Source organism: Anopheles gambiae, chromosome 2, assembly GCF_943734735.2.
Source record: "Anopheles gambiae chromosome 2, idAnoGambNW_F1_1, whole genome shotgun sequence".
Taxonomy (NCBI): Eukaryota; Metazoa; Arthropoda; class Insecta; order Diptera; family Culicidae; genus Anopheles; species Anopheles gambiae.
In genome coordinates this window covers 43,901,748-44,016,428 of record NC_064601.1, presented here as the reverse complement: position 1 = coordinate 44,016,428, position 114,681 = coordinate 43,901,748, and the positions used below count along the sequence as shown (strand labels likewise).

Genomic DNA, 114,681 nt, shown 5'->3' with positions numbered 1-114,681 from the left:
CTCCACTCTCGAGGTTTCCCGTGCAGAATTATGATCCGTTTAACGGGGAAATTTATGTTGCGTGAAACTAAGGCAGCTCAACAATCGTACAAAATCGTTCCTCCAACTCACAACAGTTCTCCCAACTATCTCAAGCAGTTCAAATGGTTGCTAGTTTCTTGTGATAATCTTACAAAGAATTTCTCACCTCACCAGAGTGCGACAGAAAGCAATGAGATAAAAAGCAACACTACAGCTATACCGAACGATTCATCTGGCAAGCGTTAACACGTGTTATCGGCAACAGTTCTCCAGTTTAACGGAGGGAAAAACGTTCACTTTCACGATAGCTCTGCGGTCGGTGTTATGGCATCGGCATTAATTCGGGCTAACTGACATTTTTCCTCTCCACCAGGATACGGTCCGTCTCACCGCAGTTCACTCTCCCTCTCAAACCGCAGTTAAAATGCCACAAAATGCGTCTGGATCCATTAGGCCGCGTATACACTAATCATACATTTTATTGGTGCAATCTGACACTCGGCTGGCAAGTGAGCTGCTTCTGAATGTGCCCGGGTGGTACAGTCAATCTGTTGGCCAGTATTACGGATAAGCGGTCGGTTCGGCTTCCTCTGGCGAAGGATAAAAGCTTCACCCATTACCCAACCCCACGGCCCAATCCCCACGGCTTAGGTGAAGTAGAATGTTTTAATTATTCACAACATACAATTCCACCAGCTGTAAAAGTCTTACTGCACTCTTTCGACTCGACAGAATCTTCCCCGAACCGGTACGGAGCTGTGCTGTGCCACAAGTGACTGGCTGCGAGCGCTAAATCCTTTTAGAGCGTGAATGCAAATCGTAGACCGTGCTAATCGAGACGCCAATGCAATTTGTACCGAGACCCATATGGAAAGCCATTTCTATTTGTATGTGATTATATTGCTCGTTGCATTAGAGAGCCAGCTCTGAACGACCGGAGCTATAACTCAATTACAATTGTGAAACCATTTTTATTGCTTTATTTTTTTCGCTAATTGGTTGTTACAGAAATAAGTCAATTGGTTATAATTTGCATGGTGATTGGTGTGAATAACAAATTGAGGAAAACTAGACCAGGTTCATAAGTGCAAAGTAAATAATTATAATTCATCACAGACACGATATACACAACATTTTGTTAAAATTTTAACATCAAATCAGGATGTGCAAAGCTACTTCAAATGAAGACAATTTTACAAAAATTAATTAATAATTTAAAAAAAACATTTTTTTTGACGAATTGAAAGAAACTCTCAATCGCACATATGTTCACTTTATCCATTCGCTTGCAGCCTGTTGCATGAGCTGCTTACAAATAATGGAAATGAGACCGATAAATAAGGCTAATGAGAGTCGCACAAACCACGCGGCTAGTTATTATGCCATAACTTCGCGATCACACCCAAAGTGCACTCAGAAGCATTAATCGTGCTCTCGGTACGAGCGCCAATCCAATCGACCGGCCAACCGGTGCGATCTTTGACTTCTACCTGAACCCGTATTGCGAAAGAGCTGGCGAGCTGGCGAGCATGATTATCGACAAATTAACTCCTAAATACGTACCCAAATAAGGCGTCGGCCTCAACCAAATCAGTTCAACCGGGGCTGCCCGGAAAGGATAAAGAGTGCGTTTCCCCGTTCCCGTCCCATCGCGCGATCTCTTCCGGGGGTTAAAGCCTCTCAGAGAAGATTGGAACTCCCCGTTTTGCACAAAACTGCACCCCTAACCACCAACGTCCTATGATAAATAATTTATATATTCAACAAGTTTTTCCCATTTGAATGAAGCAATAAAAAGTCAATTTCCATAATTTCATGTTGCGCACTGGTGCCATTTGCCGTGTCAGTCCGAGCGCGCCCTCCTCCGGCCCATACCACACAGCTTTTGTTTTCTGATGCGGTTGTGCTGGTCTTGGCGATTTGAACGCCACGCGTACGCGTACTCTCATATACGTGGGCTACTAATCCAAAACAGTGTTCAGCCCAACGGAGGCGCCAATTTACGGAGTGAGGAAAACTTTTATTATAATTTATTGACCAACCGTTACTGCACTTAAACGGTCAGGCGGTCGAGTACTTACATCTTCCAGTTTCTGTTTCCCTCATTTGCTTCAAACATCCCCTTCCTTCATCGTTAGCACAAAACCACGGCAACGGACCCGCCAAAAACCTGCTCTCGAAACGGTAATGAATATTCACCCACCAGCAGTCAGGCATGGCGCGTTCTGGTGGCCACGCGCACACTCGCCCCCAATTGACCATAAAAGTCCTTCGCGAAGCCGCCCAAAACTGGTGCCGTACCGTTCCGCAGAAAAGTTCCCAGCCGTAAAATACGTCCATCCTAAAGAGGAGCTGTTATACGACATACCGGTTGAGATTTAAACGGGCGCCAAAACGACGACCCCCGCGCTGTTCGCCGCTCCAAGCAGACCGTCAATTCCGTCGATGCAGCTTGGTAGGTGCATTATGGGCATATTACAACAACGTAGAGCAGCATCCTGAAGAAAGAGGCCGTTACCGTTCATCCACCAGCAGGCGAATTGTTCCCCCGTCGAGCCATACCACGACCATTGGGGCCAACCGATCCGTCCCCGCGTACTGGTTCCATTGCCCGCTGGCAAACGTTCGCTAAATCACCTTTTATGGGATGATTTTCCGCTGACTGTGGCTGCGCGGTTCGGCAAAGCTTGGCACAGTTTGGCCCATAAATCCCGCCGCCATGTGTCCGTCAATTTGAATAACGACACATACACATCGGGTGCCCTGCCTCGATGCTCCGATGCTGTCTAATCGGTGACGTGATGGCGGTGTGCCGGACCTTGCACACTGTGTAACCGTGTGGCCGCCTGTGGACGATGATTCATGCACGTAGGTAAGGTTATGATTTAATTCAACCCGTCCCAGGTACAGCACCACCGTATCCTTAACTCCCGCACAAACCGCTATGAATGGGTCGACTAATGGATATTGCTTGTTTTATTACAACAATTAGACCATATGGCTTGCTCCGCTGGGTGATGGAATTAGTAATAAACAACACTATGCAGATCAGCACTAAGTGCATAATGATTAAACATGCATAAAATGAATAAAATGTTTTAGATTTACGAAAAATTCCTTCTATTCTCACTTCTATTTTTCTACAATAATCCGTAATTTCCCAACTTTAAGGCTCTGTGCAAAACTGAACATGCTGAAACTGCTTATTGATTTAGCTAGTTGATCGCCCTGATCGCGCAGATGTCATCAATCACACCAGCAGGCATCGACTTTTACACCCCGGGAGATATCGTCCTATCGATACTCCATCACTCTGCTGCCATCCACAGACAACGATCCATTAACCCTGCGGGCAGTTCAACCTTTCTGCGTCAACGGCAGTACGCATGGCGTTACATTTTTCTCACAATTCCAGTGAAAAACGGATCTATCTACGAAACTTATCAGCCAATATTACGCTTCAGGAAGAGGAACAGCGTAGTTTACCTTTGGACCTTTACAAAGCCCAACCATTCGATGAGCATCAAGAGGTTGTGCCGCGAGCGTTTATCTACCTTATCTTGGTGGCTTTTTTCTCTCCGCAAACCAAACGATCTATCCTGCGACGATGATCCATCAGCTCACCTACCGGCAATAGATAGAGAGAATCAGCTGAATTACAAGAGGGAAAAAAAACATCCCCCGACAGCGCACAGTGAAATGTCGATCAAACTCGCCCGGGTAGGGATCGTATCGATCGTTTCGCGCGGCAGAAGCTGACGAGGGTTCGATGGATCGATCGATCGTTATCACCAATTAGTAGCACACTAGCACAAATGATTCATGTGACTCGAACCGTACGGTTTATACGCGCGATGATCGCCGGGAGCCCGTTCCCATCCCATCAAGAGCTACCGTCGATGCTACCGGACGTTTCGGACCAGAGTCCTACCGAATACGCACTCTGCCGCGGCTGCGCACTCTCGTACGAAACTTTCTGTTCAGGCGGCATCTGAACGTAGGCGGACCGTAATTGGACCAAAACTGAGGAACCCAGTCACCAGAAGCGGCAATCGTCCGATCGGCATCGGCATCCTTCTGGTTCGGTACCCCCGCGCGATAGAGAAGATACCGAACTGTACCGAAAATTTACATACTCGTTGGCGTGTGCTGGCCTCAGGGCGTGGGCACATTGGCAAGAAAGTGGCTTTATAGCGGCATCTTGCCGCCTTCCCAAATTGATTGAGCCAATTAGTGTGTTGAAAAACGAGTTCCGATCGCGGAGTTAGCAACGATGACCTCCCTACCAACTTCGCCGGAGATGCTGCGACGTTCGTTCCCTCTATCGGTGACCTCTGGAAGCGATATCGCCGTGTGTACATTTCGTCTCGTGCACTGCTACATTGGCTGCTGCGCTTAGCGGGGTGCGTAAATGCGGCAGGTCCTTCGCGATGCAATCACACAGTGCCCTTCGCACCACGGTGCTCTACATCTGCAGCCGTGATAGCGGTATCCGTGCGATGGTGTTCGTTTTTTTTACTGATCGAGTGCAGTTTGCCAAAGCAATTAAATGCTTGTAACTGGATCCATTAGCTCGGAAATAAATTTAAAGCACGGCATGCAGTCCCGTTGCATGTTGGTTTGGCGAACACGGGACACAGCATAGGTCTCAACACCACCCTCGATCGATATTGTTTATTTATGTTTTGTTCGTTGCTCCACGAGCACTGTCCTTCTCGTCCGGCGAATTTGACTTTTGTTGTGTTGGTTGAAGCGATACCAAACCCATGGGGTCGAGGGTTGTTTCTTCATCCAGTTAGTCTTTATACAATTGCATCCACCAGTAATGTGGCGCCTGCACTGTGACGCGATGCAATAAAATACACACAGCAAAAGCTCTTGGAGCATTGGAGGCTGTATGGCGAGACGGTAAAAAGATGCACAAACACACGCGCGCGCGCGCCCGCTAAGATAGCCCTCTGTCTGCGGGGCACACTAAAGTTTGTTTGTTTGCTTTTGGCACTGAAGGTGCAATCGATGGCGCCACCTTGCTGCACTGTGTTGGGTTGAAAATGATAAAAATTATCACCTTCTTGCTGTTCGGCTGTTGTAGCCCGGCAGTACGTGACCGATTATCATACCGGTATCGTACCGGAGACTGGGCGCGTCGAGGCCATCCTTCGAAGGACATGAGCCCGAATCGAAACAGGTACGGGACCAATAAAATGCCAATAATTTGTAGTCTCGAGCCATTCCTTTGCGGAGCGGAATTCCAGAGCATCGGTGTTCACTTTCTCTCAGCGGGCGGTTCCCTTCATACTGCTGGCGTCCACCATCACCCGATCACCTGGCAAGGACGTCGATTGTGGTCACATAATCCTTGGTGGCAGAGCTATCGACCGATTCTGCTGAGTGCGCATTCGTGTAAATAAAAGACACAAAAACTATCGATCGATCGAACGATTTGGTTTTGTTTTTAAGACATGCTTTTGATGTTGATAAAAACGGGTGGTGGTGTTGATAAAAACCGAATCCGGTGCATGATTTCACAAGCTGACCAATATTGTAGTTGATATAATGTTCGGGAAATAAAAGAATTTCATTTTGTTATGCGTTTATCTTTTTTTTAACTGAGTACCACCCGATCGTATTACTGCTTTGATTGTTTATAATAGCTACCAGAGAACGTTTATTCTAAATGAAGAAAGGTTAAATTAACGTCTATTTTGTCAAACTATCTAGATGCTTCTTGATACACTTTTCCTACTTCCTTTTTACTCTTCCAATTTGACTCCAGCCACAACAATGAAAGCCGCACAATCGGCACAATATTTACTATACGGTGAAGCCATAAAAATACCACAAATTAAAATAAAGCGCCGGCTCAATCGGCCAGCTAGAATTAAAATAAAATCGAAATAAAAAGTAAACACAAATCAAAGAGCCGATTTGCCGCCGGCCAACGTTCCACTTTCAGCGACGATAAAACGATCGAAATCGATCGCAACACGATCCATATCGTTTCACCGCGACCGCAGACCGAACCGACACCGACGCTAAATTTCACAACAAAAAACTCGAAACACGCATCGTCAGCTGAATGGCATGGACTATGTGGCACGAGCCATTTTTGATTGAGCGAAGAAAGGAACAAAGCGAAGGGTGATTATGGCATAATTTATGTTTTGCTGATTAAAATTAAAAAAGCATATTCACGTCATACATCTTACGTTCAGCAACATTTGAAACAATTTATCACTAAGAAAGAATTAGCCAAACAACCTAACACACATTCATTTTATGAGTGCTTTATAAAACTACATAAAAACCGGTTTCATGTACCCAGACTTATTTTCTACACAAGTCTTAAACAATCCCTAAAACGTATATGCTAAAAATGGGTGAAATTTAATTTGTCAGCAAACAAGACCTGTTATCGGCATTTTTGGACTCCCTCCAATCTGCAGTGTACCGACACACTTCACAATCAAAGCTTTTTGATTTTTTTCCTAGTTTCACCGACTCTGGCCCGAGCACAGTGCTAATTAATTAAAAGCAATTTGAAGATTAAGGCACTCCCAACTGCACGGAGAAGAATGGGTTGATTCGCTTGTGGGGATCAATTAAATGGCGAGCTTCACTGTCCTTCGCCGTTTACCTTCGCCTTCAAACCGGGTACGCAAATTGGGCAAACACATTCGGCCGCACCGTGCTACCATGCGTACGGCAGTTGAAAAACTCTGGTTCAGAAAAGAAGCTAACGTATTGTAGGAGCGTGTCTCGCTTTTTCTTTATGTAAAAGCTTTTTGGTAGAAACAGGTCTGGACACAACCACAATAAACGAACAAATTTCACATCGTCAGTCAACGCACAGAAGAGTCTTTCGCATCATTTTGCTTCGAGGAATATTTATTTTTAAATTAGTTATAACATTGAACACAGATTGCGATTTTGTGTTTTCTGGATGTGCAGACTCTCTTTAGCAAATAGGCAACAAAAAATCTGCCGCACGCTACAATCCTATTCTACTACGGTGAATACTCTCCTTTTCGTTGCCACGTGCTGTTCAGTCTCGGTATGCCTGCAATGTATGTGTGTGTGTCTACATCTTATAGTACATATCTTAATTGATTCCAACCTCTCGCTTTCCTGCCCAGCTGTCTCGTTTCGATACGGATCATAAATTACCCTCCCCGGCTGTCAAAACATTTAAACTCTCAATACACATTCCTTCAGAATCTCTCGTCCGATTGCACGGAAGGGGTCTGCATGAAACGATTAGATTTGCCGGCACGCGCGCTCTGTTCCGATGCGGCGTGAACATGTTCGACTGCTTCACCGTCCTCCCCATTCTCCTTTCCTCCTGAAATGAATCCTGTTAGAAACAACCGACTTATGATCACATGATGCTGTCAAAACGTTGAGCCACACGTCGAACTTGCGATGTAGAGATGGAACGCATTGACAATTTATCGATTTTTTACCCGCACAAGCGTCTTGCACAGCCAAATAGCATTTCCAACGCAAGCGTGCTGAATTGGTTGTAGAAGAGAATTTAGCACATTTGACATTTAATTAATAGTAGCGGGGGAAAGTGGCAAAAAAGAACGTCCAATATCTACCCTACGCTACGGTTACCCGTTGATCATCTCAAAGGTCAAAACGCAAACTTACCACTTCGAAACAGTATCATCGGTTGAAGATTTGCAAGATAACCGCCACTACCACCCATTCTACGAAACTATCAAAATGAACCCCCAACTGTTTTGCTTAACAACCTAATTATTAATGCATTTCAGCGAGTTGACCAGCGGAAAACCGTCAAGATCATGGAGGAACGCTTTTTAATGCTTCAACAAATTCCGATCAGTAGAGAGTAAGCTAGTTTGCATGAAGGTGGCCTGTTGAACGGAAAACAACAGCCCGCTTCGCCAGGGGGTGGTTCTGGGACTGATGCGACCCTGGGCGCCCGATGAAAGGCCCCGTGAGTGGTTGTGACGATCGATCACCACAGGAGGGAGTCTGCTCGAGGATGAATTCATTTGTCGTGATCCTTTTAAATCCCTCTCGCTTTCTGTTTGCCAGTTAAGTAATATCATATTGAAATGAAATGATTTTTTGCATTCGGTTTGGACAATATTATAATTTATTTTTCATTTCTCCATGGCAATTATCCTACATTTCAAAACAAATTTATTATTGTATCGTTTTGAATATGTACTTAAATCCTCTACATAAATAAATAAATAAATAAACTTAAATTATTGTTTTATAAGAATTCAGCAAAACATGCTTGTAATACTTGTCGAACTATCTTCATGAGAAAAAAATATGTTCAAACAAATCCAACACATAAAAGTAGCGATCAATTATACTGAATGTAATGCATCGACACAATAATTACACGTACAGACTTTTCAGACATCAACCATTGATACAAGCTCCAGTACATCTAGCCAGATTTCGTAAATAATCCGTATACTTCTTCCAGGGTAAGTGTTGCTTCGAGAACGAAGGTTTTTATAAAACAAGATTCAGATAGCATCGATTGTAATATATAAAGATCATATTTTATCCACAGCATACCCGATGAAAGCTAACATTAACTCTTCAAAGAAATGTGATCGGATAGTTTTGTCCTCACTGCAGGGACATTCATTAACTACTATCGTTCAGCGTGGGGATCATAACGATCGTACCGACGGTAACTCCGCAACACGGCCATCCCAGCAATCACATGGACACTTCGCACGCGTCGCGTTTGCTCGGTCACTGCTAGCTCTAGCTTAAGGATAAATGAAAAATTATGAGCGCAGCATAATCGTCCAGCTAATCGTTCATCCGAGCTTCTCTAGACACTTGGACATCGTTGGCGGCAATGCAAACGCTAGCAAGAGTAGCTCCGAAGATGCATTTCCTTTCGCTTACCTGACACGTGGTCGCACCGTCTAGAGCTGTATTATGTTAATCGTTCGTGCTGGCCTACCCTTTCGCTCGGTGTGATCGGGATTGCGAGCAGAGTTGAACGATTTAATAAATTTATGCATTGACACTTGAAAGAGGCATAAATTAAACGAACATAAATTTGTCACAACGAGACGCAAATTGACCGGCGGGCACTAGCGGATTGGTTCCGTAGTTAGCTTGTAATGCGCATGCCCAGCGGCAATCAGGATTCGATCGAAAAACGAAGCATACTCGGGTCTTCCGGTGCTATTCGGTCGATTCAGTAATTCGTTGATCGCACATCATCGATGAACCTCCAGTACTTCGAATGCAAGATTGTGATTACGGCAAACAGGCGGCTTATAACGCATTTCCTGTGGCACGGCTACAAAAGCGTGTTTGCTTGGTTTTCAAATGAATCTTGTTATAAAGCCACGTCACCATAAATTATTGTTCAACGACGTATCGGCTGTAAACTATTCATGACTTATTGTTGAGTGAAAGAATATGTTGTTAAGCAAACGAAATATTAATCAAGGGTGTAAAAATAATCTGTTTAACGATGAAACGAGTTATTTTTAAATGAAAAAAGACCCCGGAATACATAACGGCGGAAAACAATAAGTGAGACTCCGGAAGAATAGCAAATAAGATTTTCTTTCCATCTTCATCATTAAATTCATTTCTCCTTTTGTGCCTCCACCGATCAACATATAAACTACAGTACCAACTAAAACAAGGTACCGCGCACGATTGACAAGGTCAGTGGGTATGATTTATCACTCTGTTTAGCAAATACTGGTAAGCCAACCAACTTACTGGATTCGTCACACAGACATGAGGTACCTCCTGTTTTCACACTGCAACATAACCAATCCAGCACTGTCCCTATTTCTTTTCCACCGCAAACCAATGAGCTAGCAAGCACGATCAGCATTTTTCTTATACAAAGCATTTTTTTCTTGTCTGCTTAAATTTTAATGCATTAACCATGCTGCCGTGACCACCTAGAGAAGATGGAACGAAAAAAAGAAAACAAGCATCAAGGGAAATGGCGCTTGAACTTCAACTCATCCGACAAATGCAAACGGATCGTTTAATCGTTAGTGCGGCCTATGTCACTGTCCCATTCGAACCTCGTCCATGACGGAGTGTCGTGGGTTCTTCAATTGAAAAATGAGGAAATCTGCCATCGAAATAGGAATGTTATTTTCCGTCTTAGCTTGAGGGAGCCATTCCGTTCCATACAACTACATGCGTACCTCGTTTACATTTTGCGCAGAAGAGACCGATTAAGCGATTCATTTCCATTTCTATCCACCGAGGGCTTGCAAGTGGTTTATGAGAGTGAAATGGAAAATATGTTTCAATTAATTTATTTAAATTTCATTTTTCCTACTAAAGTTAATCAACTGCAGCAGACGCTCAAAAACATTGAAAAAAAAACATATCACGAACACAGTACTTTTCTTACTATTATCTTTCTCTTGCTTATGCAATCAATTCTGTTACTGTCCAGCGCTAGGGATGTCACCATTGTTCATTCAACGTTTATTGAAGCAAATAAATATTTATGACAATATTTGCCAGCCTGTTCACTGCTAGACTCATTCAATGTGCTGGCGCCTTTTTGTGGCAGTTTATTGACAAAACCTTCCAGGGATCGTAGTCACTCCAAGACAAAAACCAAGGAGCTAGTGGCATTTTTTATGACGGATAGTTAAAACCAATATTCTTAGACAGTTTTGTTTGTTTCGTCTTAACTATCAATGTTTTCATGATTTTTTTTTTCTTAAAAGAAGAATTAAAAAACATAGTAGTAATTTTCCGGCACACGAATACCATCAACATCTTCTGTGCACAACATGTATTATACGAATGCACAAATCACATTTACACACTCCATTCTCCTACTTCCACTCCTTTTGCACGCTGCTACTAAATGTGCGCGTTGAAGAGAAGTAGCCACATGGTAGTGGTAATGTTTTAAATTAATTAAATGAACTAATATCTCCTACCCCAACTGACCCTTCCATGTATCCATTACCGCAACTACAGAGTGTGTGAGCTACAAAGAGCAGAATGTATGTTCTTTCACTATCTATCTCAACCGAGATTCAGTTTCTTTGATTCTGCGCCACTACATTCCACTCCGAAAACGAGTCGATAATTGTTTTCTGATGTTCGGGTAACCTTCCTGCTTCTGCGACTACCACTGCGAAACCTCACACTTTGCATGAACGGTTCAAACGATCTACAAGTGGCCGGTCTCCGGGGTGTGCGAAATTTGAACAGTGGCAGAACGAATGCCATATTTCATGTTTGCAATTTCCAGTAACACGTGTAGCAATTCGCTACCGAGCGCTACCAAAAGGGAGGTCAAAAGATTGCTGCTCGCACTCGTACTGTTTGATGTACGTTCCGGCCTATTTGGTTACGTCGGTGAAACCAGTAGCTACGGGCGCAGGAAAGCGTTAAGTTGCGTTCGCTACCGGCCAGCCTGCCAGCCAGCCATTTTTGTGTTGACGTATTTGAGTTTTAATTTTATTTATTGCATTTCGACCTATTGCAATGTGCACAGAGAATGCCGAATCGGACAATGCTGCCGTACAGTAATCATAATAATTTTATGCAATATCCGTACGATCGTTACAGATCGAAGGACGAATTTTATGGGTGATCCCTCCGCCCAACGGCAGACATGTGAATCGCATTTTTCCTCCTTTAACCGCTGCACAGCCACTAAATCGGCCCCGCTGCACAAAGCAGCATTAACATTGCACTCAATTTGTACTTCGCAGAAGTTACGTGCTCTTCATAACAAGGTTTCACGCGAAAAGCGTAAATCGGTCAACGATATATGATTTCAGCTGCATCGTTAAGACGAAGGAATGGTCGTAAAACGAAACGAAACGAAGCAAGTGCACAAAGACTCCCAACTCAACTCTTCTCATTTCGCCAAATAACCAAAACCACAAATTGCTCATTAACGTGGTGGAGAAAAGTATTTCGCGGGAATCGTTGCACGGTAACAAAAAGTTTGCATTGTTTCCGCGCCATTTGCCACTGCAGCTCGACCGGCGAACGATGATGGATCGTTATTTTCAAAATATTAAAATTAAACAAGTAGAAACCCTCAGGGCTGACTTCACACCTTGGTACACGGATTTGATTACCTATCGGGTTTACGAGTCGGTTAAATCGTGAGTTTCTTAATGATGGCAAGTGGCCAAATAAATTTACCAAAAGCTTGCAGAGGGAATTAATGATGCCGTTGAGCTGTCGAGAGATAAAGATATGAAACTAGTTTTGTTCAAATTTTATTTATTCATTTTTCACGAGTGCTCATTGTTACCGCCCTTATGCCCCAACCATTCATTGCACTATCAAATTATTGTAAATAATAAAATCACACATACTGACATTTTTGTTCAAACATTTTGTTTGAAAGCAAACCCTTCCCCGAATCACACATCATAAACTATTGTTCCACAGGAAAAGTTTCCAGTTTACCAGCAGGCGTAAGGATGATGTGTTTATGCATTACAATAGTTTATGAGTTGTGGATGCGATGGCTAGAGGGCGCGACAAACCGCGCATTAAAGCAAAGTAGTCAACACCCCAGGACCCATCAATATACAGCTCGATCGCATCTGCAAGCTGACGAGTGAAATGTACTCGTTGCGTCAAACGAAACACAAGCTGCACGTCTTTCATCCATGATGCACGCATCCGTCTTCCCTCAACGAATCTGGCAGTAGCGGTACGCCAGTAGGAGATGAAGATCGCAAACGATCGTGCAGAGCGTGAGTGGGATAATGTTTCACTCAATCGCACCGTGATCGTGGTCAACACATATGGAGATTCAATTAGGCAGCATGTTTGGCTGAGCAATGCTAATGTTTAAGGAGTTCATGTCGACGTTACAAAAAACGAAAGCTTAAAGAAGCAAAATAGATGAACAACCAACATATCATAATCAATTAATCCACTTTCATTGAACATAAAAACAGAGGAAATGTTATACTTCAGGTACATAAATGATGAAACATAAAATTTAATGTTATTACGATAAGACCTTCAGCTGTCAAAACACCATTATGTTACTTTCTTTTTTCTTTTATGCATAAAGAATGTGTTTTGAGATTTATCGATCAAAACATTATTTTACTTATTTTTTATGTATTCTTCATTCAATGCAAAGTCACCGAACGTAACATTTATTGAATGAGATACTTAGAAATAACTTATTTATGGTAAATAATGTTTTGCCTTTTTATCTCTCATCCTTTACATATGTCCGAAACCTAAAAGGAAAAAAAAGTTCTCGCCCTGAAATATTTCAAAAAGACCCTCAAGGGTGATACTAATTTACGTATCGATCGATATGTTAACTTTACGCTTATGGTGTCGCCTGCTAGTCGACCGAAATCTTGCGCCTCATTAGTATCTGACTTTCTCCATCTACCTTCCACATTTGGCCCTTTAACCTTTAAAAAAAATGAAGGCTCATCAGTCTTTCCTCTTGGTCGTCGCTCACCAAATAACCACACCGTTTCCGTTGTTCCGGAGCACTCCGTAGCGTGATTGCCGCCTATATTCACTGAGCGATACGCAGCGAATCTCCGAATATCGCACGCATCGTGACCTTACCGTTACTTAGCCAACCCGGGCTCAACCGGGCGCCCCAGAGGAAATGGCTGCAATTTAAAATTAATATCTTCCATCACTTCGTCCGGAGCTGTTCGTAAAATCTCCGTGCGAGGGTGCACGAACTCTCGCGCCCTAAACTTCGCGATAAAAAACGGGCCGAGCAAAACCATCGCGGGATGCAACGGGAAGCACACACACTGGCCGATGTGCATGTCCAGAAGCGTAACGAACCGCGGGCATCCAAAACTGTTCGAAAATCCTTCAAAATCGAGTGCAATCGGTGCGCATTGCGTCCTCTCGTCTTGGTTCGAGCAAATGGTTTGCTCAGCATTGGCGTCACCCGATCGTGGTCGCCGTGGCGCAAGATAAACATTGTGTTTCGCGAACGCACACAGACAATCCGTGCCACGGTGAACGGAAAAGATAAAACAAAATGGTAATAATAAGAAGAAAATTGAATTATCATGTATTGATAATTGAAATTTATTGTTCCAGGGGCCGTTTAAAATGTTCCACTCGATTAAGGCGAACAGCGTCGCTCTCGGGAGCATCTGGTTTTGACATTTTGACTGTGGCACAAGGGTATGGCGTGGCACACTGGAAGAATGCGGGAGGATGGACGAAGGGAAGATAGGAGCGCCATCAATGGCGAGATGCATAAGGGGCTGCAATAGGCCACCACCTCGAGCGAACGCCGAGGACAGTGGGGCACGAAAAATTAAAGCTTAACCGGTAGCGTAAACAACATTTAAAGTACTAGGTAATTTTGGACTATTTATTTAAAGCACTCTTATATCTTTTCCGTTGCTTTGTATGCTACGGCTTTGGTGGCCCATCACGCTGCCGAGGGTAGTCCTTTTGCGTTAGCCAATTTAAAATCGATAATGAATTGTTTCTCACAATTATAGGCACCATGCAATATGCCTGCCCATTTCTTCCCGAAACGATTACGCAAACTGGCTGGACGTATCACAATTCAAATATTTTTGCGAAATTGAGAGATAATATAAAAATTGATTGAAATTTTATGATTAACATGATTGATATTCAAAGCTTTTTTACTGTGTTTATAACTCTCAACTTTGCACTGCTGGATTAATAAGTACGATAATATACTAGTTAGTATTGTTTCTAAACAAACATTTAATTTATGTGAACAAATAGTATATACAAATCATTTAATTTAACCAAGAAAAGCTTGGAACAATGGCCTATTGTAATTAACCGACCATTATATTACTCAGCAACTTGATTCATGTTTCCCCATTGCACAAATGCTCGAAGCAGCTCTCATTTTGTCCGCCCTTTATGTATTGTCTTCAACACATCCACATACCGATGATCTTGGGCAGCAATACGAGCCATCGGATTGCAAATCGAGACGAAGATATTACAATGCAAATAACACCACAATTATACTGTGAAATACGAGAACACTTACGCAGAGCACTGGGAGACCGCAGCCGACCAACTACCCGACTACCTCCTACAACCCCTTAGCCGGAGATCGGGCAAAAACTACCGCGACACCGTGTCCCATTCCCAAAGCTGCCCTCTGGCCGGTAATGTAGGGAAAAATTCCAACGTACTAAATAAATTGCTCCGATTTAAAAAATAAACTCGCTCACAGATACTGTCAAAAAATATGGCTCCCGGCGGTAGCCGGCACTATCTTGCCACAGACAGGAACACACAGTCGCATCGGCCGTAGCAGAGGAGCAGAAAGCGAAGCGCCCTAAATTGGTGAAGTGTAATTCCTTTTAATCGGTTGTTGGATTAACGATTTTTAATGCGCTTGCAGTGAGGTTTGTTTTTTTCGCGTCTTTGAATACTTCCCTCGAACCACCCATTGAAACTACGATATCGGGCTTGTTTTCCGATGTGTTCACAAATTTTGTGTTAAATTTCGTCACCGGAGGCCATTCCAGCTCGGTCGGGAGCACATAACCATTCATTACCGTTTTTTCTCCCCCTGGTCGCTCGAACGATCGTCACACCCGTCTGGCTACACGTGACCAATGGCCATCGAGCTATATTAACTTACCCACGTTGAGCTGAGTTTATGGTAACCCCACAAACAATTATTTTGGTGGATTTAAACGGGTGGAACAGTTTGCGGAATGCTTTGCACGAGAATTTATGAGTAATCCAGTCAATTAATTTTACAATACACCTAAGCCTGTGTAACAAATCAATAGTTGAAGGATAAACGGCAAGTCGATAGATGCTTTTTTCTTTAAAATGCGAGAAATATTTCAACACCATTCCATTGTATTATGTGTAGTTAAGTTCTTAAGGAATCATGAGTAATTTGGAACCAAATCATAATCCTTTGTACCTGCCTAAATTCCAATGAAGAAGAAGATATAAATTTAATTCAAGAACAAAATCACTCGAATAAACTCATTAAATTAACGCTGACCGGTTACATCACTCCTGCCACTTACTCCGTGTGGCGTTGATTAACCTATTGACATTGCATGGCACAGCAATTTTTGGGGCATAGCACGCAGCTTACATGCGCCGATGTTCCTACCGCCACGATCACGAACGACCTCATCGTCCACGCAGTGAATACACACACGCACCCGCTTATGCTCTAGCAATTTTGGAAGATCCCAACCTGGGACCAACTGTTGCCTTAAAGCAGCACTTACTTTTTGCACTCTTTTGCTTGCTCGCTGGCACGTCCTCCCGATCGGAAAACAATGGGGACCGCTTTTGCCGCGGCGAAGCGTCCCTGACAGTCTCATGAAAATGGGTATTATCTTAATTTCGTTTATTTGTTTACCGATACTTTACCGACCGCTTCGATCCTTATCGGTGCTGTGGTCCGCACCACCATGTGCGCATAAATTGGTTAACTGAAGGTGATTTTTTGTTGCCTAACTGGCGTTGTGCTAAACAAGCAAAAATAAACCGTACTCTCCTGATCTCAGCCAGCAAGATTACAGGAGCTGGGAAACAAAACCGAAAGTTTTGCACAAACCCGATTCCAGGTTGAAGAAGAAAAAAAGGTCGTACTGCGTAAGGTTTTACGTGTCACTTAATTTGAGGTTACCTACAGCACACTGGCAGGACCTTCTGTTTTGCATTTCATTTTGTTCCTGGGATTATCCATATATTGATGCCTGTTTTCGATGGCTAACTGGTTAAGTTTGTCGAAACAGTAGTTTGGATGCTTTACGTGACATTCACGAAATTGGAAGGTGATACAAAATTATTAACGTTTTACAGAAATCGGTAAACAGTACAATCAGATTCAGAACATTTGTATGCACAAGTTGCATTCCTATTAAAAAACAGTGAGCCTAAATGTTACCCATGGATGGTCATTGCATTCTAAAGTCATTGTTTGCTATCCATGCTTGTTTAACCAGTTTTAATGGTACATTGTAATGATTTATGGCATATTATCACGACATATTTTAAAAGTCGGTTTTATAGCATCGTTGCCTGCAATGATTATACATCCATTCCTCACCAAATCTCCCGCTAAAGATATTCCTCTTCCAAAAAAATCCACATGAATACTAATTTACAAGATTGATAAAATTTATAAGTTAATAAACAACAGGGACTCAACCAGCTTGTGCGGACTCGTCCGACCAAACATTCCAACGCATCTTTTCCCTTGTCAGTCGCTTAATCATGTACACTAGGTAATAAGCTTACTTTAATTGCGCCTCGGCTCCAAAAAGAAAACTTCGCTTCGCAAACAAACCGCCGCTTATCGTATTTATCTTTTTTTTTTTGCACAGTTTTTCGATAACAAAATTTAAGACATTTACATTCGCTCATAAAACAGTAGGTGTTCGGCAGATGAGATCGACCGATGCGTCCAGCATGCTTTGGCTGCACATTCCATCGGTCGGAGAGGAAGCGACGACGGCCCGCTAGCACACAGTAACTTCCAAAGGGAGTCCACCCGGCTCTCTGCTCTGCTTGTACCACGCGCCCTGGTGAATGCATGCAACCGAGCGGGCATGCATGATTCACGACACCATCGATTTTAATCAATTTGAAATGCATTACCATAAACACATCCCATGGGACAAGCATTAAAAATCAATCGCTAAAACATTGTCGCCATCTCCTTTGGCATGCGCGAACCACAAAAAGCTGCACACACATGCTATGGGTTTGTTGCACTGCTATGGGTTTGTAGCAGTTTTGTTTGTCGGGCGAAGGAAAAAAGAAACAAAAAAATTGTTCAACAGATTTTATGACACAGAAGGTGCTAGCAATATGGTTGACGTATATTTGCATCATTATTAGGCGGAGTTAAGAAAAATACGTAATAATGATAATGAACATCATTTAATGCATGTTTCCAATATTTTAAATTGTTTTCTATATAATCACACCACCCTTCTTTATTGTGTTACATGTTACAACGTTTTTAGTATATGTTAACGACAACATTGGTTCTTTGTTTAAGATATTACTCATTTCATAAGTAAACCCTATTTTATCATGTGACAGGATAGTTTGAACTCTCAGTAGATTTTTCTTCCAAATCTATGCTCTATTGAATCGCTCTTCGTTAGAAATTTATGCAGATTTTCGTTTCAATGATTTATGGTTATTTTTTGTTTTCTTGGCAGATTAAGTATAATTATTATTTAATCATTGTAGGTTCCTCCTTCACAAGCTTATTCAAAACGTATAAAAATCGCAGGACAACCATCAAAATAATGCATAATTTCTCATAATTTATATTTTTTCATAATCGATCAGAAATCGTACATACTCGTACTATCTTCATTACCTTTCCATCATGCCGAGCCCTCCACATGATGCTGGAGACAGCATGAACACCACCTTGAAAGTCACTTCAAGCGTTAAACAACGTCCTTCATTGCCATCGGGGCCCGTCCATCGTAATGACAAAATTTCCGTAATTAAATTTAAGTAAATGTGGGCTGGGTTTTCATTTCATTCCTTTTTTGCACCCGTCGCCCCTAAACCGAAGTTTGCAGCTTCCCCGAAAACACACAGAGAGAAACAATTTGCGTGTCTTGATCAATCAACGGCACGCACACTCTTTTTGCGCATCACAAGAGTAGACCTCCCAAAACTCGCTTGCCAAAGGTGAACAAATCAACCGATATTGAGGGCAAAGGGTGACGCAAAGCAAATCACTTCCTGACACGCCCTTTCAGTGTCATCATTCAGCTGACAATTGCTCACTCAAGCGCATCTGTGCACGGTAATTTGTTTTGTGCGGTGTCAAATTGCTTTAGCAATATAACTTTTTTTCTATTGATTGTACAGATCAAGCAAGTTTGCCAATAAATGCAATTATAATATTCAATTAACCAAATTTATTCTTCCTGCACAGGTTTATGACTGTAGTTTTACTTAATTCCTAATCATCTATACAAGTGTATGAAATAATATGCTGAGACCGTTGAATCCGTTGATCCACATCCTTTACACTTTACGCAAACAACCATAATCCTGTGCTTAGCAGTGAAACCCTATCAACGAACCCTTTTCTTCGCAACAGCCACCGATGGTATCGCCTATTTATCAGCGCTTACCAAAATTAATCAACCTTTGTGATCTCAATAAAGATACGACGACCCCGGGAAGCAACATTCTGGCCTTTTATTTATCTTATCGCAACCGATCGACCGGACCGTGATCAACGATCGGCGCCTTTGACGATCGGCGTCTGTTACGCGAACGCCGAAACTGAACGACCCCGAACCGCCAACCAGCCATTCGACAGCGCGAAAAGCTCTACGCGAGTTCAAAGCAGCGTGCCGGGTGGCAACCCCGGTATGTGCCCGGTTCGATAGCAGAGTGTACCTTCGGTTGAGATTAATAAAAATTAACAACAAACAAACATTTTAACAAGTCGTTTTTTTCTTCTCTTCTTCGCTCTTCTTAGTTGTTTGTTCCACTCTTCCTCGCTCTGGATCCCTGTACGGTATCACTGCTCGCTTTTTTTCTTAAATCGATTATGAAATTTTCTCGAAACGTTTTTATTTACTTTTTATACGCGATCTCCGATTTCGTTACAGACGCTTTGGACGGTTCTCGATGTCACGGTGGCCAAATGATTGGTCACTTGAATAGTGCAAGAAAAAAAGTGAAACAGATCGACAGCTTTGCTCCCGCGTCAGCTCACTGTCTACGAACGGGCAGCGTCACGAATTTGTCCGTGACAAAACTGTGTGACTAGGTGACTTTTTATCGATTGGCCACCATTCTTTCTGCCACCCAGATTCTACTACACAGTACCCAGTTTATAGGCTGATGGACAGGCCGCTTTTTTTCTACATCCCTTATCGCCTTACCGTGTGTACCTTGAAACGGATCAGATTTATCTCACTCTGTATCAACTGTATGGATCAGTTTTTTTTTATTTGGTGCCCCAATTGCCGTTCCAACTGGCGGGCCGTTTATTGTCCTTCCTCGGGGAGTTCTTCCCCATCTTTCGACGCGTGTCAGAGGAAATCCAAAAGCTGTGTTCATTGTTAGGCTACACCGTTGTCAACATTGGATCAGCAGACTGTTACGGCTACTTAACGAACAATTAAGCTCATTGATCAAGCAAAAAAGCATGCAATTGATCTAAAAAAGCATTCAAAAGCTTTCGGTTAACACTAGACAATAAATCGATCGAACGCGAAACCAGTGCAGGGAAAACGTGTGTGGTAGATTTGGGTGGGTTTATACTTTCAGTACACCATGTAAACTGATTGATTGATATCGGATCTGTAGACGTCTTGCAATGTGGATCAGAAAAAGTTGTTGCGAGAGATATGGATCTACTGGTCTGAAATCTCCCTTGCCAAGGTTGTCCAAACCCGAAAAAGAACAGGTTTTTGTTTTAGCTTTATGCCTTTTGTCGATATTGTTACGGCTGCAGAAAGTATTTGTGACAGCTTAAAAGTAATCACAATCACAAAAAACAAAAAAAAACAAAAAAAACACAGTGCGTCATGGCACATTCGATTTCCAGGGAGCCTCTCATTTTTTAAAAGAAATTTTTGATATTTATGGACATCTCAGATATACGAATAAATACAAAGTTTCTTCTAATACCTCCATTACTTCTACTATAAAGAATTGAAACATAAGTATGCCCTCGCTAACTGATATCGGAAAAATGTAGTGAATCTAAGGCTACGTACAAGTTTACCAATCTTTAGGCAATAAAATAGAACCAAACACAACACTGACTTCCCTGACAAAACACATCGGCTGCTACAGAGCCTTACCGTACTTCTGGAATCTGCATTCGACCGCAGAGCCAAAGACAGTTGACATGCAAACACGCCGTGCGCCTTGTTTTCTGCAAAAACTTGCCACATTTTGCGCTACCCGTTCGGCGGCTCGAACGACACCGAGCATTGCAGCGCGGTTCGTTGCATTCCACCACTGTCGATCCTGTCAGCGCGTACAAGCAAAGCTTCGGGCAACGCAATAAATCCTTTCGTTACCGGTGCCGGCTCGCATGTTTCCCCGAGCGTTGTTTGATTTATTCCAAGCTTCTTAGTCTTCCGGCCCGAAACGCCGAAAGCATGGGGGTGGTAAAAATACATACCTGAGGGGGAGAGGAGGGGTGGATAGTAAGGTTAGGAAACGAGAAATGGCAACGCCACCGGGCAGGTTAAGACTATTAATGTGTAACGCATAGCATTCCTACAGACATCAGGTGAGATGAAATAGAACGATGTTGCAAACTGAAACATTGACCTGTCACACAGTCGTACGATTCGGTTGAACAGCGAAGAGCAGCAAATGATCAGTCTATGAAAAACGTTTACAAAACTGTATTAGAAAAGATTTAATATGTACGAATTTTTGTGACTCAAAAATAAAATTGTTGCTATTGGTTAGCAAAAAAAAAAACAGCGACACTTCACCTTAAAAATTTCATGTACAACATCTCTCATATTAAATAAATCGTCTTTTAGGTTAATATGACCGCATATTTTAGGCAGATATTAAGCTAAATATACAAAATATATTTTTTCAAATCGAATTGGCTACTAATTTTGTCCAGCTTCACTTAACCTTCCCACATTTCTCTTTCACGCTCTTGGAAACATCTGAAAGTGCTCCCTGTTTTCAGCAAACAGGACTGCAGACAACGGATATTGCTGCGAACGGGGTGGCACTCGCCACATAACCTGCCAACAAGGTCGGCAACGGGCTGCCTATCCAGAACCGGATCAAACGATATCTTGTGCCAGTTCCACGCATATCAGCATACCGGAGCTACCACCAGAATCGAACATCGGAGGCATACATCTTTCGTCGATCGCAGGTGGCTTCAGCGGTAGCACCCGTGCACTATTTCATCTAGTCGCACGGGTAGAACTCACTACCGCTGTTTACGATCGCCGACCGATGGACCTCACGCCAAATATTCAGACCTCCTGCGCTTCAGTGACCGCCAAACAGGCAGACGTGTAGCGTGCGAACAAGCACTTCTGTTTCGTTAACGTAACCACAACGTACACACGGACACATGGACACATGGTTGCACCGTGTCTGCCTTACGTGACGTTGGATACGACGGGCGACGACCCAGCACTCAAGTGAACCTTCGGGAGCATGTTTTATGTTATGTTAATTCTGTTTGATAGTTCTTTGATTATGTCGATCCAGTCGCCGACCGATGTAACCATTCAACGGCCGATAGCGACCGACCCCAAAGCGAACATCTCGATCTCGAAGCAATAGCACAAGCGGTTTAGCATTTATAAGTGCATCTTACCTTTATTAATTGCAAAGTCTTGCCGCCCGTTTATTTTCACAGACTTGGATAAAGTGCTTTATGCCGATACTCAAGATCAAGGATACAGTACTTGAACGGTCCCGCCACATGAATCTTCATTTGGGGGTGCCTTTATGCACCAACGCCGGCCGGCTATTTGTAATCAATATTTGGACAACTATTTCGAATTAAGCATGGGTAATAAATTAGCAATGATTAAACCTGCCTTCTCTCTCGCTCTCTCGCTCTCTCTCTCTCTCTCTTTTCTCTCTTTTTTCTCTCCGCATGCCCTAGCACTGCTGATAACACCCCGAAACACCTTGGACACCTTGGTAACCCTGCTGGTATGCCGCGTGAAATGCGATACATACCGGGCCGGTTTTCTTGCACTGCACTGCCAAACCTTTACGTGGATGGCAACTCTTTTTGAAGTTCATTAAAAATAATTGAAATTCGAAAGATTAATCGATTTGATTGCGCTCGGGACGCGCATTCCACGTGCGACGTTCCGGCTGTGTATGCGTGTGTGAGTGTGTGGCTTGTGTGTACCAAAGGCGCGTTCCTTTCGTGTCGTTACGTCTTAATTTTCGTGTCGGCGTTCATTAGCGAAAGCCGGTCAACTCTCTTCACGGTGGATTATGGCATTCGTCGATTAATCTTTAAAGCCTACCAACGCGGCCTTTCTACCCCTCTCCACCCCGGTGAGTGACCTTCCGGCAGCGCGGGCGGACATTGCCGTACCAAGGGCGTGAACGTAGTGTTTGTGGATTTGTGTAGGTGCACACGATGACGGACCCGATGCAAAGTGTGCAGTTGCCAAGCTCAGCTATTCGAGGACATTTTTAGCAAATAACGATCATGGATCTTTTTCGCCATCATCGGCGCTCTATGAAGTCGAGCCGAGAATGTCGGCCTTATTTGATCGGGGAAGCCCTGTACTTGCTGGAATCTCGGAAATGAATATGGCAATAAGATAAAAGAATGCATTAACTACAAGCAGTAATTGTTGGTGAGACGCTACAGGATTCGTGCGACACACATTGATCTCTATATGTTCACTGTGTTCACTATCTGCTGTTGGCTGTAATTAACTGCAACAATTAAACGTTTCTTGTTCATTAGCATTCTACAATTATTATTCCAATGCGTATTAAGATGTTTTTTACGTTACCCATGTCGTATACCAAAGCGTCTTTGTCGATCGTAAAGAATGCCACACAACCTACGACCAGTCTAGACAAAAGCAACCAATCAAATAATTATGCGAACACATTTCCCTGTCTAATTAAGGTATCTGATTAACCACTTTAAGTACAATTTTAATACAAATGGTGCACGTATATCATCCAGCCTTCCTCACCGTACCTTCGTTTCAATATCCAATTTTAAATGCTACTTTTGAAATCGTTGTCCGATGCATATGAATATGATTGACACAAATTAAGCATCATCACGAATCAAAATGCTTGTATTACAACTCATCAAGCAAATTTCCACAACTCAACACGTTTCAACAGTGTACGACCCAAAATTATCTCAAGCATCCTCATCAACGACCGACGGTTTATGTTTTGCTATGTTTGTAAAACTAATGATCGTTCGAATAGCGTCTACCAAGGCAGATGGGATCCTCAAGCGCACAAAGCGACAACTTTGTAACGGATGCACCTAATGAACCCGGACACCTTTAATAAAACACACAGATCCCAGCGACGGCGATTCGATAACAAATTATTGTCTTTAATTTTTTTTTACACATTCGCTCCCGGGACTGGGTAAACTGACTGGGAGACTGACGATTTTCGGTTTGTGCGTTTGCGCGTTAGCCGCATAATTAATGATCGACCCGTCCTCTTTCCTGGGCAAACCCGATAACCCTCCAATCAGGGGCAGCTTTTCCTGCGTTTTCCTTTGTTTTGAACCCGCCGTTGCACGCTGCCTATACCGTACATATTCATATATCACAAGCCAATTTCGATAACAACCTCCACCCGAGAGAAAGAGGCCTGCGCAAAGATAACTCGATATCGATAAAAACTGTTTCAGCCACATATTTGCATTAGGTAATTTAAAGGGTAAAGAAGTGGGAGAAATAATTCAGGCTGAGGCATTATTGGTTAAGAACGTCGTAGAAGGAATGGGATGATTTTTTCCTCCATCTTTAGTATTGCGTTTCGTGAGAAAGTTCATACCGGTCGGGGAAAGAACAACGAACCCTCACCAGATTCCGTTTTCTATTTGACGGACTACATGTATGCTGACTGCTCTATTCATTGCGGCCAATTTGATGTCCCTGGTGACCTCATAATAGGCCGCCGCTTATGGCTTAACGATTATCCCCCTGGAGAGCTTCTTCCGCGTGAACGAACCGTGCGAACTTGGCAGTGCGTGGCGATCGCCGTATGGATAACACATTTTAGGGGGACATTTGTCATCGTTTTTCTCACCTTTGGCGATGCGCTAAACCACCTGAATTATGGTGGGACCTGCAAACCGGCGCAGATGTGCGAAGATTATCCGCTCGGGACACAGCAATAAATAGCGAAAGCGAAACCACAAACTATAATTATCGGAACGGTTTTGTGGAAGAGGGCAGGACCTGAGCTGACTGCTTCGAGTCGGGGCTAAAAAACGCCACGCCACGCATCGCATGAGAACCACTCGCCACATCGTTTCGAGACGAATGGTGAGGTTGATCCCTTTCGGCAACGATTGTGATCTACGGTCGGGAAAGGTCCACGCAGGCGAACAGCTGAGTTGGCCCAGGACGGACAAGTCTTGCGTGGACCTTGTTGCGTGTCGTGCAACTCTACAAATCCAATACAAACGACCCTAAGTACGCTCTATTATGAATGCTTGGAGAAAAGAAACGCCGAACATCGTCCAGCTTTTTAGATAGCATTGTGGAAAACAAACAATCATCTACCATTATCGGAGCTGGCGATCCTAGCGCTTCACACTTTTGCACTCGCCACGAAGTCGGAGTTGAAGTTGGACAGCCTTCGTTTTGCGACCAGCTCGAATCGACTCCACACTTTGTACAACCTGTTAAGAAGCTGAAAAGAAAGGTGTCTACGGCAACGAAATAGTCGCTCGAGCGAAACGGACCTGGCTTCTTCGCTGATCGCCAATGTGATTTTTCCTGTATTGCTTTGTGGAAAATATCCACCATTGCAGCGTTTCGTACACGCTTCGGGAGGATAATAAATATTAATAACCTCCGCCCGCAGACCGGGAGTATGCAGATGTGATTGAGCACAGTTCGGTTCCACAATCCTGTTAAGACCGGAGGCACCAGACATGACCATAATGCTTACCGGGATTACGCTCCAGTCTAACGGTGCGCATGGTGGTCAGCTAGCCCTCAAGTGGTCGCATTTCCAAGATGCAATCTTCTGGTAGCAAGGGTAGCTAGAAGGGACCACATTGCCAAACGTACAGCCACTTGTCATGCCATGTATCGAGCGGGCTGTACCGATAGAAACACCACTTGGAGCTTCGCACAGACACTTGCAGCAAGATCCCCGAAGCTCCGGCACACTGCCAAGCGTAGATTTACTTTTACTGATCGATCGATACTGATTTGATTTCAATTGCTTCGAACGCGAATCAATGATGGTGAAGCGCTATGGTGCCATGGTTTGCAGCTAACCTAACGTGTTCGGAAAGTGCTTAATCCATATCAGATGGCAGCGAGCGAAAGAGAGTATTTGGCCGTTGCGCGAGGTTGTTGTAGTGCTAGACTTGAGAGGGATATAACATGTTTGAGCTGTTCCTAATGTAGATTGTGGAGGTATTTGCTTACAATGCCTAAAATTGACGAAAATAAATTATTAAAAACTAAAACAAAATATCATAAAAAGTGGTTTATCATAAATGGAATTAATCAAGCACGTCCGATAAAATCACATTCGATGGAGCACAGATACCACCCGTAGTATTTAGTATTTGTAATTACACTACACCTAAACGGAACATAATGTTTATCAAAATATACAATATTTTCAAATTTTCATTAGACTTGATGTTGTAATATCACATATCTTACACTCCTTATACTTTTGACTATTGAGTTGTTTTTTAAATATTTTAACACTCCTTCGTTAATCGACTGTGTTGATCAATATGTAGCCCGTTTTTTGCATTACCTTAGTTCTACGAGTTGTATCAGCCATAGTTTTGCACCAAGCATCATATGCTAACAATTAGTGACATCAACTACCCTAATGCAAGTGAACGATCAATCCTTATTCGTACCATTATTAGCATGAAAGATTGTTGCAACACAGCACCGTCTCCACCAAGACCATTTGTTACCACTCGTCCTGATTCGATTAATCATGGTCTCATCGATCGCAGCTAAATAGCCAAAGCCGACCATCCAAAGACGACTAAATTCCATAACAGCATCCAACGTACCAATCCGTTTGCCTCCCTTTTGAACGTACAAGACAGTTTTCCTGTAAGCAAAAAATGGGTGGCAAAAAATGGACCAACCTAAGTACAGCACCTTATACACATGTTTCGCACCAACGCTGCAACGAAAATCGCATGAGAGCTCTGATTTATGGGCTCTCGTGCGCACCTCCGCACAAGCTTTCATGGATTTGCCGCGGCATCGAAGCGATCGAAGCAAACATTTAAATTCCAACCTAAGGTGCGGGAAGAAAGAATGGCAATCCACTTCCCATCGCGATTGCAGTCGCGATCGCAATCCGGCCAACATCGAAGCCTAAACGCAATGCCGTATTTATGGCGACGCCTTTGCCAACCCATTGGACCATAAGCCACCATAAAGGACTTAGATCGAATGGTAAACCATCGATCAACTGCTTGTACATTCGGTCGGACACGTCGGCAATGTTGCAGCGCAAGAGGCAAAACGCCTATCGTCGCTACCCTTAACGTTTCAACTACACTAAACACCAAAGCGCGCACTAAAACTCACACTCGATAAAAAGGTTATTTATTTTCCAATAAGTGTGATTTGGATTGCATTTATTTATAAATCATTATATCTTTACTTCGTTGTTGGGCACGTGCTCCATCGGGTGAGGCAAACGAAATGAAGTAAGAAAAGGAACCAAAAGCAATGTTAAAGTGAAAGGAAAAATTTAAAATATGTTATTTGTTGAAATGAACAAACACCTACAGTTAAATTTCAAAGTATTTTCCAAGTAAAAATAATCCTAACTATTCAAATTTGAATACAGCCACACAAAATGCACCCAATATAAAGCGTCACTAGGCACAACATCACATCTCGGACTCTTACACTGCTCCAAATGACCTATTACTAGGATAGAAGTGAGGAATAAAATTGCCAAAGAAATATATTTACATATTTAAGACAATAATAATGGCCATTTATTTTGATACCAATCTCCATCAATAAATTGTGTTTCGCTTCCATACCGTAACGGCCAATCGGTTTCATACGGCGTGTGGTGAAGCGTGTTGCAATTCACCACGAATGACATAGAGCACATAGTTCGTTGCAGCTGTATAGCTCTGCCCCGATCAGGCTGCCGTAGGTAAGCCCAAACGACCATTACTGCAATGCACGTGCAACAGCGAATGAATCCAGCCCTCCTTCCTGTTCTACAACACTACGCATTAGACAACGCGTGCAATGGCATTGTTAGACACATGAAATGATGCCATGATTTAGCCGTGCCATGCATATGAGTGCATGGTTCACACAAAACACCTGCAGAGCAAAAACAAACCCTCACTCTCCTCTCTTGGTCGGTGCGCTGCATTGATCAAGTGTCAAAATGCAACAATCCGCATCATCCAGTGTGAGCGAGCCCTCCATGCGTGTCGCCTCCACCATTTGACGGACATTGGCATGGAATGCACGACCGATCCAAATAGATTGGCGTGTTCGAGCGTGTAAAATGTGCGCCGCTGCTGCCACTTGGCCTGCCCATTGGAACCGGTGCGCTTTTTACACCGGTGGCAGTGATATATGGAAGCGCATTACGCGACGCAGGTATGCGCAAATTGAAATTACCAATTAAGACAAGATATGCAATGCGAGCGCGCTGACCGGGCATCGGTTGAAAGTGAAGACAAGCGCGCGTAAGGGATATAGGCAATGGCGTATCATCACTCTTCCCGTGGATACTGTCTTTCGTCTGCCTTTCGGTGCGATCGCAATCGCAATGCCCCAAAAAGGGATTCGGATGGTGGGCTTAAGGAAATATTGCTTGCATGCGAGTACGAATGCGTTTGCACATGGTTGGTTTTGCTTTTTGCGATCACTATCAATCGAACCCTCAAGCCCTTTTAGGAAGATGAAGATTGATGGTTCCAAGGCGCATTGCTTAAAGCAAAGTCTTTTTTAACAAATAGTTGATATTTTACGATAAAACAATCCCTTACTCAAAACATCATTTCAGTTCAGAATTCAATATTCTGCAATTTAATTATATTCATTGCACTGTGAATATTCTGATAAATAGTATTGATTCAATAAAGCCTGAATCGATCGATAAATCTACTATTACAACCCTCTCCACCGATTGATAAATAAATCAATATTTAGTGCATGCTCAGCCAGATCTGGCTCTTCGCTCCAGTGCTCGTTTACAAGCCGATACCGGCCCATACGGACCGTAGCAAATGAAAACAGCCCGCCACCGCGTAATAGCCGATTTTTATCACCTTCAAACGGTAATTCTGGTATTTTGCTACCATGAACCGATACGATCCAATATATTAACTCAGCCAGCCGCTGGTATGAGCGCAGCGTGACGTCCGTGTACCGGTCATCTTCCCGCCCGGTTCGATCTAATGTGACCTGCGAGTCTATAAAAGCCTCATAAAAATGCGATTTCGTACCGTGGTGCTTAAAACAAATCAACCCAATGCGGCCCAACGGTGTACGCTTGGGGTGCTGGCAGACCGCCAGAAGGCCAGGATAGAGTTTCTGGCCCGCCGAAGCCCCCGTCCTGAAGCTCGACGACAACCCGGGCGACACTAGGACGTCCCACCGTGCTCCTTCTAATCAGTGTTCCTCCTCATCCCATGTTCGAATCGCCACGGCGGCACACGACCGCGACTTTGCGAGACTCCCTCGCGGGGTTTTGATTTAGCTGTTTTACGAGCCAAATATTTTACGACAAATAGTCCACCCGATCGGTGCTCGACAGGTGGCGAACAGGCGACCCGAGCGATCCTGCAACAACCGAACCGTGATGGAATGAGTGTGTGGAAGGGGAGCAATGGGAGCGGTCACGCTGTTAAATTAATTTATATGTTATGGAACAATATTCGCCCATCATTGTCTTGGCTGAGCCGGGTACAATGAGCCCGGGGCACGGGGATTTTATTCGCAGCCGAGTGGCAGCAGCTAATACCAGTCAAAGGCCCCATTTTTCTCCATCTAGCGATCGATCTCGTCGATCGACATTTGGAAAAAAAGAGCCGAAACCCCAGTAGCCCCGCTGAGATCGGATTCGTCCCGGTCGGTACGACGGGCAGTTTCCTTCCACCCCCCGTTCTCAACCGGAATCCGACGCTACCACTTCGAAACGCCAAGGCGTCGAGGCGATGATGGACCCCGGGGGAGGCATTGAAATATATGAAAACGAGTTTCAAGCGCTCCAGCCAGCACAGTCCGGTCAGCAAAAGGTACCCGGGGGGTGGAAAGGTGTTGGTAGAATTATTAAATTTTGATTTGTCGATTCGGATGGCCCGTCGACTTTTTACGATCGACGCCCGGACCCGGTTGTCGTAAATGAGTCGGATGCTGGATGCGGTCGAGGAAATTTACATTCCTCCTCCTGGCCCGGTTCGCCCATTGGAAATTATTTTGACTGCTGCACAATGGGCGAAAGCAAACAGAGATTAAAAATTATTGGATTACCTTCGTGCCCCGCCAGCCGGGCGCTAGCTTTTGGGGGCAGCATTGTTCGGCACACGCATGTATGGGACACGCAAGCGAGCCGACATTAGTGGTGGATGTCTTCTGCGCAGCCTCATTGTGTTCCTGTTTGTTTTTCTAGCGCTTTTATATTTGCAGCTGTAAATCTTGACACTCCTACGCGGCCGGGGAGGGAGCAATAATTTATTTTTATTTCATTTTGGAATGCAAATTGTGCAGTAGGTGCCGGATAAACCCATAACATATGTTAAAGCTAAACGCTAGATTTGTGTGCAAAATTATGCCTTTTTTCATGTTATTAAAATTACTCAATTTTAACGCCTCTCAGTTTTTAAATCCAGCATTTACGTTTTTCAAATTCTTCTAACAGGAAGAGCATTTGAACTTTCATCAATGGGAATTGGAGCGAAATTTAAGTGTTGATTTGCAATATTGTATAACTTTACTGAGTAATTCATTATTTTTGTTTTTTACTTATATGTTTCTCACTCAATGCATAAGAAATAACCATGCTACCAAGCAAAATTATCATGTGCTTCCAAACTATGCATTGATTTATGCAAGACTTTATTGCACTACGGAGCATATTACTTGAGAAAATCATAAACACAAAATTAGGTACCAGATGAGCGCTGTGCCATAACAGCGACTATAAAATAACAATAAAATAACCGAAGTAAAGCTCAAGCCATGCTGAACGTCGTAAACTCTACACGCCGAACGATTAATACCATATGCCACTGAACAGAGCTACGTGATGTATTCCTGACAATGAAATCAATTTGCAACATTAGCAACAAGGTCGAAGGTGTGATTGCATGACACATTCGCATTATATGACAACTTCCCTTTTTTCTGTAGCCCGCCAAACCTGCCATCTCGCCAGCGCATCATCAATTAACACCAATGCTTCACACCAAATGCAGGCGTTATTTATTGCCAAACACTGCGCCTGCCGGGTGGAGAGAAGCGGTCGATTATCGCCCAAACGGCAGCCACCGATCACTGCGGTGCAAGTGCAGCAGTCGCGCGTCATGCCGGATCAGACCCGGGCAGGAACCCATAAACTGCCGTAATAACTTAATAAAGCCATCAAATCGATTGCAATTATCGGCTGACAGTTTCTCATCAAACTTTTACAGCTCGCACCCCTTTCAAAACGATCCTCTAACGCACGCATTCAATCGACGACCCCATCGCACCACGTGGGGTTGCCGTGTCGGGAAGCGGTTGTGTTGAATGAAAACTGCTCACAAAGCTAACCATTCCCGCGATGACAGTGGCTGCGATGCTGGTCCGACGAATCGGTGGAGGAAGGGGGGAGAGGGGGAGAAAAGTGCCCAAGAACCCACCGAAGGGAGTTTGGAAAATTAATAGCTCCATCATAAATAACTCAATAGGCAGCAACGCACCAACAGACGAGACGAGATCGACAGCTGGCGGTAACGTCGACCTGCACCCGAGATGCATCTTGTTGGGAACGGGAAAAGAATCGTACCACCGCACGATCATGATCGGTAATGCAATGCAATGTGGGAAAATGCAATTAGTTTTATATTTGCTGCGGGGACTGTGCTCTGTGCGACCGTCACTTACGGCGCTGCCGCATTCGATCTCCAGCGCTGGACGCATTGCACATTGGAAACCGTCGGTGGTCGATGCAACCAGTTTGCTACTTCATTCATAAATAATTGAAAAGCAACACGGACAGTGTTGTCGCGCACTGCAGCAAAAAAGCACTTACCTTATGATGGTGATGGGAAAAGCTTTAGGTTGCCGGTGTGTAAGTGTAGCTGCAATGCTAAAGAATACACAATGTTTGAGTTTTAATTAATTTTCCATTTTTGCCCCGCAGTAGCTGTGGACACCGTTGCGTACGACATGATTTTATAGTTCCAATCAGTATACATTTTGCATGTTTATGTACCAAAATTAAAACACAACACGTTCAAAGTTGAATATACAAATTGAAGCCTAATAAAAAAAAACCACACCGTCTTGGTGAAATATTTGCATGCATATTGAAAGTGTATCTGCTTGACAGTTGTACAGGAATTGAATTTCTTAATCAAATATCCATAAGAGCTCGCCAGACCGGGTGACTCAATACGATCAGCAACCTGTCAAAGGTAACTGGCGCAAATGAAACATGCGTAAGCATGCGGCGGCGCGTTGAAGGCACCCCAATCCGAATATGGTCAACTTGCTAGAGGATTCCACTTCCACGAGAACCCATCACCATCTTCACCAGTTGCTTTTCCCTCGACTAAAAAACAACTCCATTCCTATCCTCCGCCGTTGGACAAATGGACGAAACCGTGAGAAAGCATAAAATTGCGCCAAATAATGTTACAACCGGATCACCCGCTGGGCCGTCGCAATCGCCATAGCACTATGGTCCATTCCTTGCCAGCGGTCCGGTTCGGTACGGCTAAGCTAATGCACTAGCGCACAATTCCGGACCAGCAGCGCACTTCAGGTTGCAAGCCTGCGCCTCATTTGACCAAATTTGGCTCCAGCTACCTTTTTGCCACATCCATGAACCGCATAATCAAGTGATTTGACACGTTCGGCCACAAACGCGAACGGTAAGCGCTCATTACGCGCTGGCGCGGGTGTTGTAACGACCTTCAGGCAAAAGCATCTCAATGCTAGCGCGCAGTTTGAAGGCGCCCAATATTTCTCATTACACCATAAACAGAATATTTCGCTTTTTAAATATGCACTCTCTATGCTTTCCTCCCTTAACGTTTGTCATAATTAGCATGCACAAAAAAACATGTCATACCACATAAAGGCGACTAATTAGACACTCCTCCGGACAACGGTCGCTGAACTAATTATTTACCATCCGCGAGGGAATCGTAAATAAATCGCAACCAAATATTCAACCGCGTAGGCCGACAAATGACGCCCTCGTCAGCCAGCAAATACTATGGCAAGATTTGTGTAAGAAAAATCGAACCGAAAAACCGTCCTACCCATCCAATCAATTCTGAGCCACTTCCGAGACCAGGGTGTCTCCGCCAGGAATGACCATAATTAAGAAGTCGTTAAGCCATACTTTTTAATTCCTACCACATCCCACACCAGCTCGGGTGGGAATGCAATCGACCAAATTGAAAAGCAAACAAACAAAATGCAACGCTTCTCGTGTGATCTACCGGAAAGCGGCTGATCGTTTGGGGCAGCGAGCAGACCCCCACTCACACAGACACATAAAAAAGAATTAATTTGGAGCATTTTTGCGTTGCTGGTTGGCTCACCAAACCAACGACCCCATGAAATGCACCTAATTCCCCCCGAGGGTCAGGGCCAGAGCGTCTGGTTGCAAAAGCGTCTGGCGTGGTCGCGGTTTACTCGCGAGTGTTAATTGCTAACGCTTGCTTGTCCCGTGATCGAACGCGATCGGCGTTGCCCTCGGGGCACAAACGTTGCTACGAAGCGATATCACAGACCTTCGCAAGCACATAAATATTCGGTTGAAAATTTCACGCTTGTCCTCTGTCGGTGGGTGTGGAACCTACGTAAGATGCACATTAATTTGGGGCGTGCAGCTGAAAGGTGTCCTGATGACCACGAAATTCAACTGAGCCTGTCTACGCCCCAAACTCGCCTCGTTTGGGTCATTATTTTTTATGAGCTTCGTTTTTAGTTGCTTGTGTTAAATGGGTTAAATGATCGACAAAAGTGTCTTCATAGTACAGTTCATAACATTACAGTGATGCAATTATATGTACATAGTAAATACACAACATGCTTTCAATAACTTGCCTTTGTATTGGAGTTCGGAAAGACAACAAAAGGAGGTGAAAAAAGTTGAATCACAAAATTTAAATAAATTGTATCACACATGTAGATTGGTATCATTTATTTCTGTTTTCTCGATTTTCAAATCTCAATCTTTGGCACCTTGAGCACCAACCGCGAGCAAAATGCATAATACATCGATAGAGCGAATGTCGATATCTTCCAAGAAGTCTCACCCACCATCGAGAACCTTGATGTTCTTGTTTTTAAACCATCGAGCAACGTTTGTTTTCGTTTTCGTTTTTTATTTAACATATACACATTTTTCAATTTATCTTGTTCACTTTTCATTCGACTCGAACTGGATCTTCTTTTGCTCGATGGACTAGAAACGATCGAAAAGGAATCAGGAATGTATTACATGCTGTCGAATTGATGCAGCCTTTGTGTCAGAGCGCTACAACATGATCGTGGTAAAATTCAAAACTGCACTTGCATGTCGATCGTATGCGATGATTCTAACCTGCTGTGAGCAGTGGTGATCACTACACACAATTCGCGCCGAGTGCGTAAATCAACGATACTTGTCCAATCTTGATTCACAGAAATGGAATCTTTATACTGGTTACTAGTTTGTTTGTTTTGTTTACTTCAAAGGCATTCCATTCGTGACATGGTACGTCATGTTCTGCTGTCGAAACGAGACATGAAATATTAGTTTGTAGTCCAGCTATTGTACTCTAGTGTCAAAATTGCAAGAAATAAAACAAATTTCTAAAGAATTGTAGAATTATGCAAAAACATTAATTTTCGTGACATTTAAAGTTTTCTTGCTAGCTTCCTCATCGAAATGAAGCTCTCTATCGTCACACCTTCCCTGTCGGCTCGTTGTTGCGTGTTATTTATTTAATTTTACGAGCTCGTTAAGATTCCATTAGCACACCCAGAGGTTGGTACACATTTCTAATCAGACCTGACACTAATTTTGCTTATCGATATTCATCGATTAATTGCTCCTGCTCCATGAGACGCCGGACGTAACCTATCGCAACGTGCACCATTGCTTCGTTCAACCTGTTGCCGCAACTAATTTCCAACTACACACCAAGCCTAACTGCGACAACCTGCGCGGATAACCCTACGTGAACCTCCCCGAGGGAGCATCGGCAACGGGTACAAGACATCGTCATCACTCTAGCACCAGCATACGCGTATCCTCGCACGCCATTAAGCTCACGGGATCAATGATCGAAAGCTCTGCACTGCTCATGTCAAACGGTGTTATCGGGTGCAATCTCTCCACACCACACACCAGAGACACACGGTGTTCCAAACACTTTGTACGTCGAATGATGGTCTAAAGATGATTAGCTGGCCCCCTAGAGACGTACGATTGGTTCTACGCCAGAGACTACGCAGACTAGCAGCCCGAACAGGTTGCAAACTCATTCTGCAAGCGAAGCCCAACACTAGTGACTACTAACATCAGATCGCCCGATAAGATGCTGAACCGAGCCCGACGATACAAAGATCAATATTTATATGTTAATTAATGTTAGATAACCAGCAACATGGGGAGAAGCAGGTGTGTATGTGCGTGTGTGTGAGACGAGTTGAAGGGGACAAGGCTTCTGCAGTTCGACCCCGTAATGCCCCACAAACTAGTCTGGCTGAGTCTGAGCCTCTTCGCACCGCAGGATGCTGCTTCGTTCCAGACTGTATTAAAAATGATCAAAGCTGCCTCGCTGTTAAAAAACCGGACAAGGGGAAAAAAGCTACAGGACCATTGGACACCCTTAGTTGTTCGGTAAAGGTTTATCACCACCACCACCACCGGACAGTGATAATAATTTATTTCCAGTGAAAAACTGCTCCCGATTTTGCAACCCATCCCGGCCTCACGTGTTTATGGAACACGGCATACGGTATACTGTGTGGAACAAGTTCCACTTCCTCTACCAGTGGACCAGCTATAGCGCTCGAGTAAGTGCTCGAGACCCGGCGAATGAGTGCCAGTGTGCAATGGTACGCATATAATCTGCTTATCGATGTGCTTTAATCTCAGTCACCCGACACGTCTGGTGTTGGGCGGCAGTTTCGGACGGGGTATAGCAGAAATGCAAATGTGCAGGAAGTTTAAGTGCGGGCAATTCTCGCGCTGAGCTCACTGTACTGATGGATACTGGACCCGTAGCAGGACTTTCTTGTAAGGACGTATTCCAACTTCAAGCGCACCAGAGTTCTTTCAACCAATTCCATCTGGGGCTGCCGTCCGTTTCAACACTCCTTCTGGTCGGAGCAGAATCAATCCAGGACGTCTGGCCAACCCGATAACTTCCAATGGCACTAATAATAGGGCACTCATGCACAAGACCTAGCGCAAGACCTGCCGACCGGCAAGCGCTACCGTGAATAGCGAAAGCGGCTCGCGACATGCCGCTGTCAGGTTCGGATGAAAAGTGTAGCAAATTTTTCACCTTAATGGACGCTGTAATTAAATCATGCACTGGTGCCATCTTCAATTGCCCTGCGCTTGGATGCCACTGAGAGCTCGATCCCGTTCCACACTTCGATTTACGATCAACTGGAACAGCAAGAGTTTTAGTTTTTTTTTCACGTTGGTATCCCCAGGCTTTATGGTAAGGTGATAAAATATGCACCATTTAGCACGGTGTGTGTGTAAGTGTGTTCATGACACAAGACACCGCCGGCGAAGATGGAAAAAGCATTTAAGCAAAGAATTCTTCGACCGTAGCACGAAACGTATCGCAGTCAATCGGTGGCACTGTCATTAAAATAAATCAGTTGCAGAAATGATCTTTAAGGCCACGGTCACTACGATCTGTAAATCATCCGTCCTGCAGGGCAGTGCGAATGGTTTGTGCGCGTGGAATTTATGTAGCTCCCGGTTTGACCGAGTGTTCGTCTAATGAAGTACCTAATGGTAGATAAACAGGATGCTTTTAATTTATTGCACACCAGACCCTTCCCAACACGCTCCATTTAAATGATCTGTTTGGTAAATTACTAACCGGGATGGTAACAGGTGCCCGGGCTCGTTAATTTATGCACCAGAATTATAGAGCTTTTCGAACATGATCCATTTTCTTGCTTTAAAGGGTTGTAGTAACGATGCTATGCAAGTAAAATGTTGTTTTAAAGAAGTTGTGCAGGTTTTACTAATATTCACTCGTTTTCTGTTTCCAGCCAACAAACTGACATTTCAGCCTGTCAGTGGAACAATATACAACATCCGGGTTGTATACATTTGACAATTACGTTCTGCCAAATTGAATTTCACCATTGTTTATTTTTTGTTTTTTTATTTGAAATGAGTCATACTAATACTTTTAATAAATTTAATAATATCCATCCAAACAATTTTTAACCTTTCTTACTAACATAGCCATGCTTCTTAAAAAAATGTTATCCTTTAATTTATCAGGCTTAAATTCTATGGCTAGATTTGCTGTATTGTATGGATTGTTGATATGATTTCAGCCGCCAAGTAATAAACTACTTATAATAAAGCGGGCTAGCATCGTAAAACCATCCATTCATAGATTTTTTGACCTCAGCTTTAAGCACACTGTTAAAATTTTACTCACATATATAAAGTAAAACCTTTCCATTTTTAGCATGATATGTATGTCTCAATTTCAACGGTAACGGACTACCGCATACGAATTTTGTTTCAAAGCTCGTTTCCTATTTTTGCACGATCATCAATCTAATTGAATCGTAAATAAACAAGCACACATTTGATTCACAACAAAAACACGCTTTAGTCATGTGTGCCTACCGCTGAAACAACTCATTCCGTAGCGATTCTTCCAGTTGGTGTGAAGTAACTTCGCTAGCAAAGCATTACAGTTCTTACACGACTAGCAGCTGTAGATAGAGAAAGTCTTTGATTGATCAAAAGTTTTATCACATTGATAACCTCAACGTTTTGTCCATGACCTCAATTTACGACACATAGTGCTAAAGACATGTCCATCATGCTCGGTGAGACCAAATGAGAGTGCAAAGTGATTTCAATAGTGCGCGATTAATAGTAAACCATCTCCCGTTTCAGCCACCAGTTCAGAGGGCATGTCAAATCAATAACTTCGCCACCGGCAACGCCCAACACCGGAAAAGAAAAACATCTGCGACCGACTTCCATGTGGTTGCAAAAATGCAAACAATGCAATGTTTCAGTGCACCCCAGTTTGACCACCGAACGCCGATGGTCTGCAAAGGAAGTGTGCGTTTTCGTCAACCCTCGGGCCGGCTTGTTTGATCCGCCTCTATGTGCCAAGTGGCGGGATTTACAATAAAGCGGCGATGCATTCATTCCCGTGCAATCCTATCGTGTGATCTGCAGCGACCGATATTTCGAAAGGTGTTAAGCTGTGTAACGTATGCAACGTAATCGTTTGCAGACATGTACGTAAAAAAAGTACACCGCAGGATCTACCTTCCGATGACAGCCGGATAAAGTTACGGGCCAAGTTCCAATCAACGCAAGCTGATGGATGCCCAAATGGCAGTGATGGAGCAGACAGGAGATGCCGCTACACCTCCTCGGTGAAAGTTTGGTTATATAGTGAACTGTTATTGCAGGCAAAGATATGAGTAATGAAAAGACAAAATTGTGTTAAATCTATGAAAAAACCGACAATTTAATTGAAATTAATACTTTACTTCTAATTTCAGAGCTACTGCGTGTGAAGCATTTCATTTGTTTTATTTTTGATTATCATTTGCTTGTTTTCTGATTTTAAATTATGTCCCTTTTAATATTTCATAATGTATACCATCTTGAGTTTAATATCTATTTGTTTCCATTACCACAGCAAGGACAGTGTACCTTCAATAGAGACTATGCAATTGCCAACATTAGCGAGTGGTCCATTATGCCCAAAAACGAAGACGCACTTGCATTTGCCCTGTGGAAGGTCGGTCCCATTCCAGTCAGTATTAATGCGGCACCCAAATCATTCCAGTTGTATAGGTAAGCATTGAGTTGGTGTCTGATCCTGAGATCTTTGATTTATCTTCCTTTCCCCCATCCCTAAAACAGCAATGGTATTTACGACGATGAAGCTTCGTGTGATAACTCCAAAGTGAACCACGCGATGCTCCTGCTCGGATACACCAAAGACTACTGGATACTGAAAAACTGGTGGGGCAGCTGGGGAGAGGATGGCTATATGAGGCTGGCACGTGGCAAAAATCTATGTGGCATCAGCAACTACGCGGGCTACGTTACGGTTTAAGTGGTCGCTAGTGATGTTCTGTAACAACGAATAGCCAACAACGTTTTTTTGAAAATATATATAACCAAATTTTAATGTAATGTTCGTTATATTTTTGGGGGAACAAGTATTATAATACATCAATTAAAGTTTCAATCCGTGGTAACTCCATTAAAATCCATGGCTTTTGATCGGACAATGCGCTAAAGTAAAACCCAAACACGACGCTACAGAACATGTAACGCCCATCATCGTTGGTCTGGAATTGCATCTTGTCGACAGAACCCCGTCCTTCTCGCTTTCAATTCAAAGCAACACTTGTTTCGGCCGAATTGGTTCGTACCAGACACAAACAATCATGCATAAATTTTACTAATCTGATCTTTCCTTCAATAATGGTAAAAACACCATAGCCAAACCCCAAACTGGAGCTGCATCTTCCAAAAGCTGGCCTCAACTGCAATTGTATCAAGGCTTATAAACTTTGCGTACGACAACAACAAAAAACACACACCAAAATGCAAAACCATTCAGAATAAAGTGTGAAAATGTCCGTTTACGTGAGGCAAAGGATAAGAAAAAGCAAGAAATGATGATGACACCTCCCGAAAGCTTGTTTTCAACCAGCAAAAGTCACTAAGAATCGATTGTCGTTTGTCGAAAAAAAAAAAGATCCTACGCTCCAACGGTGAATCGATTCAGGCCGATTGCACGGTCCATCTCTCCATTCAATGGGCGAGCGTATGGAGGTAACCAATAGCCTGAAGCAGTTTGGTGGAAAGCATCATCACCGTCGCCGTTTGCCAAAATTGTATTCACCCGATGCCCAATACGGAGTCCGGCTAAAGCCGTGAATTATTGCAAATCAAAAAACATTTATTCCGGCCACACGAAAATACGATCCCGACCGCGTGGCTGTGATCATCCCCGGAACGGAAGCGGTTCAGAAGTGGTTCTGGCGGGAAATTGGCCAAAATGACGACAGTTTTCGATTCGGTACCGAATCGAATAAAATATAACCACCGCGTATGGATGCGGCAATTTTCTGTTGTTAAACCTTTTCGTCAATGCTTTATTGCACACCCGTAGCGAGGCATGGACGGGGCGACGGCTTCAACATGTCTCACTTGTCACTTGTCACTTGTCACTCATAGCGGCTGGTTGTGCTTTCTCACTCTGCTATTTCCAAGTTGATTTTTACCGCGATTTTCTTGGTGTTTAAGTGCTTGAACTGTTTTAGTTCGGTTAATTCGCACTCGCGCGTTCACGTATCACAAATTTGTGCGGCACCTGTGAATTTGTACGGTTCAACAAATAAACATTGCGATCCGCCTGCGGTTGTTGTGACCACTCACTGTGCTATTTTGCGATGGCGTCCGTGATCTGTAAGAAATGTGAAGGTGCTATTAGCAACGATCCAATTCCGTGCTTCGGTCTGTGTGAACACTATTACCACGATAAGTGCATTGGACTTTCAACCCCGCTCCTGCGTGATTTTAAGAAGTCACAAAATTTATTCTGGGCTTGCGCGGATTGTGCTCAGCGTTTGCGGGCCGTTGACACTTTACGCTTCTCGCACGGCCTTTCTCGTGATGCTGCCTACCTGTTGGAATCGTTGCAGTCCGATTTCCGCGATACCTCACGTTCTGTGCAGGCGACATCAGCTGGCTTGCGACTTGAACTTTCCTCTTCACTGGATTGTTTTAGAAACGAGATAGCTTTAATGAAACAGGAATCAGCATCGTCAATTCGTTCCGTGAAAGATTTCATCGACTCACTTACTGCTTCTCACTCAATGGAACGCAACTACTCACAGGCTCCACTACTCACAACGCTTGATGAAGTTAAGCATGGCATCAAGGGGCTTGATCTCATGCACCGTGAGTTTCTCACTTCCTTCAACTCACTAATGAATAAGCTCAACTCTCATCTTGCCACGCATACTACTACATCGAGTGCTCACCATTCCGCGATTCCTGCTACGCACTCAACGACCACGAATCCAGTTGCGGCCTCTAAGCTCACCCATCAAGCTGTTGGTGAGAATCCTTCCAAACGTCGATTGATGGATCGCTCTCCCGACTCGTCGCCTACCAATACCGTTACACGCGCTATGCTGTCATCGGGTACAGGGTTGTCCTACAACAATATTACGACCGTTCCTGAACGCCCACGCCGTACTTGGGTCTTTATCTCCCGTATTGCTCCTGATACTCCGATTGAAGCGATCCGTGAAATGGCCTGTTCCAACATAGGGACAGACGACATCTTGGTATACAGCCTTGTACGACGCGACCGGGATCTTTCTACGCTCTCCTACGTATCTTTTAAAATTGGTGTACCGGATTCGCACCGGGCTATTGCTTTGGCTGCTTCAACCTGGCCTCGCGGGATCTCTTTTAAGGAGTTCATCGACCTTAATCCCCGCTCCGTCAATGTTTGGCGACCCACTACTACAGCATCCCATGCACCTTCTGCGCCTGTTACCCGTGAATCGGATCATCATTCATCGCCACCTTCTATCAACCACACGACACAACTGCGAAACGCTGATTTCACTATTTCGCCCGATCATGGTCCTATGAGCTTGCCTTATACGCAGTACTTTCAGCAAGCGTAAACCGGCTGATCCGGCTGAAGATTTTCATGAACTACCGACTTTACCCGAATTGATGGAAGCTAACCCTGCATCTAATACACACAATCCGTCTGACTCTCTTCCGCCGTTAATAACTTGCAGCGAGAGCACTCACGGCGCATCTCGCTCTCTCATTCCTTCGATAGATCGACTAAACATCTACTATCAAAACGTAAGAGGATTGCGCACAAAACTAGACGAGTTACGCCTCTCTCTATCTGAGCTTGATATGGATGTGTTGGTGTTAACTGAAACATGGCTCGATGGCTCAATTCCGTCCTCTTTTATCTCGGAGGATGCGTATGTCATCTATCGCTGCGACCGAAATTCTCTCAACAGTAACCGTTGCCGTGGTGGTGGTGTACTCATTGCCTGCTCTTCCGTGCTGAACACGTCAACTTTATCACTGCCGTTCGACTCGCTGGAGTCTGTTTGGACAATTGTTAAGCTTCAAAACCTTGCAATCTATATCGGCGCCGTTTACATCCCACCCGATTTGCGTTCTTCCGAAGTAGTCCTTGACGTTTTACATGAGAGTGTTAGTTTCGTTGCTGGCAAACTTAAACCAAATGATCTTATGGTGTTACTTGGTGATTTTAATTCACCATCACTCTCCTGGCAACCGTCGGCATCGTGCGTTAATCAGTTCATTCCTACTGGTGTATCTCGTGAAAATGTTTCTCTGCTTGATGGAATGTCGGTAAACGGTTTGCTGCAATTATCCGGCATAAAAAATATAAGCGGAAGACAATTAGATCTTCTATTTGCCAATGCTGCCTTCTTGGAGTGCTGCTCCCCCGTCATAGCTTCACCTGTTCCACTCGTCGCGCTAGACAATCATCATCCTGCTCTTGAGACAAGCGTGCTCCTTACGCACTCTCGCCCTGCATCCTCCCAACGAATACCTACGGCTCGTATGTTCAATTTTAGGAAATTGGACTACCAAAAGCTTCATCGTATATTAGCCGATACCGATTGGTCCTTTATTGATGCTGACTGTGATATAAATCAAGCTGTAGCAGCGTTTACTAATGTAATCACTTCCGCCTTCCCTTCCTGCTGTCCTCTCCTTAAACCCGCTCCTAATCCTAAGTGGTCGAACAGAGCTTTACGTCTATTAAAATCGGACAAAAACCGCGCTCAACGCGCCTACCGTTTAAATAATACTTTACACAATCTTTGTGTATATAAATATGCGGCTAAGGCTTATCGTCTTCTTAATCGCCATCTGTATCGTCGCTACGTTAGGCGTCTTCAAATGCGCTTCACTATTGATCCTGGGTCATTCTTTCGTTTTGCGAACTCTCGGCGAGGCTCTGCTAGCCTTCCATCCACCCTGTTTCTTGATCTGTCCTCTGCTACGTCCAATCCTGATATATGTAACCTGTTTGCCAAACATTTCTCTAGTGTATTTGTCGATCCTAGTACTTTTAAGGTTCCTTTGGACGTAGGCTTGTCTTACACGCCCTCTGATGTGATATCATGTAATTCAGTCGTTGTAAGTGAAAGCCTAGTAAAATCCGCTTTATCCAAACTTAAAACTTCGTTTTCACCAGGCCCCGATGGCATCCCTGCCTGTGTTTTGAAAAAATGTGGCAATACCCTCACTCCTATTCTCACTCGTCTTTTTTCTCGCTCGCTTAGTGTAGGGATTTTTCCTAGTCAATGGAAACTAGCTTGGCTTGTTCCCATTTATAAGAAAGGTGACCGCACACTAGCATCAAACTACAGAGGCATTTCTATTATTTGTGCGTGTTCTAAAATCCTCGAGTCAATTGTCCATTTATCTGTAATGCCTTGTGTAAAAAATTATATTTCTGCGGAACAACACGGCTTTATGCCCAATCGCTCAGTGTCCACCAACCTAATGTGTTTTTTGTCTTCTCTATATCACTATCTGTCTAGTGGTAAGCAAGTAGACACTATCTATACCGATTTCAAAGCGGCATTTGACAGTATACCTCTATCATTACTTGTTGCTAAGCTTCGAAAACTAGGTTTCGGTGGCTCTATATTGCCGTGGTTCAACTCCTATCTTGAGAATCGTTCATATGCAGTTAAAATCTGTGGCTCTTTCTCTGAATGTTTTCTTAGTTCTTCGGGTGTCCCTCAAGGTAGTGTCCTTAGTCCCTTACTGTTCATTCTCTTCCTCAATGACTGTACTTCGATCCTTCCTCCTAACGGCTTCTTGCTATATGCGGATGACGTTAAAATTTTTCTTCCTGTATCTTCTACAGCTGATTGTCTAGTCCTTCAATCCTGGCTCTGTAAATTCTCTACATGGTGTGCTTCTAACGGTTTAGTCCTGTGTCCTGAAAAATGTTCTGTCTTGTCTTTCTTCCGATCTTCCACAAGTATAACTCATGCTTATAGTGTCTGTGATGCCCCTATTCCCCGTGCGTCCTTGTCTAAGGATCTTGGCGTCTTCTTTGACCCGAGTCTTTCTTTCAAGGAGCACACGGACTATGTCATCAACAAGGCCAACAAAAGTCTTGGTTATATTTGTCGCATGTCCACTGAAATTCGTGATCCTTTTTGTCTTAAGTCCCTTTATTGTTGTTGGGTCCGTTCCGTACTGGAATATGCCTGTGTCATCTGGTCTCCTGTTCAACTATCTCTGCTCCAAAGGATTGAGAGGATCCAGAGACGTTTTACAAGGATCGTATTTCGTAGGTCGCTGGGTCATCACTCTATTCCGCTTCCTTCGTATGACGATAGATGCAATCTATTAGGCCTTGCCAAGTTGGAGCACCGCCTCTCGGTCGCTCAGGCTTCTTTCGTCGCTGGCATATTGCTCAATACGATTGATACTCCTTCACTTCTGTCGCGCTTACATTTGTATGCACCTTGTCGCACCTTACGTTATCGTTTTCGTCTCCAGTTACCTATATGTCGTACACGTTTTGCTCGCAATGAGCCTTTTGTAAGAGCTATGTCGTCTTTTAATAGTACTTCTGATCTGTTCGATTTCAACATATCCTATCCTGTCTACCGATCCCGTCTTCGCTCCTTTTCCGTACCATAAACTCCTTCCAACTCCTTCGTGAATAATTGTATACTATAGTCAGTAAGCACTATTGCTGTAACCCAACGTGGCAGAGCAATTAATAAGATAAAAATAAATAAATAAATAAATAAATGTCAGTTTCAAAACTGCTCGAAGGCTCCAAACACTACAGAAAGCTGTATTTAACACTTTCCGAAGACATTTACTGCAAAGAAGACTTTTTTACATTTTTTCAATTTTTTCATGTGAAAAGTTTTAGTTCACCATACCATACCGAATTCCCATTGTTCAACCACAGTGGTGATGAACAATCGTGTTATCGTTAAAATTTACAACCGTCCGCAAATTGTACACCTACCGATTGGAGCCTATCGCCCTGATGCAAAAACTCATGAGGAATTCAGCTACCCAAATTCGATTATAACTTTACTTTTTTATATTTTACTTTATTTCTTTCCATTACCGCCACGTTCGCATTATCATTACTCAGCCTGGTATCTTTCGCGCGCGGCAAAGATACGCTAACGCCTTTGAATTGCCTGCTAATTGACGATGAAATGCATCCGATAAGAGAAACACAAACTCGAACTGGTGTGCGCTTTTGACACCACACAAAGCCCCAGCAAAAGTGCACCACTCCGCAACAAAACTGTCCGGCTGTGCGAAACGCACCGAAGCGCTGAAGCTCATCGTCACCTCGCCCAGTCGCAGATGAACCTGCTACAGGTTGGCTGGCATGCTTGCCAGCCCCCGGTCCCGGCATTGTATTCGCGGTCGAATGTTACGACGTCCGGAATCGGCAACGGAACAGCTTCAAAGCCATTGTTCGACATTTCTCTATCTTGTCGAAATGCATCAACAGGCAAAATAAATAAAGTGCATAAGGTGTCGGCATCGGCGGCAGCAGCAGCAAATCCTTCAGCTTGCTTCCATTTTGCCCACTGAAACGGATCTGGTGTCGGAAGATTGATAGGACCAAGCAGGGATTCGCGAGCAGTGGCTGGAAGCGGGATTTTTGGTTTACAAATGATCAACACTTGTAAGACGTCAGCATGGCAACGAACGTCTGCACCTGGACGGGATGCATCGATAAACGAGGTTTTCGGTTTAACGTTCTTAGGCAATGCCACGCTTATTCTACTGTGCAGAATAAAATGCAAGGATTTATTTATAATCCATGCATTTTTTATTTATTTATTTATTTTTTTTTTTTGGAAAAAGAAACATTGTTTGAAATTTGGTTATTTCTAAATGGGAAGATTAAAACTACGCTAGCAGTGAGCAGTCCATTACCGAAAAATGCTTTTAAATCACATCTCGTTAGTGGCTAGATGTAATAAATCAACCACCAGCAAGCCTAACCTCGATGGGTGGCCAGCTTGACATGAGTTAGAACCACGGTTCTAAGCTTTCAACACTCGTGTGTGAACTTCTCCGCCACGGGCAACAGCAAATACACGTAAACCTTCTACCGGCAAATATGATAAATCATTCTACCGGTGTAAGAATAAATCAAAGCTTATTAGCTACGAGCTACACTCAGCAACGGAAGCCTACCGATAAAGCGTTCAAAGACGCTATTAGCGAATGAGCAGGCCACGATAAGCGGATTCAACAGCATTTAGCTTAGACGAGTGGAGAAATATATTCTCATCAAAGTTGAAAGTGGTTTAGAATTGATCTCGATACACTTAATAGCTGCTTCAAATTTAACTCATTTTTTGTGACGAGCCAGCTACAGTTTGCTGCAAAAATTGTTCTGCTTTGTTCCTATTTTCCAACACAATCAATGCAAACGAAGCAAAACATGCCCACAAAATATCGTTGACGCTCTGATCGTATTAATCGTAAGCTTGCCAAACTTAGCTTATGACCTCAATATTTGCTCATCTTCAATTTCACGTCGTGCTTGTCGAAGGCTCGCTAGGCGTCGTCACGTTTGGGACATGGGAAAGTGAACAACATGATAGACACACAAACGGCTGATACGTCAGCTATCATCCTGATGAGAAACAAAGTCTGGCATGAGCTTATTATAGGATTGCGCAGAAAAATTAAATCATCACGGAACTGATGTCTTGACACAGGGGCTGTCTAGCCGCATATCCATCCGTTTAAACCTTTTCTAAAGCCTTTTATGTGTCCGGCTCGGTACACATCCAATCACAAGCACCTTCTACGTTGTGCAAGCTCTGTTTTAGGCACGAGCCTTAACCATTTGTTTTTGCACAAATATTTATCATCAGATAAATTGGCTTGTGTGCTTTTTTTTAACGACATTTATTTGAACATAATATGGTCGATCTCATCGCTCGAACTAAGACGTGTTTGTATAAGGGAGCCTACATTTACTCCGGTAGGTTTGATAGCGTTTGTCGATCAAATTTATTCACCAAACACTGAGTCAGCAATATGCTGGATGATCTTTAAACATTTACACCTCTTCCACATCCCAATCTATCGTCTACTGCATTGTCCTGCACCTCATAATCATCAGATTTCCCACTTATTTCTCTCTTTTCGGGTAGCTTGATTTATGGGACATGGTTTTAGCCACGACGAGCTCGACCATGACACGACTGCGCAAATATTTGGCGTCGTGCCAGTCTAGATCGCCTGTCATTGGCCACGATTTTGGCATTACGAAAAATTAGCCACACCAACCGGACGCACTCACCAGTATGGCCTCAGACTGGTCACGTGCTAACATTCCATTGTTTCAACCAGCACCAGAAGACCTAACAGTGGTCAGTGTGAAAGTGATCGCCCTGCCTGTAGAATTGGACTGTGTCGGTTTGACTGATCGGTTGGTTCATTAGGTCGGATTAGGTACGGGATTATCGGACGCTCTTCATACCGCAGATTGGGTTGAAGAATGAACCTCGAAGCAAGGATAAGATTTAAACATATTTCACCATATCGTATTGACAGTGCGTTAATCTCATTTCGAATGCTTCCCCTTCCTCTTCATATAGCTTGGAGCCGCTCATCTTACGCCTCCAAAAAACCGGAATATAAGCTCGCCCACAATTGTCTGCTGTTTTCAGAAGAATGCAACGATGCATACCACTTGCACGGATGTCGCTCAAGCTAGTCTGAAAGTCAAGGTATAAAAAGGCTTCTTAAAGTTGACAGTTTGTGCAGGGTAAATTTGACAGTTACGGCTTTAAAAAAAATGTTGTTATTTTTTAAATACTAACCTGTGACTTTAATGAACAATTTTGAACCGTCCCTTTTTGTGGAAACAGATCACGTGTATCGTGATGATCCCGGAAAGCAGAACCGGGGAAAATTGAAAACTACTCCGTGTCCCTAAAAACCATGAAAATGATTCGGAAAACTGCATCGGAGGTCTAATGGAAGTTGTACGAAGAATAACGCTCATCAGACAATAATAATGTATTCATACCGACACTTTCCTGGCCAATCTGCAGGAATAAGTCTGCGAAATGCATGCCGATAAGTGGGTTCCGGCCAAATAGGACAATTCATCGTATTTTTGACTATTTTATTTTTGACGAAGTTAAAAGAGGTATCAACAGATCGTTGAGCAAAAATTGTTTTATTTTTGCTCAACGATCTGTTGATACCTCTTTTAACGCAACAAATTGGTGCACTTAGGTTGGTTATAAAAATGTTAGAGAATACTTTATATTACTACTTTTAAAATATGTTGTTTACATTGTTGATTTTGCATAATTATAATACGTGGATCACGAAATGTCCAACTGCCTATTGTACTGCAATGCTCACCTTTCGACACAGTATTGCCTACATTTAGGCGTATTAATATTTTTTTATTATGCATGCTTCCTAGAAATGGTATACCGTAGTGATGTGCTCTTTGGAGCGCCACTACGACTCCAATCCGACTCCGGCTATTCTTAGTGCGATTCCGACGCCAGCAAATTAGGAACCACTAGTTCCGCGCGGAATCGGAGTCAACTAGAGTCATCCGGAGTCGTCCGGAATCTTCCTAAGTCGTTCGTAGTCGTCAGGAGTCGCCTGGAATTGTTGGGAGTCGAAGTCACTCGGAGTCGTCTAGAATCGATCGGAGTCAACCGATAACGGAGTTTTTCGGAGCCAACAGTAACCCTCCAGTGCAATGGTGCTTGTGATCAGGCATTTCATTTCGTTGTGTTTTTTTTCACTTTACGCGTGCACTCAGTGTTTGTGTCGAAGGCCTACTCCGGATTACTTCGACTCCATAAAAAACCCAGTCGACTTCGAACGACTCCGAACGACTCCGACAACTCCGACGATTCCGAACGACTCCGGATATTTAATATGATGTAGCATATCTGCTAAACAGAACTTATTATAAACCACACTATCAGCTATTGTAACACTTTTCGGAAAGCCAAATCACACTATTACTACACATTCATTATATTACATCAGCAAATCAATCCACACCATAGTAACATACCCAGACCATACCATCCATAGAAAAAATCATTGAGAGACCCCAAGTGCCACAAATCCACTAAACGACCACTAAACGGCTTCTAAACGACTCAAGCACTCTACCTAAACGGAATATAGAAAGACTTCGTTTAGCAGACGGCCAACGACTCATGCATTCTAAAAATAGCAAAAAAGCTGGTGGCGCATCTGTTGGTGGGATACCCCAACCAGCTGAGCTTCATCGCTTGGAGGAGAGCTTTCTCATTTCCTCTGTACTGTTGTATGGTTTTGCATTGAAGTTATGCATCGCTAGAACTAGAACGGCGATACGATTGTTTAAATACTAAACTCCAACCGAAACCACCAGCACTAAAGCAAGTGAGATTTGAGTAATGGTCGTTGGTGTTGATACCCACGTATCTGACCACACGACCAATCATATAGATTTTTGCTCAGAAAGTTAGAAGGCTATATAGGTCATGATAAGATGAAACATGTCGAAACACATTGCAAGAAAAGGATAGCAATAAAATTCTTGAGTTGTAATACGCCATCTATTGAGCAAACAAGTGAAGCGATGGAGTTTTAATTTTTTTTTTCTATGGATATTCAATTTTCCAGTCGTTTAAGCTTAATCTGTGGCGCTTAGGCGCTCAAAAGGAAATGTACATTTCAATCCTTCGTTGGCTTAGAATCCCTAGTACAGTTTTCAGATCGACACTTCAGAAAGGCCTCATTCGTATGACCGCTATGGACCAAGTCTGATGCATCTGCTTTAAATAAAAAAAGGATGTATTTTCTCGTGCAGATAAGAATCCCGCCCCCCCCCCCCCCTCCTCCGCTTAACACTTCAAAACATACCGAAAACTACCGATACAAATTGAAACTCCTACCAAATACAGTGGAGCGCCGTTTATCAGGGCTTCTCGGGACTTCACCTCGCCCGGATATGCGAATAACACGGATAATGAGTCAAATGATATATTTTATCACCGATTCCTGATTGAGTTTTGGAAAATTTTCTTATTTTATGATAAAAATAACCCAGTTTTTATGAATTTCATCTTTTTCCAATGAAAATATTCGAAATTTGCCATGATTTACAGTAGAACGTCGATTATCCGGGGACGGATTAACCGGCGGGCGGCTTAACCGTGCTCATAAATATGACAGCTGTTCATACGTACGGCGAAAGTTTGCAGCGATAGTCAATTGGATAACCAGTTTATTGTGCAGCTCTGTAGTGTCTAGAGGTATTTTCGAAATTCATTTTTGTTCATGAACAGTTGTTAAATCTACAGTTATTGATTTAAGTAATATACTAACGATTAATCGATTGATTCTAGGTGAATTAATAATAAAACTAGTGCATTTCATATGTTTTATTTGGACGTTTGATATTTCTTGGACCATTATCCGTGCAAATCGATTAACCGGAAACCGTCCGGTCCCGAGCTGCCCGGATAATCGACGCTCTACTGTATAGTGTTTTTTTGTTACGACAATGTGGTCTTATAACCACTTTTTCAATTTTTTTTCCTCATAACGCAATGTCAACTTTGTATTGAACTGTCATTTCTCTACAGCACGGATAAACGGAAAATCGGATAAAAGGTACCCGTAAAAACGGCACTCCACTGCAAGGATAATGTATTTAGAAGGTTGATTTTTACCGCTTTTGCTGGGCGACATTGTGGGGGACATCTGTCACTCTCCGCATACAAATTTCATTACCCCGCACCAGCCCTCCCCGATTTTTATACCGGAGCCCCCGGAAGAGATGTGTCAAGTCGAGAAATGTCATTTTGCTCTGAACAACTTCACCTTGTCATTTATAACACCTTGCTCCACTGTACTACCGATAAAATATTGCCGCTCCTACCAAAAATCGCCAACAAATCTGGCCACACTGGCTGTCAGCATCTATCAAAACATAAATAAACTGTCTGTCGTTCCCTCACACCCCATATGTCATTACAGTGAAAATAATTTCGTTTTGCGCACTGCCATCGTGCGGATTATTTTTCCCCGTTTCCCGTGGTGCAAAGTGAGGAAAACTTACCCCAGTCCTTAGCAATGGGTGACGGAGAGTGTTTAAATGGTGCACGATTGAATGGCGGTGCTGCGGATGGCGTGAAAACACCCTTTCTAATTGGCGTTGCTGGTGGAACGGCCAGCGGAAAGGTAGGTGTAACGTGTGAGCGTAGGGTATCGCCCGTGGGATTGCTGCGCAGTCTGCAGTGCGAATCAAAAGTATGGCCCCGGCCTTGAAAACGGTGCCAAATATAGCCGTTCGTCAGCTGCATGCACCATCAATTGATAAAACATACACTGACCGTCCAACACGCAATCTGCTCCGTTTTACCCTGTTCCCGCAGTCGACCGTATGCAAACGCATCATGGAACAACTAGGCCAAGCTGATATGGACCATACCCAGCGCCAAGTGAGCAAACAAAGCGTCCCACTCATTTACGTAATCAGTGATCACTTACACAGCACCCCAACATGCATTTGTTTTCATTCCAATCGGTGCACAGGTCGTCACTATCAGCCAGGATAGTTTCTATCGCGAGCTGTCGGATTCGGAAAAGGCGCGCGCCGAACGGGGTCTTTTTAACTTTGACCATCCGAGCGCGTTCAACGAGGATTTGATGTTGCAAACGCTGCAGGACATTCTGCACGGCAAAAAGGTGGAGATTAGCGAGTATGACTACCGCCGGAATGCCGTCTGTCCGGAAAAGAAAATCACCATCTACCCGGCTGACGTGGTACTGTTCGAGGGCATACTGGTGTTCTACTTTCCCGCCATTCGAGATCTCTTTCACATGAAGCTATTTGTCGATACCGATTCGGACACCCGGCTGGCCCGAAGAGGTAATGATGACCCGTACAGCCCCGTTTATTTGGTGTGCTGCGTCATGTGATATTGCTTCTAAACTATGTTTGTGTTCCAGTTCCACGTGACATTAACGAACGAGGACGAGACTTGGATCAGGTGCTGAATGCGTACATGAATTTCGTAAAGCCAGCATTCGAAGAGTTTTGCTCACCGGTATGATCATCAATTAACATTCATTGTTTTAAAACACTACATTACTGTTTAATACATCATTACTGATTCGTCCATTTCAGACTAAAAAGTTTGCTGACGTTGTCATACCACGAGGAGCTGACAATACAGGTAAATTGAATTTCAATCTATCCGGACCTATAACTAATTATTGTTTATCACTATGATCAAACTAGGTGCATTTTTATATATCATTCTATCACAATTTGAATGATTCATTTTTTAATACTAAATCAATCAACAAATTTATCTTTGTATTATTCAGGAATACATAATTCCATTGATTGCAAAACATCAGTAAAAGTATTCTTTGAAAATTATTATTGTTTTTATTACTTTTTTACTTAGTTGCTCTTTTTCCTGCGATAACTTCGCAATAAAGAATAAATTTTGCTTTCACTTTACTCGTATTATTCGCTATCTTAACACGTGAACTTTATGATATTGTTTAAATTTTCCATTCGACTATTAAATTTAAAACGCTTTTTGTCAAGCGATGTACCATATTGAGTTTTTGTGTTATTGTTATTCCTTAGGGCTCAGTTGAATAACTTGTATTGTGCAAAATAAATCATATATTCTTGACTTTTATTTCGAACCCTGAAGTTCATGCGCCGTGGCCGGTCTTTCATTCCGTGCGATCAATTAAATAGTTTGCGCCAAATAACACATCGGGGTAGCGAATGGTTTCTACTGGACGTTTCTCTTATTTTTCTTGCTCATCTTTTTCTAACATTTTACAGTTGCGATCGATCTGATAGTGCATCACATTAATGAGATCTTGCATCCGAGTGGCGGACTCAACCAGAACGGGCATTAAATCGCGTGGGGTCGTGTGTTGGTCATATTGGTCCTCTGCAATAGAAATAAGCTCTGCAGCGATCATCATACAACCACAGTAGGACTTATGTGTCATTGGTGTCACGTATAAAACGTTGTCAGAGGATAAGAGCAAATGATCATACAAACATGCACACAATTGAAAAACAAACAAACAAACAAACAAAACAGTGCGCCTCACCTCACGCATCCAATGTTATTTCTGCCGAAGTTGCACACTCGGTCCTACTTATTAGAGAAGATATATAGGCGTAACGGCAAAACACCTCAGCAAAAACGCATGCCAAATTTAATGTTCCAGGCTAACATACTGCATGACAGCTATTTTTATACCGTTTTTCACTGGGAATTTGATACCTTAACCATAATCATAGTAATAGACCATAACAATTACTTACTAAAGTACATCCCTAAAACTTTACGGTAAACCATTACATAGACTGATCAAAACAAATGAATAAGCTTCTGGTTTATTTATTTTTGCATTTTTTTCCTTTTGCTTACTTTGTTACAATATTAACGTTTTCGCAAGCCAACTGATTAACTAATTTAACAACCATAGTAACGAATCGTCATTCTTTAAAAGTAGTAGCAGTGTACACATTTTATCTTTAATTTGCAGCTGTGCAATCAATCATGTTGTATTGTTCTACCATACTGCACCTGTTAAAACATTGGCCTTTATAAGGCCATCCGCCCCGTGTGCCACAAATTCCTACGCTTGCATTTATGCATTTCAATATGTAGATCCTGTTGAATGCATTTGTATTAGCCATTCCTTCCGTTCTTAAATTCATTATTCTTTTGGATTTGGAAATATCCCCCGCCAAACACATTCCTTTTTTGCAGTTATCAGTTTGCGCCACTGCCGGTCTGTTAAAATCTATTCTTGAATATCGAGCTAAAACTTTATCTTATCCTACTAATCAGTGAGTTGTTGTCAAGTAGCATAATAAGTAACCAAGTTGGTAAAGGTAGCCTCAATTGAAGGTCTCACTAGACTGGACTATCGTTATGACAGCAAGACACTCCGGTTTATCTTCGGTCCCAAACGTCATCGTTGAACACGGAAAGTGTGTAAATGGCTAGCGTTTAAGAAAAACAAAACAGGAAAACGAACAAGTATAACAGATAATCGAAGCGAATGGTGATTATACAACCGTTAAGACCAATAACGAATAATCCGATAAGGCATGATTTGTGTATGGCACAATAAAGAGGACATTTTTCGAACACACATACATCGGTACGACTTATTTCATTTTGTTTTCGTGTTTATCATACTGTATATCATTTTGTTGGGTATACGCTCGGTTATGTGGTTCCACCCTACAAGCCCCATCGCTGGTTCGAATTACGTCCACTGTCCCGTACTCTTCAGTTTCCTTTTTTTTTCGACGGATGATGCACTATCAGTTCGGTGACTTGTATTGCCTTAAATTTTGTGTAATCTTTGCTTATAAAAGCCAATTCTTTCACATTCTGAAGCAAAAAACTCGATTCCATGTACAAATTGTATCCCAAACCAATACTTGTTCATTTAATTGCACTAACAAATTCTTCTAATTGTTCTCCTCATTCCAGTGGCAATTGATCTGATCGTGCAACACATTCGCGAGTTTCTGAACAATCGCACCCGCAGCGATCATAGCCCGCATCTGGCCACTTGCGGTACCAGTGCCCTGAATCTAGCTAATGGTAGAGGTAAGCCATCCTTTAACGATACCGATCCGCACTATCGGCCACACTGAGAAGTAACAGTGCCGGACTGCCGACCGTTGACCGTTCGGGAAACACTCTTCTTGCTAGCCCTTATCCCAAAATTTTAAACCAAATCAAACCATGAAAGCATACCTGCCTGTGACATCTATGTCCTTTCACCTATATGACATTCGTGTGTCGTAGTCCTATACCAAAAAAAATACATACACACACGAACACAAAAACAAAACAATTTATTTTTCACAAAAAAGTGTAGTAATAAGCATTGTAATAGCTGATCGTATTCTGACTACCAATAGTGTCTAACTCTAGTTCACACCTCGTTGCGTTACAAATGCATAAAGAGCACACAAATCGCTTCTGACGATCAGATTGCGTTAGAAGAAGAAACACCGATTGGCGTTACACCAAACTGACCATACACAAGCGTTATTTGTCAAAAGTAGTTTCTTCGTAACGTTTTTTCGCTAACCATTTTTTTTTTAAATTAAACCTATTGCATACAAGCAAACTAATGCATATCAATTATTTGAAAAAAAAACATAAATGCACCTCGAGAATTTTTTTGTTATTCAAACCCTTTACTTCTTACATACACACTAACCCAAACAATTATTCAATCTGCCATTAACCTTATCCTAAGTCGCTAAGGAATTTCTTCAATATGCAATGTTCAATATTGGTTGTTTGTATGCGCAATGCAAATCTTAAATCGTCTCGATAGCTAGTGTAGCAAGCTATTCCAAGCAATATGTAGTGCAGATCGTCATTTTATCTTCTAAAAGCTTGTTTCATCGCTTGCAGGTAGCAAGGTTGTGTTAACAGTGACCTACAAATAAAGCATACCATATAGCTTGTAGTCGATATATCTGAATTTATGAATAAGCCCGATAAACCACACTTCCTTGCAAACAAAATGAAGCATACTGTTACCATTCGGATAGTGCTTAAACATAAGCAATAATGCAGCGTACATCAGCAATGCATAACATAAACATGTAAGAATGGTTAGTCGTGTAGATTGGTACCTTTAATTCAGCAAATGAGCACGAAACAACCACTAATTTCACTGTACGCCAATGTGCATTTGCCATTCATAGGCTTTCTCCATGTTTGGTGTTTATTTTGTGTCTTTTTATCTTTAGTAGCCATTTTCTCCCACTAATATTAGGTTAAATGCTTGATTATTGTTGTTTGTTGTGTTTTTATACAATGTTGTAACATGATGTTATCTTTTGTTGTCTTTTATGGTCTAAATTGCATTTTCAATTATATTCTTTTGTATTTTGTACATTATTAACTCTGTTTCGTTTCCTCTCTTTATACCGTGTCTGATATTTCTAGTACGTTACTTCGTGTTCCACTAGAACCTATATACATAGTATAGATGAAAACTGAAGCTAACATCCAAATTTGCAATAAAAACCATTTCTACGAGTCACAGGACCTTAAACAGACGCTACAGATATAAGAAAAAACAAAACAGAGTAGACTTTTGAAGGCCCTCTATTTGAAATAATGTTGTGGACAAAACATGTTTGGGTTTTTTAATATGTAACCCTATACGATTTGGATACAGCAGCATGAACACCAAAAGCAATCCCAGTTCTATTACTCACATTATATGACTAATCGGTTGTAGCACACACAAATAGATCTTCTAGTGAACGTTCTTGACTGGACTTTATGTGTCGAACTATGAGTGAAATATAGGTATATATATATTTATGTTGACAATTGAAAGCTTCTTACTCAAACTCACTGTGTTGTTACCACCTGTGCAAGCACAAATCAATCTTCAATTCTATTTGGTTGTTTATATTGTTTTATTACTGTTAGTCAGCGTTAGTTAGCTCTTCAAAGTGCCATCGTTAATAGTTTTTAATTTCTTGTTATATGTACCACATCACTGTACTGTTTTACTAGTTACTAGCGTGGAAAAGGTACCTAATGACATGCTGACACCAAAATTGAAACAGATTCAAACATATTGAAATAATAAAAAAGTAATACAGCAACCCCAGTTGCCTGGCTGTGCGTGTCTTTGAATGTAATGAAAATACTTCAAATGTGTTGTCCCTGGTGGACCGTTTCAACTCCTTTATGTTTCACATCTAAAGCAGACCTGTTTCAAAATCGAAATTCAATTAAACACGCTCCTACCATGTTCATGTTCATCACTAAAGTCCTAGAAAATTGTACGTAAATTGTCAAACCTTTTAATTGTGGAACCGATCCTCGGATTATAATTATTTCAATTTTTTCCTTGTTTGTACTTGTTGCTTTGTATTATCCGCAGCTCAAGCTAGTACGCACTCCATATCTCCTTCCATGATCAGTAGCCAGCTCTACGCGGTGTTGTACGAGTACAGTTGAATCGTTCGTGAGCTAATACTTTGTGCAGAGCAAAGGGAAGATCATTAAACAGTTTATTCGTAGCTTGCGATCAAAAACCAGTTTGTGAGAACAGCGTGCTCAAAATTACCCATTCTTTTCAACATAATATGTAAAGCAAGGTCCCACAAACACTAACGTGGAAAGGAGCAACTGAAGCCACCGGTGTGTCGAAATTTAGCAAATAATAGTGGGTTCTAGTAGAGAGTCCCTTAAGGTCGAACAATAATCTTTGAAGAGCAATACATTATTTATCGTTAGGATAAAATGTACGTAAGGTAGGTCAATCTGTCGTCTTGTGACATGTGCTTCGAAACAGAGAATGTGTATGCTATTGGACATTGACACGTCCTCGAGCGACTTTAAGCTACCAGCTATATTGGGAAGGTAACCAACCATGCGAGAAAGTTAATATTATAGAGAAGAACCGAAAACAAAACAAAAACAACAATTTTATAATCCCTGTGTGATATCGTACAAACTTGGATAATGATATTGGTGGAAGGTAAAAAACAACAAACATATTTAATGTTTTATTTAATAAATGCTGCAACCTCAGGACGCAGATTGTTGGTCGGCGATCCACATTACAGCGCATTGACGCTACTAAAAACACGCATATGACATAAAAGATAAATGTACAACCGTCAACCTTTGCTGAAATCTTTGAACTTTATGTACAATAGGATAAAACACCACCAAATATTATGATTTATTTTATATCTACAATTTGAAAATAAAGCTGTTTAGACCAATGATAACATTTGACGTTTATAAATCTTTTGTAGTTTGTTGATGACAAATTTTGTTGCAGTTTTTTTTCAAGTCAACTTCAAAACATATGCTATTAACCGTTAGAGAGAAAAGGCGCTTAGAATGATCCCTTTTCCATAAACAATACTCGCTAGGTGAAATTTTCGTTTGATAGTTTTCATAGAAGGAGTTTTCTTTTGATATATCACCTGATCTTTATTACCTTTTTTTCGTGTTCACCTGAAGTCAAAAATAATAGATTATCTTTGAATTATGGGCTCATTACGATAAATCAGATTGTCTAACTATCGTCAGCATACATTTTGTTGTAAATTGACTTATTTATGTATAGATTTTTTTTCTCTATTTTATTTCTGTTTTGTTTTATTTAGTTAGAGTTAGAGTTAGTTAGGTATTTAGAGTTAGCTGTTTGTTTTTTAGTGAAATGAACAAATCCTAGTGAATTTACTTACAAGAACATTCATTAAAAACAAAAACAATTCGGAGAGAAAAACTAACTCTGACCTATTGTAAGTTAACCCTTATCCTTTACTATTTATCTTACTCATTTGTTACCATTTTGCTAAGTCAATACTAAACTGTAAGCAAAAGAAACATAAAAAACTTTAATTTTATGCCAGTGACTAATTACCCGGCGCCTTTAGTGTGTACCGCACTGTAAAAGCTTAGCTCAAAAATTTATCTTGATAAAATGGGACCCGATGTATCGTAATAGTCTACTTTATTTATTTTTTGTAAACAGCAAGTAATAAGTTTATCTTAGTTTAAAGTTACAGTATTATAAAATTTAAATATTTGCTCATAGTAAATTATTAACCGATTCCAAACGGCAGCCTCTACTGTTGATTTTCACCTGTCCACACCAACACTATCATGCTGCGCCTACACATACCTGCAGTTTCTAGCAGCACACGGTGGCTGCATTAGCAAGGGCTCATTTGTTTGGCCCCGTGTAGTCCCTTGCAGTGTGTTGCGCCGTTGACTGTGCGTGTAACGGAGCTGCCCGTCGTGTCATTGTGTGTTTCATTCTGAATCATTCGTTGTGCGTTGTGATTTGTGCTAAAACTTCCCATTCGTCAACCACCGATCCCCCAAAACGGGTAGAATTCAACCTGCGTGTGAGGTTTCGTAGCAGCGGCGCAAACAGCACAATCCCACAAGGGTGCGTGAGAGCCAACCAGCTAACACACCAACACACCGGCGGGATCCATTAGCCGTGTGCCGTCACGCCGTGCGTCGTTTCTCCCGTGTGTCTCGCCGTCCGGTTGTCATGGTGTTCAAACGCCAAAGCGTGTCTCGTGTCGTTGTGTAGGCATGGGCTTTCCGCAAACCGCGATGCGTACGCGAACGACGGCCGCCAGTTGAGTTCGAAGTTTGGTCGCGTACGGACGGGTCCCACACTGACGGCGGTCCGGACCAGTGGCCCTTTTTTTAAATCATAAAGCGACCGGTCTGCGTGGCTCGGGAAAATCGGTGGCAGCCCAACTCTCCCACACATTTGTTTTACCATCACAGCTGCACACAACGCGAACACGTGTGCAAAGTGGCCAGTTTGTGAAATGTGGCGCTTACCTCTAGAGGGACGTTTAATGTTTTGAAATCGAATCGTGCTGCGTTTAATGTGTAATTGTTGTGTCTGTCCCTGAGAGCATAAGAGCGTGCGGTAAAATGCGTGATCAGTGTTTACGCCCCCCATCTTTATGCGCGTTGAGATAAAACGAAAAAGCTAGCGCTATAGATCCGCACAGGGGGACTTGCTTGTCTCCCCAGTTCTTTGCGTTTGTGTGTTACGTACGTCTGTGGCTATGTGTGTGTAAGTGGATATGTATTTAGAAGGGCAGAAAAGTGTTCCACCAGAGAAGATGACAAATTTTGCATTTAAAAAAGAAAATCATTAATCGAAGCTGCTTACCCCATTTCCTTTCTGTTGGGCGGGTTTTTGGCGAGATTTAGCGAGAACACGGGTGAAATTTTACTTCCCCCGCTTCCCGCCCCTTTTCCCGGGATTGCGACGAGAGAGTAGAAAGGAAACATCGAGCATGCGATCGTGCTGTGGCGGGAAGAAAAGCGACAACGAGCAGCATCAACGGCGAGGGTAGCTCCAAACGCCCCAATCGCGTCATCAAACGGTAGTGAAACGGTGCTCTGTGCGTGTATGTGTGTTTGTGTGTGTGTGTGCGCAGTTTTTTTTTTATTGCGTTATCTCCTCCACCCTGCGTTGTTTTGCTTTGCACTTGTATTGTGCCGGCGGAAAATTGTGAATGTGAATGCGAAGAAGAGCTTGCAAGAGATAGTGATAGTGCGGTGCGGCGGATGTGAAGCAAAAAAATATATATATTGGGAGAAAATCTAACAGGCAGGTGTGTGTGTGTGTGTTCACGAGATAGTCGGCGCACGAGTCGAGAAAGTGCATTGGCGGTGCATACACCGTTCGAAAAGGGAAGGAAAGAAATCTAGACGCAAGCTACGAACCCCCCAGCGCAAGATGAGGATCCGCAGTTTGGTGCTGGCCCCGGTCACCACCCTTGGGGTGTTTGTTATTGGTAAGTGTTTGAGCTTTTCTGTTACTGGCTACAGCTTTTCTTACCCCTTTGGCAGCAGCTTCGTGTAAAGATAGTTTGTTGTTGGAAAGCTCCAACATGATAATAAATCACACCTCCATTCGAACACCAGGGTGCAAGGCCTATTTGCATTTCTCTTCAACCAGTTTCAGTTCTACTCTCAATTTAAAAAAAAACATCGTAGATGCGAGCACCACTTAGGGATAGCGCGGACAAAAACACAAACACCGCGCCACCTTCGAGCTGGTTTTGGGCGGGTGGGTAGTGGGAGCTGTGTGTTGCAATGTGAGCGTCATCGTTGTCTAGCCCGCGTGTGCTATAGGTACCGTGCCCTGTGCATGAGTCATGCGTTGGAATTTTAACACCGTCAGCGCCATTACTACCACAGCGACAGCCGCTGATGGGGTGGTTTTAATGCCATCGGTACCCACCGCCGCAGCGACAGTCACGACGCTCCACGTTCATCGTTACGATCTTTGCTATCTCTTCCACGGTGTCACGTATCGTTGAGTTTTGCATTTTTAAGTTTGATTTTATAATTAGGTATACGCTTCCATCTTTAATTGGAGCTGGTTAGAATGCGTTCCCGCCTGCGTACCTATGCACACCATGGAACGATTACATTTAAAGCCTTTTCTTGTACGTCAAACGGAGGAATATTTCATTTTACAAACATTTTATCTCCCACTAACGATCAGCGCCTTTCGGTTACAAATTCAAAGCACGAAAGACGCCCGGTTGATGGGACGAACAGCCAGGAGCCAGGTGCCTAAACCGCCGCCTAAACCTCTAACGCACACGCTCACACTACCTCTGTGTGCTACCTGTTCGCACACAACGCCAGACAAGCATAAAAGCATCGCTCCGTGCGGATGAGAAGATCGGTACAAACACATTCCAATTCCCAGCGATCGACCCCTTGGCAGCATGTAAGAACAGGGAGAAACGCTTCTTAAGAAAGTGCCAACCTGTATTTGTGTTTCCAAGTGTCTGGCTGTGTGTGTGTGTGTGCGTGGGACTTTGAACACACACACTGTTTGCAATGGGTATACCCATTTCCGTTCCCGCTCTCGCTCAAGTCACTGTATAGGGGTGGGTTTCGTGATGGTGATGATGACGGTTAAAGAACACAGCGGGAATCAGCAAAAACCAGAAATCATCATCAACCAGCGCCAGAACCACTCGGCGAAACACGGCGTACAAATGATCGCATCGTCTTCGACGTGAAGCGAAGAAGCGGCCCCAGACCACAATTGTAGCAAGCGTACTACACAAACGATAAGGGAAAGAACGAACCAAACAAAAGCGAGCAGAGAGAAAGATCGCCGTGAAAAGACACCACACGTACACACACACTTACACACAAACGTACATGCAGGGGTTCGTCTTTTTCGTACGGTTGAAGTCTTTCGTTTGGCGGCCCTACCTTTCACTGACCCTGCGGAGCAGCGTAAATTTTGGGTTTCTCGGATCGGTTCGGCGTGATCGTACCAATTTTAAGGGAAAACTCCGACTGTCCTTCCCTTTCGCCTCGTAGCTAATTGCACACGGTTTTATGGTGGATCGTAGTTTGGGAAGCGATGGTGTACACTTGGGCTAACAGCGCTCGGTTCCCTTCGAGTTTGGACGGGATGGATAGCAAATCCGGGAAACAATGAAGCTATTGCGAGCAGATCACAACCAGCATAGTGTCGTAAAATTCTAATTTCAAACAACAAGACATCCCGTGCTGTTGATGAGGCAGGTAACAAACAAATAGACATTCTGCTGACATTCAGAATCTTTGCCTCTTCCTGTTCGGTGCGTTTGCTGGGAAGGAAGGTTCTATGGGAACCTTTCTTTCGCCTCACTGTTAATGTGTTGATGGTTTGACTAGGAAATTACTGCTTGTTATCGGCCAGAAGGTAGTATTCCAGTGGGGGGAAAAATCATTTCCCCCACTGAAACGACATTTTAACGATCATCCGTTTCAAAAATGCTCTCAATTATTTCTGTAGATTAAGCTATTAAAATGTTATTAAGTGTGCATTTTCGCTTCATTCTATAGCTAGTGCTTATTTTTGCACAATTTACACCTCGTTCTTAATCCAATCGATTAGACATGGTGCATTAAAGCCTTTCTATTTTTACCCTTTTTGCGTGATACAATCGCGTCCTTGATAGTTGAAAGTACTGACCTTACGAGCAACGGGATTAGAGGCTAGTGAAGAAACAACTTCCCCGTGCACGTAAGAAAAACACGCGCGTACTTGAGCGATGAGACTCACGTTACACGGAGGCAGCATACGTCACTGAGGAGGTCACTTTGACAGATCGATAAATTACCGTCCCTTCCTCCGTGAGTGCCGCCCATTTGCGATCGATACACGTTCCGGCACGGCAGCGAATGCTGCACGGAAACCGATGCCATTTAGCGTAATGCAATTAGCACAATGCAAACGATTCGCTTTGTCTTGCCGTTTGCTTGATGCATAAATTCCCCGAAGGAATGTGCAACATTTCATGGGATTTGTTATTTATTCCCTCAACAAAACATGCCACCTTTGAATGCTCACTGCATGGCTTTTTGAGCGACAAAAATCTGACATAAAACGCCCAGCTTGCGCTGTTGCTATCCTGCCGCGTGAAATGTTTGGGCCTCACATTCTTTGGAGAGATTAATGTTCGAGAAGAGTAAAAATAAACCTCAACCCAGGTCCGTTCCAGCCTGCCACCATGGAAACCGTTTCTCTATTGAGCTTCTTTCAAAACTTCTTCAAAATGCTGCTTACGCTGCTTCCCTCCCCAACGAACCTGACAAACTTTCGCAACATGGCGTAATCTCTCGCGCATATATGCTTTCTTTCACACCTTAGCGTAACAGCACGCTCGATCGTTCGTTCGTTCGTTCGGTCGTCATTCGAATGCCTGCTCAGTGCGGTCCACCGAAAGACGCAGAAGAACTAAAAGCCATCGCAACCCGCTGGCCCCAAGGTTGAAAGCACTCAGCTTCGGTCACCCGTTGCCGGACGGCGCAGAGAAATGAGGCCACCGCCAAAAGACCACCACTTACAGCGGGCCCAACGGAAGAACTTACGGCCTGAAAGCGAAGCCTTCACAGCCGCTCCCTCGTAAACCGGATGGTTTGAAAGTGTACACAGCCAGCGTCGACTCCTTCCTTCCTTGTGGCGGCTGTGCCGGTGACCGCAATGACGCGACGTCAATTCCGTGGTTCCACTCGAAAAGGGGCATCGAACATCTTGATCTGGGGCAAGCTCACTTCGGCTGTGTGTAGAGCGTCCAGAACAGGCCGGTGGCGTCCCTTAAACCGATAGCACCAAGCAAACAACCAAACCTGTTTCTGGTGCTGGTTTTTTTGACGGGGCTATTTCGGGGTTTCACGTTTCATGGGTGTCCCGTGGAATAGGGCGCAAGGGACGGAATCGATGGTATATACAAGCGAGCAAGTGAAGGCACATTCTTGCGCACCGAAAATCGATCAGAGATCGTCTGGCAGGCGTGACCTTTTTTGCCCCCTTTTGCTCTGCTTTTCATTTAAGCTGAAGGCATTTAAGACGGGGTTGCACGGAGGATCATGTGTGTGGGAGATGTTTTACGTCATGAATAGCATCTAAGACATTGAAAAAGGGCCGGGTTCGATTAACGAAAGGATGTTGCGGTTTAATGGGTCTTGGTTTGGTCATTACTTGGAAATTTTGTTAATTGTTACAAGCAAACAGTTTTATTTTTTGATTGCTCCACTATACCTCTCCCTGTTGTGCAAAAAATGTCATTGAAATGAAAAAAAAAATCACTAAATCGTTTACAGTAAGCAGTGTTTATAAGCAACATAATTCGTTTAAAAACAAATATCTTCATGCATAAATTCGACTACAAGCTTCTTCCCCATGTAGCTAAACTCGCAACACCGTACACCGAATGGCCCAACCATTGTTTTACAATCTCCCACGCCCACACGCGATAAGTTCCATGCGGTGGAAGAAAAACAACACCAGCAAGCTACCGAAACCACCCACTAATTAAGCCATTTTTGTACACACGGTTTCAATTTTTCACACCTTCGCGCGAATCGCATGTACCGTTCATTTGCATGCCGAATCGGGTTAATCGACATGCCGACCTCGAACTCCTCATATGCGACTGTCGTTTTACAGAACTCTACGTTGGTGGAATAGCGCACTTTTTGGGAAACAAATATGGTAATGATTCATCTAGTTACTGTTGCGGGTGCAGCAACCGCAAGTTGTTGGTTGTGTTGACTGCCTGTTTGCGTTGCCATGGTAGCCGTCACTTTCATAGATTCGTGTGTTTGATGTCGCTCAAACCGATTCAAACCATTCCACCAACCGTACGCACTGCTCGCTGCACTGGCAACCAAATTCAAATAAACAGACTAATTGCACATACACCGATGAATGACTTTCGCCCTATGCGAGGTAACAGCAGTGAAACAAACTTGTAGCGTTGCCTGCAATTGTTTTTCTTCATATTGCTGGGCGGTAAGGTTTGCCGCCGGTCCCGTTGTTGGGGTTTACACAATTATTTGTTTATGTTTTACGACGAGTTGCAGTACTGTCGCTAAGGGAACGGAGCAGGGTAAGGTAATTGAAAGGGTGGTTTTATGCAAGGTTTTACTTGGTAGAAAACGAGGTAGCCAAAATAAGCAACGTGTTTAAATGAATGTTTTAAAATAAAAGTAAACAAACTGCTCAATGTGCTGAAAGCTTTATATAAGAGTTCACCTTGTAGCTGTTCTATGCTATTGTATGCTGAAATGAATTTAAAAAGTTATTTTTATACATTTCTTTGTACGGACGTGTTAATAACTTATTGAGTTTTTTACACGTAGTTTTTTATTCTAAGACCGCTTTTTTTTAAATATTGCTTAAATGAATTGTAATGGTTTCACAACTATCGTTTTTGTTCTCCAAAAATGTAGCATTTAAAACACCCTATCATAAAGTTGTCTATATGAATATGAGGCCGTCTTACCTACATGCTGTAAATCAGGTTGTAAATCAAACCTGTTCCAGCCCATGTGCCAACAATGCAACAATTATTGCATTATTCACTCGCTCACTCACCCAACCGTTTGTACTCGGCAAATGCACCTTTTTACCCTGCCAAACCCAGATTTTTTTTCCATACCGCTTCCATATACAACCTTTCTTTCGCCTATCTCATCAGGTGGTTCGCTTGAATTGAAAAAAGGGGGCCCTTTGAACATTTGAAAACGGTTGACGGGAAGTGGCACCAATTGCTACGCACCAGTGGCATCGAACCAAACCCAACATTGTCACCGATCGGGTGTCCTCACCTGAGCGTTGCATTTTTAACACCCACACACATCGGTTGGACACGGTGTGTGTGTGACAATGTGCATCGAGCTACTGCTACTACTTTAAGTGGATAATGTGGTACGGAACATCGTGTTTTACTCATATTTTTCCCAAGCGTACAGGCATGTAGGTTCCTTTTGCTGAAGAAACTGACCACTTAAAGCACTTAAAGTAGTATCGATTTTATCGCACTTCGACCCTGCCGAGTCGAATATCACCTTGGGTGGATGTGGTTGAAGTTCAAGCTGCAATCGGTTCGAGGTGGTGTGTATTGTGGAGTTGGACCGGGAAGTGAAAAAACGCCCTACCCACTACGTACTACCACAAAATGGATGAAATAAAGTACATCAAAAGCAGCTGTTGGTTGGGCACTACACATAATCTGCCCAGTGCTTCTTTTTGCCTTCAACCGACGCTGGTCGACTGAGTCACGTGACCACCTTTCGCCGTATGACCTCATATTTGTCCTCAATGTTTTCTACCTACATACTTTTATTCTGTTTTTAGCACCTTCTCCAAAGGCCGTGTGCTAATTACCGTCTTACGCTATTACCGGGGGATGGTTATGAAAGTGAAAGAAAAAAACTCATTTGCACCCAAAGCCCAAAAGGAGCTCCAAGTGTGCGCCCCAAGATTTGTCGCCAACCCTTATCTCTCACGCCCTATGCGACATGCAAGCGAAATAATAACATTACCAGAGCTACCAGAGTATTTAGATCGAATTTCGTTAACCACCGCACCAACCACACCGTATGCTAATGATGTTGCTGGATGGTGAGAATGGTGATTTGTTTGCTGCGTATGCTGCGGCTAGCAGGAGTTGCCTAATGTCGGCATTTTGCTTCTTATAAGCGGCACACTCCAAACACTCCGCGTCACAAGCCGCGATTTCTTCGATAAGACCAAATGACCCAAGCACACACAGAGTGGCGCAATGGACGGGGAATCGTAGCAAAACCACTTCGTTTAATACTTAATGATCTTGCAGGTGAGTGAGCTAAAGTGAGTTTTGATTGCGGCATGCACCGTGCGATGAATGGAACGATATGATTGATAATGTATCAGTTTTACTGAGCGATTTCTTTGAAATAATAATTATTTTCCCTATCAAGCGATGCTTGCATGTGCACGAAATTAAATTTTGAAGCGGTCTAAATATACAAAAAACCTCCTCAACACACCCACAAAACCCATTCGTAATCTGATCGACCGCCGTTCATCTGTTCCCCGCGTGCAGCTGAGTGACACACCGTGACAGCTTTACTAGAGCCACTGAAAAATTGGAGAGGGATGGTGAATTTTGGTGAAAAATGCCGCGGAAGCAATCCACCTAAAGCGTTCACGTTAAACTATGGCCGTTCAGTGCATGGTTCGGTTCTTTTTTTACTTCTTTTTTTTTCAATACTTACGTAACTATTACGACCGGCTGCTTTTTGTGTATGAATGATCTGTATGGTAGGTATTGCGTTCGGCCAGACGGCGTTTGGGGAGCCCTCAACCATAATAATACACGTGATTGATCTGTTAGCGGGGCTGTGGGGCTTGGGATCGCTTCGGATTTGTGATTTACCCGAGTCTCTATTTCGTTCAAGTTTCGGTCTCTTTTGCACCGTACGTTAGGTGCATGTGATCGAGGTTTTCCTTTTGCTACATCTGCAAAAAGGTTTTCCTAGTTTAGTTCCCAAAAATTGAGAGTTATTTATATTTTTGATTGCTTGTTGAATACTGCATGCAGTGTTAAGTAATATTCAATTGTGAACCATTGTAAAATAAATCTATCCAAAATCTTGTTGTAAAACTATATTTTACAGTTTTCCGAATTCATATTTTTCAATATATACAATATACAAGGCTTTCAAAACTTTTCAGCGGAAGATATACAAAGCAGCTTTGAGGAAGTTGTATTTGGTTTTGTCACTTATCTTTTGTATTTTAATCATCAATTTTCGAATAACCTCCATCCATAACAAATAATTCAATAAGCAAATTGTGAAGGCTTATAGAACAGATAACACCAGAACGCTTTCTGACGTAATTTTATATTCAACTTCCAAATTAAAATACTTTACACAATAATGATTCAATCTCGATCGAAACACTGTATAACTTCAAGCAACACCTTTCATGATTTCTCCTGCTTATTTATTTTTCATTCCTTCCAAAACATACATCCGACAATGCAAAACAACACTTCTCTCTAAGTGACTGTTTTAATGCCGCAGAAAAACAATACATAAAACACACCGCACGGCTCTGAAAAAGAAAGGAAACGATCATTTGTTTACCGAACTGCCCCAAACTGCTCACAGTTACTCCAAGATGCAACATACTTACCAGTACACGCCATTCCACATACATTCCAGCGTCTGTTTATGCTTCTTCCTGCATCATTACACTGCGGAGCCTTAACTGCGCCATCATTAGGAACAACCGACAAAGTGCAGCCACTCCATTAGCGTCTTTTAATGATACTTCCTCGACCAGCAGCACTACGACGACGACGACGACTACAGCGTCGACGATGGATATGCGAACAAAACGTGATCGATGGACGAGCGAAGCTGAGGAAACCAAATGCAACATTGTTGAATGCGCTTTAGCGCTCCGAAGAATGAAGCTTCTTCATCATTTGAATTCGTCGTTTCGAGTCTAGAATTCAATAGCCTACTCTACCGTGCGCGTTGAGTTTATTTTCTGCACGAATCGAAAGCTTTCAATAAGTTCATACAGGGTAAAAGGGTGGTAATTTATTTCCCCACCATCGACATTGCGTGCATGAATCGACCAACAAATCACGTCTGCCGTAAACCGATTGGTCGTGAGATTAGATTTGGTTTACAGTTTTGGTGCACGATCTTGCGCTTGCTCACGATCGAAACTACCGGAATTGGCTTCAAACGTACCTGGACAGTGCCATGGTTCTTTTTTTATGGGAACGGGTGTATGATCGAATGTGCATAAAGTGAATCGTAATTGTAATCATCATCATTAGCCTGTAGGAGAAATGGGTTGGAATTGAATTGTGCTGTTTGTCGGCATATGTTTCGTAATTAGACGTGGTCGTAATTAGAATCTTAGAACCACAAGCACCCACTGTAACGAACCTGCGATCATTGATCCTTGGTAGTCACAGGGAAAGCCCGCTCATCACCTTCGTACATTGGTGTTCACGCCACGGAGGAACCATTTGTCCACCGATTATTTACACCCCAAGCCACGCCGGCCCGCTGGGAAGCGGTGATGTAAAAGTTACGCATCGCGAGATTTTCTGTCAAGTGGTTTCAGTGGTTTACTTCAGTTCGGATTTCGTTTTATTTTCCTTTGCCTTCGCTTTCATACGCACCACTCCCGCATCACGCAATAGTGGCGGCAGCGCACACGAGAAGGCGAATTTTGCGCGACATTTGTTTTGGTTCACGGGGCACGTAATTATGCTGCAACGGGCCGCACTGCTCCAACCCATCCGGTTGTTGGGGTTGTGTTTTGCCCAAAAGGTTTAACGCTTTTTCTTTTTTTGGGAGTGGATTTGCAACGGCAACTAAGTCGTCGTACGCTTCATTGTGACTGTCAAGCGGAAATAAATTAGCAGTTTAAGTCGTGTTTTAGTTATTTCACCTTTCGTGGTTTGGAAAACAGCCGCGCCCTCGATAAAAAGGAAGGACATGGGAGAATGTTTTATTTTAAACCAAATGAATAATGATACTACAAAACAATTTTTTAATTAAAAAAACTCTAAAAACTATTCCAACCGAACGAACCAGATCTAATGTAACAAAATACTTAGACAAACAAATGGCAATAAAAATCAATTAAAGGACAAAATCAATCGCAACAAGCAATTACTGGCATCGATTATCTCCTGTCTGATAAGCGACCCAGAAACGGCACGTACCGCTCCAGGGTTGTTTTACAACCTCTCTCTTTTATTTGCTGTTCGTTTGTCGTTTGTTCCTCGATTGCAATAACCAAACACGCTCGCAAACACAGATTAGCAGCCGGTAGGTGTGGAATGACACAAAAAAATCATCAACCCGCTCTACATGAACGTTATCAGTGGCGTAGGTGGAAAAATATAAAGATACAAATCGATGTTCCTGTCAACTTCGTATTGTGACTATAAAAAAAAACCTGCCTTACACGCGGCAAAAAAGATAAGGTATCTTTTCGCTTCTTCTAAGTGCTAACCGCATAAAATAGACCATACTGGTTAAACTGACCTTGAGGGAAAAGTCCTTTTCATTTTAGAATCTATATCAACAAAACCCCTCTTAAGTGAAACCCTTTCAATATTTGCGCAGGAAATTGATTCGTTAAAATGTGGATCGTTTAATGCGTTTGGCGATCGGAAAGGAAAATCTGGTTTACACTCATTTTGCGCAAGGTCACACTGTGCTGCAACCTCGACCATGCAGCTTTTTACCCCACAGCATTTTCACCCACCATGGTTTCACTTTCGTTGTTGTCCAGCCGAACCACAAGCCTTCACGTAACCTCTTGCAATGTGATGTATCTCCATTTTGCTTTCCATTATCGCTCCGCCTCCACTTTCGGCGGCGGTGATAGAAAAACGGTCTCTTTTTTGTTTTGTTTTTTTTTTCTACTTGCAAAACACCTTGAAAGAAGTAGCTCCATTTTCCGACTTTATCTCAACAGGTAGCGCTGCAAACAGTGTGCGTAAAAGAGAAATAGAGAAATAGAGACACAGAGAGAGAGAGAGAGAGAGAGAGAGAGAGAGACGAATACAAATAAAACACGGTCATTAACCCACCGAACTCACGCGGCGTTGGGGCGCGCAAATTATCTTATTTTTACCGAACCGATTCGCCGATTTCCTCTTTCACCTTCGCGTTAAACCGTGTGGCGAAAATTAGCGAATGGAAAGAGTGGAGAGAAAACAACAACAATCGAGAACAATCATTGCAGAAGAGCTTTTTGGATTAATTCAGTTTGCTTTTTACACCTTTCACCCAATTAATTACATCCCTGGGCAGTGTTAACGTGCATATGCAAAGAGATGAACGATTGCACTGAGTTAATTGGAATGTAATAGTCGGCCGATTTGTTGCTGGCTTTGTGATTTGCATATCACTCGCAATTCATTGCGATACATTTGTTTTCCTTTATTATTTCAAACTACGAAAGATCAATTCCGTGACCTTCTACGAAATGAAGTCTCGTTTTACCCTCCTGACCGTGAAATTTAATCGTTCGCTTTCTGTTCCACCATGTTTTTGACTATTTAGTGTACTGCTGGAAAGTTTTACAGCCAAGGCTCGTGTAAACTAAACGGTGGAGGCGTTCAAGCATCCTTGGCTGCAGTATGCACGTGTTGCATCCGCCAGTATACGAACTTCGACACGGTCAATGTCGATCGATCGCGAACGATTGGCACGCACAAACGAGCTTAACCGAGGAGTGGAGCAGTTGGAAGCAGCACTGGTAGCCGAGATCAACAGCAGCAGCACTAAAACGATGCCATTCTGTTTTATGTGAGAGACTTGTGCAATGCTTAACAGGGCATAGCTAATGCGTCAACCTAGAATATGTGCACCATTTGCACAGTGTCACGTGTTGTAGCGTAAGCATAGCATATTGCACGAAATGCTTAAGTATGTGCTTAGAGATTATCTCTCTTTGCATGGTGCATGATCTAATTCATGTACCCATTAATCAACTACTATCTTTATCGGAGCATCTATAGTTTACCTACGACTAGTATAAAATCAAGTAAAATTCCCCAGAAACCAGGCCTGATACAAACCCTATAAATGTAAAGTTTCTTTTGATTATCTAATTGATTTCTTGAACATCTTCATATGACGCATTAAGCAAATAGGTTCAGCGTTCATTCTTCTAACCATGGCAAGATTAATGATCAGCCAGATGAATCACGGCTCTGTACACACTCTTTGAAAACAATGCGACTGCATAATTAATGTTCATTACCGGAAGCACTTTGTTTGTTTACCCTGCAGCAGGGCAATACCTTCTTGCTGTCTTTGCGGTCCGGTAAAAGATTTGCAATCCCTCCATATAGCCCACTCCAACCAAACTGCGCCGGCATATATTAAAACAAAACACAAAAGCCTTCACCTTACAGAGTGGTACGACTGGTTTGTTTGCCACTTTGCAAACACAAGACGCCTCCAAACAGAAGTCAAACAACGGAGGAACGGAAACGGTAGCGCAGGTATTGTTCTACCAATCGGAACCGATGATACAATTGCAAACAGTTTCATTAAACTATTAGTCACTTACGAATGCAAAACGCATCTTTTTTCCCATAAATACATTACAAACACACTTTTATCATTGCTTCGGAGGGTGATCCTTGATCCTTCTAAGAAGATTTTACCATCGTCTTTAAGATTTGCTGACCGGTTACGGTCTGCTGTTTCTGAGTTTGGCTTATACAATTCCGTTTGCAGCTCAAGATCTACGATCGTGTTGACCAATGCGTATCGCTGCCGAGACTGGCTGCCGCGAGCTTACAGAACCGTGACCACCGTGACGGCACTGACCCCAAAATGAACGGTTCTACTCACTTCAACACCATTGTAAAGTTCATTCCCTACCAGTGCCGGGCGACGGTTAATCTTAGACCACATAGCATAGATAAATGGTTTCGGCGTGATCGGCATCACATGTACCTACACCCACCCTCTCACTGTTCGGTCGGCACAGCTTTTGCTGCACAGTACCATCAACGAATGAATCAGCAATGAATCAGCGTAGAAACTGTGTAGATGGCATGTATTTGCAACCAGTTTGTGCGAGCGACTGACCAGGCGATGGTTCATTTCTACCCGATTCACAAACATTGACATTAAGTCGAAACATAGCAAATTGTCCAAAGGTTAGAAGTGTTTTTTTTATTTGATTAACAGTCACGTTTGGTATTTCTTAATCTGGGGCACACGTGCTCCGAAACTGTTTTGGAACGATCGGAAATGAGTAACGCATTTTCTAAATATCCTTAAGTATTTTTATTTTATAAATCATTATAAACATGATCTTGAATTGTTTAAAATACACGATCATTACGACAGTGAATATGAACTTTCTTAGTCTTTATGTATAGCTAACATTCATTTCTAAACCATTATTTATGAATTCAGCGAAAAAAAACTAGCTTTAATTTGAATATCACACCTTCTTACCGACAGCTCAGCTCATTACATTGATTCACTTAACGAACCAAAGGAAATCCCTCAAGTGATCGCTAATTAAGCATATGTTGTTGTTGTTGTTATTACGAGCCGGTCCCGTAGTACAGTCGTCAACTTGTACGACTTAACAACATGCCCGTCATGGGTTCAATCCCCAAATAGACCGCGCCGCCATACGTAGGATTGACTATCCTGCTATGGGGAGGAATCAATTAGTCACTGAAAGCCAAGCCCACAAGTGGGTACAGGCAGGCCTTGACCGACATCGGTTGTTGAGCCAAAGAAGAAGAAGAAGATCGCTAATTAAACTCAAATCCCACCCATCTCTCATTCTCCTGCCACCAAACCACTGGACCGCATATCTGGTCGCCTATTTTTCTCACGATCCCCTATCCGGGGCGTCATTTGTTTGCCCCTTATTATTTTTCGCCTCAGTTTCCGCCGCCTTACCGTGGCGGAAAATTCGCCGCATTATGACCGGTCGATATAACGCCTGTTTTCACTTTCACGTACATGACAACTTTCTTCGATCGCAATAGCAACCACCGGGCGGTGAAATTGTCTTTAATCCATGCACGCAGTAAATTTGTGATGAAAATTACATTCCGTATTACGGGACCCTGCACGCTGCCACCGTCAGCTGCCGAGCTGAGGTGCACCTACCCAAAACGCGCCTCTGCCGAGCTATTAACATTCATGGGCAGCATGTTAATGAAATTATCTTCACCTGCTTCAGTTTTGCTACGCAGCATCGCAGGTGGGAAACAACTTGAAACTGTTCCACGACCGGTGGTCTCGAACCGCATGGCGTGCGGTGCCTGGGAAAAGCGGGAACACCAGCACGGGTAGCACTCAGCATGGCTGAGAAAGTACGAAACAATGCGTTTGCATAAGACTCGGCGATGGCTGGGACGATAGATGTTGTGACAGAGTGGCGGTATGTGGTGACGGAGCGTCATGTCACCGTTATGATGGAGAAAGATCACGCGATCAGCATATGACGACAGGGTTGTGACAAAAAAAAGAACAATATCTTCCATCGCCCGCTAGTGCAGCTACTCTTGCTTGGCGTAAGGCGGGACAGATGGATAGAAAATTATGCGAATTTCTAGCGGGGCTTGATGAGATCCACTGAATGGATTAATCTATCGACGTGACGATTACATTGTGTGTGTGATTTTGTGGTGAGTGTGGTCTGGTAAAAGTGGGTGAAAAATAAATTGATGTGTCTAACAACCGAACGTGATTTGGAATGCGTTTTGCGTTTCCGTTCGTAGGTTGGTTCGGTTGTCAACCTCCCAGTGCTGAACGCTAAAAACGTCGCCATGACAAGGGATTTTAAATAAAAGATCGACACCTTTTTGTTACTCTCCGATTCCAAAGACCCAGAGATTCTTAAAGCAATCAACTGGTTCTGCAATGTCATGACTTCTATCTACATAACGGTATGTCTGGGTCTTCCAAATGACCAAACAGTTTGACTCATTGGTAGAAGCATGTTAAATTATAAATGCGATAAAGGTACAAACAGTGGCGGATTGACACGACCGGAGGCCCTCCGCGGTCACACGCCTTTCTGAAGTGTCGAGCGAGATATTGTATGAAGAATTCTAAACTAGAGAAGAATTCAGAATCAAATTTACTTGTGAGCGGGGGATGGGTTCCTTTTTTTTGGGACCCCACGCGGCCGCTTAGTTTACTCAGTACTTAATCCGCCCATGGATACAAGTGTATTTAAATTGCTGCCTATCCTCAACAATCATCGACTTGTTCATACAACCGAGTACGCGTAATTGTTGTGTTACATTAGAACTATTTACTTCTAATAAAAACTGTTCTACATTAAGACGATTATCTCAAAGCAATCAAATACCTTTAGCCTCGTCACCCGAAATAAATTGTTGTATGCAGTTTCACAAAACTTCTACTAGTCACATCTGGTAACCCAAGATCAAGATTATCAAGAACATTCCCCAGCAAATACAAATACTAAGCCCAAACCCTAAAAGTCAATTAAGAGTCGCTCTATATTCAAATTATTCTTTCAAACAACTCAAGTCATATAGACCAAGCAAAATGTCTAAAACTCGATGCCTTCGTCCTAGACATCTTGTGCTACTACTACAAAAATCGGCACATAAAAGCAACCAACTCCGAAATGTTTTGGCATTTGCTCAGCATTGGTATTCGCATTAGTAAGCTAACCATTAGACCATTTTCAATCCAAGACTCAGGCTCTAACAATAATACGCCCATAAAAACAACCCGGGGATGAAGAACACCGTTCCGTTAATTTATTGCTACTGAATTCGTAATAAATTGCATCGCCAAATAGATCGCTTTAATTTAATGTTTCATATTTTTTGTTCTGTTTGCTTCGCTCTCCTTTTGCAGTGATCCTTCAGTGCTCGGTACAGACCGTGACGGCGATACAGACGGAAAAGGAAGCCTACTTCAATGGATCTGCCTACCTGAGGTTAAAGACGCCAATGACCCTATGGAGCTATTCGGCGATTAGTTTCAAGTCGTGCCGAGGTAAGTCCGCGAGGCCAAGTTGAGGCTTTTTGCTATTCTTCTTCCACTTCCTGTTTCCACAAGAGAGATCTCCTTCTCACTGGCCTGCCACCCAGTGCGCCAATCACGGACGTGGTGGTTCTGTTTGTGCAACGGTAGCACGCCAACGGCTACTTTCAAGTTCATGGGAAAGGGTTTTTTGTTATACGCGCAGTTGGGTGGGCATGGGTGGAAAATTCTGCACTGCAATCTGGATGGGGGCGTCGTTGGGACCTCTCTCTCTCTCTCTCCCATTTATAGAGCGAAGGAATGTTTTTTCCGCAACGTCTAGAACAACGGCAGCTCCAAACAGTCCACGGTCAGTTGACGCTTTCGTTACGCTTCGCCTGCAGGCATCGACAAACCGTACCTCTAATAAACCGACCCCATCCCGTGCCTCCTTCCACCCAGCTGACCGCAAAATCGAATGGCTAAGTCCACGGTTCGGTGCAGCCCCTCCGGGGGGTTGCGGTGAGCGGTTGCCGTAATGAAAAACCATAATAAAATTGAACCAAAAAAGATGACCGGGGCTCGATCGTCGCTGCGGACAATCGCTAGTTGTGATGCGCCAATGCGCTCCCCCGTTCGTGCAGTGTTTGGAAGGGAGTAGTTCACCGAGTAAGACAACCCCCCGCCTGAACGTTCCACGGGCTAGAATGATGCAATTTCAATACCATGAGCACGTGGAGCGCGTTTCGTTTTGCTTGCTAGCCATGCGGTTTGGTAGAGTGTATGTAACGGTAGCGTAATCGAAGCACATAAACACAAAGCACGGTGCAAAGCGAAACCGAAAAAAGAAGCGGTTTAATTTTACGATAGGTTTGGTAAATAAACCCACTCTAGAGGGTGAAAAAAGGGGGGAAACAAATCACTGTGCTTGCGCAGAAGAGTGATCAACAGTCCGTTTTGCCAGAATGGAAAAGCGGAGAGTAGGAATAATAATGGGCTCATATTTGCTATTCAATGAGAATGAAGCGGTTGGCTTTTATTATGATAGCTTATTAAGTCGCTGTTTGCAAGAGGCAAAGCGAATTTAATCTCAGCTGCGCTCGAAGTCTAAAACAACACGTTAAAAATCATCTCCAAAAAAGGATGAAACCACTTTTCCGAGCCTTTTCTTGCTATCAACGTGCATTAATGAAAAGAGTGCGATATGAGCTATCTGTTATTTTAACATGTTTTCTCATAAGCAGTTCATCCTATCGAACCATAAATTCCACAACAATGGTAATGGTCTCAGGGAACATTTGAAGCTTTCGCTGCGATGAAAAACAGTGCCACCATTGTTCGTACGATCGTCACACCGCGCTCAGGGTTCAGCCGACATGTTTGTACCTTTCGATGAAAACAGGTATGTGTATGCTTGTGATATTTGAATACCGCCCTTCAAAAACAATCCGACAGAAAATCCCACCCATGAGAAACAACCGAAAATGAACAATGACGCGAAACACATTCCGATCCAAATAATTGGAACATTCTCTTCTAACGGACACTTTCACTGTCCCCTGCGTACTCTCACCGCGTGAAATCGAACACAGTCATCCGCACGAAAGGGAACGGATCTGTTTTTTGGGATGCAAAATGCTTCAATAACAAACAAAAAACAATCACACCATCTCTCACACACTTTTCCGATGTACAATGTAATGATTGCATTGGCAGGGAGCTGTGCAAAGATTTAATAGACCGGAAAAAAGGCGTCGTTTCGTATCGACTTCAATGTTCGTGCGTTTGTAGCGCAAGGTGTTTTGAGCGGTCTAACGCTTCCCAAAAAAAAGTACAACGAGAAAGGATAAGGGTGTGGTTGCGTTTTGTACGTGAATCGGAAAGCAACAGTTCCGTTTTTGATGGTAAGACTGGTATGTGCAAGCGATGAATTTGAGATCAAAAATTTCTCTTTCATCGTCGATCTGTGAAGCCATTAATCATATACTTGCTGCACCTTGTGTAAAGTCACACCCTGCAACCATGCAAGAAAGTAACAGGCTAACATGGAAACGATAAGGCTAATTCAAATTTACCCTAGTGTGACGGGAGAGATGCTGTGTATTGAACGGTGTGTTCTCTTGCATTTGGATACTTTTGCTTACAAGTGCATGTTTATGGATATTAATTAGTTGCAATCTGTGTACCTGAAGATGCGGTTGTAATTAATACTGTTGTATTGATGGCACCGTCCACTACATACACTAGCGGTTGCATCAAATAGAACATGAGATTACTAAAAAAATCTATTTAAAAGCAGGATCGCCGCAAACATAGTTTACATTAGGTACTAATACACAGTACCTGGCAGACGAAGTGAATTAATTAAAAAAGCCAATCAAATGATGATGATGAAAAGGATCTTTTTTTGGTGCATAAGCAATAAAAAAACTGAAGTAAACCATCTAAGTGATTTGATATAATAGTATTACCTCATCAATAAACAGAGTGGCATAAAATAAGTCGCTACTGCTGTTCGTTAAAATCTTCATGATTTTGAGGTAGGCAAACCATCATTTCCTCATTATGCACTATATTTATACGTTATTATAATGCATTGAGATAATCAAACGAAAACAAATCTAAACCCACCGTGCAGGATTTACCTTTTTATGACTTCTGGAAATTTGATAAATTGATCTTTGAACAACATTTGGAGTGATCATGAATATGGATCGAGAGAAAATCTAGGTAAAAACCATTAAACAAAGGTATCTAAAGCTATTCCACAAACGACCGACATATTCAACACACACTATTAAAGCAGTATTAATTCCCATTCCCGCTCGTACTAATCATACCTCCCAAAACTTCATTTTCCCATACTGAAAACGATTCACAGCACATCCCTAACAAAATTACACACCAAGTTGGGTCATGCATCGTCATCGTCGTTTATGGCACACGGCCACACTAACGGTTCGTCGGGTCTGCATGCAACCACCAAAGCTGCACCAACTGCATCCAAACGGTGGTGGTTTACGTTGCGCCATACTCGCATACATGAATGTTCTGTTGTGCCAATGTTGCAAATGTACGAAATTAGTACCACCTTCAATAGCGCATGTGCCAAGTATGCACATACAAAGCAAACCAACTGCATTGTGCCCATTTTTTTGGGCTTGTATTTAATTCTTGCAAGCTCAAACAACCCATGCAGGAGTTAGCTCGCATGCTAGCCCAGACATGCGCAGCTGCGTTGCTCGACTCATTTGTTGACTCACTATCGGCATGCCGCAAACCTACACGATCGGCCACGGTATTTCGAACGCCTATTTCGGCTGCATTTGCTTGCGGAACGAAAACCGGATTTTTGGTCTCCGGCGTTTTTTTTTTTTTGCGTCAGCACCTTTCCGCTGTAGTTGGCCAACCCTTCTTGCCGGTTAGGCCCCAAAATAGGCCACACGGAAAGGCAAAATAGGAAGTAGGCGCTTGTCGAGTGTCACGCGCAAAGCAAATTTCGAAACATTCCCTTTCGGGCTGCGATGGTGTGAACTGGAGCTGCTTGAAGCTGATCTCGTCCCTTCTCGCAAGCGCACACACTGCTGACAGAGTTTCCCGTTCCGGTCACATCGCCCATTAACCCTGTTCCCGTGTTTGCAATCCCGACGTGTGTGTGGATATTCTTTATAGCTCCGCCAGCAGTTCCAGTTCCAGATTTTGCCCTCCTAACCTGGCGTCAGGGAGAAATGTGTGACCACTTCAACACACACCGGGCACTTGTTTTGTTTTTTCGAAGCTCCGTTAGTGGAAAGGAAACAACTCCTTCCTGTGTTGCGTGCTGTAAACACCGACCCCCTGGTGCAATTCTGAACGATGTGACAGTTTAGAGAGCGAGCGCTAAGAAAGCCGTGACGTAGCGCATTTCGGTGCGTTTTGCGGCTTCCCTTCCGTTAGACGGGGGGGGGGGGGCTGCTCTAGTCGTTTGTTTTTTTTTTCAATCCTCTCCTTCTCTCCCGCTAACCATCGTTCCCGTTCACCGTGTATGTGACCGAGTGGTGCTTAAAACGGTTCATTAAAGCCACGGACAAACAACGCGCGAGTGACAACGGCCGGAAACCGACAAACGCTGACCATGCGCAGCCGCTCGCACATGTTTTGCTGTACTTGGGGAAAATGAGTTTTGGTTTTGTTGGGGTTTTTTTTCATGTTCATGCTTCGTGTTGGGTGCATTTTTCGTTCAGCTTCATTCAATGTACACACATGCTCTGCCCCCAGTGTGGCGTAGTTCCTTTTTCCGGACGGCAGCCATTCATCGTGGGTGACAAATTAGGTGTGTCGCGCCAAACTGGGTCACAAACCACACGGGATGAACTAATTGCTTCCTGGTCAAATCATTCACAAAGCTTAAGACTCACGTAATTCGATGCGAGTGGACCAGAATTGGGACTGAAATGATCATTTGTGTAATAACACCACAAGTACAGTCGTTCAGCTAATGAGTAGAGCATAAGCAACCTCAAAGATCCGCAATCCGCAAAGACCATTGGTTCAAAACGGATCAGCACTTAACTCTCCAGTTTATGATGCAAACAAAATGGGGCCATTGTCTTGTATCTAGCCACATACCTGACGTTTTTGGTCCGATAGAGACCCAAATAACAACTAAAAACGCAAATAACGTTCTTGAACGTTCCATCAAACAACACATTGCTGAACTCGTGTTTGTTGTCTTACTTAAATTGCCATTTAGGTAAGGATCTTGAGCTGTAAGCCATAAGCCATAAAAATGTATACCATGTTTTACTGCTTTCCTATGCAAATCGCATCACCCGCGTCAGATGTTTATCACAACGTGCTATAAATGACGCTGCCTCCGAGGTTAACTACATTTCTGATCAATCAGGGGTTCCGAGTGCGTTACTTTCACGATCTCCGCTGCTGAGATCCGGAGCTCGTAGCAACCTTTGCCGTTCGCGCAAATGCAACGAGGACAACGTTCACTGGAGCAGCACACAACCGGCAACGATTCTCATCGCGTGATCCAGTTTCATGCGGATGGCGCTCTAGCCCGTAGCCTACTATTCAAACACGGTGTGTCTATGACTATTTCATCTGCCAAAACAATGTGCTCTATGGCGAAAGCTACCGTGCCGTAACGATCGAAGTTTTGGGATTGTTTGCCAAAGGGTCTAATCTATTCTTCCTTCAAAGCTATAACCGTTCCTTACTGGGTCAACCCAGGCATTGAAGAGCGTTTTCTTTTTCTCTCTACCCAATTTCCATACAATGCCATCGCCCACGCCATACCCCAGCTCGTACCATGCTTCCTCCTCCACGATGTGCATCTCCTTTTTCTAACCTATCACAGACCTCCTAGACACTCGTACCACAATCACCCACCTCCAATAAACTCTCCGCTTCTGTTCGTTTCCTTCCTGCAGGTGGAGAAATTCTCTCCCAGCGCTATTCAGGTCACGCCCTACTGGTGTCCGTCCTGCCCGACTGGGTATCGATCGTGCTGTCGACGCCGGCCCAGCAACCGATCGAGGCCCGCGTGACCGGCCGCCTGCTGGACAACCGGTGGCACACGCTCGAGCTCATCTACCAGGCCGGCACGCTGTACTGCGTGATCGACAAGCAGTCGACCCCGATCGCGAACCAGAGCTACAACGCGCAGCTAATACACGACCAGGAGATCAAGAACGAGGCGGCCGTCCTGATCCTCGGCAAGCAGTACTCGGGCTGCCTGCTGCACGGCCCGGGCCTGGTGTTCAACTCGAGCGCGATGAACGCGGAAGCGGTCGTGTTTGGACCGTGTCCGCTCGCGGCCGGACCCTGCTCGGACCACGACGTGCTGGAGGGCGTCCCGGTCGACTACTGTTCGCACGATCCGTGCATGCAGCATGGGACGTGCATCTCGCGATCGGACTCGTACGAGTGTCACTGCACTGCGCGGTTTAAGGGCAAAAACTGTGAGATCGACATGGGACCGCCCTGCTTGTCGTACCCGTGCCAGCACGGAGGGACCTGCCTGGAGGACAGCAAGGGCGAATATCGTTGCACGTGTGCGCCGGGCTACACGGGTGCGGTGTGCGACACGGAGCTGAGCGTACATCCGCTGTGCGAGAAGAACCCGTGCGCCAACAATGGGACGTGTCGGGTCGCGCCCGGTACGAACACTGTCGAGTGTGAGTGTCTGAAGGGATTCATTGGGATGAGGTGCGAGATCAACTGGGACGACTGCAAGCCAAACGTGTGCCTTAACGGGGGCCGCTGCATCGACGGCGTGGATGCGTTCACCTGTGACTGCAAGGGGACGGGCTATGGTGGCACCCTGTGCCAGAACAACATCGACGAGTGTCTAGCAAACCCGTGCCAGAACGGTGGCACCTGCTTCGACACGTACGGGTCGTTCCTGTGCGACTGTCCGTCCGGCTTTACCGGGCCCAAGTGTCAGATGAGCGTGAACGAGTGCAAATCGCAACCGTGTCAGAATGGAGGCACCTGCATCGATACGCGGGAAGGATTCGAGTGTCGCTGCATCCCTGGCTACAATGGAGCGCTCTGCGAGCTGGAACCAGGCTGTGGCCAGTGTCCACCGGACTCGGAGTGTATCGCGGGACGGTGCGTCTGCAAACCGGGAACTACAGGTAGGGCAAATCGATCTCATTCGGACAATCATTGATCACCGAACACCGGGCAGTAGCCTCAACTAGTACATCAACCGTAGAGTAGCTTGATAAGCACTTCAAAATTCAAAATTTATCTACAAAACACACCCTTTCTCTCTCTCTTTCTCCCTCTCTCTCTCTCTCTCTCTGTATTCCACCCATATTGGCTACTCCGTTTTACTTTCCCCTTTTTCGACCATTCGGCTCCACTTCGCTGTAGGCATGGTAGGGCTTTGCGTAGAGCAGGTCACTGCCGCCGCCACCGCCACGATCGCGACCAACGTCAATGCCGCCGGCACAAGTGCACAGAAATCTCAGGCCCTCACTAATGCATGCGCTAGCTATTGCTACAACGGTGCCAGCTGCGTCCCGGCCCCGGGACCCGCCGGCTTCGCTCAAAATTTTACCTGTCTTTGTGCTAGCGGATACACAGGTTGGCTTATGTTACGCAAATTACCACAAAAATTTTAGTAGCTTAGTGTCTAGTGCACACCGGCACGCACTGTTTGCACCTCTTAGATAGTAACTGTGGAAGCAATCGACAATTTTGCTACCAGAGGATACTTGGTAGCAATATTGAAGAATTACTTTCACCTACAGCAACCCCGCATGCTAATACACACTCTTCCTTCAACGCCAGGAACGCGCTGCGAATCTCCGATCGCACTCCCGTACTCCGACGAATGCAACTGTCTGAACGGGGGCAGCTGCACACCGAACGGTTCGGCCTGCCTTTGCCCACCCGGGTACGATGGGGCGCGCTGTGAGCAGCCCGTCGGCAACGGGCTTTGCAGTCCGGCTAACTGTGCCGAACCGTACCGGTGCATCGGCGGCAAGTGCCAGTGCCCGGACAACATGAACTGTGACAATCCGTGCGCTTCGTCGCCCTGCCTGCACAACGGGTCGTGCTATCTGCAGGGCCAGGGATACGCCTGCAAATGCACGTCCGGGTTTGAGGGCAAGCGGTGCGAGAACGACATCGACGAGTGCAAGAAGGACGGTATCTGCGGCAACGGCATCTGCCAGAATACGCCCGGTTCGTTCCGGTGCTTCTGTACGCCCGGCTACACCGGCCTCAACTGCGATCTGGACGTGGACGAGTGCCTGAGCCATCCGTGCAAGAACAACGCCGAGTGTCAGAACAAGCAGAACGATTACGAGTGCATCTGCCCGGCGGGCTACACGGGCAAGGATTGCAGCGTGGACATTGATGAGTGTGAGAGCAACCCGTGCTCGAAGGGTTCGAGCTGTGTCGATCAGGTGGCGAACTTTACGTGCATGTGCGTGCCGGGCATGACCGGTCGGCTGTGTGAGATCGACATTGACGACTGTGAGGTAAGCAAAATATGGGGTATTAAACAGTACAAGCTGAGCGGATCATTCTAACCGAAACCTCGTGTCTCCTTTACAGAGTCAACCATGTCAAAATGGAGGACGGTGTATCGACCAGCTGGGTGGCTTCCAGTGCGACTGTAACGCGACCGGCTACTCGGGCATCTACTGCCAGACGAACATCAACGAGTGTGAATCGAACCCGTGCACGAACGGGGCCGAATGTGTGGACAAGATCAACGACTACCAGTGCAACTGCTTCCCGGGGTACACCGGCAAGAACTGCGAGGAGGACATCGATGAGTGCGAAAGCGTGCCCTGTCTGTACGGTGGCACGTGCCTGCAGCGCTCCAACTACAGCCTGTACCAGCCGCCGGCGCTTGCCGGTGCCAAGGGACTGCCGGTGCACTTTGCGCAGCCGTTTTCGTACGCGATCGCGGCCGGCTACGAGTGTATCTGCGTGCCCGGCACGATGGGCACGAACTGCGAGACGAACATCAACGAGTGCGAGAGCAATCCGTGCAAGAACGGCGCGTGCGTGGACGGGGTCGGCAACTATACGTGCGAGTGCGACCCGGGCTTCGAAGGGTCGCACTGCGAGACGGACATTGACGAGTGTCTCAAGTACCGGCCGTGCGTGCACGGCACGTGCATGGATGGCCGCAACAACTACATCTGCGACTGCGACGGGCTGTGGGGCGGCAAGAACTGCTCGGTGCAGCTGACGGGGTGCGTTAACGAGCCGTGCCTGAACGGTGGCACCTGCGTACCCTACCTGGAGAACGAAACGCAGCACAAGTTCAACTGCTCCTGCCACCAGGGCTTCCAGGGCAAGACGTGTGACACGGTGACGACCATGTCGCTGGTGGCGAGCAGCCTGCTCGTGGTCAACACGACCCGGGACGAGGGCTACGACATACAGCTGCGGTTTAAGACCACCCTGCCGAACGGTATACTCGCGTTCGGCAATGGCGCTACCTCGTACATTCTGGTGCTGAACAATGGCCGGCTGAATCTGCACTCCGCGCTGCTCAACCGTTGGGACGGGGTGTTCATCGGATCGGAGCTGAACAACAGCAAATGGCAGAAGGTGTTCGTGGCGATCAACTCCTCCCATCTCGTGCTGTCCGCGAACGACGAGCAAACGATCTACCCGATCAACTCGTACGAAGGCACGAACGGTAGCAACACGTCCTTCCCGATCACGTACCTCGGCGGCACGATCCCGTCGCTGGCGCAGCCCTACCTCAAACACATTGCCCGCGCCGTGTCGAGCTTCGTCGGCTGCATGGAGGACGTCGTCATCAACGGGCAGTGGGTGCTACCGGGCCAGGAGCAGGAGTTCACCACCCTACACAACATCGACACGGGCTGCCCCCGGACGCCGCAGTGCGAGCCGAACCCGTGCCACTCGAACGGCCACTGTACCGATCTGTGGCACACGTTCTCGTGCAGCTGCCAGCGGCCGCATCTGGGGCACACGTGCAAGTACAACATTACCGCGGCGACGTTCGGGCACGAAAACACGACCAACTCCGCGGTGAAGGTGACGGTGAGCGATGTGGCCCGCCGAGCGATCCGCTCCGTGCTGGACATTTCCATGTTCATCCGGACGCGCAAACCCTCCGGCCAGGTGTTCTACCTTGGGTCCGATCCGGACAATCAGAACGCCAACGCCAACCAGTCGCCGAGCGACGATTCGTACGTCGCCGCCTTCCTGTCCAAGGGCGAGCTGCTGGTGCGCATGATCTTCAACGACACGCCGGAAGGCTACACGGTCGGTGGCAACAAGCTGGACAATGGGTATCTGCACCTGATCGAGGTGATCCGCAACTCGACCCTGATCCAGGTGAAGCTGAACGGCACGGAGTACTTCCGCAAGACGCTGTCCACGTCCGGGCAGCTGAACGCGCAGGTCCTGTATTTGGGTGGGCCACCGCCGAACGCCGACACGATCAACAGCCTGTACAAGGACGACTCGGAGAAGCAGTACTTCAAGGGCATCATACAGGACGTGCAGGTGTCGAACGGGTCGCACGCCATGATCGTCGAGCTGTACCCGCTCGGCAACGAAACGGAGGGGCTGGAGCTGCCCGCCCCCTTCGGACAGGTCACGATCGATCGCACCTCCGTGCTGGAGGGTATCGTGTCGGACGACCTGTGCCGCAGCCAACCGTGCTATCACGATGCGTACTGCGAAAACACGTGGAATGATTTCATGTAAGTGAATGGCTTCATTTGATTCACGTGTAGAGTAGCTAACATTCGCTGGAAATGACTCGTATGGACTATGGAGTATTTGGAATGTATTTTTGCTAGTTTACTTAACCGAAAGTGTAAACAAATCAGTGTCATACACGATCGCCCAATGCACACGTATTAATCAGGAACTATAATTTCTTTCTACATGACCTTACATTAACATGCTTACGGCACACGCTTCCTTTTCGCTCGACTGCCAGAACAGTCAGTGCAAGTGGTTAAGCTTTGTGGACACGTTAGCGGAAATGAAAAAGTTCTGGAACAAGCTATCGGTGGCTAGGTAAATCGACGACCCCCTTGGGACACTTCCCGATCGATGTTTCTCGCTAGTTCCATTAACTTCATGTTCAGATCTGTACAGAGAACTGTAGAAAGTAGTAGTCGGCAGTACCACAGACATCACTCATTCTTACCGTACTCATGATTCACCTTTCCTCTTTCCAGCTGTACCTGCCCGCGAGGCTACAAGGGCAAGTACTGCCAGGACATTCAGTTCTGCGAGCTGCAAAAGTGTCCGATGAATGCGACCTGCCAAAACCTGGACGCCGGCTACGAGTGCATCTCCAACATGACGTTCCACGACGACAAGGAGCCGCTGGTCTTCTCGTTCAACGACAAAGACCGGAAGGACATCAGCATGGACACGATCGAAATTTCCTACCGCACCAAGTTCGGCGGCACGCTGCTGTACGTGCACGATGGCGATATGTACTTCGAGATCTCGACCATCCGCCAGCTGGTAACGATCTCGTGGCTGCTGTCGGGCGACCTGCCCGAGACGCACCGGTTCGAGCGGGAGCTGGCCGGCGAGGACGATAGCTACGACTGGCACACGCTGCTGGTGAAGGTCAGCCAGGGCGGCAAGCTGGAGGCGGGCTGGAAGGGCTGGGAGACGGCGATCGATCCGCAGCCGAGCCTTACCGCCGACATTGACTACTTCGCGTTCCGGCATCTGTTCTCCGGCCGGCAGCAGATCTACCTGGGCGGCATGCCCGAGATGGCCCACATCGAGAACAACTCCGTGGTGAGCGGCGGCATCGACAAGGGCTCGTCGTTCAAGGGCTGCCTGGGGGAGACGCGGGTCGGCGGGTTCCTGCTGCCGTACTTCCCGCACGAGCTCATCTACCCGGACACGTTCAATCTGACCGAGGGGCACTTCACGCTCAACTCGAGCCAGCCGGAGCAGGGCTGCATCCTGTGCTTCCAGCAGTCGTGCAAGAACGGGGGCGTCTGCAGCAACCCGTCCGAGCAGTACGCGTGCGAGTGTCCGGCCGGGTACGAGAGTGACGATTGCTCGCAAAACATCGACGAGTGTCTGGCGGCGAACTGCGCGAACGGGGCGACCTGCGTCGACGGCGTCGCCAGCTTCGCCTGCCAGTGCGTGGAGGGCTACGAGGGTCAGCTGTGCGAGATCGAAATCAACGAGTGTGACTCCAACCCGTGCCACAATGGGGGCGTGTGCCAGGATCTGCTCGCTGGGTTCACGTGCACGTGCACGGAGGAGTATGCGGGACCGCAGTGCGATGTCTTCCGGCTGGTGACGTGCGAGAATCTGCCGTGTCGCAATGGTTCCCGTTGCGTGGATGGATACAGTGAGTAAAGGCCGTCCTGCGTGTTGGGGAGTTAAGCTCACCCGTTGCTTTGAATTTCGTCCTAACTGCGTGTCTTCTCCAACAGATATGACCACCGGCAACAACTTCACCTGCACGTGCAGTGCCGGATATGCGGGTCCGCTGTGCGACGTACCGTTCTGCCGATTGGAACCGTGCCAAAATGGTGGAATGTGTGACACGGAAGCAATGGTAAGTCACAAAACCGCGGCAAAAGAAAACGCCTTTTACAATGTTGCTTCTTCCGTAGATTCCCGTCTGTAACTGTTTGCCCGGATACGTGGGCATGTTCTGCGAAACGGAGCTGAACGAGTGTGAGTCGGCGCCCTGTCTGAACGGCGGTCAATGTATCGACTTCATCAACGAGTACCGGTGCAACTGTACCGGTACCGGGTTCGATGGCAAGATCTGCGAGCACGACATCAACGAGTGTCTGCAGGAACGGATCAGTTGCGGTGGCCGAGGACACTGCATCAACACGGAAGGTTCCTTCAGGTTGGTATGGCGCAGTGGCGCGATGTGGATGTCACTCTGACTGTGCTAATCAACTGTCCATTTTTCGCAGATGTCACTGTGAGGAAGGTATGTGCGGGAAGGACTGTGCCCAGTCCGATCCGTGCCAGGTGAACCCGAACGTCTGCCTGAACGGAGGCATCTGCGTGGAGGATTGTGATAGAGAGCGAAGGTACTACTGTAACTGTACCGGCGGTTACACGGGTGTCAACTGTTCTGAACAGGTATGTCAGCGTATGTGCCACCTTCAACACTATTCCCGCACTCGGTCTGTGCGTGGACGGCAACACTAACACACATACATTGCTTCATTAAACAGCCGGTTCTTCGTGCATAGATAGCGGCATCGGATCGCTCCGATCGCTCGCTCGATCGGACCCATACATCACATCATCGCTTTTCTCACGCATTCTCATCTCTCTCTTCTTTCTCACCTTTCTCGTTTCTGGTACATCGTCGCCCTTAGGCCGATAACAGTCTCAATGAGATCAGCTATCTGGATACGGTCTACTACTATGTTCATAACTTTGTGGGGAGTGTTCTATTCTTACTCTAATCAACTCTTTTCGCACCATGGCCGAGATACTGAACCTTTCTCTGTACATGGTTTTGTTTTTTTCTTTCTATTTCGTTACGGTTTATATGTTCATCTACTTTTACACTAACACTAACTAACGTCTAACGTTTATTTTTTGCGTAGAATGTACTTTCTCACACAACTAACCACAACGTTTGTGATAGTCTTATGTATGATTTGGCATTTATTTTGGTAACAAGACTTACAAAAATCGCATTAATTCTCGGTAGATCACTTAGTCAGATCGCATTTAATTGATCGACGTTTGATTTACTATTTGGTTACCCCTCCTTGATGCTTTGCACACTCTTTAACAGTGTATCATTTTTAGATTGATTTCATTTACATCGCATGCTGCATCAAACTGCCTGTCACATAGAGAGAAGCATGATGTAGTGAAAACCCCGTTAACAAATGGTACAACAATTTCAATAATGTTTCCCTGTGTGTCCAAATGCATCTTCCACCCTACAGGCGACACTAGAGGCCGAAGAAGCATCCGGTGCGGACATCGCACTGATCGTCGTGCCGGTCGTGATCGGCATCCTAACGATAGCCGGTGCGCTGATCGGTACGTTCCTGGTGATGGCGCGCAATAAGCGCGCGACCCGCGGCACCTACAGCCCGAGCGCCCAGGAGTACTGCAACCCAAGACTGGAGATGGACAACGTGCTTAAGCCACCGCCGGAGGAGCGACTGATATAGGGTAGTGGTGCTCGGTGGTTAGTTCTCTGTTATTGTAGTCCCTTTTATTATGTGTAGTCCCATTTTGTTTCATTCATGTCCCCCTGTGTCTTCCCGTTCCTTCCCGTTTCCTTTCATAAGCTAAAAACATTGTTCATTGCCGTCCAAAAACGATTATCATTTTCGCCAGACAAGGAAGGATTAGCATTAATTCTCCTTTTGCCGTCCTTCCTTCTTGGTCTTGGGCAAAAACCCGCAAAAGAGGATATTGGGGTACCTAAACCTTAGGGAAAAATACACACACCCTTAAGCCCGAATCCCAACCAAAATTGGGGATTCTAATTGTAAAAAGTTAGCGTAAGCGTCGATGTAGTTGATTGAGAAAACAAAAATTAGTAACAACTTTCCAATTAGGCATACAAAAGCGTCCTATCAGCACACACTCACACCGGGGTACCGCGCCACTGCACACGACTTGGGGTGGTTTTGCCTCACTTTACTTGTATTCTTTTTAACGTCTGTTTTTTGGTTTTTAAACGCCTCAGCTGATAACAATGTGATATTCATCAACTGCTCGGCTAACAACAGTAGTGGTGCATCTCGAAAAACGTTCGATTTTCCAGCCCCTGGGTGTGCGATAGGTAGCGTAAAACGGGAGCAATGGGACATTTTATACCACTTACAACACCTTCGTTGAACAAGATTGAAGCATTTTTACTAGATCCAACGACAATCATAGACACACACACACACTTATCGTGTTCCGATGTGATTCCTCGACTGTGGTATGAGGATTATTCGCAAAGGGGTGGGTTAAACATTCCTGGCAGACATCTAATGTGCCTACAAAATTTTGTGATCTATGCCCGAACGGTGACGTAGGTGAACTCAGCATGCTCCAATTTCCTCACACTCAAACAACGCTCAGGACAAGGTTGTCTGTGCAGGTGAAGTTAGTGTTAATCTTTTAATGCCCTATACTTATGCGACCAAAAGTGCAGATAGAATCACATTACAGATATGGTTAATGAAAAACGTATGGTTTTTGTAGGCGATACAACTGTCAAGCTACTATATGATACTATGAATCTTTAGCAACCAAGAATGCAAATGTCCGCCGTGTGAGAGAAGAGAAAAGCGACGGACAACACTTTACAAAACGGGGATATTGTGCGCGTTTCCTCCAAACACAGCAAACTGCTGCTAGAGTTGCAAACAACTCGTTTTTATTAAACTCAACCAGGTTTCGTGCGTTCAAACAGGAAAGCTGCTAAATCAACCCCATCCAAAAAACGCGAAGGATGAATATTTTTGTAAAGTAGAACCGTAGCGATGCATAATTTTATTCTATAAAACGACAGTGTTCAGAGCATGCCGAACATGTTTTGAGGAAAAGTTACTTAAACGAACGATCGATAGCCAGTAAGGTAAAACTAATCGAATGCCGGAGTGTAAGCTTGGTGCGTAATAAATTTCGTTCGCTCAAGTAGATACCACTTGAGTACCGTGTATCTAGTTGATGTATTAGAGTTTATCACGAAAGAAAGAACCATCGAAATACGTCACTTTTCGGATCAGTTTTACATTTGCCGTGAGGCGCGCGGACAAGGTTCGCATTTTAATTCGGTACGTTTGAAAAGTTTCTGGTTTTTATTCTTGTTTTGTTAAAAAAGGCATAACTTGTGAATCCGTTCAAAGATGTCCATGAGCGAGTTTGATTATATGATAACAGAAAAAAATACTAGCCACCTCTCGCCAAAGATTCAGGCTCCTCACGGTTCGTCACCATTGTTCGTTCAATTGTTTTGTTTGTTTGGTTTGGATCCCTATTCATAGTTGCTTGATAGTTAGCTGTGTAATGTTGTAAGGGCATGCTCACGTATCTTTGCGCAACTGTGCTCTTGCTCGATTATCTAGCGCCTTCGCGCACCTTCCGCTCGCCATTCGCCGTTTACCGCCCCCATTCGTTTCGTTTCTAGTTTAACCGATATATACATACAAACGTTACACAAGCGAGATAGTATGGAACAAATCAACATGTTCTAGTAGACAATAGTAAAAATAGCAGTAACTCTCCTCTCTAGGCGTTCGATTCGATAACCACAGCGCTTCTGGGTGACTGGGGACTCCAGTGCTCCGCTCTCCTGTGATACTTGATAACAAACTACCGTGACCGTCGTACCCGCCTCCACCTTCGTCGTATCTCTGATGATCGGTGTAAAGTAATTAACTAACTAGGCTAACTACTCTAAAAAATAATCTTCATCAATTCATCGAACGAACGCGGATATCGTAAAGTAAGGTATAAGCATTCTTCAGTGTAGTCCGGCTGGAGAATGTACAGGTTTTCCTCCCGCTTCCTTCCTCCGGCTCAAGTCTTAATTCCTCCTTCAAGGATCGTGTTTTTCTACTTTCTCTCTCTCTCTCACCCTCTCCCCCCTCCCTTTCTGTGTCCCTGCTCCACTCGTATCGTCCGCGGAATGCGAAATCGTATCGTGTTGTCTTACTGCTTTGTTTGGTTGCAAACGTCATTTCTTGAACTCTACATAATAATTTAACGAACTTTCGATATAACGAGTAAACGAGTGCCGAATATAGCATTGTTGGTTAGTTCCATGATTTCTCTATTTTAATTCTTCGCATGACTTTTTTCTTCAACTATGTCTGGTCCTATCTATGTTTTTTTTCTCTTTACAATCCTTAAAACCATTCCTAAAGCAAACATTAGAGGCAAGCCTTTCAATCTTTTATCTACTTTACACCATATCTATATATGATTTTTTTTTGTTTTCACTTAAACGTTAATTATCACATTTCATCGCGTTTGTTTCCTTCGATTCCATTCTTATTTTTGCGATTTTCTGCGGGCATTTCGCTTACGCTCTCGCTACATAACTCACGCATACGCAACAGATCAATCGGTTTCATGCTAAAGGTGATGATGATGGGGGAATAGGAGGTGGCCTAGCTCAACGATCTACGCTCCCTGCGCTCTCCGGCTTTTGTTTTATTTTTCTAGCTAGTAAAACAGTTTTAAAATTCTGTACACAAGTAGAGCTTGTGTAATAGAAAGTGCGGAAAATATTACGTTCTGAAGCCTAAAGGACTTGTGAAAACAACTATCGGGGGACGCATGGAATATGTTTGTAGGATGCGTACAATAACATGAAAACAGATGAAGCACAATCTCGTTTTTAAACTATTGCTGAGTGTTAAAAGCAAAACAGATAACATGATACACGAAACAGTTATGTAGAGAAACATTAAAAAAAAACATTGATATTGCATTAAAAACAAGTGACTTGTCTTGTGAATCTTTGAGATTAAAGAAAAAGAGTAAACAACACAACGGAGCAAATTGAAGCTAAATCGTACGAATACTGTAAACTGTTCAACAACAGTGGAACATTGTTTGATACAATTTTGACTCACTCGATATCGGTTTTTTTGCATATGTTACGTGTTACTTTGTAGGTAGGAAACGTTGTCCCTAATACCTAACCGCTCTCTATCATTACGCTTATCAAATTCTTCATGCTTGCACCTTATCACTCTCTTTAACGCCCCTCTGTTTGGTACCTAAACGCATACCGTGCTTCATTTCGTGAAGTTTACGTTACGCATATCTAGCAGCTTAGTGCAATCAAGTGAAAAAGCTGATGCCCTAATAGAAGCCAGAGATGCCAACGAAAACTACAAAAAACGAACACGTACAACAAACCACGCTTCGCTACAATTAAACTATAACATGAATAAGGCGATGATGAAAATAGCTATTTACAGTCGTAGTGTAGTTCGTTCTACAACTTACCAACCTTCACGCAAAAACCTCCTTAGTTAATTAAAGCAACACATTTAACGTATGTGATGTCTTTCGAGTGCTTCGAGATGCAACAGATGCTTTTCGTGTGCGGCCCCCAGTCGGGTACTATTTCGTTTGCGCTGCGTCCACCGACGACTCGGCAGGCTCCTCCATGCTATCTGGTACACCCTTTGGTTCGGATTCAGTGCCACCCTGGCTCGCTATATTGCCGGTTGTGGAAGTTATCTGTGTTTCACTCTGTGGGGAGGACTGCATGTCATTCGCTTCGGTTGACGCACGATCGCTGGACACAATCGTCGATGAGTCTACGGCAATGGCAGATGTTATATCCTCACTAACTGCCTCCAGGGAATGCTGTCGTCCTGGCGCGACGCCACTCCTGCTAGATTCATCACCCTGCACGGTAGTGGGGAGAGTTTCCGCTGCAACCAAACCGATCGTGTTGTACTCCTTTATACCCTTTTCACCGATCGGTACATGCCGTTCGCCGATCTTAACTAGCAGGATGGTGCGATTTACGTTTGATCGGTAGTGATGGTCGGGATGGTTCGGCTGCCAGTAGTGTACCACGTTTCCCACCATACCTTCCTGTGGGCTCCATTCTTTCCACGATGAGCGTCCTCCACTCGACCGAAACTGTTCATTCGGCCAAGTCACGTCGATACGACGCCCCAGATCGAGGCAGTCATATATCTGGGAAAAAAACCAATTGGAAATTTTAATCTATACATTCACTAGCTTAAAGAAGCTGACCGAGGTCTTCCGATTAGATCCTACTACCTACCTGGGATGCATCCACGATGATCACCTTCTTGTTCAGTCCGATTGTTGGCGGCGAATGCATCCACTGCACACTGGTCTTTGGTTCGTCCGGCTGCGCCTCCGCCATCACAAACAGCGAGTACGGAGCATCGTCCGGTGGTGAGAGGGTAAAGGTCAACGTTCCCGGCACCCCGGGAATGCGACTACCGGCAGCGACCCCATTACCTCCGCTCGCTAGGGCCGCGCTAAACCCCGATCCACCACCCGAAAGCATCGACGAAGGAACGTTCGCTTTGTGGACGTACCCGCTAGCCAGACCGGACGTGGATTCAACGCTTCCCTGCTGCTTCAACGTCGAGTTAGGACTGCCGCCAGCAGTGCTCTGGCTTTCATCGTCGGCTCCGACAGAGCTGTCGTTTCCGCTGCCACTAGCACCGCCGGCAGCTGCAGCGACCGCTTCCGCCAGCACCTCGCGGAACGAGTCGCGCTTGTTTATCTGCAGTGCGGCCCAATCGATGCGGTCCTTGCTCGTGCTGCCAACGTTCCGCTTGGCAATAGTGCTCCGTTCGCGCACACCCGTCGTCCCCATCGCCATTGCTTCCCGTTCGGCGTCCCTCTCGCGTATCAAAAATCCTGCCAGCAGCGTGGAGCTGGTCGGTTTGTTAATGCTCGCCATACTGCCGCGAGTCGCCGCTGCGCCCGAGATCGACATGTTCTGGCTGCCGTACGAGAGCGTGCCCGCTGTGCCCGACAGCGTGTTGTTCGGCGTCGGTGTGTTGCAGTACACGCCCTGCATTTCCGTCATTTCGCCCTCGATGATGGCACTGCCGCTGCTGCACCCTTCCCGGCATCGCTGGCGTATGCGCTTCCAGATGCGGATCAGCATGGACTGAATTTTCTCCAGCGTTATCTCGCCACCGATTATTCGGCAGAGCTGTGCGTTTGTTTCGGCATAGGAGGTCGTGAGCGGCGACACGTAGATCGGATAGCCGATGGGCTGATCGCACGACGAGTTGATGATGTTCCGCAGCGCCTGCTTTGCGTTCTGTATGCTGCCCCGCTCGGGATTGCGATTGCGCAGATAGATCAGCTCCTGCTGCTGCCCAGCCCACAGGCCACGCACACACTCGCGATTCAGCTTGATCACCCGGAAGGTAAGAAATCGCTTCGTCAGCCGGATGACGCGATATTCGTCCGACCCGTCGTCCATGACGTGGCGCAAGGCGAGCAAGTTGGGCGTCCCGCGCAACACCGCATTGCGCCACAGCGGATCGGCTTCGTGCGAAATCACCAGCTCCTTCGTGTGGAAGTCGATCGCATTGTACAGGTTGCTGTAATCGTCGTACTCGTCCGGGCAGAGAAAGTGGTCCTGGTGAAGCTTCAGCGACATTCGCACTGCCGGCGCAACCACACCGTGCAGCAGCTCCATGTCCGCAAACACCCACTCATCCCTCGGGCAGGTGATACGAAAGTCGCCTTTGAACAGCGCGTGCAACCCGTGCAGAAAGAACTCTACGCCGCACGAGGAACTGTGGCTGGCGGTGGCAAGAGTGCGCCGCGCCAACAGCGCCAAGGACATACACAACGAGGTCACCAGGGAGTCACGGTTCTGTAAAAGAGAATAAACTATATGTGTTAATTTAAAAGCTCTACCATCAGTGTGTTCCTGTTTTATCGGATGCCTTACGTACCGATTTGAAAAACGACGTCCCATTGGCAGACCCATTCGATGCATTGTTCGTTGATCCCGCCCCATTCGCTTGCGATCCGGCCGATGCTCCGGTCGAGGACGTGCCCGCTGGTACAGTATTCCCATTTGTCCCACTAGATTCGCCACATTCTGCCTTGCTGTCTGCCGATCCTGCTTCCATCCAGCCATCCAGTACCGTCGATCCGGTGTTCGTGCCGACAGCACCACCCGACGATCCTTTCCCGTCCTTTGTCGCACCGCTGGCACTATCTGCTTTCATAACATTCGCATTCGATGATGACGAAACGAAACAGTTCCCAGCTCCACTATCGCCAGGAGTGGCGGTTGATGGGGCAGCAGTGGTAGCAGTAGCCGTTGCCGCTCCGGTAGTTTTCCTTGGCGTTCGCTCGTTCAGGGCCGCCTGAAGCTGCTGGCGCTTTTTGTCGCTGCAAAACTGTATCCAGTCGCCGTAAACACACCAGAAGCTGCTGCGCGTAATGCCGGCAGCCCGCGAGTCGTAGTCGTCGTCCAGGTTGATGTTGAACACTGGGTCCAAATCCACAAACTGCCGGTCGGTGGTGTGTTCGAGCGCTTCCTCTATCGCTTGCGACTGCAGCCAGCTCATCAGCTTCGGCGATCGGAGCGTGTAGTAGATGATGCTCTGGATAGGACAACGAACAAGTAAGACACTGCGCAAACAGCCAGTCGGAATCTTATTGCCCCTGACTTACCTTTACGTAATATGAAATGAGCACCTTGCGGAACTCAAACACCTGCATGGTGGCAGTGGCCGAGTTATCTGAGATGGAGTAACCCTCCAGCACGTACTTGGAAGCCATCACTTGCCAGGCTAACCAGCGCGTCGTGAACATGGCATTGGCACTTAACATACGCGGCAAATGGCCGATCGTACAGCAACAGCATCCTGTTAAATGATCAAACGCAGTGTATTAGATTCCGCCGTTGTAAAGAAAGCGCCTGCGCCAGCGCCAAACCGTCAACCTACCGATATTATCTTCCACCTCTTCGGAGATTGCTTCGACTTCGCGCTGCTGACAGTAGGTGCCTCGAAATTCGAGGCCACGCATTTGAAACGTACACAGCCCGTTGCCGAGTTCGATGATGTGTACAAGGCAGTTTAAATAATCAGAGGCAAGCACTAGGGAAAGAGAAAAGCACAATCAGCAAACACTGCGCCGGCAATGGCAATCTCCCTCAGCTCGTTTCTTACCGAAGCAATCTCCCTGGCTGACGTTTCCCCAGCGGCCCATCAGCAGATCGCCGCACAGGGAATGCTGCAGCGATCGCGTCAGGTGCTCGTAGAAAATGCTGTTCAGATTATTATCATCCGCACCGAGGTCGCGCTCGAGCTGCGAACTCAGCCGGGTGTTCGAGTGATCGATGCGCCGTGTGTTGTAGTCACGCTCCCAGAACTTAATCGGGCGTACGTACGAGGTGAGAAATATGGCACTTCCTATAAGAAAAGAGAAGGGCAAACAAATGTTAGGCCTAATGGGAAAAAGGACCAGATGACACGCTTCTTACCAAGGAATGGATTGAGAGGTGTTGACAGGATTGCACTGATCGCCGTCTGCAGAAACAGCATCGCCGAGTGCGGTACGCTGAACGGTTGGGCAAAGGCGTGGAACGCGGAGCCCCACGTTATTTGCCACGGTGCGATGTATGTGACCACAAATTGTAGCTGAAACCATCCGAGAACAACGTACACACAACGTTAATTAAAAATTGAGCCAATTGAGAGGGATATTAGTGATAATCTTTACCTTTAGCAAGAATTCTGCAATCTTACGATAGAGGATCGAAATGAGGAAATAGTCCAAAAGAAACGTTTCACTCGACATTTTGTAGTCCGATCGAAAGAAGAGCACCGTAAAGATGAGTATAACGTACTGGCTGCCAGTGTCGGAGTACGCATTTCGAACGCCTGTAATAGAATAAATACATGTTTTAATAACTCCTCCTCGTGAGCGTCTTTATAAACTTACATTTCAAGCTGCACATTACGATCAGGATCGAACCGAACGTGAGACCAAACTTGTCCGCAATCTGTCCGCAGTCGGCGGTCAGTGCGCTGATGAAGATCAGCGGGTAAAGGATGTTACGCTCGAAGAAGCACAGCACCACGTACATCGTCTCGAACCACATTATCTTCGACAGCTTGTGCACCTCGAACAGGCCAAACTCTTCCGGCTTCAGGATCGGCTTCGCAATGCACAGCCAGGGCAGATGTTTGCGCAGCTGTGGCACGATGTAATGCATCAGGAAGCCAAGAATGCAGGCACCGGAGTGCAGCACGTGATTGATTTCGGGCTGCAGCACGGTAAACACGGTGCTGCAGTGCAGGCTGAACATGGCCACCGATAGCACCACGCACACGACCGCGTCGTTCTTGAGGCGAGCCGTCACCGTATCCTGCAGCTTGCGGGGCAGCGGATCGTCCAGCTCCTTGGCAACTGCATCCCGTCCCGCCTCCTCGTCGAAGTCCCGGTTCATCTCGTCGGTGGAGCGGGCCGAGCCGCCGGCCCCACCGTCACCGCTCGAATGGCGCTGCCCATCCTCCTTGCCGTCGTCACCCGAGTCGGACGATATTTTCGAATCCTCCTTGCTCGACGCATCATCGTAGTCGGAGTGCGTCAGCAGGCTCGACTTGATCACTGCCCAGATGTAGGTGTAGTCGCTGGCGCAGCGCGACAGATGGTACGACACCGTCACCAGAAACGCGCAGTACATGGAGAACAGCACGTGCTGCGTTCCCGTTTCGGACAGTGCGCCGTACACGAGCCCAAACAGCAGCGTGCAAGCGACGATCGATCGCACCACCGACAGAAAGGACGCCAGCAGGCTGCAGGACGCATTGCTCCCGAACAGATGCATGTCGACCTGCTCCAGGAAGTACATGGTGAAGGTGTTGATCTGCGGAAACAGGCCCAGACAGAACAGCAGCGGAAAGAACAGTATCACATACTTCAGTACGGTTTGAGCCGACTGCAGAAACGCTACGATCGAGATCGGCGAGCCGAACAGCACGATCGACACCGTGTCGCGCCCCATGTCGAGCTGATACTCGCGCAGCAGCTGATGAATACCCAGCAGCAGCCCACAGCACAGGCAGAAGTAGATCGGCCGCGAGTAGGTGACGGTTTTGTTGAAGCCATGAATCGGGGACGCCGCATCCGGCTGCACGCTCTTGAGCAGCGAGTACTGGCTCCCCGCAATCACGAAGCAAAAGATGAACGCGTACAGATCTTCGTAAAACTTCTGAAACAGCACCAGCGAGCCGAGCAGCGAGACCAGCGTGCAGAGCGCGATCGCCAGCACCACCTGCACCCAGCTCGTGTCGCGATCGAACAGCGCCAGCAGCTGCAGCCGGTTCATCGATATGTTCAGGTGCTCCCGGAAGCACAGAAACCGCAGCGACAGCTTGTAGTACCGCTTCGGGCGCACCTTCGGTCCCGATTCGCCAAACATCGAGTGGGGCACCACGTCGATCGTGCTTTGCGCCCGCGACAGACTGCAATCGGTCGAGGCGACGATCGTTTTGTCCGCGATGCCGCTGCCCGAATTGATGGACGCCGTGTTGAAGTCATCGCCGGCGGACGAGATCGTGCCGCCCGTTGGGCCGCCCGATGCCAAACCGCTGCTGCCGCCAACACCGCCACTGCCCAGCCCGCCGATCACGCCCGATGTGCCGCTCGTCGACGGACCGCTAATGCTGATCGTCCTATGGTGATGATGGTGGTGGTGCAGGTGGTGGTGTGAGTGCAGATGATGGTTGAACGCACCGAACCGTTCCTTTAGCACGTTGGCCGCGCAGCGCAACCACCGATCGGAATCGTCCGTGACGTAGAAATTCAAAGGCACCTCTCCGACGGTTCCCGGCATCAGCGCATCGTGACAGATGCTGCGTGCGCCGGCAGGATAGCCAGCAAAGCTACCTCCACCTGCAGCAGCACCGGCCGTGGCCAGGGATTGTAACCGCGTCTGCGGACTTTCCAGTGCGTCCAGGCAGTAGTTGCAGTTGTTATTATCATCGTCCCGCCAATACTCTCCAGCGGCAGCGGCCGTGCCGGTGCTCGATGCTGCCGCTCCAGCGGAAGAGGATACACCCGACTGAGCGAGCGACGACGAGCCGGCCCCGCCCTCACTGCCACCATCCGATTTAAGCATGCGCAAGCGGCAGTTCAGCTGGCGGTAGGGACGCGCGGGCAGTGGTGCCGGTCGACGAAAGGTAAAGCTAGCCGTCTGCTGCTCCGACAGCGCACTGTTCCCGGGCAGATAGATCGGCGGGATTGGCACATCGGACCGGTAGTTGAGAAACGTGATTAGCGGCGCGGCAGTGGAGTTTTCCGGTATGCGCTCGGCGAGCAGTCGCTGGGAAAGGGACCGATTGTAGATCTTGCTACTCGTGCTGGGATAGTTTTCCTCCACGCTCAACCGCCGCACGCTGGCACTGCGGCCGGGTGGAGATGTTTTCGGTATCGCACCCAAGTTGCGCGGCTGCTGCTGCTGCTGCAGTTGGGCGACCGACAGGGTGGAGCCGTTTGCTGTGTCCGTTACAGCCGAGCAGCCGGCGGTCGCTTCGTCGTTCGTTTTCGTCTTGCTAGCTGCACCACTCGAGCCAGGAATTTGCGGGTCGGATTCACTAGTCGCCACAGCCTTCTTCAGTGCTCCACTCGCACCGTGTCCCTCCTTCGCCACCGCACCGTCCTTCGCGATGAGCAGATCTTTGGAGCTTGCGCTTGCCTGCTCCCAGTCGCTCGACGACAGGCAGCCCGTCTCCTCGAACGCCTTCATCGGCGAACGCAGCATGTGGTGATGGTGCAGGTGCAGTGCGCTACTGTCGCTGCAGCTGATCGTTGGACTCGAGGACGTCTTCTTCACCTCGCTGCCAATCAGCTTCGGAGGCACTATGGCGCAGCAGGCCGCATTTTTCGCCTCCACAATGGTGGCCGCCCCGACCTGCTGCTCGGAGTTGGTTCGATGCGTTCGCGGCTCTAGCAGCGGCGAACGCGAGCCCGCATTCGTTTCCGTGTCGGAATCGGTCGACTGTGGCCCACTGTCCGGATGCTCCATGTCCGATTCAACGCCAGCCGCGTCTTCCAGCGAATCATCCACCCCCTCGGACATCCTTGGTTGATGCTGCTGCTGCTGCTGTTGCTGTTGGTGGTGCAATCGTCGTAACTGGTCGTGCAGTGTGAGATCCTCTTCACTATCACCTATCCTGTCGGGTTTCTTCAGTTCTTCCGCGGCATAATAGCTCTCCCCCCGCAGCTCCTCTCCTTCCTGCCGCGATCGCTCTTCCCGACCCGGCGCCTCCTGCTCGATGTTCTCCTCCTCCTCATCTACATCATCATCTTCGTCGTCCTCCTCTTCCTCGCCGTCCCCTTCGTCCTCCTCGTCCTCGTCGTCATCCTCCAGCCCATCCTCGGAGTCGGAGTGCAGATCGAACCGTTGCACTGGAGGCGTACTTTCGTCCCGCGCCATCACCCTGCCCGTCCCGGCCGCACTCTTTACCGGCGTACTTTCGTCCGACTGTTCCGCGATCGGGTAGACCGGGTCGCTGCCGGCATTGGTCGCACCGGGTAGCACCGATTCGAAGGCAGCAGCACTATCACAACCAGCGCCCGCGAAGCTGGACGACCCTCCCGCCACGCCACCGCCGCCGCACACGTCCACCAGCCCGGTTCCACTGCTTCCTTCGTTCGATTTCGTAAACAAGTTCAGGTACGGATTGCGCGATAAGCACTTGCTGGGCGGCGGCAGCACCGTGTGGCGCGGGTTGCGCAGCGTCTGCCCACCGATCACCTCCACGCTGTTCGGGTGCGTCGGCGTCAGGTTGGGTATCGAGGCGGGGCTGCACGTTTCCAGCGCGGCACTCTTAATCCGTCGGACCGACGTCAGCGAGCGGGGCAGCGGTCTGCCCGCGCCGTTACCGCCGGCCGTGTTGGCGGCCGTGTTCGAGTGTCTGCGCCGCTTGCCGGACGCATTGTTGCCGCCCCTGCTGACAGCCCGATCACCGCCCGCCCCCAGGCCCGCCGTACTGACACCGTCCCCCGACACGCCTCCCCCGACGCTGGATGCGCCGACCGGACCGCTGCTGCTGCTCGCGATCGTCGGCAGCTGCAGCGCCGACATGGTGCTGCTCGAGTCCCGCCGGATCGGGGTGGTCTGGTGCAGCAGGTACGTGATCTTGCCGGACGCATCGTTCCCGCTGCCCGTGTCCGCTATCGCCAGCTGGACCGCCGATTTCGTGTAGTTGTGATCCATGTACAGATCGGGGTCGAGATTCTGCAGCGCCAGCATGTGATGGTGATGGTGGTGGTGGTGATGGTGCAGCTGATGGTGGAACAACGAGCCGACCGATTTGTTGTTCTGATCGTCCGAGCTAAGGTGCCGCTGCAGCTGCAACCCTCCCTCGGGGCCGACCCCGCCCGCATCCGTACTGCTGCCGCCGGCGCCGCCCGTCGTCCGTCGCCGATTGCGCGCCCCACCGTCGGGCATCTCACCGCCCAACTTGCCCTGATCGCATCCGGCCAGCTCGTCCGCAAACACGTTGCTACCGTTCAGCTTTTCCGAATCGAGCGATATTTGGCGCTGCAGCTGACTGTTCATGAAGCGCTGTTTCCGCTTCGACTTGTACTGATGCCGCCGCAGGGAGGCGTTTGACTGCGCGCCCAGCAGCCGCGAGCCCGCCACAGCCTCGCCGCTCTTCCCGCTGCCGCCACCGCCAGCGCCGGTAGCACCGTTGGCGGCCAGCGGCAAATCGCCGAACTCGCGCGTCATCTCGCGCATCACCGTCTCGAGCACCAGCTCGGAAAACCGGTCCTGGCTGGGCGTGGAAAGCGAACGCTTGTGCGTGCCCGTGCTGCACACTTCCGCCGTGTGCGTTTTCACCGGCCCGCCGTACCGGACGACCGGCGCACCGAACGGCGTCTCGTTGTTCGCCTCCGCAATGCGGTCGCTCCGAAAGCAGGCATCGCTGCAGGCGGCCGACGGCACGACCGCACCGACCAGACCGCCACCGGTTGCGCCGCCGGCCACGCCACCGGTGCCGGCACCCGTGGGCCCACTGCCAGCCGCTCCGCCGCCGCCGCTCAGGCCGCTGTCGCTCGACTCGGAGCTGTTCTTCCGATGCACGTCTACCTTCAGATCGATCGTGCTCGTCACCTGCTCCTGGTAGTCGATCGAGATCGCACTGTTGGCGTAGCTGTTCTCGTCACTGTGGTGCTCCACCGACGTGCGCGACGACATGTTCGCCGGCGGCGTGCTGCCGGCCACCTCCCCCGTGCCGAGGATTTGCATCTCGATGCCGGGCTCGTCGTCGCCCGAGCCGCCGATACCGATGCCGGCGCCCGCTTCGCGCGGCACTTTCGAGCTCGCGCTTCCGGGCTTCTTCAGGTTCGTCTCGGACAGTGTACGTGCCCGGTCGTACATGCGGTGCAGCGCCACGTTCACCATCTTGAAGAACGTGATGATGATCGCGATCAGCACGCAGTAAACGCTCCACACCGCTACGGTGGTCGGGAAGTACTGGAATAAGCGTGAAGCAAACGAAAACAAACAAACGTTAGCAAATTGGCATGGGGATGATTATTGAGTGTTTTTGTCCGATAAAAACAAAACCCTTCAAAAAACCCCTGCCCAAAATAGAACCCCAACCGTTTAGCTGCACGTGATGAAAGACGATGTGTGTGGGTGTGTACGTGTCCATGTCCATGTGTGTATCTGTGGGATTATTATCAACGCTTACAACAATGGTGCGCTCATCAGATTGTCAATTAAATATTCGTCCAGCCGTTGATGCTTGTTGGATCAAGTCCAACCCGGGACCGAACCATTGCACGGTCAACACACAACACATTGGGCACCGGCGTCAATGCTTATCTCTCGTTCTTCTCCTTTGCTTTCTTCGCCCATCATCGGCCGCCACGGATCTACACAGACAATCTAAGGAAAGTATGACTCATGCATTGACAGGCAAAAGGTCACAAGAACACACCATTGCCAAGATCTGTGCCAAAATGGGTGACAAACATGTGTAGCCTAAGTTTGACAGCAGGTTCTCCAGCATTCTACGACACTTTGTTGACGCAATGAATAATGTTTTGGAAGGTTTTGGATGTAGAACTAATTATTTTGCCTTTCTTGCCGCCTTCTAAGACAGGCTGTTTGTTACATTGTAAAGGAACAATACATTATCCGCACCAGCACATGACCAGCCAAACAATGGATTTTGGAGCTACTAAACCCTAAAAGCTGGTGGTAGTATTGCATCTCTTTTTCACTCCACCAAACAAAAAAAAAACGTTCGTCCGTAACGGTGCCACACACATCCACAAATAACAAGGATGTTAGCGCCATACTTCGGCCACTCGGCATTACACCGCACAATAAATGTCTCCAACGTGCACCCTCTCTCCCCCTCGCTTGCTAGAGAACATGCCTTCACCAACACCACTATTCGCACAAGAAATGAAAGTGCGAACAGGTCCGAACGGCTCTGTCGGCCGTAGTCGTTCGTTGTGGGCATCCTTCACCTTCTTGCTCCCCCCTCCTCCTCCTCCTCCAATGAAATGCACCGGGGCACGGCAAATGAAAGGCTCGCCCACCAACCCCCAACTACCGGAAAACTGGTCGTAGCCACAGAAGATAGATGTTAGACAGGTTACACCGGCCTTTCAGTGTGCGCGTGTGTGTTTGTGTCTTTGTGGCGACTCGCTAATAAATTAGGACTAGTTTTTCCCCCATTGCCAGGCCGGAGTCAGTGACACACGCGCGCTCAAGCTTCGGCGGAGGAAATTGGGAAAGACAAAAATTAAGCGAAATGCTCGAGAGGCGAATTAAAAACTGTTAGAAACTGCTGTTGTTCGGTGCGGTAAATTCGTGCGCCCGGGTAACGGCATTAGGCAGGCCGGCGCAGCAGCAAGCAACGCAAAGCCCGAGCCAGTGGGAAAGTCACACGACTGCCAAGGGCCCGCTGCTGTTGGCGCACGTTAGGGCAATGGATTTAGCAACAAACGCGTCGGGCAAGTGAAACTAGTGCAAGACGATTTCAGCTACAGATATTCTCTCCATTCTGGGCAAGGCCGACAAGTGCTCGGTGGTTCGTAAAATAATATACATTAAAGTTTGATTGGCCCGTACCATCATCATCGGCCATGCCGTAAACGTTTCGCAAATGACCTTTGCCTTTGAATGATCTTCGCTGGCGCTCTCACTAACCTCCTACACGCGAGAAGAAAGTATGCAAAGACCTACCCTCCCGCTAGACACGTGCCCGCCTCGACCCTTGCTTATCACCTCACTCACGGGATGATGATTCGTGCGATTCGCGCGCGCGTCTCTAAAACATTATTATGAAACAAGGCCATGGTCAAGAGTGTAATAGCGTTTGCCATCGCACAGCACGGGCCCGGATAAAGGCCGCTTGGGACTGAGCAGACCAAAAAAAAACAAGCAGCAGCACACCGCGCCGCTGCGTGCACGGTAAGACAGAGAGATCTACTTGAATCAATCGACAGCAAAACAACGGCTGAGGGCTTTGTCTCATGCCTCCCTGCATTGCTCGCGTACGGTACGGTACCTACCGTCCCACCACCATCCGATCCGAGGGGGAGGTTAGGATTACGTGAGCATTATAGAGGGTGGCGCAGTGTGTCGTTGCTGTCGTTGTTGATGCATGTTGCGAAAACAGTGCACCTACTTCTAGCGTGCCCTTTCCTTACTGACGCGACACTGGGTGTGTGTATCGGATGCGTATCGAGAAAGTGTTCTGTAATCCGTTCTCGGCTACACACGGAACCATCGCTTCACGCTCGACCATGTGGATTAATTAGGTCAACGGTGCTACCAATAACCGGGGCCGTCTGTCGCCGTCTTGTTGAAATTGATATTCCTTTTCGGGAGCAGACATTTATGCGTGTTGTGAAATAATTCTGCCTCTTGCCTGGTCATGATTGTTCACTATGGGGTGTTGCTGACATGCTCCTGTTGTCGTATTGTTTATCAACCGAATCGTCCATGAAAGATACTGATTCTGCTGAGTTTGTTTTGTTTTCCGCTGCGAATAGCTGACTCAGAAAAACGTCGGTGTCGATGAATCATACAACTAATGGATAGCACTCCCACCCTCCGTTACCACTGCCACACACTTACCATATAAATGATGAACGGAAGAAACAACAAAAACAGCCAAATGTACAGATGGACGGCATTGCAGAAGACATTCTGATGCACGTCATAGTACCAGCCGCCGGTCAAGCTGGCCAGCACACCCTGCCTCAGGATTTTTAACGTTTGCGAGCCCATTGCTGTCGATTCATTTCATGCTGCTGCTCCTCGGGTGCCACCGTTCGTCGTCGCTGGCTCGTGGCAGTGCGGTGCCGTGCTGAGGCAAACGACCGGATGCGCTTGAGGATGGCGAAGCGAGGACCATCCGCATTCGTTGAGCAGCCCGGGTGCTGGTTTAGTCGCAAGGAGAGCAAGCAAAACACACAAGCGAGCCACCCCGGACCAACAACACAACGTACGGACTTCACTCTATCTCTTCCCTTTCTAATTTGGCCTCTGGCAGTAGTGGCACTTCGTTGTTACATTAAAAACAAACTCTTCTTCTTCTTCGCACACCTTCGCTTATTATTATTTTCACTACTATTCAAAACACACACACACACTCATTCACGCACACGAATGTGAGCGCACGCGACTCGTTTTCCTCACTTTTCTTCGCTCCTGGCACGGCTCGATGGCGTGCAACACCAGTAACACCTCCTGGCAAACGCTTCCGCACCAAACGCTCAATCCACTTTCCTTCAATTGCCACTTTCTTCGGAGGCACCCACCGTCATGATGCACACACCACTTGATGCGTTTGCCACCGACACAGTTTCCCTTACTGCACCGAACCGACCATTTCCGACAATTCCGCCACTCCCGGATCACGGTGCCGGAGTGCGGAGGGCTGAGGGGCAGTGCAGGGGGGGGGTAGTAGTGTTGCTTTTCACGTGGATCACGGATCGTGCTGTGGCCCCCAGCCAAGCGAAGAATTTCCGTCGCTGGAGGAGAATGCAATTCGGGACGGCGCTGTATGTGTGCTGTAACGCGCTCGCTGGAGTTGGTGAGCTGATCTACTTTCTTCTTGTTTGGCACCAGCACTCGCGGAACGAACGCGACACGGACGCGATGATGACTGTGGCTGTGGGTGCACACGAGCACTCTCGCCTAGGAAGCGGAAAGTATGCTGTTTTACGCGCGGTGCCACAAATTATTAGAGATGACTAACATTAGCAGCATTACGAACTATTTTATGCATTATGGACGTTTTAACAATTGTTTCGTCAAAGCGAGCGAAGGGAGCTTGACATTTGTTTCGTTGAAATATGGTTTTGACGTTTGCTGTCCAATGTTATTCGTTCAATTACAAGCCCCCAGGTGCACAAATAATTTACACTTTTGTTGATTTTTGCATTTGAAAACACACTCTATCCTCGCTGTTACTGAGCATTTAAAAATTTACTCACAAATTAACCTGATGGAAAATATAAATACAAATGTTTTTTAGCTGGTTCATTTTGAACCCCACGGAACACCAAACTATACTGTCCTACCCCTCAGTTAACTGTCAAATTCAAATAGACAAACGACAATCACGTGCTCGTTCAGTTATACTGGAATGAGAATGTTTTATATGATCCCGTTTGTAAGCCAATGTCGATTGTTGAAGACACAAAGGGCTGAAATTTTTTTCATACACATAATCTCACTATACACTGGTTGAACTTCAATCTCCTAACTAGTATTAAAATTGTGCTTTTTAGTTGGCACGTTTTTTCATACAAACGCATGCTTTTCAATTGAACTGTCAGCTTACTATCGAGCGTGCAACTAAAAAGCATTCCAACGACAGAATCTTCATAGTAGGTCTTTACGTTTAAAAAAGATGATTCATTTTAGCACTTTGTCACTTTATTGAAACAAAAAAAACAACTATCAACTGAATGGATTAAAAACCATGTAACCATTCATGGTTTTTTATCCACACAGTTGATAGTTTTTTTTTTGTTTCAATAAAGTTACAAAGTCCTTTAATACATTTTTTTTATTTTGGAAACGTTGTTGTAAATTGTAAATCGTTTAGTTCGATGTATTTTTTTGAGAACGCGACGATTTAACTGTAATCAATTATTTTGACGAACATTTTTTAAATCTTTAAACGCCAACAGTGAGATTAAATTTCAAATTTAAATTCAAACCGATTTTCTTTAACAAGCAAACCGCAAAAATCGTGAAACCTTTTCAATCGTGAAACCTTAGCAAACAATTAGGATTTAGTCTAGAAAAATAATAACCCAACCGGTAAGGATAAAACAATAACAAGTTAGAAGAAACACTAACTTACAAAAACTCAGACCATTCATGCAGTTATTCAAATTTTAATCAGAATTTAAAAATTTTAATCATGTAATAAACTTTAGCATAGGAGAATTAAACCATTCCGGAAATGAATCAATCTCTAGCGAGTAGAAACAAGATAGACGCAACGCACGATCGTCTCCCCATAAGATATAGCTTCTTTAAAATCCAAAATGGAGAACGTAAACAAATTATTAAAATGCGTATTAGGCGGACGCAAAGGCTAGGCTACATACGGCAAACGTCGAAAGAAGTTGGAAATGATAGGATACGCGCTCAAACTCAAGCGAACTCAAAGGATCGCGTAAAACGGACCCGTAGATCCTAGCCTAGCTCTACCGCACGAATGTGTTTTTTCGCTCCCGTCGCTGCCTTATTCTCCTATCCGCTCCTCTGGTCAGTGACCCGGGAACTCACGCACTTTTTTTTTCTTTATTTTTATAGAGACTTTGAGCCAATTGGCCTCATTCGCCTCTTAACTCCCGCACATCCTTTCCCGCACACATCATACGACAACCGTCGACTGCTGTCGGTGAGTAGCGCGCCCAGGTGGACAGAACTGCGTAGTCAGGTTGGGCCACAATAGTAATAAACACTTGCTAATTAGATCTCAGATCTGTTCCTCAAATTTTAAAATGTGCTACTGTCAGCGCGTTGGCAACGATCTTGTTCAGTCGTCTGATCGAGCCAAAAAGGTCTTATGAAAAGCCAAAAAGGCCCTAAAGTTTTACATTTAGGAAGGGGCCGGTCTCGTGGTACAATCATCAAATCGTTCGACTTAACAACATGCCCATCATGGGTTCATGCCCCGAATGGACCGTGTCCCCATGCATGGTACTGACTATCCTGCTATAGATAATTAATAAGTCACTGACTCGAAGCCCACTAGTAGTACAGGCGGTCCCCGAGATACACGGTTAATGGAGACCGAAAACGGCCACAAAATACCGCGTATCTCGAATTTCCGCGTAAGTCGAATCTCGTGGTTTCCAGCTAAAATATCAGTAATGGTCGTGTAATTTTGCAAGTAGGGGGAGGTTATAGTTACTTTATGAATTAGTTGATATGATTCTGACTGAATATGACAGTTTTAAACCATTTGAAATAGTTTTTAACATTCGATCGAAACGGAAATTATTTGGCAATTTAAAATTGATGTGTCAAATCAGTACAATTTGCTCAAAGAATTGTCAAATTTAGAAAACCGCGTATCTCCGAATCCGCGTATAAGAGGTACCGTGTATCTCGGGGACCGCCTGTATAGGCAGACAACCCGACCAACAGCGGTTGTTGTAACAAAAAGAAGAAAAAGTCTTTCCAAGAAGGCATATTCTCACTCGTTATGCAACAAACGTCTAATGCGGGAGGCTTTTTCCATATATAATTTATATAAAAAGTAAAACAATTGTTCAAGGACTAAAAATGTGCTGGTAAAAAGGACGTATCTTTTCTTCTTCTTCTTCTTCTTCATTAGCACAACAACCGTTGTCGGTCAAGGCCTGCCTGTACCACTAGTAAAGTGGGCTCGGCTTTCAGTTATTTATTTATTACCATAGCAGGATAGTCTGCCTTACGTATGGGGGCACGGTCCATTTAGGGCTAGAAACCCATGACCAGCAGGTTGTTAAGTCGTACGAGTTGACGACTGTACTACCAGACCGGCCTAAAAAAGGATATATACGTATCTAAAAATATTAAATATGTCTTCATATTTATAGTAATTGGAATATATTTTTGGATAACTATTTCTTTGTCATTATAATTGATCCATTTTCTTGAACATATCTAGTGTTTTCTTTTAAAAATACTTTTTCGAACGATTTTTAATAGGTTTGTAGCGACCAGAGTTCCATCTGGTGCATCTGGTGCATGTAGTTCGCAAAGCGTGTTGCGTATCTCTTTAAAAAATTAGGGACCACTTTTGTGGCGCCCCTAAAGGTTTTAGTATTTTTCCTGCCACGGTTTTTTGCTTGGTAACCCAATTCAATCACAATTAAAACAAATGTATGGCAAATATTTTTCAGCACAACTTAGACGACTATAAAGATTTCCATAAGCGAAACTACTCCAAGTGGCAGCAATTAGCAAGGGAAACTCTCCGCTTCGTGAACAAGTAATATCCAGATAATTAGCGTGCAAGTAACACTCGTCCTTATACCACAGACTTTTGCATATGGCACGTTTTCTGCTGACAATAGCGTTATACGAAATGGTGTTTAGTATCGATACTCTATTTTTCCTAAGCGACAATCAAAATTAAAGAAATGCTCAAAACTAACCGATCGTGATTTTAATTTCACATTGGCATCGAAAAACGTATCAGGAACACAATATCATATCGATCGTTATGCGAAATGTTATTTTTATGCAAAATTTTATTCGTTAAGAGAGATATTTGATTTCGCTTTACTCGTTATGCGAAAACCTCTTTATAAGGGATACTCCTTATGAAGGGTACCACTGTACTTGAATTCAGGGTACTTTAGTAACATAATTACCATTACCTTAAAAACGTGCACCCAACGTTCTATGAAAGGAACTGTTCCAATTCTTAATACCCTTCACAATAATATCTTTTATTAACGTCCTTCAATCATACAACCGATTTTCCTTAACCTTAACATTTTTAGATAACTTACAGAGTTTTGCAGCCCAATAAACAACTGTATAATAAATATGAGCCGGTCTCGTAGTACAGTCGTCAACTCGTACGGCTTAACAACATGCTCGTCATGGGTTCAAGTCCCAAATGGATCGTGCCGCCATACGTAGGACTGACTATCCTGCTATGAAGGGATCAATAAAGTCACGGAAAGCCAAGCCCACAAGTAGTGGTACAGGCAGGCCTTGACCGACAGCGGTTGTTGTGCCAAAGAAAAAAGAAAATAATAATAATAAACATGCTTAAGCAATGTCCGAATAGGAAAACACATCTTTGTTCAATCGATTCATTTAATATTTGGTCAATTAACAAGTGGTGGACAATAGTGTTCTCTAAATCTGGCATTTTATTAAGCATGTGGACAGCTGTTTATTGGATTGTTATGTCGTTGATACTGTTCTGTTTCTCAATGTACTCTAATGCCGTTTTGTAGGTATTTCCGACAAAGTTCTGACATTTTAATTTTTATTCCCAGAACATCGAGAAACGGTACAAATTCGGGTTTTTAAGGATACGACCGTAAATTTCCGAAACGGAACTTTCATACAGTAAAATACGTACCGTCTGGTCAGTCTAACGAAGGGCCAATGAAATTGGTAGTTGAATAGGCCAATGACAACCGCCATATTCGATAATTACTTGATTCTCTGTTTTCATAGCTCACAATTCAAGCGCAATTAAAGTGTGTAGTAATTATGAGAAACCAGTGAAAATTCGTATTTTTCGTATTCTTCATACTCATGACGTTAGTGTAAAAAAATTGAGTTGTTGCATTTTCAAATTGTATAGTGCCATTCCATTGCCAATAGATGGCGCTATTGACATATAAGAGATTGAATGGGTATTAAAATATTTTTCAGGGGGAAATGGTTGCCATAAAAAAATTAAAAAAAAACATACATTCACGTAAAAAAATATTCTATTTACAAAAAAAAGTTTCTTAAACACTAGACACTACAATAATATGAAGTTAAATTTGTATTGTTTCAAGTTGCAGCTTGGTCAAACGCTACCCCAGCTGCTTAATATTCGTACTTCATCGGTCTCATGATTTGCGCATGATCTTTGCTGCTTTTTTATAACTGCTGACAAACCAAAAACGAAAACATACATTCTACCACCTCTATTATCGAATTGATGCCGCCATTACTGTTTTCCACCCTACCATTGCCTTTTTTTTGTGCGAAAGAGCAGAGAATGGTGTATCATTATCGAGCGAACAAGGGTCGAAATTCTATTACAGACTGCCGCTTACATCCTCCGGCACCATATACAACTGACACTGGCGCATTGTTTCTCACCCCTCGTTCACAGCATGAAGTCGCGTTGTGAAAACGAAGCGAGTCAAGGGGATTATTAATATTCATACATTTCATCCCATTGAGGCTCCGATTGAATACGCCAAAATGTGATACGCATCGTTAGCACACACATTCAACGATACATGTGGCAATCGCAATAGATGCTATGTACAAACCGAACATGTCACGCGGCTGGGTGCCACATGGCGGGGAGGATTGGTTTTTATTTTTCGATAAATTGTAACGCGATAACGAAACATGATGACGTGCTGAGTTGAACGCATTGCCCCGCGCGGTACGCCTGTAGATTTACCACCATTTTGTAACAAATGTCGTGGAAGCAATGGTGTGTTTGCCGGATTTTCAGAAATTTATTGTCTCGTTATACAAAGTTTGTTTTAAGCTATAGAGTTATTGACAGTATGCTGTTTTTGTAAAGTGTCAAGGAAATTTTGTAATAAAATTACGTTTCCAAAAACATAATAAAACATTTCAAATATCATATCATAGAACTCATGTTTTGATTCAATTCTCAATTCTGAAACTCGTTTTATAACTTGATAATATAATGTTTTATATTTCCGAATAGAAGCCAAAAAAACTGGATTCAAGTATACACTCTGTAAAAAATAAGAATAATAAAATAATGTACCAACAACTAAATAGTGAAAAAACTGATAGAGGAAAGTAGTTAAGATGGACACGTTAAGGAAAATGTTAAAGATATTGGGATATATAAATACGAAGGGTATGAGTTTTACAGTATTAGAATATATCCCATTGCTTTCCACGTCCTTCCTCCAACATAAAACATGTTTAGCTGTTTGCAAAGACTGTTCATTCAGCCGTGAATTTAAGAATTTTTAGAGCCGTAGAACATATCGTAGAATATAGAATATAAGCATTATTGAAAAATCGAGAACTAACAGCTTCCGTTGTTCCAGATTATAGAAGCATTGTTTTCCGTCCGTTTAGGAAATTACTCTGCGGAAAGTCCGCGACCCCAGCTTGTTTGATGGACTTGTTAACAATGGCTTGACCATTGTTTCCACCATGTAAAAATTCAACTTTTTGATCTTTGTAATTCCATAGAATCTCTTATCTATTCCTCAAGGATATGAAATCAATTCCTCTTCTTTTTGTTTATTGAAGTGGTTCAAGTCATGGCAAAATGTTGGGCTTCGTGAGGCCCCTCATCATCGTCGAGCGAGTAATAGCATAACGCATGTTTTCAAACATGTTGGCATAGCTTCAGTTTGAATGCTATTTTGTTGAATTATTCAATAATTACTTTTATCGTGTATTTATGAGAAGAGTCCATCTTACACGCACTGTCCGTCTTTACCTGCCTTCCCCTACATATTTCTGTACAACATCAATATACTGTGGTTGTAACCGTCCTACGATTCAAAATAAATGATGCGCTAGTTTGCTTAATCCTAGCTGAGGTGGAATCGTTTCATTGGGTGCCTAATGCCATGTGGCACAGGATAATCGCTCAAATTTATCATAAATCTATTCTCAAGCAACTAGCCAGAGTGCAGGCATCGTTGGCCATTAGACGAGTTGACTACATGAAAACACAAAATAACAAAAGCAAACAAAAGTATTCTTAGGAAGCAAAACCAACATTGCTGACCAACTAAACGGTGCTTTACCCAAACATGGCATTGGCATGGCAATTGAGCATTAAGCAATTTTAAGGCAGCCTCTTGCCTTCAGGCGTTCGAGTCAATTCTACCATCGTTCTACATTCTCGTCGTTGGTTCCATGATCACTTAAAACATTTCTTCTCCATTACACGCGAATTGGCTAGGGAAGGATGTGAAATGAACTTGAAAGGTAGCAGTTGGATGACTCAACAGTTTGTGGCATAGCCTATAGCCCGCCCGATCTCGTTCATTGGCAGGCAGGACCGATTGCACACGATCGTTTAGCTCACCCACTGACAAAAAAGCTAGATGAAATCAGACTGTCTTCGGACAGGACGGACCCCAGCAGAAGAAACCACATTCAGGGTGGCCTGGCGTCTCTGGGGTGTGTTGAAGTGATATTTTTGAACCACTTTTTCACTCACCTCATCTATTCCTCAACAGTAGAATCACGTTGCAACCATTTTTGTGTGTTTTGTTTTGCTTTGCTTCGATTAACGGTTTCGTATGATTGCTGTTTTAATTGTAAAATTACGGGGTACACGCTTCTCGTTTTTGTTTTTTGTTTATTTATTTTTGTGTAGCTTTTGTACTATCTTCGATTAGGGATTCGAAATGGTTGAGTGAAGAATGAAGTCTATGAATGGATAATTTGAAGAAATTATCAAAATGGATGGGTCTACAGTTGGCATTCCACAGCAGTTGATTTGTACATACTCAACATATCCAGATGGCGCATATCGATAGAAAGACGTGGTTGTGCTTTAAATGCGATTCAGACTAATCGTTTTACCTCTTTAATCTGTTTGGTTATCTGTAAAAACATGCACGCAATTATTACTGAGCTGACGGGTGTCGTCTGCGGCACAATAAAACTTAAATATTTAATGGATGAAATAATAACAATTTTGATAAACAATAAATAATAAATCTTTGTTTTATATTGCATATGTATTCAATGATTTGCGGGTGCATACATTATAACTTTAGCACAAATCAATTGATAAAATTAAGACTAAATATAAATATTGGTTCATTTAGAAATGTGGCACTTTGTTTCAATTATAGTGGTGCCCCCTAT

The 114,681-nt window shown here is 45.2% G+C and overlaps 3 protein-coding genes and 1 long non-coding RNA gene across 8 annotated transcripts; 3 read left to right on the top strand and 1 right to left on the bottom strand.

The window, feature by feature from the left end:
- Positions 1-30,753: 30,753 nt before the first annotated feature.
- Positions 30,754-38,790, top strand: LOC133391818 (uncharacterized). Its single transcript, XR_009765284.1, has 2 exons — positions 30,754-37,988; positions 38,059-38,790. It is a non-coding gene; the product is annotated as an uncharacterized LOC133391818 (long non-coding RNA).
- Positions 38,791-51,213: 12,423 nt separating this feature from the next.
- Positions 51,214-58,063, top strand: LOC1271608 (uridine-cytidine kinase). Of its 3 annotated transcripts, none has more exons than XM_061649205.1 (7): positions 51,214-51,459; positions 51,654-51,719; positions 51,814-52,150; positions 52,231-52,328; positions 52,409-52,457; positions 54,771-54,890; positions 56,253-58,063. In XM_061649205.1, the coding sequence occupies exons 1-7, from the start codon at positions 51,352-51,354 to the stop codon at positions 56,273-56,275; spliced, it is 801 nt and encodes a 266-aa protein (XP_061505189.1). In that variant the 5' UTR covers positions 51,214-51,351; the 3' UTR covers positions 56,276-58,063. The 3 variants fall into 3 exon arrangements, with proteins under 3 accessions (XP_061505189.1, XP_003436642.2, XP_003436643.1); XM_003436594.2 differs by having other exon boundaries at positions 51,219-51,459; positions 57,208-58,063; XM_003436595.2 differs by lacking the exons at positions 54,771-54,890; positions 56,253-58,063 and adding an exon at positions 53,090-54,427 and having other exon boundaries at positions 51,219-51,459.
- An 846-nt stretch (positions 58,064-58,909) lies between these two features.
- On the top strand, positions 58,910-90,789 carry LOC1271607 (protein crumbs). Of its 3 annotated transcripts, XM_061649203.1 has the most exons (12): positions 58,910-60,619; positions 75,540-75,680; positions 81,071-82,279; positions 82,521-82,733; positions 82,941-83,635; positions 83,712-85,852; positions 86,339-87,486; positions 87,572-87,696; positions 87,755-87,999; positions 88,070-88,241; positions 88,484-88,616; positions 89,069-89,200. In XM_061649203.1, exons 1-11 carry the CDS (start codon positions 60,562-60,564, stop codon positions 88,571-88,573), a joined length of 6,237 nt encoding a protein of 2,078 aa, XP_061505187.1. In that variant the 5' UTR covers positions 58,910-60,561; the 3' UTR covers positions 88,574-88,616; positions 89,069-89,200. The 3 variants fall into 3 exon arrangements, with proteins under 3 accessions (XP_061505187.1, XP_061505186.1, XP_061505188.1); XM_061649202.1 differs by lacking the exon at positions 88,484-88,616 and having other exon boundaries at positions 89,069-90,789; XM_061649204.1 differs by lacking the exons at positions 82,521-82,733; positions 88,484-88,616 and having other exon boundaries at positions 89,069-90,789.
- A 116-nt stretch (positions 90,790-90,905) lies between these two features.
- LOC1271606 (protein pecanex) lies at positions 90,906-106,919 on the bottom strand. Its single transcript, XM_559663.5, has 10 exons — positions 105,730-106,919; positions 97,560-103,104; positions 97,338-97,498; positions 97,099-97,255; positions 96,785-97,027; positions 96,560-96,712; positions 96,285-96,478; positions 95,555-96,214; positions 93,886-95,472; positions 90,906-93,794 (listed from the first exon to the last, which is right to left on the bottom strand). The coding sequence occupies exons 1-10, from the start codon at positions 105,880-105,882 to the stop codon at positions 93,207-93,209; spliced, it is 9,441 nt and encodes a 3,146-aa protein (XP_559663.5). The 5' UTR covers positions 105,883-106,919; the 3' UTR covers positions 90,906-93,206.
- Positions 106,920-114,681: the final 7,762 nt, after the last annotated feature.

Bases quoted from the DNA above. Each gene is read 5' to 3' on its own strand.
- LOC1271608 (XM_003436594.2), top strand. From the start codon at position 51,352: ATGGGTGACGGAGAGTGTTTAAATGGTGCACGATTGAATGGCGGTGCT. The intron at 51,460-51,653 runs GTAGGTGTAACG...CTGTTCCCGCAG, and splicing joins GTGGAACGGCCAGCGGAAAG to TCGACCGTATGCAAACGCAT. The intron at 52,458-54,770 runs GTAAATTGAATT...TCCTCATTCCAG, and splicing joins ACGAGGAGCTGACAATACAG to TGGCAATTGATCTGATCGTG.
- LOC1271607 (XM_061649202.1), top strand. From the start codon at position 60,562: ATGAGGATCCGCAGTTTGGTGCTGGCCCCGGTCACCACCCTTGGGGTG. The intron at 60,620-75,539 runs GTAAGTGTTTGA...CTCCTTTTGCAG, and splicing joins CCTTGGGGTGTTTGTTATTG to TGATCCTTCAGTGCTCGGTA. The intron at 82,734-82,940 runs GTTGGCTTATGT...CTTCAACGCCAG, and splicing joins TTGTGCTAGCGGATACACAG to GAACGCGCTGCGAATCTCCG.
- LOC1271606 (XM_559663.5), bottom strand. From the start codon at position 105,882: ATGGGCTCGCAAACGTTAAAAATCCTGAGGCAGGGTGTGCTGGCCAGC. The intron at 97,499-97,559 runs GTAAGTTTATAA...ATTCTATTACAG, and splicing joins CGTAATGTGCAGCTTGAAAT to GCGTTCGAAATGCGTACTCC. The intron at 93,795-93,885 runs GTAGGTAGTAGG...TTTTTTTCCCAG, and splicing joins TCATCGTGGATGCATCCCAG to ATATATGACTGCCTCGATCT.